The sequence below is a fragment of the Spinacia oleracea genome, chromosome 3 (assembly GCF_020520425.1).
Source record: "Spinacia oleracea cultivar Varoflay chromosome 3, BTI_SOV_V1, whole genome shotgun sequence".
Lineage (NCBI taxonomy): Eukaryota > Viridiplantae > Streptophyta > Magnoliopsida > Caryophyllales > Amaranthaceae > Spinacia > Spinacia oleracea.
This window is the reverse complement of record NC_079489.1, coordinates 13,705,266-13,848,419: the sequence shown is the minus strand read 5'-3', so window position 1 is coordinate 13,848,419 and position 143,154 is coordinate 13,705,266. Positions and strand designations below refer to the sequence as shown.

General features: G+C 36.6%; 12 protein-coding genes and 1 long non-coding RNA gene across 21 annotated transcripts in view; 4 read left to right on the top strand and 9 right to left on the bottom strand.

Moving 5' to 3' along the window:
• Positions 1–436: 436 nt before the first annotated feature.
• Positions 437–4,312, top strand: LOC110801480 (uncharacterized). Its single transcript, XM_022006848.2, has 2 exons — positions 437–546; positions 3,502–4,312. The coding sequence occupies exons 1-2, from the start codon at positions 437–439 to the stop codon at positions 4,310–4,312; spliced, it is 921 nt and encodes a 306-aa protein (XP_021862540.2).
• A 3,640-nt stretch (positions 4,313–7,952) lies between these two features.
• LOC110801471 (1-aminocyclopropane-1-carboxylate oxidase homolog 1) lies at positions 7,953–11,616 on the bottom strand. The gene is made up of 3 exons (XM_056838757.1): positions 10,589–11,616; positions 9,606–9,927; positions 7,953–8,718 (listed from the first exon to the last, which is right to left on the bottom strand). Exons 1-3 carry the CDS (start codon positions 11,113–11,115, stop codon positions 8,467–8,469), a joined length of 1,101 nt encoding a protein of 366 aa, XP_056694735.1. The 5' UTR covers positions 11,116–11,616; the 3' UTR covers positions 7,953–8,466.
• Positions 11,617–29,673: 18,057 nt separating this feature from the next.
• LOC110801462 (GDSL esterase/lipase At4g16230) lies at positions 29,674–36,975 on the bottom strand. Its single transcript, XM_022006827.2, has 5 exons — positions 36,460–36,975; positions 35,725–35,855; positions 34,597–34,842; positions 32,972–33,227; positions 29,674–30,204 (listed from the first exon to the last, which is right to left on the bottom strand). Exons 1-5 carry the CDS (start codon positions 36,902–36,904, stop codon positions 29,981–29,983), a joined length of 1,302 nt encoding a protein of 433 aa, XP_021862519.2. The 5' UTR covers positions 36,905–36,975; the 3' UTR covers positions 29,674–29,980.
• Positions 36,976–41,230: 4,255 nt separating this feature from the next.
• On the bottom strand, positions 41,231–49,404 carry LOC110801466 (pathogenesis-related homeodomain protein). 3 transcript variants are annotated; one of them, XM_022006832.2, is made up of 11 exons: positions 49,076–49,404; positions 47,926–48,474; positions 46,428–46,593; positions 45,949–46,072; positions 45,751–45,863; positions 45,300–45,659; positions 44,079–44,312; positions 43,818–43,907; positions 43,248–43,298; positions 42,453–42,662; positions 41,231–41,783 (listed from the first exon to the last, which is right to left on the bottom strand). In XM_022006832.2, exons 2-11 carry the CDS (start codon positions 48,450–48,452, stop codon positions 41,493–41,495), a joined length of 2,166 nt encoding a protein of 721 aa, XP_021862524.1. In that variant the 5' UTR covers positions 48,453–48,474; positions 49,076–49,404; the 3' UTR covers positions 41,231–41,492. The 3 variants fall into 3 exon arrangements, with proteins under 3 accessions (XP_021862524.1, XP_021862522.1, XP_021862523.1); XM_022006830.2 differs by having other exon boundaries at positions 49,081–49,404; XM_022006831.2 differs by having other exon boundaries at positions 49,045–49,403.
• Positions 49,405–50,265: 861 nt separating this feature from the next.
• LOC110801477 (protein ABA AND ROS SENSITIVE 1) lies at positions 50,266–58,694 on the bottom strand. Of its 2 annotated transcripts, none has more exons than XM_022006844.2 (9): positions 58,541–58,694; positions 58,182–58,396; positions 57,721–57,820; positions 54,744–54,960; positions 52,137–52,353; positions 51,319–51,394; positions 51,058–51,104; positions 50,729–50,961; positions 50,266–50,568 (listed from the first exon to the last, which is right to left on the bottom strand). In XM_022006844.2, exons 2-8 carry the CDS (start codon positions 58,268–58,270, stop codon positions 50,739–50,741), a joined length of 969 nt encoding a protein of 322 aa, XP_021862536.1. In that variant the 5' UTR covers positions 58,271–58,396; positions 58,541–58,694; the 3' UTR covers positions 50,266–50,568; positions 50,729–50,738. The 2 variants fall into 2 exon arrangements, with proteins under 2 accessions (XP_021862536.1, XP_021862537.1); XM_022006845.2 differs by having other exon boundaries at positions 58,182–58,277; positions 58,541–58,687.
• Positions 58,695–65,025: 6,331 nt separating this feature from the next.
• Positions 65,026–68,297, bottom strand: LOC110801490 (uncharacterized). Of its 3 annotated transcripts, none has more exons than XR_002536925.2 (4): positions 67,905–68,297; positions 66,710–66,915; positions 66,149–66,244; positions 65,026–65,577 (listed from the first exon to the last, which is right to left on the bottom strand). It is a non-coding gene; the product is annotated as an uncharacterized lncRNA (long non-coding RNA). The 3 variants fall into 3 exon arrangements; XR_002536924.2 differs by having other exon boundaries at positions 67,919–68,296; XR_002536926.2 differs by having other exon boundaries at positions 68,085–68,296.
• Positions 68,298–73,714: 5,417 nt separating this feature from the next.
• LOC110801469 (peroxidase 29) lies at positions 73,715–75,959 on the bottom strand. 2 transcript variants are annotated; one of them, XM_056838756.1, is made up of 3 exons: positions 75,069–75,959; positions 74,359–74,725; positions 73,715–74,276 (listed from the first exon to the last, which is right to left on the bottom strand). In XM_056838756.1, the coding sequence occupies exons 1-3, from the start codon at positions 75,282–75,284 to the stop codon at positions 73,855–73,857; spliced, it is 1,005 nt and encodes a 334-aa protein (XP_056694734.1). In that variant the 5' UTR covers positions 75,285–75,959; the 3' UTR covers positions 73,715–73,854. The 2 variants fall into 2 exon arrangements, with proteins under 2 accessions (XP_056694734.1, XP_021862527.1); XM_022006835.2 differs by having other exon boundaries at positions 73,717–74,264; positions 75,069–75,938.
• LOC110801491 (pentatricopeptide repeat-containing protein At2g37320) lies at positions 75,098–82,014 on the bottom strand. Of its 3 annotated transcripts, XM_056838755.1 has the most exons (5): positions 81,863–82,014; positions 79,194–80,940; positions 78,308–78,827; positions 76,010–76,078; positions 75,098–75,235 (listed from the first exon to the last, which is right to left on the bottom strand). In XM_056838755.1, the coding sequence occupies exon 2, from the start codon at positions 80,879–80,881 to the stop codon at positions 79,277–79,279; it is 1,605 nt and encodes a 534-aa protein (XP_056694733.1). In that variant the 5' UTR covers positions 80,882–80,940; positions 81,863–82,014; the 3' UTR covers positions 75,098–75,235; positions 76,010–76,078; positions 78,308–78,827; positions 79,194–79,276. The 3 variants fall into 3 exon arrangements, with proteins under 3 accessions (XP_056694733.1, XP_021862551.1, XP_021862552.1); XM_022006859.2 differs by lacking the exons at positions 75,098–75,235; positions 76,010–76,078 and having other exon boundaries at positions 78,007–78,827; XM_022006860.2 differs by lacking the exons at positions 75,098–75,235; positions 76,010–76,078 and having other exon boundaries at positions 78,007–78,827; positions 79,194–80,947; positions 81,863–82,004.
• A 1,490-nt stretch (positions 82,015–83,504) lies between these two features.
• Positions 83,505–87,314, top strand: LOC110801482 (probable pectinesterase 67). The gene is made up of 5 exons (XM_022006849.2): positions 83,505–83,849; positions 84,346–84,508; positions 84,948–85,154; positions 85,720–85,967; positions 86,961–87,314. The coding sequence occupies exons 1-5, from the start codon at positions 83,575–83,577 to the stop codon at positions 87,115–87,117; spliced, it is 1,050 nt and encodes a 349-aa protein (XP_021862541.1). The 5' UTR covers positions 83,505–83,574; the 3' UTR covers positions 87,118–87,314.
• A 2,626-nt stretch (positions 87,315–89,940) lies between these two features.
• LOC110801457 (uncharacterized) lies at positions 89,941–103,067 on the top strand. The gene is made up of 4 exons (XM_022006821.2): positions 89,941–90,140; positions 90,274–90,329; positions 102,581–102,647; positions 102,732–103,067. The coding sequence occupies exons 1-4, from the start codon at positions 90,012–90,014 to the stop codon at positions 102,819–102,821; spliced, it is 342 nt and encodes a 113-aa protein (XP_021862513.1). The 5' UTR covers positions 89,941–90,011; the 3' UTR covers positions 102,822–103,067.
• A 201-nt stretch (positions 103,068–103,268) lies between these two features.
• On the bottom strand, positions 103,269–112,984 carry LOC110801456 (uncharacterized). The gene is made up of 13 exons (XM_022006820.2): positions 112,094–112,984; positions 109,839–110,256; positions 109,112–109,733; positions 107,858–107,898; positions 107,299–107,367; positions 107,004–107,104; positions 106,428–106,506; positions 106,212–106,310; positions 106,064–106,132; positions 105,915–105,964; positions 105,538–105,619; positions 104,920–105,014; positions 103,269–103,878 (listed from the first exon to the last, which is right to left on the bottom strand). Exons 1-13 carry the CDS (start codon positions 112,561–112,563, stop codon positions 103,752–103,754), a joined length of 2,322 nt encoding a protein of 773 aa, XP_021862512.1. The 5' UTR covers positions 112,564–112,984; the 3' UTR covers positions 103,269–103,751.
• Positions 112,985–116,463: 3,479 nt separating this feature from the next.
• Positions 116,464–123,086, bottom strand: LOC110801487 (phytochrome B). The gene is made up of 4 exons (XM_022006854.2): positions 120,777–123,086; positions 118,847–119,654; positions 118,115–118,408; positions 116,464–117,065 (listed from the first exon to the last, which is right to left on the bottom strand). The coding sequence occupies exons 1-4, from the start codon at positions 122,821–122,823 to the stop codon at positions 116,852–116,854; spliced, it is 3,363 nt and encodes a 1,120-aa protein (XP_021862546.1). The 5' UTR covers positions 122,824–123,086; the 3' UTR covers positions 116,464–116,851.
• Positions 123,087–140,325: 17,239 nt separating this feature from the next.
• LOC130469489 (uncharacterized) overlaps positions 140,326–143,154 on the top strand; it is a 4,529-nt gene continuing 1,700 nt past the window's right edge. Inside the window, exons 1-2 of the mRNA XM_056838830.1 lie at positions 140,326–140,447; positions 140,993–143,154. The exon at positions 140,993–143,154 is cut by the window's right edge and continues 1,298 nt beyond it. Of these exons, the coding sequence (XP_056694808.1) occupies positions 140,326–140,447; positions 140,993–143,154 (2,284 nt within the window). The remainder of the gene's footprint in view (positions 140,448–140,992) is intronic.

Sequence of the window (143,154 nt, the reverse complement as noted above, 5' to 3'; positions counted from 1 at the left end):
TTATTTTCTCCACCGCTAGGTTTAGTAGACGCCAAGGGAAAGCCTTGGGTGATTTCATCAGTTAAAGACATATCAATTGAAATGGGCCTTCTAAAATATGAAGTTAATTACTTTTTATGTAGTGTGTTTCGTGCATAAGCTTTCTTAAATTCAAGAATAAAGAATAGTATCATGAACGTGTGTGTTGTGGTAGCAGTGATGATTTTTCGGATGCGGGTAATCATGCCATCACGACCCTTTCCCCCAAGCAAAGGGTAACCGAAACCGGATAAATATGAATTACTAAATTTCATATGATGAGTTGAGGTAAAAGGCTGGTATTGTTGAAAGTAAACTTAGCCTAGGTATCCAACCACTGATGAAGCTCATCAACCTAGTCTACGAAAAGGAACTTAATGTGAAGAATGAGGCTAAGCTAATGCTAATGGTTGTCTAAATGGTCTCGGAAGCAACACGCTTCAAATACATGGAGAACATGATCCTCACAAACTTTGACCAATTTTACAACCCTGATCCGAAGGCATTGAAATTGGTGGTCCTTGTGAGGTTTTGTCAGCTCATACGTTATAAAGGAAAGATTATTATATACTTCGTATAAGTCTTCGCTTGGCTTTTCCCTCGAAAAGAATAAGTAAAATTAATAAATAAAACTTATTCCGTATATTTTTAATATTTTATAAGTTTATGTAGTTAAAGATATTGTTTGTCAAATTTGTGAATTGGCAAGTGTGTCTAGCTCACACAACTCTTTTTCACCAAGCAAAGGAAACAAGAATTCCAGGAATGGAATCATTTCTCCACCACAAGCCTTTGATGATATCCTTTGTGAAAGACATATCAAATGAAACAAAAGGCCTTGTTCATCCGCTGTTTAATAACTTTATTGTATATCGGGGTAGTTTTTATTTAGCTTTTGATAACTTTTAACTTATTTTGATCAACTTTTTATAATATGAAATAAATAAATCACTAAAAACAAATAGCTTTTACATTATATCGGGGTAATTTTGAAGAATTTTTAGGTAACTTTACATTTTTCTAATGATCAAATGGATTCTGAATATCGAGAAAAGGTCCCACAATTAATTTCATGGTCTAAGATCCTTCTTATAAAGGAGAAAGTAAATATCTATCACTATTACAGACAAGCAAATATATCTTTAACACAAAAAATTTGTAAATACATTAAAATTTTATGCCATACTCTCATGGTTGTTAAACTCCCGATCCGGATCTTACTAACCAAAAACACTTCACCAGTCCGGATTTTAGGCAAGATCTTAATATGTATAGGATCGTATGATCCCACCTGAATAAATTTTTGGAGAGGTATGATCTTAATACGATCCTCGATCTGATCCAGCATACATTGATATTTCGAAATATTAAATTATTTTTACATTTATATTACTAAATAAATCATATTCACATGCCATTAAAAAGTACATGCTATATTACTGTACAAATAATAAAAAAAGTAAAATAAATTTGTATAATTTTTTAAGTTAAGGGGGTGTTTTGTTATGAGAGGTTTGAAGGAAAAAGATGTTTTTTAGGTGAATTAGAGGTTTGATCTTTTGAAAAAGTTAATTGGATTTGTTTGGTTATGAGAAGTTTGGAAGAGAGTTTGCAAAAAAAGGTTAATTCTCAAAAAGCTCAACATAAGAGCTTTTTGCAATTAGAGGTTTGAGAAAATGAATGTAAAATGACTACTTTGTCCTGATAATATTGCCTAAAATTACAAAACTTACCAATCGTAGCACCCTACATTATTTCCTTCAACCCATTTACTACTCCTTGTTGTAATAAACTTTATATTAGTACTTTGAAGCACTTAATTAAAATTATTTCAATCATGCTTGTAATATCATTACTAATATTTCTCTATTTGCATATAAATAATTTATGTATTTAAAATTTTAAATTAAAATATTTTTTAAAAAAAGATTTGTTTTTGTTTTTTGATTTTTTTAAGGGAAAATAAATTTATTTTATTTATTCTATGTTTGTTTAAAAAAATAAGAGGAGATAATTAACATAATACTCCCTCCGTCTCTTAATACTCGCACCGCTTTCCTTTTCGGACCGTCCCTTAATACTTGCACCGCTTCTATAAATGGATATTTATACCAATATTATATTATTTCTCACACTTACTTACTAACCCCACCTACACCCCTATTCCCTACAAAAACACCATTTAAAAATTCAAACACCACTCACCACTCCCCACCTCTTACACATTTCCCACTAATTATATTAAAAAAATATTCCATTATCAACTAACACCCATTAAGTTAAGTCAATTCAAATGTCTTAAACTCCGCACCGGTCAAACCGGTGCGAGTATTAAGGGACAGAGGGAGTAAACTATTTGTCTAATATTAAATAAGAAACAAAGTACTTTATATATGTATCAATATCCTTAATGATCATTTTACGTATTCAACAACTAACAACTAACAACTTAATTTACCAAACACTTTTACACAAGCAGTTAATTCAACCAGCTAGTCAAATCAACTAGTCCAAACAACTAACATCTAACAGCTAGTCAAACCAGCTAAAAACTCCTAACCAAAAAGGGCCTAGGATTTGAAATTGATCATAACTAAAATATTAGTTTCAATAACTTAGCTTGTATACTCTGTACATCTTATCATTTGCACTTGAAACTATATAAGTATCCAACTTAATGAGATAAAAATTGTATTAAAGTATTAAGAATATTTGCAATGCATGATTTTACATTGCATTAAAGCAATATAAATATTATTTCTAATGTTTAGTAGTATCTTATAACCCTACGATCCGATTTTACTCAACTCATCGATCCAGAGTTGGAGCCGATCCTAACAACCTAAGATACTCTTTTGTCCTACTCTTTTTAATTAATATTTGTATGATTATTTTTTACATTGTTTTATGGATAACGTTAAGTAATAAAACCATAACCATCGTAACAACAATTGTTAGTTAGATATGTACTTCGTATATAATAAAACCATACCTTTGTAACAACACTTGTTAATTGTTATATATATATATATATGCTCCATCTTACTTGGATATTGAAGACTGGTTGTTATATGGATGGAGAACATATTAATAGATTATGTAAATAATCTTAATTATGTATATTGTAATATTGTGCTAACTATATTTGTCAATCATTGATTTTGTAAGATACGCCGGTATACGGCCCTAGGGCTTTAGCCTCCTCTAGGGTTTAGTCTTGTATACTTGTATATATATTTGATACTCACGTAATAAAGAGATCAAGCAATTATCCCTACTTTCATGGTATCAGTTGCTTAGGTTAACCTAAATATCTCCCTCCTTTTCTTTGCCCTAGCCATTTCCTTCTCCTTCTCTTCTTTCTCCATGGCTGATCGCATCCATCCCTTTCTGTCAGTAACATTAAGACTTTCATCCCCGTCATCTTGGAAATGGAATCGTCCCAGTATGCGTCGTGGGCCGAATTGTTCAAAATCATGTTAGGGCCTTTTTTTCTCTCGACCATATCCTTCCATCCGACCCTGCTATTGCTGAGGGAGAGGCGTCGGTCACCGAAGATAAAGCTTTGTGGACAAGAATTGATGCCATTGTCCTGCAATGGATCTATGGGATGATCTCCAATGACCTTCTCCATACGATTATTGAACCTAACTCTACGACGCAACAAGCTTGGGAACGTTTGCGGGATATTTTTCAAGACAACAAGAACTCCCGGGCTGTCCATCTCGAGCACCAGTTCTCGAACCTTGCCATGGACGACTTCCCTAATGCTCGTGCTTACTGCCAGAAGCTCAAGATGATCGCTGATCAGTTGGCGAATGTGGGTGCTCCTGTATCGAATCATGGTCTTGTCCTTCGCCTTATTGCAGGCCTTCCAACCTTATACCGTAGCCTGGTCACGCAAATTCACAATAAGGATCCTTTTCCATTGTTCTCCACTGCGTGCTCCATGCTTAGGTTAGAGGATTCCACCCTATCGGACATCGCCGCCCTCGAGGCCCAGGCGGCTATGGTCGTGATTGATGAACCTGTAGGTGAGCCGAATCACAACCAACCGAATGGAAATGATGGGCGCAATAATCAAAACAACAATAGAGGACGACGTAGCGGTGGCCGTGGCCACGAGGGCACCGGAGGCCGAGGTAGGGGCGGCGGCGGTCGAGGCTCTGGCCAGAATCAACCTCACAATGCGGGTTGGTTTCCGGCCACCGCAACAACAGTGACAGCCCCATCACTCTTATGGTCCATGGATGTAGCCTTGGGCCACTCCCCCTTGCCCTTATCCATCTTCTAGTTGGGCTTGTCCACAAGGCCCATCTCATCAGCAACAAGGAGTGCTTGGGCCAAGACCTCAACAGGCCCACGTGGTTGGAAATGATGCACGCTCTTGCACTCAATCCTCCGGATGCAAATTGGTACATGGACACCGGTGCCACTTCCCATATGACTTCTAATCAAGGTACTCTCTCGTCTTATTTTAATTTGAGCAATAATCGTAATATAATTGTTGGTGATGGTCATTCAATTCCAATTCGTGGGTATGGTCATGCATCTCTTTCCTCTCCTAATCCACCCTTGTCTTTACAAAATGTCCTCCATGCACCTCACCTCATCAAAAACTTGGTTTCCGTTCGTAAGTTTACTAATGATAACTCAGTTTCTGTTGAATTTGATCCTTTTGGGTTTCTGTGAAGGATTATCAGACGGGGACGCATCTCATGAGATGTGATAGCACCGGCGACCTCTATCCCATCACCAACACCTTCACCAACCGCACCACCTCACCATCTACTTTTGCTGCTATCTCATCCACCTTGTGGCATGAACGCTTGGGACATCCCGGCGCTCTTATTTTAGACTCTCATAGAAATAATAATTACATTCAATGTAATAGACTTTTTCGTAATTCAGTTTGTCATTCTTGTGTGTTGGGAAAACATATTCGATTACCGTTTGATGCTTCCACCTCTTCTACTATTATGCCTTTTGACATTGTTCACAGAGATCTTTGGACATCCCCTATTTTGAGCTCTGTGAGCCATCGTTATTATATGCTCATTATTGATGATTATTCTAAGTTTATGTGGACTTTTCCTATTAGCAATAAATCTCAGGTGCATGCTATGTTTTTGTCTTTTCGAGCTTATATTCGTACTCAATTTGAACGTGACATTAAATGTTTTCAATGTGACAACGGGCGGGAATTTGACAATGGCTTATTTAGGAAATTTTGTGACATGAATGGTATGATTTTTTGGTTTTCATGTCCCCATACTTCTTCCCAAAATGGTAAAGCCAAACGAAAAATTTGTACTACCAATAACATTATACGAACTCTACTCATTCATGCCTCCCTACCCGCATCATTTTGGCACCATGCTCTTCAAATGGCTACGTACCTTCTAAACATTCTTCCATCTAAGCTCCTAGACTACCAATCTCCAGTCAAAATCCTATACCAAAAAGATCCGTCCTACTCTCGTCTTAAGGTTTTTGGGTGTTTATGCTATCCACTTTTTCCTTCTACCACCATTAATAAATTACAGGCTCGTTCCACCCCGTGTGTCTTTTTGGGCTATCCATCGAATCATAGGGGATATACGTGTTATGATATGTCCAATAATAAAATAATCATTAGCCGGCATGTAATCTTCGATGAAAATACTTTTCCGTTTGCAAAAATAAACACACCCATACCTCAATCATATGATTTCTTGCTAGACGGTTTACTTCCCAACTCCCCTCACTTGGAAGAGCAGCCCACGGCCCATTCCAAATCTCCCTCCGTTGACTCTGGGCAGAATAGGTTGTTGGTGGACCACGGGCCTGTTCAATCAGCCGCGGCCCAACAACAACCTACCCAGGCCAGCATGTCCCACTCGCCATCTGCAGCCCAATCCTCACCAACTTCCCCTCCTCTCTCACCTGGAACTCAGCATCTCCCTGGCCTAGTTTCTCAGGCCCAACTCCGCATCATGTCATCAGTTCTGGACCAGGCCCAATCGGTCCTACCTCCCACTTCAACACGCCAGACTCCCTCCCCTAATCTGGCCCAGTCAGCATCACCCCATTCCCCTTCACCTCAAATGACTACCCGGGCCCAACATGGGATTTTTAAGCCCAAAAGGCTCTTTAATCTTCATACTTCCGTCACGAGGTCTCCCTTACCCCGTAACCTGGTGAGTGCTTTGTGTGACCCGAATTGGAAAATGGCTATGCATGATGAATATGATGCTCTTATTAGAAATAAGACGTGGGAGTTAGTGACCCGTCTTATTGGTGATTTTGAGAGGCACAAAGCACGTCTTGTTGGTGATGGCAGGTCTCAACAGGTTGACATTAATTGTGGAGAAATTTTTAGCCCGGTGGTCAAACCGGCTACAATCCGCATAGTTTCGAGTATTTCTTTGTCTAGGCATTGGCGTATTCATTAGTTGGATGTAAAGAATGCTTTCTTACATGGTGAGCTAAAAGAGACGGTGTACATGCACCAACCATTGGGGTTTCGTGACTCCACCCATCCGGATTATGTATGTCTCTTGAAAAAGTCATTATATGGTCTTAAGCAGGCTCCTCGCGCGTGGTACAAAAGATTTGCTGATTTTGTAGCCACCATTGGCTTCACTCACAGTGTTTCAGATCATTCTTTATTTGTTTATCATCGTGGTTCGGATATGGCATATTTGTTGTTATATGTGGATGACATTATTTTGACAGCTTCTTCTGATTCTCTCAAGCAGTCTATCATGTCTCTCCTCAGTTCGGAGTTTGCTATGAAGGACTTGGGTCTCAGTTACTTCTTGGATATTGCTGTCACCAGGCACGATGGGGGCCTCTTCCTATCTCAACGGAAGTACGCAGAGGAGATCATTGAGCGTGCTAATATGTCCTCGTGTAGACCATCAGCGACCCCAATGGATACTAAGGCCAAATTGGCGGCTGATTCGGGTTCACCCATTTCTGATCCTTCCCATTTTCGTAGTCTTGCAGGTGCGCTGCAATATCTTACTTTTACCCGGTCTGACATTTCATATGCAGTTCAACAAATTTGTCTCCATATGCATGAGCCACGGGAGGATTACGTGAGTGCGCTAAAGTGCATTATTTGCTATATACAGGGCACAATCTCATTTGGCTTGCATCTATTCCCCTCCTCTGTAGCGAAACTTGTTTCATACACCGATGCAGACTGGGGCGGTTGCCCGGACACACGACGTTCAACGTCCGGTTATTGTGTTTTTCTTGGTGAAAACTTGATTTCGTGGTCCTCAAAACGCCAACCTACCCTTTTCCTGTCTAGTGCCGAAGCTGAGTATCGCGTTGTTGCGAATGTGGTTTCTGAGTCATGTTGGATTCACAACTTGCTTTTAGAGTTACATTGTCCGGTGTCTCGGGCTACATTGGTTCACTGTGATAATATTAGTGCGATTTATCTTCCGGGTAATCCGGTACAACATCAACGCACTAAACATATTGAAATGGACATTCATTTTGTATGTGAGAAGGTTGCACGCGGCCAGGTTCGTGTGTTACACGTCCCGTCCCGTTATCAGATTGCTGACATCTTCACTAAAGGGCTTCCGCGCGTTCTCTTTGATGATTTCCGGGACAGTCTCAGCGTACGCCAACCTCCCGCTACGACTGCGGGGGTGTAATATATTATGTATATTGTAATATTGTGCTAACTATATTTGTCAAGCATTGATTTTGTAAGATACGCTGGTATACGACGCTAGTATACGGCCCTAGGGCTTTAGCCTCCTCTAGGGTTTAGTCTTGTATACTTGTATATATATTTGATACTCACGTAATAAAGAGATCAAGCAATTATCCCTACTTTCACATATAAATACAATCGGTTGTATTTTATGGATGGTAGAACCGTAGAACCAATGTTATTTGTTTGCCTATATGCAATGGTTGTACAACAAAGATACTCTATGACGCATTATTAAAGAATAAATAAAGACTATACATTTCTTAAATTTCCGGTTCTAAAAGTTGCCCGGATAATAAAAATGCATAAATACACAATAATTCCTATAAACAAAGGCCATGAAAAGCCCAATAATTACTCCAAGACAAACATAAACAAGTTGGAAGCCTAATTAACTTGGCCCCAAATTCTGAAAAAAAATGATACTCTTTCCGTCCCTTTTTATTTTTTCACGGAAGAAACTTATTTAACTCAAAAGGACCCTTATTCACCAAAAATATTTGGACATTAATTATAAACCTACACTTATTTAAACCCATGCTTACGGTGAGCCATTGTAAAATCGTGTAATCCTACTGACACTGAGTATTCATTAAGATTAACCTCTTGAGTCTTGATTATGAGCTCAATAACACAATAGTAGGAGTACGTAGTACGTAGACACGTAATATTAGACATTGAGTTAAATACATTCGTCTTGTCCGATCCGAACCAATTGAGCTTAAATCGATTCAAATTTTGAAATGTGGGAGGACGGAGGTGCCATCAAGTCCTTTTCCTAAGAAGTATGCATAATATTCTTTCACTGTGATCTCACGGTATTTTTGAGGATTTTCATCTGTTACCAATTCTTCGATGGGCCTGAATCTTGTAGATGACTCTTGAAATAATGTGCTGAAAAAGGATGCCACTGATACTCTTGGTCCTTTATGATTAGCTAGTACTCTGTGTTCCACACTTTTAAATCTGTCATTTGTAACCAACTGAAAAAATAACGAGAATGTCAACATAAATATATATAAGGATTACCCTTTTACAATAAAAAGTAAAATTAAAGTCAGACTTTGATTGAATGTTGATTCTCCATCAAATTGACTCATTAAAGTTACGAAATGTCCGGGCTTTTAACCCAATCCAAGCTGAAGAAACTTATTCAATGGTCACAGCTAACCGCTTTTGGTCCCAAGGGAGAATTAATTAGGAATATTTTTGATAGGAGATCAGAGTATTTTTCCTTGGAGATGGAAAATTCGTCCCCCGGGTTTTATCAATTTGCATTTTATAACGTAACACTTTTTCCTTTAAACGAAACTTACGGCTGTGGATATCAAGTCAAGTATACGAACTCAGAATTATGGGTGTATTCAATACTCCCAAATGAAAAGGGAATTGATCCATGGTTGGTAATAATTTGTCCTCTAAAAAGGGAAATATTGAATGAATTGATCGCAGCCGGGCGAGGGGAAACTTTCACGTCCGGCTTTAAAGGGGGGAGATCCTATAGGATACCTAAGAAAACGAATTTGTCCATTTTTCGGTGATATTGTAATCATCGTTGATGAACAGGAAGAATATACGGTGGAATTTGTGCTTGTGGAAATTATCGAGTAATCGGAGATGCAAAAGAAGACCCAAAATTTTGTGAACAATGCGGAGTCGAATTTGTTGATTCTCGAGCAGTGGGAGGGGGACCAGACCCTGACCGCGTCCCCGAAAACGGCCTTCTTTTTTTCAACCTATTTTTAAACAACTCGACAAAAAAATTGAGTTTTTTTTATTTCAAACTCCTTTTTATACCTATATTTGTTTGGATTATTAAGGCTGTTAAATTAATTATCTTTTTATTTATTTGATTCAATCTAACATTTACCTGTAAATGGTCCCCTATATTAATCACTAAAGCTCCAGGAATAGGAGGAACATCAACCCAATGATTTTGATGAAGAACTTGGAGACCACCAATTTGGTCTTGCAACAAAATAGTTAAGAAATCAATATCGGCATGCTTTGAGGTACCCATTGTCAATTTGGGTTGTGGACAAGCTGGATAATAATGACCTGAAACGTTTAACCCTTGAGCACAACCAATGTCATATAAATGACTTTGTTTTAACCCAAGTGCCTCTGATAATAGCCCAAACAACATTATTCCAAGCTTCATCACTTGCCCTGAGTACTCCATTAGTATCTCCCTACATTTCCGTAATTAAAATTTATTTTCTCTGATAGGAATTAATAGTTAAAAAAGAATTATCATATTTTGTAAAATATAGTTACAAAATATGGTTTATACACTCGGGTGCACAATGCTCACTGTGCACCCTGTTTTACAAAGAACATATAGTTCAAATACAAAGAACATATTGTTCATACCCAAAGAACATATAGCCAATGAACATATAGTTCAAATCCATAGAACATATAGTTTAAATATTTCACTAGTACATGTACATTGAAATCGTTCTCAATGTTCATTAGATTTTCAATAAATATTCAACAGGGTGCACAATGAGCACTGTGCACCCGGGTGTATAATCCAAATTGCGATATAGTTATGCATGTATGGTTTATGAATTTAAATTTCTTATACTTCATCCGTTCATCTGTTCCACAAACACCGTAACATTTCTTATAGGCGTCACGTAGGTTATGCGTCATCATAATATTTTCACTATCAATGCAATATTTTTACTATAAAAATATATATATATAAGGTAATCGATATAAAAAATGAAACAAAATAGAATATTAAGATTTTTCTAACTTTTTTTTTTAACATTTATTATAGGAATGTCATGTTTTAAAAAAAAGTAGAAGATAAGGAGGGGATCAAATATGGGAAGAGCGACAAACCTGCAAGAGGGAGGTAATTCATCAAGACGCGGAGGATTAGGAGCCATCATACAACTAAAAGAGTCTCTCCAGTTAGCTGCAGGTCCAGTATAGAGATCAACATTGCTGTGATAAACGAACTTATCATTGACAAAGTCTCTTGTATAATAACATTTCTTCACCTCATTATCTAGCTCAAAAAACCCCCTTACCCCTTTTATCATATCTTCCAAAACCATATTCGGAATTCCATGGTTCGTTACTTGGAAAAAACCCCATTTCTCTGACGCCTCCCGAATCTCCTCAACAACCTTCTTCCTATGCTCTAAATCATTCTCGCTCTCGCGGAGATCAATAATCGGAAAAAGAAACCTATCATCATCATCATCAATGTCGGTTATTTTTGGAGGTAGATGTAGTTTAGAAATTGGGTGAATGAAGATAGAGGGAATTGTTGTGACACCAGCATCAACAATTCCCTTAACTCCTAATTTTGTTTCGTCAAATGCTCTTAATTCTGCCTCTCTATCACTCTTAGTGGACATCATTGATCTGTTTTTTTTCTTCTAAGATTGCTTATTAATAATTGAAGTAAAATGACACCTATATACTGTATACAAGAGGTAGGCAACGTTTTCATCCATCTCTTAAATTACGTAATTTTGCTTATTTTGCATTACAGGGTCATTGCTTCAATCACTTACTAAACCCTTTAGAGTTAAGAGGTCTATGTGTTCAGTTTGGACCACATGAATGTTAATGCTGTTTTGATCAAGAAATTAAAACAACCAGTTTGGTTTCCTAGCCGAAATAGGCAAACAACATAAACAAAACGCAACTTAATCTGACGTTCATTTCTTTCACTTATTTTTACTAATATTATTTGAAAATGTATCATATTGCCAAAATTAATTAACAGGTCACCAAGAAGCAAGAACACTTAAATTTCAGGATTAAAATATTAATACTAAAAATCAACATGGTCACTTAAAATCGAATTATTGGTGTCGACTGCGAATCTGCGATCGAATTATTAGATTTATTACTTTCAAATCTATCACCGGGAAAGAAGGGCCGCGGGGAAAATAACTGACATCTTTTAGGTCATTTATAATAAAAACTTTTATAAAAGACGGTCTTACAGGAAAGACCACCTTATTATTGAATTGGGTTTCAAATTTTCGCGGGTTAACACACGCGGGTACGGGTCATGGGTTTTAATTTTCGGATCTAATAAAGAAGCTGCTTTTCACCACATTTGAAAACCCATTCGTTTCTCTCTCTCCCCAACGAGTGTCTGCCTCCCCCTCTCTCTCTCCTAAACAACCTTCTTCTTTCTCTCTCCTCAAACCCTAATTTCCCGGCTGTGAGGCACAACCACGGATAGGTAGGTCACGATTTGCTACGCCGATCTCTTCCAAACCGCCGCCTCCTCTCTCCTCCGATGCCTGGTATGGCGGCGCTGAAGATTCGGCGATGGCTTAGTGGTGGCTTGTGGTGGCATGGTGGCATGTTATTCGTCGTTGTGGTGGATGCGGACGCGAAAAAGAGCTAGATCGGTGAATCGGCAAGGCAAGCGGCGTTGAGCAACGACAAGTTTTGGTGGTGCTCCTGCCGTAGGTGTTCGAAAGCGACGATGGCCGACGGGATGTGAAAGAAAGGACCAGAGGTCTGTTGTTCTCTCAAGGATTTTCTCTCTTCTCTTGATTTTCCTTGCTCAATTTATCCGATAAAATGTTAATTACTTAGAAATTGAATTTGATTGATGTAGCTGAAATTGGTTCGAACGACGACGATCAAGGCGGAGGAGATAGAAACAGATAGAAAGAGAAGCGCAATCATCATCGTCAATAGCAGCTCAAGAAATCTAAGAAAATGTCTACAAATCAGCAAGTTAAAGGCTTCCTGCATCCTAGAATCTGCAATGTGTTCGCGATGACATTCTCTCTGGCAACGCCAACTTCGAAAATGTCGCTCCTCGTATCTCCGATTGCAGCTCTGCTAAGTGAGGCAGCGATCTAGGTTTTAGTTTTGGTTGGTGGTGTTGTTAGATTTATTTTCGTTTTAGTCAAGAATTCTATTGTTTTAGTTATATTTTAGTTGTATTTAGTTAATAAATTAAATGGTTTAGTTACGGTTATCTCGGTTATTGTTTTAGGTATATTTTTTGTTGTATTTAGTTAAGAAATAAATCGTTTTAGTTATTTATTGTTTTAGATAACTATGTTTTAGTCATGCTGTATTTCCTTTTAGTTAAAGTTTAAAAAAAATTAGTTTAGAATAATTTTATTTTAGTTAATAAATATTTTGTTGGTTTTCTGAGTTTTAGTTAAGATTTTTGTACTTTTAGTTATGACTTTCTTGGTTTTAGTTATAACTTTTGAGTTTTATTTATGTATTTTTGAGGTTCAGACAATCAATTTCAGGGCTTTATTTAAGTTACAAAATGCAAAGAAATTAGTTAAATAATTGAATTAATTAATTACGCAATAGAACCAATTAGTTAACCAATAGAGAGCCTGAAATTGAATTAGTTAAACACTTGAAATAATTAGTTAAACAATAAAATTAATTAGTTAAACAATAAAATCAATTAGTTAAGCAATAAAACCAAGTAGTTAAGCAATGGCATTAATAAGTTAAGCAATATGATTATTTAGTTACGCAATGAAACCAATTAGTTAAGCACTGAAACCAATTAGTTAGGCAACGACACTCATAGTTAAGCAACGAAATCAATAAGTATATTTGTTAACTCTGGAATTTAATTAGTTAAGAAATAAAACCAATTAGTTAAGCAATGAAACCATTTAGTTAAGCAATGAAACCATTTAGTTGGGCTTGAAATTCAATTAGTTAAGCAACAGAACCACTTAGTTAAGCAATGGAACTAATTAGTGAAGCAATGAAACCAATTAGTTAAGCAATGTAACTAATTAGTGAACCTTGAAATTCAATAAGTCAAACAATGTAACCTATTAGTTAAGCAATGAAACCAATTAGTTAAGCAAGAAATTCAATTAGTTAACCAATTGGACCAATTAGTTAAGTTTGAAATTCAATTAATTAATCAATGAAACCATTAGTTACACAATTGAATCAATTAGTTATGCAATGAAACTAATTAGTGAAGCAATGAAATCAATCAGTTAAGCACGAAACTAATTAGTTAAACATGAAATTCAATTAGTCAAGTAATGTAACATATTAGTTAAGAAATGAAACCAATTGGTTAAGCAATGGAACGATTTAGTTAAAGCAAAGAAACCAAATAGTTAAGCCTGAAATTCAATTAGTTAAGCAATCGAACCAATTAGTTAAGTTTGAAATTCAATTAGTTAATTAAGCAATAAAACTAATTAGTTAAGCAACGAAACGATTTAGTTAAAGCAATGAAACCAATTAGTTAATCCTGAAATTCAATTAGTTAAGCAATTGAACCAATTAGTTAAGCAATAAAACCAATTAGTTAAGCAATAAAACCAATTAGTTAAGCAATGAAACGATTTAGTTAAAGCAATGAAACCAATTAGTTAATCCTGAAATTCAATTAGTTAAACAATTGAACCAATTAGTTAAGTTTGAAATTCAATTAGTTAAATAATGAAACGATTTAGTTAAAGCAATAGAACCAATTGATTAAGCAATGGAACGATTTAGTTAAAGCAATGAAACCAATTACGATTTTCTGAGTTTTTAGTTAGGATTTTTCAAGTTTTAGTTATGGTTTTTGACGTTTTAGTTAGGATTTCAAAAAAAAAAAAAAAAAAAAAGAGTTCTAGTTACATATTTTTAGTTTTTTTTTTAAAAAGTATTAGTTAAATTTTTTTGAGCTTTAGTCAAGGTTTCAGCGGTATTAGTTTCTTTGTTTTGCGTTTTAGTTAAATTGTTTTGAGTTTTAGTTAGTTAATATTTTCGAAGTTTTATTTAAGATTTTTTGAATATAAATGTATAACTTCATCTATTAAATCAAATCTCACATATTCAGAAATCTGACATCAAAAGACATTGATAATTTGTTGCTTATAACCAAAAATAAAATGCAAAAAGATAACTAAAGCACTTTAATTTCATAACTGAATATAAAAAATTTATAACTAAAACAAAAATTTATACAAAAAAACTACAAGAGTACTTCAAATTTCTAAACTACATCTACTAGAGGCTTGTGACTCCATTCCTCCCTCCGACTTCCTTGCCGCCGCCTAATTCACCATCAGCGAATCCACCGGTGATGGGTGGCGAGACTAAATTCAACTAAATTAAAAACCACAACCACCGCAACGAATCAGAGGGAAATAAAAAACCTAAATTCAGCACAATTGGTAGATCCAAGAACACGATCTATCCAAAATACAAATTATTAAAATAACCTAAATCAAAAACCTAAATTACAAAATCATAATCCAAATTAAAATACTTATTCAGATACTTGGACGATGGAGATCACCGGTGAGTTTGACTATTCGAAGAGGGAGAAAGGTAGGCGGCAACGACGAGTATGATGGTGGTGATGGTTGTCTTCTCCGTCGAGAAAGGAAGCTTAGAACACTGAGAAGAGAGGAGAGAGATCGACGGCGTTTCGGCTGCTCCAGTTGACGGCCATGGTGTAGGTGGTTTGGAGATTCGATCTTCTTGGTGGAGGAGATTTTGAGGAGAAGCCAGAGATTAGGGTTTCAGAGAGAAGGATGAGAGAAGCAAAGAATAAGTCCGTGTTTGCAGAAAATGAGAGGAGAGAGAAATATTTTCTTTTTATATAGCGCGTGAGTCCACGCGCGCATGGTTTGTTCACCCGGTCTTTCCTACACGCGCCGTAAGGCGGTCTTACCGAAAAGCTACTGCTAGTATTTTATGCACGCGATGCGTGTGTGAATTTTAGAGTGCATGTAAACCAACATTAATAAATCAATATTTATTATCGTAGAATAATGACTATATAAATATTTTTCTTCAGAAAATATTTTTATCCAATGGTTTAATACCTATTGGAAGATTCCATCATAAATTCATGGTTGAAAAGTTAAAGAAAAAAAACATATTATCACAATATAAAGAACATACGCAACATTATCACCTTCAGTCTTATATGCACGTGTTCGGGCCCCCCTGTGGGACCCACTTTCTACACAAATTACCAAGATACCCTTTCAGGGGAAATTACTGAAAATACCCTCAAACACAAACTTCTTGATGGGCTTAGACCAGAAGTTAGGGGCCCATATCTCAGCCCCCTACAGGCCCAAGATTCCATACCCCTACACTTGCCTATATTTACTAATAATGCCATCCTGCATTACTATAAATATGCTTCACCTAATCATTACTCAGGTATGCAATTATTCCCACACTCACTCTCTCACTACTTTCTCTCTCTACAAGAACTGACTTGAGCGTCGGAGAGGGTTTTCTCGGGAACCCCCCCCGAACCAGTTTACGTTTGCCGTTTTTGTAGGACAAACCACAACCGATTGGAGGAAAACGACAGCCTGGTTGAAGAGGCTTCCCCTATTTTCACACTTAGCATTTTCTTCGCAGAAACAGTTGGCGCCGTCTGTGGGGAAGTCAACTACAAGCCATGGTTAACACTCGACGAACCAGGCAACACTCCTCCTCTCATCGATCAGAGTCCCATCCCAATTACGTGTTGATGCCTACTCCGAGGAACGGAGATGATCACGATGGTGATCAGGACCATGAGAATCAACAGCCCCATGTCGAGGGTCACCCTGAGAACTTGGTCACCCGAAAGGATCTAGAGTATTTGGCTTCTCAAGTCAACGAGGCTATCCACAACCTCCAAGGAATGGGAGAAGGACCTTCAAGGAAACATCCAAACCACCCTACCAACTCAAAGGTGAGCACAACATCTCATACCATCCATAGGGCACAACCCCGAAGTGTGAAGGACAGGCTAGGTGACAGGGGTGGGGCACAGCCTCGCCCTCGCCAATCAAGGGCCAGCCAAGATGCACGCCGGGTAATTGAAGATCGACAACTGCACAGAGGAGACCTTGATGCTCGAGACCTCTTGCACAGAAGGCGCCTCGAACAAGCCAGAGAAGCCATCAGGAATGATAGGATCACCCGAGGTCTATCCCCCTCTAGTGCTAAGACTACGGCCTCCGCACGAGACCACCCCACTCCTTCAAGACAAGTCAGACCGATCGAGGTCAGCTCTCGAAGGACATCTCTCAGGAGGCACTCACCTTCTCTTATAAGGAGATGTCACTCACCCTCTAGCCGGGCTAGAGGCCGTTCCCCCAGGACAAGGGTTTCATCCCTCGATCAACAGCCAGAGGCTCATTCATCTTCTCATCGCCCAAGGCATCACTCACCCTCAAGAATAGGAAGGATCCCTCCACGCCGTGAGCGAACATACTCGCCTCTCCCAGAGAGTAGAGGTAGGCATACCTCCCCAAGAGGAAGATGGGACTCCCCTCCACCAAGAACTGATAGGCACAGACATACCTCGTCATTGCAAGAGGCTCTCACTCCCTTCTCCCAAGAAATAATGAACACCCCCCGCCGAGACAAAGTGAAGGTCCCTACCATCGAGCCTTTCGATGGAACTACGGATCCAGAAGAACACATGGCCGCCTATGCGGTGAAAATGAACGTTCAGACTGGATGCGGAGCTACTTGGTGCAGGTACTTTCCAACCACCTTGAAGGGTCTTGCCCTTATATGGTTCAACAAGCACGTACCAAAGGGAAGCATCAAAAGCTACAGTGAGCTTGAAAAGGTTTTCATCAGCCAATTCGCGGCGGGTCGGAGGCACCAAAGGACAAGTGTCAACTTAATGACAGTCAGACAGGGAGAGACGGAGACCCTTCGCAATTATATTAAGAGATTCAATGAAGAAGTCCTAAAGATACACAATCTCAAGGACGAAACCAAGTTCGCAGCCCTCTTGGCAGGTCTTCAGCCAGATGACTTCAAGTTTGAATTGGTCAAGTCCGGGGTGTCCAACCTCGAGGAAGCAATGGAGAAGGCCCAAATGCACATTCAAGCCACAGATATTTGTAAGATCAATTGGGGTGGTGAGAGTGGAACAAGGCAAAAACAAAAGCCAAGACCTAACGGCAGCCACGACCAAACTCAGCCCTCCCTCAAAATGTCGGTTATGGTTGATGACCATGGTGAGGATCCGAGGTACAACCGCAATAGGCGGGAGATTTACCTTGATCTCAAAGGAAAAGACATCCTCCCTAAGCCACCTGCAATCCGTACGCCCGAAGCAAAGCGAGACAAGTCACTTTGGTGTGAGTTTCACCACGAGTGCGGGCACACCACAAAGAACTGTAGGGAGCTGAAAAAGGCACTGGATCACTTGGCTGACAAGGGCAAGCTGAATAATTACTTAAGGAAGAATCCCCCAAAAGCAAAAGCCAAAGAAAAGGAGTCTCTTAGTGATGATACGGGAGACTACATTGGAGTGATAGCCGGAGGCTTGGCAACAGGCGGGTCTGTGAGCAAGGCGAAGGATAGCTTGTGGGCACTGGAACATCAAGTCCTAAAAGTGGCATCGGCTTCTCAAACAGCCCCGGTGATGACATTTGGTGGGAACACTAGTCATCCAATTCAAGAGTCCCATGACGATCCGCTGGTCATCGAGATGAAAGTCGCTAACTCAACGGTAGGGCGAGTGTTAGTGGATAGTGGATCATCCGCCGACATCATTACTCTAAAGTGTCTAGAAGGGCTCAAGTATTCCAAAGATGATCTGAAAACCATCTCCCAGTCACTCATTGGATTTGGAGGTCAAGGCGTCCATCCTCAAGGAACCATCAAGCTACCTGTCAGGTTGGGTCCTAAAAACAAGGGAAGACGGTTATTGGTAGACTTTCTTGTCGTGGACATCTCCCTGCCATACGACATCATCTTAGGCCGACCTCTACTAAGCAAAATAAAAGCCGCAATCTCGGTGTACCAACTTCTCGTGCAGTTTGAGTTGGAAGATGGCTCCATGGGAAAAATCTTTGGGGATCAACAAGTGGGCAGGCGATGCTATGTTAACAGCCTCAAGAGAGGGACAAGTACCCCCCAGCCACTGGCCAAGAAAGCCAAGCCAGAAGGGACTCAAAACTCCTGAAGGCAAGCCCCTCCCTCGCCCATGGAACACCGACAACCTTAGAAGGTTTTATGTTCAATCTCCTAAGAATTTCTCCCTTTCTCAAAAGTACTTAGCTTTATAGCTCACATCCATAGTTTTCAATGATGAAAGTGGGGGTAAGATACATGTAAGCCCGCCATAGGCTAAATAACATCTCATCATTGTAAACAAAGCTTTATATCTTCAAGGCAATAGTAAAGAGCTCGACCAGTAATATTACTTAGCAAATTTTGTTTCTAGAATGTTGTAAGTAGAAGCCAAACATTGGCCATGCAAGCGCAGCACACGTCAAAAGGAAAAGACAAGCCAAGTTCAAGCACATGAACTCATACTTAGTGAAATAATCTAAGTCATTTTTGGTGCTTCATCGTTCGCCCAATCATGGGGCTCATTAGTCCTTTTGGAGAACAACATCCCATTCCCATACTTAGCAAAATAATCTAAGTCATTTTCAAGAATGGCGCGTCATCGTTCGCCCAAGCATGGGGCTCATTAGCTCCTTTGGAGAACAACAACCCATTCCCATACTTAGCAAAATAATTTAAGTCATTTTCAAGAATGGCGCATCATCGTTCGCCCAAGCATGGGGCTCATTAGTCCCTTTGGAGAACAACAGCCCATTCCCATACTTAGCAAAATAATCTAAGTCATTTTCAAGAATGGTGCATCATCGTTCGCCCAAACATGGGGCTCATTAGCCCCTTTGGAGAACAGAAGCCAATTCCCATACTTAACAAAATAATCTAAGTCATTTTCAAGAATGGCGCATCATCGTTCGCCCAAGCATGGGGCTCATTAGCTCCTTTGGAGAACAACAACCCATTCCCATACTTAGCAAAATAATCTAAGTCATTTTCAAGAATGGCGCATAATCGTTCGCCCAAACATGGGGCTCATTAGCCCCTTTGGAGAAAAGAAGCCCATTCCCATACTTAGTAAAATAATCTAAGTCATTTTCAAGAATGGCGCATCATCGTTCGCCCAAGCATGGGGCTCATTAGTCCCTTTGGAGAACAAACAGCCCATTCCCATACTTAGCAAAATAATCTAAGTCATTTTCAAGAATGGCGCATCGTCGTTCGTCCAAGCATGGGGCTCATTAGCTCCTTTGGAGAACAACAACTCATTCCCATACTTATCAAAATTTATCTAAGTCATGTGCGGAAAGTAGAAGCCATGGCACCATAAGTTGAAGCCATGGCACCGTCATGTGTATAACAAGTAGAAGCAGAAGCCATGGCACAATCATGTGCGGCGAGTAAAAGCCACGACACCATCATGTGCGGCAAGGAGAAGCCATGGCACCATAAGTATAAGCCTTGGCACCATCATGTGCGGCAAATAGAAGCCATGGCACCATAAGTAGAAGTCATGGCACCATCATGTGCGGCGAGTAAAAGCCACGACACCATCATGTGCGGCAAGGAGAAGCCATGGCACCATAAGTAGAAGCCTTGGCACCATCATGTGCGGCAAGTAGAAGCCATGGCACCATAAGTAAAAGCCACGACACCATCATGTGCGGCAAAGAGAAGCAATGGCACCATAAGTAGAAGCCTTGACACCATCATGTGCGGAAAGTAGAAGCCATGGCACCATCATGTGCGACTCTCTCTCACGCACCACACCCGACACCGGGCGACAAAACAACAGCCACGCCAAGAGAAAGCATCAGCCATCATCCTACCCACGTACATACGGCGAAAAAAAAAAAAAAAAAAACAGGAGCAGCCACGCCGAGAAAGGAACAGCCACACCTGGCATGCCCTTCCTCCGCCAGCCTTCGCCAAAAAAAAAAAAAGGGAGCAGCCACGCCGAGAAAGGAACAGCCACGCCTAGCATGCCCTTCCTCCGCCAGCCTTCGCGAAAAAAAAAAAAAAAAAAAAAAAAAAAAAAAAAAAAGGAGCAGCCACGCCAATCGGCGCCTCTTGCCCGATTAACAAAGAGCAGCCACGCCGAGTCATAACAGCAGCCACACCGCTCAACCATGCCCGCGCCCTTGGGGCGGAAAACAAAAGCCAAGCCCAGCCTTGTGCCCGCGCCCTTGGGGTGGAAAACAAAAGCCAAGCCGAGCCTTGTGCCCGCGCCCTTGGGGCGGAAAACAATAGCCAAGTCGAGCCTTGTGCCCGCGCCCTTGGGTAGAAAACAAAAGCAAAGCTGAGCCTTGTGCCGGCGCCCTTGGGGCGGAAAACAAAAGCCAAGCCCAGCCTTGTGCCCGCGCCCTTGGGGCGGAAAACAAAAGCCAAGCCCAGCCTTGTGCCCGTGCCCTAGGGGCGGAAAACAAAAGCCAAGTCGAGCATTGTGCCCGCGCCCTTGGGTGGAAAACAAAAGCGAAGCCGAGCCTTGTGCCGGCTCCCTTGGGGCGGAAAACAAAAGCCAAGCCGAGCCTTGTGCCCGCGCCCTTGGTGCGGAAAACAAAAGCCAAGCCGAGCCTTGTGTCAGAGCCCTTGGGGCGGAAAACAAAAGCCAAGCTCAACCTTGTGCCCGTGCCCTAGGGGCGGAAAACAAAAGCCAAGCTCAGCCTTGTGCACACGCCCTTGGGGCGGAAAACAAAAGCCAAGCCCAGCCTTGTGCCCGCGCCCTTGGGGCGGAAAACAAAAGCCAAGCCTAGCCTTGTGCCCGGGCCCTTGTGGCGGAAAACAAAAGCAACAAAAGCCAAGCCGAGCCTTGTGCCCGCGCCCTTGGGGTGGAAAACAAAAGCCAAGCCGAGCCTTGTGCCGGCGCCCTTGGGGCGGAAAACAAAAGCCAAGCCCAGCCTTGTGCCCGCGCCCTTGGGGCGGAAAACAAAAGCCAAGCCCAGCCTTGTGCCCGTGCCCTAGGGGCGGAAAACAAAAGCCAAGCCGAGCCTTGTGCCCGCGCCCTTGGGGTGGAAAACAAAAGCCAAGCCGAGCCTTGTGCCGGCGCCCTTGGGACGGAAAACAAAAGCCAAGCCGAGCCTTGTGCCCGCGCCCTTGGTGCGGAAAACAAAAGCCAAGCCGAGCCTTGTGCCCGCGCCCTTGGGGCGGAAAACAAAAGCCAAGCCGATCCTTGTGCCGGCGCCCTTGGGGCGGAAAACAAAAGCCAAGCCCAGCCTTGTGCCCGCGCCCTTGGGGCGGAAAACAAAAGCCAAGCCCAGCCTTGTGCCCGTGCCCTAGGGGCGGAAAACAAAAGCCAAGCCGAGCCTTGTGCCCGCGCCCTTGGGGTGGAAAAAAAAAGCCAAGCCGAGCCTTGTGCCGGCGCCCTTGGGGCGGAAAACAAAAGCCAAGCCGAGCCTTGTGCCCGCGCCCTTGGTGCGGAAACCAAAAGCCAAGCCGAGCCTTGTGTCGGCGCCCTTGGGGCGGAAAACAAAAGCCAAGCTCAACCTTGTGCCCGTGCCCTAGGGGCGGAAAACAAAAGCCAAGCTCAGCCTTGTGCACACGCCCTTGGGGCGGAAAACAAAAGCCAAGCCGAGCCTTGTGCGCGCGCCCTTGGGGCGGAAAACAAAAGCCAAGCCGAGCCTTGTGCCCGCGCCCTTGTGGCGGAAAACAAAAGCCAAGCCGCGCGCGTCACTTCCATACCTCTCTCAGCACAAATTTGAAGCAACCGCCCAAGGTGGAATGTCTCAACTAGGCATGACCTTCGCCAAGCTCACAAACATTGCTAGCCAGCCGGGCAAGCAACCCATGTATACGTAACAAAAGCCGGAGGGCTGAGTTCATTCCGCCAAACTCCCGAGTCTTTGGCCAGAACTCGCAAATTTGGCGTGGGGCTAATGTTCGGGCCCTCCCCTGTGGGACCCACTTTCTATACAAATTACCAAGATACCCTTTCAGGGGAAATTACTGAAAATACCCTCAAACACAAAGCTCTTGATGGGATCAGACCAGAAGTTAGGGGCCCATATCGCAGCCCCCTACAGGCCCAAGATTCCATACCCCTACACTTGCCTACATTTACTAATAATGCCATCCTGCATTACTATAAATATGCTTCACCTAATCATTACTCAGGTATGCAATTATTCCCACACTCACTCTCTCACTACTTTCTCTCTCTACAAGAACTGACTTGAGCGTCGGAGAGGGTTTTCTCGGGAACCCCCCCGAACCAGTTTACGTTTGCCGTTTTTGTAGGACAAACCACAACCGATTGGAGGAAAACGACAGCCTGGTTGAAGAGGCTTCCCCTATTTTCACACTTAGCATTTTCTTCGCAGAAACAGCACGCGATGCGTGCGAAAGTATGAATTAAAGTTAATATTATTTTTGGTGCAACTAACATATCTCAATAAAAAATCAGAATCTCAGTTATGCTCTCCAACATTTAAAGAATCCTCTAAACCCTTATATAAATCAGCACGTATCTTATCTTGGTTGAGTGCAATCCACCTCAAATTATTGGCTTGCATTTTGACACGGTTATCGACAACAAATTGTTGGAGTAGACGACCGGCTCTCAAGGTTGGAGAATTAAGATTTTGTCGCGTCTATAACACAAAATACTTGTTTTGGTCAGAAAAATATAAATATAAGATTTTAAGAATAACACGCACAAAAAGTGTTATTAGAAATACGCACCTGAAACGTGTATGCATAGAATTCCCGGCATCCCAACTTATTACCAGTCGAACTTAGATTGTTGAAATCACAGTCGTAAGAATCATAAGGAAACAGTAGAGGACACTGCAGTGGGTCATAATAACCGACAATATCTTTGATATAACTCAATTACCCAGTTACTGACTCTATCATAATATCCCTACCAAAATCAGTAACACAGTCGTAAATAAAAAACCACAAATGTTGTACGAATTATATTGGAGAGTGGATAATGTAACTTGATCACTAATTATTTTTAAAATAAAATATTATATTTAGATTAAAATCGAGTTTTTCATTTCCACTAAACCAAAAGTTTTTATTTAAAATATAAAATCAAATAATTTTTTTATTTTGATGCCAATTTTTTTCTTTTCTGTTAAAACGAAAGTTTTAATTTAAAATAAATTAATATTTTATTTTGATGACCTTTTATTTTGTCTTTTATGCTAAAGCAAAATTTTTAATTTAAAATAAAGTAAATATTTTACTTTGATTCTTTTTGTTTGTCTTTTCTGCTAAAATTATAATTTAAAATAATGTAAATATTGATTTTGTATCCTTTTATTTTTCTTTTCTGCTGAACCAAAAATTTTAATTTAAAATAAAATAGTTTATTTTGATGTTTTTTGTTTTTCTTTTTCGCTAAAATAAAAGTTTTAATTTAATTAGATTAATATATTATATTTTAATGCTTTTTGTTTATATTTTCCTATAAGAAGAACGTTTTAATTTAAAATAGATTATAAATTTGCACTTTTAATATTTTTTATTCTTATTAGGTCATTAAAAATATACTCCCTCCGTTCCTAAATACGTGTCCACTTTGGACATGTACACGGTAATTAATAAAATTGAATGGTGTATAAGAGGTAATGATTGAGAATGTTTTTTTTTTTGGGAAAGGAAAAAGTAGATAATTGTTTATTAATAAAGTATAAATAAAAGTGGAGGTGGTGATTGAAAAGTGGGAAAAGTGTAGAATGTGTAAGAAAAAGTAATAATGATGTATAGAAAAGTGGAAAAAGTGTATGAAAAAGTGGGAAAAGTGTATAGAAAAGTGGGAAAGGTGTATGTCCAAAAACGGAAAGTGGACACATAAAAGGGAACGCCATAAATGGGAACTGGACACGTATTTAGGAACGGAGGGAGTATTACATTTAATTATTTAATGGAGAGTACTGTATTAAAGCGAATAAATGGGCCCATTTCCTTATCAAAGCCCAATCATGATCTGTAGTATGGTTAACCTATCTCTCCTTACTCTTTCCTCCTACCTCTCCTTTCTCTCTCCTCAAACCGTCGTCTCCTGTCTATTTCCTTTTGTTTCTCGTCTTATCTCTTCTTTCTCTCTCCTCAATTCGCTGCTCTCTTCCTTCCCCTAGCTCCTAAAAAATGGCGATGCGTCCCCTCCTTCTGCTATCTCATCGTTCTATTAATCTCTGGTTCACTCTCCTCCTCCTATTTCGTTTCGATCTCCTCCTCTATCCTCAAAAATGACGAAATTACTCACCTAAGTCTCTACCCCCTCGAGTTTTCGCTAGAGAATAAGCTATATCAAGACTCTCTCTCCTCCTGTAGTTCGTTTTATGGGGTTCGTTTGTTGGAGACTCAACTAAGTCATCGAAACGCCGTCGATTGGAATTGTCGACGATGCACATGTAATATTCCCTCATCTCTTCGTCAATTAAGCTGTCTATGTTGTTGGGGTTCGAGGGTATTTAAAATCGCCTGATCAGGAGTTATTTTAGCAAATATTTTGATATTTTGAATGTCGTTAATATCTATTATTTTCGATCAATTTCGTTAACTGTTTTGGGGAAATGTTTGGGGGTTTAAAGGGTTTGTTCAAATGATTTTTTTGGGGTTTTCATCATTCATTACTTATGCAAAATATTGATTTACGAAAATTGTTGGTAATTTAGGGTATAGTTTCAGGATTAATTGATATTTAGGGTTTAAATTCAGGATTAATTGTTGGTTCATTAATTAAAGCGTTTTTTAAGCAATTTGTGGAATAGATTAGTTTTTGCTTAAGTGATTAGTTTGAGGATATTGTTGCTTAAGGGTTTGAGGGTAATTAATTGATATTCATGGATTAATTTGAGGATTAATTGTTGCTTAAGTAATTGTAGTTGGAGTTCGTTTGCTAAATTGTTGCTTAACTAATTTTGATTGCACTTTGGTTGTATGTCGTGCCCTCTATGGCTCTATGGGTTGGAGAGAAAGGTGCAGATGCAGATGTGTTTTGGGAGGCGCTGTGGGAGGCGCTGGTATAGGCGCTGAATTTAACTACCTTTGTTTTAATTTGGTGAGATTTTTAACTATTTGTTAGTCAATTCTTTGCATGATTTTTGTAATTTGGTAGTGGTATGATTTATTGTTGAGAGTTAATAAGATTGGGATTGTGAGAATATGGTGTGGCTTCTTCTTTGTTATGGAGTTTGTATGTTTGTGAAAATTCGTGTTCATATAGTTCTATTTCCACACGCACATGTGCATCATAATAGTATTTGTTTATTTTTCACTTTGATTGCGGAGTATTTGTTAATTTCATTAAGGTTGTCCTATTTGAAGCCGTAATATTTGCAATAATACAATAATATGGCTTAATAATATTTTCTGTTGCATGTTAACGATCAGGATTGAATTGACTTATAGGTTATTTTAAGCCTATTAGTTTCTCTGTTTGAAACAGAAATCTTAGATTTTAGAATTCTTGCAGTAGTGTGTTTATGGTTCGTCAATTTTGGTGTTCTTGCAGTAGTGTGTTTTGAGAAATACTTTCTGAGAGTCTGATCACTTTATCTTGAAATACTTGCAGTAGTGTGTTTATGGGTTCCTCAAAAGGTTGAAATTTGACAATTTTGTACTTTTTTATGTTGAATATGTAATTGTTAGTCAATCTGATTTGTTGGGTTTGTTAATCTCACTTTGTTGACTGACTGACTGTTCATCTGTTCTTGAATTTTGATTTGGACCTGTAATTTTGGGTTTTTAGGAAATTGATATGCCCTATGGCCCTGACAATTAAACATTAATAATAACGATCGACGACAACCTTGTTTATCATGAATTCCTAAACTTACACGAAGTTTGTGATTGTAGGAATTATATTTATTGGATATAGACTTATAGCTAACCTGTGTGAATCAAAACTGTTAAAGTTCCGGTCTTCTAAAAGTTCCCTTCTTTTTGTTCTGGTTACTTTCATAGTTCCATAGAACTTTAATGATTTTTTTAATGTTTTATGTAAGTACATCAAAATGACACGATTCATCTTCCCTCTTCTCTATTAACTGCAAAAAGGGAAAGTATTTTGTGTGTCCTTTTCACTTGATTGTGTATTTATTTTAGTGTATTGCATTCCCAGAACCAATAAAATCTGAAAATAGAGATTTACTAATCATAACAGGCTTACTTAATTAAAAGCATGATGTAAAATCTTAAATAAATAGAAGCATACATATAACTATTTATTTTTTGTGTCAGAAATTGATAGGGCACATACTTATGTCCTTGGTTATTGTTAAAAGATGATAAACTTAAAAACTGAACGTTAAACTGAATGTAAAACCTGCAAAAACCATTTTTTATTTCAGATTTTCATGATTTTAATCAAAAATCTGTCAAATTAAACTAAGCACTCTGAAAATTGGTAAATTTGATTATAAACAATATCATAAATTTGACAAATGTGGACATTTAATTAAGATGTTTTATTATTTGACACCTGATATGGAGATGTGAACCCTACTTAAAAAAATTCTCGAACAATAGCTAACTATTATATTGAAGGTCTTTTAATAAGATGTTCTTAAGAAAAACTAAAAGCATGAGATAATTAATTAAAATCAATAGAAGCATGTGTTGCTATTTATTTTTTGGTGAAGAGACTGATGGGGCACATACCTTATGTCGTTGGTTATTGTATGCCGTGCTGAATTTAACACCCAACTTAAAATCGAACGTAGAACTGAAAGTAAATCCTACAAAACCATGATTTATTTCAAAATGTAATATGTCAAATTAAATAAAGCACTCTGAAAATTGGTAAATTGATTTTAAACAATATCATAATTTTGTCAAATATGGATATTTAATTAAATTTGACAAATTTCATCTGCAAAAAATAACGAATAATCAATTTGATTGCAATGACCCGTTTTCTTTATAAAATTACAAATTGTTTTCTTTATTCATTTCATTGCAATAACCAATTGCACATAGCTCCAGTTGAATATCTCAATTAACACAGAATTTGTTTATATTTTGTGCATTAATCGATGAGAAGAGTCTATTTACGTGTATTGGTGGTATTGGAGCTTTTTCACAACGAACCTTTGATGGAACTCTGGAACTCTTTACAGAGATTATTAGGTTTACATACTGTAATCAATCAATTTGTAGTTTTGGAAACAGTATCAAGTTGTAATTTTATTTGATTCCTTTTGCTTTACTGACGTGAGGGATGAGAGATTACAGGGAGAGATTACAGGGAAATTTAAATCCCTTTCCTGATTTGGTGAGAGATTACAGGCAGGGATTAAAAGGATTTTTTTCCATTTTTCTATAATCCTTGCCTGATTCCTGATTGACCTTTAAACATTTAATTAGGAAATATCACACAAAGTTAGATGTTTAAATTGACGTTTAAAAAATTATCCAAAAATAGATTCTGTTTTTAAATCAATAATTAATTCATTTTTTAAAATAGTTCATAATCAGAATTACTGTTATTGTGGTAATTGACATGCATAGAATGGGCCATTAATCACGTTTTGGGCGTTACAAACTGGAAGGGTCTGGCATATGCTGTTAAACAGTGATGGGTGTTATTGTAAACTTACTGGGGGACACGAAAAGTTAATTTACCAAAAAACCCTCAGGAGTTGGCTTATAGAATAGAGATAGAGATAAATAAAAGGTTTTCCGTTATTTTTGTTTAGAAAATATCTACTAAGTCAAAGTAACCTACAGCCATGATCAAATAGCAAAACATCTAGTGGTTAATATTCAAAGAACTACAATGGCTACAATTTTGGTGTAGTCATTGAAAAACCTTCCATTAATTACAATCAAACAAATAGTTCCACTTTATTATTTTTCCGTTAAAGAGAACCACAAAGGCAAGTCGACAAATGGTGTAGACGAGATTCGATCTCAGGGGTACCACCTCTCAACACTTTACCAACTAAGCTAGTTGACATCCACACACTTTATTATCGTATAATTGAATGATTATTGGTTTCATCAACGGCTTATGTATGAGGCGGTCTCATAGAAGACTATTAGAGGTTACTCTAGAAAAATCTAGATGTGTAATGAAAAATCAAGTATGATGTATCTAGAAATATCTTAGACATGTGATGTGGAAATATGTATTGACAAGTGTAGAGAAATATAGAAACTAGGATACAACAACTATAAATATGTTATATATATGTGCATAAATTGAGAGGTGAGCTAATCAAGAAAGCTCCCACAAAATATGAGGGGTAGAACCAAGGGTTCAACCAAAGAGATAAGTGAGAGATATGAATATATTTGTACAATTCTTATCAATGATAAAAATAAAATTTTGTTATATCATTCAGGTCCATTAAAACTTCCGCGTACGTTCTCAAATTTCTATCAAATCCAAAATCGCAAAACATAAAGATTTTTATAAAAAGGAGGTAATACTACGTACGCATTTCAGTAATTAATTCTAGTACCGCTTCCCTAACCTATCCACCATGTCTTTCATTTTCTCTGAACGGAGTTGATTTGCCATCCTTAATTAGCAATTACGAAGTCCACAATTAAGTAACACAAGGTGATAATATGATAATAGTCCCAAATATTGCTTACTAGAAAGAGATCATATATAGTCCCTAATATATCTCCCAGATCACTAGGCCATTAACGCGCCGAGATCAATAATTGGAAAAAGAAACCTATCATCATCATCAATGTTGGTTATTTTTGGAGGTAGAGGTCGTTTAGAGATTGGATTGATACGGATAAAAGGAATTGTTGTAATAAAGAGGTCTACATCTTCGGTCTAGACCACGTGAATCTTAATGCTTGTTTGGTCAAGAAATTAAAACAACCATCTTGGTTTCCTAGCCGAAATAGGCAAACAACATAGACAGACCACTTGAATGTTAATGCTTGTTTGGCCAAGAAATTAACACAAACATTTTAGCCGAAATAGGCAAACAACACAAACACAACGTAACTTAATCCTTCGTTCCTTTCTTTCACTTTTTTTTCCAATATTTTTTTTAACTTTATCGTATCACCAAAAATTAATTATCAGGCCACCAAGAAGCAAGAATACTTAAACTTCATTATTAAAATATTAAAATATTAATACTAAAAATCAACATGGTCACGCGAATTTCCCTATTTTTTTTCTCTTATACTGCCCATGTAAATCATTCACACACACAAAAAAAAAAACTTAATACTTCATAAATCATTAAGAAATTGACATTTGATTGGCCCTAAGCTAGCTAATTGACAAACTTGGCTCAGAAATTAGAACAAATTTCTTCACCAAGGACCCTAATACTATAGATTATATTTACTACACTATATAAGAGTGTATATAGAGATAAAAAAAAATGATTTTGACACACTAAAATAGCACGAAAATTACTCTACTTCCACTTCCGAGTGCCAAAATGAATACGTCAAAATCATTTTCCAAATAATGAGCCTATGATAATTAATTGTTTATCATGAATGAATGCAATTTCAAGACTTGAGTAGTTGGCGGATGTTGATAGGTGAAATATCATTAACATCCCCATCAATCAGACGTTTCGCAATTGCCACGTTAGCAGCATCGGACGGATGATATGGGTCCCAAAACACATACTTGGATCTATCATTGCACACCTTAGATGTCGGACCACAGGGGATTAAACCCCCAAAACGCCCACTCGCATAGCAACAAGCATAATTTGCGTTCTCAAAACCTGTCACATTCCATTATTCCGTATACCAAAAATTAGCAAACAACACAATCTTCACGTTTAATCTATCTATCTAGTATCTACTCCCTCCATTCCTTTTTGTTGTTCCCATTTCCTTTTTTGGCATTTCTTTTTGTTGTTCCCCTACTGAATCTTTACTATTTTTGGCCATAATTTTTTTACCAATTTACCCTAAGATTCCCCACTATTTACCAAAAAACCCTAAGATTCTACCCTTTTTCCACCCTCTTTTTCCCCACCACCCTTATTTAATTAATTTCCCATCCCCCATAACCCCACCCCACTACCGTCACTTTCACTCTCTCTCACCTCTCTGATTTCACTCTCTCTCACCTCACCTCTCTGATTTCACTCTCTCTCACCTCCGATTTCACTCTCTCTCACCTCACTGATTTCTCTCTCTCTCTTCAACCTCCTTTCATTTTTCTCTCTCTCCTCCTTCCTTCTCTGTTTCGATTGCTGATACCCTCAAGAACATCAAAGATGTTCTTCATTTTCATATTCCTCCTCTCACTTTTCTCTCTCTCCTCCTTCCTCTCTCACTTTTCTCTCTCCTCGTTCAATATCGCCGCCGCCACCACCACAACTCCGCCACCGCCACCACCACCCGAAAAAGCTGAGAATACGTATTATGGTTTTAGATGGTGAAATTCGACCACGAAAACCCTAGATCTAGAGTTTTCATGGTCGAATTTGACCTCTAAATCCTCAAAATCGTGAAATTGAGATCAATTGGGTATTTATTTATTTTTGTATTCACGTTTCAAATTTTTAGGGTTTTTTTTTTTGCGAACTTATGACGAATTTCTGGGTTGTTTTTTTGGTTGATTTTGGTCGAGTTTTTGGTTTAATTTTTGTCGAATTTTTGGTTGATTTTGGACGAACTTTTTGCCGAAATTTTTGTCGAATTTCGGGTTGAATGTTCTCGAATTTTGGTTTGATTTTGGTCGATTTTTTGGGGTTTATTTTGGTCTAAATTTGGGTTGAATTATCTCGATTTTCTTGTCTAATTTTTGGGTTGATTTTGGTTGAACTTTCTCGAATTTCTGGGTTTAATTTTGGTTGAATTTGTTCGATTTGGGTTTAAGATTTGGGTTTAATTTCTGGGTTTAATTTTCTGGGTTTAATTTTCTGGGTTGAATTTCTGGGTTTAATTTTCTGGGTTTAATTTGTTCGATTTGGGTTGAATTTTCCTGATTTTCTGGGTTGAATATGTTCGTATTTATGGGTTGAATTGTGCTCGAATTTGTTCACGAATTTGTGAGTTATTGAAGTCTAAATTTCTGGGTTTTTGTTGGATTTTCTTATTTTTTGGTTATATTTTAAATCGAATTTTCTGGTTCGATTTAGTGGTTCGATTTAGAGTTGTTCTAATTTTGTTCTTTTTCTGGTTCGATTTTAATCTGATTATTTTGTTAATGAAATATCTCTCATTTATCTTATTTATTTAATATTTTCTCTCTCCTTACTTTATTTTAAATATATAATCTCTTACACACAATCATTATTCTTACACCCAATCATTACTCTTATCCCAATACAAACAAAGATTCAGTTTTCTTAAAAACCCCCCAACATTCTTTATGGGAACAACATAAAGGAATGGAGGGAGTATTATTATTATTTTATTATATACTAAAAGAGACACTAGGAATGACACGTATCAATTCCTGGTGCGATTTTTTCCCGTCAAAAACACTTTCTCAAAAAAAAATATCTGTTTGATTTTATATTTATTTTCTACCTTTTTATAAAATATTTATGTATGGAAACAAATTTTAGTTTATAAATTATGGCAATAATAGATACGGCGTGATAATAATTATTCTAAATTGGTAATATTTTAGTCAAATGACTATATTAATATAATGGAAAATATATCACTCAATATTTTGGTCAAATTACCATATTAGCATTTTAAATATGCATATTAGATGAATAAATTTAAACGAGTGTGTTAAAAATGTTATAACTATGCAGTAGTTTGGGAGATATTCTGTTAAATATTTTGTGAAAAAATTTATCAAAATCCGTGCGTGCACGGGATCTAATCTAGTCTTGCTTAATATATCTGTCAATTTTAGCCAGTGTTTGTATCAGGGGCTGAGTAAAAAGTCAGGTATCCTAAATCGATATCGGAATTTGAGGTTTCGATTTCAGATTACAAAATTTAAATCAATTACAACAGGTTTTGGTTCTTAAATTAACAGGATATGTGTAGCCTTTGCGAATTAACAGGGTACCTGCTGTTTTCACCACTAGTTTGCATCACATATTCACATGTGCTTGACACGTCTTTAGTGGTACACTAGACTAATGATGTACTCCCTCCGTCTCTTTTTGTTTTTTACGTTTGGTGTTTTGCACGCGTTTTAACGACTAATTAATGTGCATTGAGATTTTTCTAAGTTTTTTATGTAAACGAGGAAAATTACGTTTATTTATAATGTTTTCACTCTTATCAAAATTCTGATATTGGGAAAGTGAGAAAAAGTTAATGTCCCTGTGGAAAAGTGTGAGGGATTAAATAACCCAATAGATTTAATTGGTTAATATAATAATTGGACACAAATTTTGATAGAATATTAAATCATTTATGTGATAATATAAAAGGAAATGTAAAGAACATTTTGGGACACCCAAAAAGAAAAACGTAAAGAACAAAAAGAGACGGAGGGAGTAACTATTTTACGAAATACTACGACACTACGTACTACGTAAGTGATAACTTAATAGGAAAAAAACGTACCATAAGATTGGTAATTGACGAGGATATCATTGACAATGTGATAAGCATCTCCATAAACGAACTTAGATCCCTCGAGGTTGTTGCTTAGTTCTGTAACTAGGCTCTTTAATTGGAGATTAAATAATTGAGCTAGTTGATTAGGGAATGCAACACAATCATTTCCTGCGGTTGGATTTAAGTCTCTCTCATAAGGTATGCAACCAATTGGTCCAACATTTACCACAACTATCCTCCTTGCACCCATGTTGTAAAGTCTCTGTTCAAAACCACATGAACCAACATCAGCTTAAATCCACAATATAATGTACATCTATAAATATATTAAAAGGCGTTTCTAAAGAAGTTTACATGACACGTGGCTCTCTGCATATTAGTCACTCACTCTATGCGATTTTCACATACATAAAAAAAATGTGAAATATTGTTTGCATAAGGTTTGAACCCCTAACCTTGTATTTAAACAATAGAACATTTACCACTACGACATGACATGTTTCATGTTATCATTGTGAAAAAAAAATAATTAAATGTAAATGTCATTAACGTAGTAACCCGGGGCATCGCCCGGGTCCAAAACTAGTTAATACATTAAAAAGCGTTGTCTTGACCGTATCCCAACCACATTCAAGTTTATATTTGGAAAAATTTGTGAGAATTAATAGACCTTTTATTTCATAGTTTTTGTGAAAAAACTTCTTTTAAAACTTTTTTAGTGAGAAAAACTTAATGTTCATAGTTTTTAATACCTTAAGGTAAGATTTCTGCCAAAAAAAATACTCTCAATTTTTTTCCTACAAATATATATGTGTATTATACTATTAACAATTATCATAGGAATCGGTCCACGTAGTTGGATGGGAAAAGTGGGAGTAAATGCCCGAAAATGTATTAAAAACTTAATGTGTATTTTTTTAAAAAAATGTATTTTCTCACAACACAATTTTTAAAAGGTGATTTTTCAAAAAAAAAAAAACTATGGCAAAATGTCTTTTTTCACAGATTGTTTGTGGCTGCCTTTTTGTCTCTTTTAAAGACAATAATAATTGAGTACTCCCTTTTTCCCTTAATACTCGACCTGTTTTGATCGGATACGCTTGCCAATGCACAACTTTGACCACCAATTTCTTTAACTACATATTATAAAAACATTAATATTTTGAAAATATAAATTAAGATGAAGTCAACGATATATTATATACTAACATTTGTTTTCATATACTAGAAATAAAATAGGGTCAAAGTAAATTATGTAAATAGTGCAAAAAGTCAAAACGGGTCGAGTATTAAGGGACGGAGGGAGTAATCAACAAGGGATTTACTCAGTAGACATTTACTGTTCTTAATACTCCGTATTACTTCACAATCTTGTAATGCGTATTTAGTACAAAGTACTAACATAAGTGAATGGTCAAATAGTCATGAAGTGATTAGTACAAGGAAAATGATACGTGCAATTCTAAACGCCGGTTAAGTGGCTAAGTAAAAGTAAAAAATAAACCCAATACTTATAGACTTATAGAGTTATAGAATTATAGTTAGCCTTTAAGGCGAGCACTGTATATATCAAAATTAACCGTTAAGGACGGATGTAAAAATTAAATAACCACGAGGTAATTATATCTTACCGTAAGCTGTAATCTGTATTTTGATATCATGGCATCGATAAAAGCTTGGGGAGACACCATCTGCTGCTCTAATTTAGAAAATAGTGGAGTTAAGTAATTATTAATGAAATCATTAGAGCCCATTGCTACTGAAAACAATGCGTTACTCAGAAGCTTCTGTGTTGCTGCTTCTCCTATACTGTAGATGATATCTTGCTTTGTGTTTGCGAAGTTGTCCAGTTGTGCGTCCAAATTTAACCTCCCAACCTAAACATGTCATGTCACATTGTATTAGTACGTGCCATTTTATTCGGAAATACTAGTCATATTCATTATTTAACGATGCAAGTTAAAAGTTATCATCAGTAACTCAGTAAGTACCTTTTTATCGGGAAATAATAGTCACATTCATTATTTAATGACTTATGGTGTAAAAGTTGTCCTGTTTTTCAGAGAGTTATTATATATATATTAAATTATGAGGCCGGGTTTACCGTTTAGAGTGAGGTGACAATATATATCTTTACTTAGTAAGTATTTTGTAGGGCAATTATATCTTTAGTTATGAAGGATTATTGGTTCAAAAGGTCTGTTTGCATGCACAAGGTGTACAATAAATTTATTGTACACCAACATAACCTTTATCCAGTTTTATCTAATTTTTACCAAATTTTCTCTAACTTTTATATTATTAAAAAAAATTGATAGATAAACATTTTAAAGGGCTAAATGATAAATTTTATGCATTATTAGTGATTTTGAAGAAATACTTTTTAATAAAATGACAAATTTTATCAGTAAAAGATAAATAACTTTTACATATATAAAAGTAAATTTTAAACATTTTGCGTTAAATTTAACTTCGGTATATAATATTTATCGTACACCCATGTAAATTAGAATTTGTGTTATTGGTTTAAAGCGACTTGACAATATATATCCGTACATAGAAAGTATTTTGTAGGGCAATTATATATTTAATTATGAGGGATTATTGGTTTAAAGCGACGTGACAATATATATCCAAACAGAGGAAATATTTTGTAGTATGATTTATAAATGTGAACATTATTTTCGTCTGACATTGTAATAAATTAAAGAAGGGTTAATAAAAGGGGGGGGGGGGGGGGGGGGGGGGGGGGGTCTTACAAAAAGGGAGCCAGTCTGGTTGAGAATGCCACCACCACCAGAAGCATAATTGACCCCTTGCAAAATCATACTCCCTCTTGTGCTTGGAGCCAAGTAAGGTGGACTATAATCTCCTAATCCAAGTTGCTGACCTATATCATAGCCATCATAAATAAATAATTACATAAATAAATAAATCACTACACACATAAACAAATGTTTACAATATATACATATACATATGTTTACTACGTACGTGTTATTCATAAATAAGTTTGATAATAAAACTAAGAATTTAATTTTAACACGGTGCGAGTGTTATTAAAAAAATGCAGTTTGAGGGTAATATTGAGATTACCAGAAGTCTAGAACTCTAGACATATACGTGAAAAAGATGATAATGTAGACGAGATTTTGACACTCTACAGCTAATTATACTTTTTAAAAAAAAAATACTTGATATATTTTACTATTATTTGTTTTGTTGGTAATGTTGCAAGTATGGGAGAAATGAAGTAAACATATGAAACACCAAATGTAGCATAAATTATGATTATGTTTTCAAGTCAATGATATGCTCCACATTTATTGTAGGATAGCCTTTAGTATATATCTGCTCATTCTTCCTAAAAGCTCGTGAAGATTAAAAGGCAAGTGGTTTTTCCCTTTACTTCTTTCGGAAATTATAAAGAAAAAAGGGAAAAAAAAAGCAGAGGAAATGTACTAGAATGGTACAAGAATGTAGAATGGACTTGCCTATAATGTCAACAATGGTACGTCCATTGGTGTATCTTCCTGTTGGCCGTCCGAAATCGATACCATTAGGCACGTAATTCGCCTTTGACAAAGACACAATGTAGTTGTTGTTTCCTACATCCACCAATGAATCTCCAAACACGAAATTTGCTATTGTTTGCTTTTCTGATCCATTACTTCTACTACAAACCATGCTTAAACTTAATGAAATTATCATGATTAAAATGGGTTTATTTTGTAGAATACTCATTTTGTAAATGTAAAAAATAATGTAGAAATAACTCGATTTTAATTGGAGGACAATATGTTTTGAGAAGACAATGAAGATAATAAAATGTTGGAAGACATTTATATAGAAGGGGAAATAAATTGATGATTCAAAAAATAAATAATAAAAGGCATTGAATGCTGTCTGTAAAATCAGGTTCCAACCCGTGAAAGTCATCCCAAGAAATGCAATTGGGCATTAACGAATGATTCAAGATGATGAAAATAAATAAAATATTACTGAGTACGTAGTAATAAATAAAAAGGTGTTACGAAACGTATGTATGAATTACAGTAGTAGAACACACTTGCAGTGAGGAAACCAACAGGAAATTGGATTTGGTGTAAATAATTTTACTTACGAGTAGCAAGTTTCGAACACCTACCTACCGTAGTTATTAATCCCCAACACCCCAACCTTGAAGCTCGATCTTGCGTAAGAAAGATCGAATAAGAGTAAGAGATAACGCAATATGCCAATATGTACGTCGTTTATGCATCAGGGTGCATATATAGTGTTCAATTTGCATCCTGTTTTTAAATGAAAGAATAATAGGACAATTACAAAGAACATAGATAATAGGAAGAACATAAAGGCAAAATACAAAGAACATTGATAAAATATAACAATTTATCCCATAAATTTAGCATATTTTTTGAAAAGAAATCATCAACAAATCTTCAAACTATGAATAAAAACAAAGAATTCGTAAACAAGTGGAAGAACATTCCAGACTAAAGTAGAAAGAACGTATAGTAAAAACTCATAGAACATATACACCCATAGAACATGTAGTTCAATCCCAATGAACTTATAACTCAAACTTAAAGAACACATACTATCAAAATTACCTACATTATAATCTAATCAACGTCATCTTCAAGCTCATACAAAACACAAAATTAGAAAAGTAAATACCAAAACGCATGAAAAAACTTAAGAAAAAGTAAATAACAAAACACATGAAAAATTAAGAGATACTCCGTACTCCGTACATTTTCTTTCAACAACATATATGGAATGATAAGACGTTCAAATATATATATATATAAAAAAATCATTTAGTTTAGGATAGATAATTTTATATATAACTTTATCTGCCTTTTGTTGTTTAACTTCCCAACTATAATATTTTAAAAAGATTCTATTCAACTTCTCTGCTAAAAATAAGGGATATTTAAAAATCTGTTTTTTTTTTTAATTACTTAAAATATAAATCATGCTTAAAACTACGTCGTTTTGCACGGTGTGCACAATGCTCACTGTGCACCCGGGTGTATAATCCAACTTGCGAGAGACCGCGTGTAATCCGATCTGATTATAACTCAATCGATCAGAAGAAAAAAAATAAGTTTAGGGTGCGATTTATTCACCTTATTTTTAATGAACTTTTCTTATTTGAACTTATATAAACGTAACTTATTATGCCTTATTTTAGCTATAAAATTAGAGTGGACAACTAAGGCCCTGTTTAGTTCACCTTATTTCTCTTGATTTGATCTGATCTGAACTGATCTGATCTGATCTGATCTGAACTTATTTTTTCTGATCTGATCTGGTCTGGTCTGGTCTGATCTGATCTGATTCTTCAGAATTAAGTTTAAACAAAAATCTACATTTATTAATATTAAACGACTTACGTGTAAAATAAATGTTACACAAATTTATAATATTGTTATTATTTACTTGACTTTGCTCATGATTTAAACTATTCCTTATATTAGATAGATCTACACATGATCTAGATAGATCGGTTATGATCTAGACATATAAGTTCTGATCTGGATATGATATGTACAGATCAATTCTAATCTAGACATGATTTGTACAGATCAATTATGATCGGGACATGATCGGTTCTAATCTGGACATGATCTGGACATGATCTGTACAGATCAGTTTTGATCTAGACATGATATGTACAGATCAGTTTTGATCTGGACATGATCTGTACAGATCAGTTTTGATCTAGACATGATATGTACAGATCAGTTTTGATCTGGACATGATATGTACATTTCAGTTCTGATCTAGACATGATCTGAACATGATATGTACAGATCAGTTCTGATCTGGACATGATATGTACAGTTCAGTTATGATCTGGACATGATCTGTACAGATCAGTTCTGATCTGGACATGATAAGTAAAGTTCAGTTCTGATCTAGACTTGATCTGGACATGATCTGTATAGATCAGTTCTGGTCTGGACATGATCTATACAGATCAGTTCTGATCAGGTCATGATCTGTACAGACCAGTTCTGATCTGGACATGATCTTTGCAGATCAATTCTGATCTGAACATAATCTGTACAGAGTCGATATATAGACCAGTTATAATTTGGACATAGCGATTCTGATCTGGACATGATCTATACAAATCGGTTTTGATCTGAACATATTGGTTATGTAAGGATCGGTTCTAATGTAGACAAGATATTTGCAGATTTGAACATGATCTGGACATGATCAGTTATTATCTGGATATTATCTGATACTATCAGTTCTAGTCTGGATATATAATGGTTCTGATCTATAAAAATCAGTTCTGATATGGACATGACATGATCATATCGTTTCTGATCTGGATTTAATGATTTTAATTTGGACATGATCAATTTGAATGTTTTGTTAATGTTTTTTTATGCCTTAAATAATAGATTTTAATTGCACCGACAACAAAATTATTTTTTATTAAAGCAATAATAGTAATAAAATATTAAATATAATAACAAGGATATAAACATATACCAATAATAATAATAATAATAATAATAATAATAATAATAATAATAATAATAATAATAATAATAATAATAATAATAAAAGTCTGATCTGATCTGATCTGAATTTATTTTTTCTGATCTGATCTGAACTTATTTTTTCTGATCTGATTTGATCTGATATGATCTGGTCTGATTAGATCTGAAATAAGTAATAAGGTCCTAAAATAAGGTGAACTAAACAGGGCTTAAGTTGTAGAATGTGCAACCAATACAAGCTGGTATTGTCGAGCCGAGAGAAATTCACCTTGTGATTTGGAGGTTACAAGGTCGAACGTAACCCCATCAACTGTGATATGTTTGGAGATTGTTCAAGCGAGATTGGCTTAGCTGAACTGCTAATTAATAACTTGAGATACATAGATATTTCTTCTTATCTACGGTATTAGTTTTTTTTTAAAAAAAGTTGTAGAGTGTACTCCTACACTAGACATACTACGAGGCCACACACCTTTATTATTGACAATAAATTTCTTAAATCTCAAATTCCAGTAATCTCAACCTCCTAGCTTGTCCTCGGTAACTTTAGTTACGTTCCTGCTCCAGCATATATATACAGTATGTAGTTGTAAATTAAATGTGATAAATTGAAATAGTTGGGGGTTGAGATTTGCAACAATTTCTCACTCCCATTAAAAACACACAAAATTTCACCATAGAGAAGCACATGTGATGCTACAACATTCAATGAATTTGTAAGAAAGAATTATTAAAGTTAATAGATTGGTCAATTTTTCACAGCTCAATCCACACACTGCAATATTCTTCATATCAACTCTATGGAAAACAAATACACATTTCCTGTCATCGCATTATACACTATTTATTACGCCCTAGACAACTTGTAATTCTCTTTGAGCTTTGCTTTGCGCTTTTTTTTTTAATAGTAATGCATGTCAAAATCACGTGTTGGTCTTTATAATTAATACCTTTTTCATATATACATGTAACATCTTATATGCGGCTCTCCGGTAGAAGTGTATACGAAGTACGAACTACGTATATAATTTCCTAAATTTGAATTAAAACAAGTGCACAAATTTTGATTTTTATTTTTGGAGATAAAATACAACTCAACAACCGCAAACTAGTTTGGTACAACCATTACGTTAGTAAAGTTAGTGACAGTAACTCAGTAAGGCCTATGGCCCTACTTAGTACTATAACATTAACTTCTTAATATGATTTTCTAATCTTGTAAATTTTATTTTAGAATTATTTGGATATTCTTTTTTCCTAGGTGAGAAGAAAATACCATATTAAACTATCACGTGTTACTGTGTTAGTCTGCTCAACTACGCAGGTCTTTTTTAGCTACTCTCAAGCATTTCACAGTTAATAGGGTTCGACCCTATGATTTCTAAGTCCCAACGTGAGTTTCCATCAGCTTATGTTGGTATAAAAAAAACTAATTAATAGTTATGGTGGCTTGCGTTAAAGGTGTTTAATATAATTGCATGTACTACGTGTATATCATTCGTGTTTAAGCACACTGCACGTAAAATTGAGGTTGTAAACTGAAATACTGCGGAGTATGTACTTTCATAATAGTTTATCATGAAAACCGAGCATTTTTTTCATAAGATTCGTAGTAACTTTAAGGACAAGGCGAGGAAATCTCACTCAAGAGTCAAGACATCCTTGTAAACTAGTCAAAGCATGATTGCCAAAGTTAAGCCAGCTAGATCCTTAAACAATCATTTTTGCCAAGAAATCATTAAAAAAAAAATTCCTGGCAATATTAATACTTATGGACTTGCAAAATTTCCAAAATATTTACAACAAACCCTTGAGACTAATTACAGAGCTTTATAAGCTCAATGAATGACATACACAAAGGAAATTACACATGTTCTGCAGCATGAATCGTTTCCTGCTTTTATGATCCTGTTAAGATGCCATGTCCTTTTACACAGTTGTGGCAGTATCAAGATCTGGGTTTCACTTTCACTTTCACTTTCACATAAGAGTGATAAAGATCAGCATAGAGTTTTCTCTTTGATCTCTGCAACAGGAACATAAACCACCTTTTGTTTATCCAAGCTAAGGTCGTCTGATTCATTGTTTATGACCTTCTCAACAGTCGATAAAACTTGCTTCAACTTCCAAAGCTTTGTTTCCAGACAAAATAGATGTTCCATTAACTTTTCCTCGCTTTGTCCTTCAAGTGATTCAGTGCTACGTTTAACTACTTTTTTCTGCCTGCTGTTAGCCTTCAAGTGTAAAAGGTGCTTCTTCAAGCTCATATCATCACTTAGCTCCCCATTAGTCTGGTGTATCATCAAAGGGGAAAAGGCATAACATCAAATGCTCAAGTTATGCAAGAGCAATCAAATTTAGGAAAATGCAGCAGTATTTTACATGTTAAGGAAATGTCAAAGCAGAAAGAAAAATGAAGGCACAAGGTCAAACCAGAATAATAACATACGATGTATAACTGCAAACATCAACTATCTTAGATTAGTCTTCCAACATCGGTAATCTAGAACTCGGATTAAGAATCAAACTATGACTGCATTGCTGCCCTTCATGTCAACCAATAAGGAAAACACCAAGAGCTATAATTTGAGCTTTATTTTTTGTGACTAATTCATATCTAATGACAGCTGCAATTTGGTATAAAACCGTGAGTATCTCATCTAGTACATAGTTTCAACATCTTTCTCAGCAAAGATGTAAAATGAATTAAGTGGTTAAGAAAATATACGGAATCAGCAATGCAAGTTTTCCAGGATTTCTCATATTCCCCACTCATCCCCAAATAATATCTTATCGGTCAACTCCACTCCACCCAGTATATTCCTGTAACTTTCAGGCAAGTGTTTCTTCCTTAAGTAATGAAGTCTAATTCTTCAAAATAATAGGAAAGTTGCGAACGCATATGTTCCCAATTCTAGCATGATACTGGTTAGCTGAAAAACAAAGAGAGAAAAAAATACCTTGGTATAACCAAGTGAAGTTTTCATCAACTTATGCTTCTTTGAAGGGCTGAGCAATGTCGTCAAATTAGCTTTCCAGCTGACTTTCTTCAATCGTTTCTTTTTATGGGTTAAAATGGGTGTGGAAGGACACTTGGAAACAATAACCTCAGTTGCTTTACCGATTGCTGAATCAGATTGCTTGGGAGAACAGTCCAAAGCTGCTTCTCTCTGCAAAAAAAAAAAACGAAATATGTTTGGTGAATTAGTATTGTGTGACGTAAATAAACCACAGTGAAGAGGGTAGAAGCTATTTCACCTAAACGAACAGTTTAATGGACAAATAAGAAACGAAGAGCAGAATATTATCTGAGAACATACAGAGTATGACATACTAAATAGTTAATATTCCCCAAAATCTAGGATTCAAATGCCACGATCCTTTGATCATGAACCCCTTCGCCCCCCCCCCCCCCCCCTCTCAAAAAATAAAAAAAAGGTAGCCTCCGTTTCTCTTTACTTAACACTTTGATTTTCACGTTTCCCAATGCATAATTAATATCTTTAATTATTAATAAAATAAAAATTATAAAAGTTGATATTCTGAAAATATACATTAAGACGAATGTAACAAAATCCTACATGACTTTGTTTTTCGTTAAGTATAAATCAACAAATAAAAACAAAGTAGAGTATGTGAATAGTGGAAAATTCAAAGTTGTACAAAAGGAAGTACAAGAAGTTCAGTTGAAGAGTAGAAACCTAAAAATGCCAAAATACCACAAAATCACAAATTGAAGTCAAAATATTTCTCACCTTCTTAGTCTTTAGAGCCATGTAGCGTGCATTTTTGAACCACTTATTGACCTGTCCATAACTCAGTTAGACCAGTCAATTGCAAAGTTGCCAGGAAATACCAATTGCTTCAATTAACAGAAAATTAAGGACCATAAACAACTGAGCCTAAATATATGTTAGCATGTTACTCCCTCACTTACCGACGAATAGGCCATATTTAACTTTGTTGCAAATAAGTCACCGAGTTCAAGCACGGAATGGACAAAAACATGTACCAAGTGATTATGTAAAAACAATATTTCTAGATTCAACAAGAAAGTATTATCATAATTCATAAGAGCAGTGCTCTACTGCTGAGCAATTTTCACTATAATACAGTAATATGTGTTTACTGTCAAAGTTGACAAGGCTTGACACCAAGAATGTGGCCTGTATTGGAGTGATAGTATCCTACATCTATATCTTTCAATTGGAAGGACGTATTCAAGGTAGATGGAGTATTGTTTCCTAACATCCCAAAATCACATAGAAACAACTTCAATTTGAGAATCAATTTTCTGAGGTTCCTCATCTGGTGTATATTTTTACCTTTGCGTACTCGATACCCACTAGCTCCGAGATTTTTTCCTTAACATCTCTGGATGGAAGTTCATTCTCCGAGAATGCCTGACGAAGTTTCTGACACACCAAACAACAAAATCAGCATACTGATGCAAATTAAGAACATCATATTTCCAACATATCTCTCCACGGTGTCTATAGTGTCTCAACTCCCAAGGGTCTTTTTTCTTTTTCTTCTTTTTTTTTGGGGGGGGGGGGGGGGGGGGGGGTGGTCAAAGAACCAAGTACCTGCACCGCGTCACTAGGAATCCTTGTGAGGGGCTTTCTAGCTTTCGCATATGGAAGATGATTGTTAGCCACTTTCAGTGTTTCCAGATCTGAATGTTTAGCTTCACTTTCACACAAAGTCATCAGGGTACTAGCAACATCGCTCTCCTTCTTCCTCCGTCTTTTCTTAGAAGGGTCCCAATCCTCATCTTCACTATATATATCACCTATATTGGTATCCTTTCCGAACATTTCCTGCAAACAGGAGAAAGATTATTGTCTTAATCACCATATTTGCACCATTTATTGCACCCTTGAACCGCATAAGGACCAGAAGAATAAAGGTAATGCACTCTTGCACATGTAACATTCTACAAACAGGAAAGAGAAACCTTGTTTCCATGTTCTTTTTACAATGACAATCCTATTCATGACGATGTCTGCATTCGACGCATTCATGCAATTATTTATAAGCTTGGTCCATCATGTAGCAATCTAAAAAATCAGCACAACCATTTTTTGTCTTCTAGATGGAGTACTGGCAAATTCAACTAAAAAGATGCAATGCTTTTCTCTTTTGAGATTGAATCTACAGCAGATATTTGAGCAAAATTGATGAATAAAGTTAATAATGAAGTAAATCGCTAAATTTTGTATCAAATTACCTTTTGGTGAAAGAAAGTACAACAATGTAAAATTTGGAATGAAAACGACTTGATCCTTTTAGCAGGGATACCACGTTGAACTGAAACCTTTCAACCCACAAAAGAGTGTGCTTTTCACAGCAATGTTAAAAGAGGGTGGGGGGGGGGGGGGGAGGAGAGAAATCAGAGAAAAAGATCCGTAAATGACACTATCCTTATTCTCTTACAACTGACTGACTCCCATAACCAGTTTGCATCCCCATGGCTTACTCATAACTATTGATACACATGACTTACTCATAAGTCATAACCATGGGATACTCCACTTATGGAAGTACCCCTTATATAATGAAGAATACAAAGAAAATGACTGAGGAAATTGGACAGAAGATGGAACCGTAAGGTCAACGAAAATATCACCCAAATTTATGAGTGTTTTTTACGAACTTTCACGAACTTTCTGAAAAGAATGAGACCTACAACTAATGATCACCTACACCATAGATAATTTACTTACAAACAGAACAAAAACACAAGTTAATTTCACAGAGAGCAAATGCTTTGAACAGTAAAAAAAATGGAAGTAAGAACTACTTACATCATAGAGCGTCCTATAATCCACAGCACCTCGCTTTCTGGGACCACTAGCAATTTCAGTATCATTGGAATCTGTAGCACAGTTTTGATGCAATGAAGCAATATTGATGGATATTCCATGTCTTCCGGCAGAGAATCCAGAATCTAAAAGGACTTCACTCTCTAATGAACAACATGAGCTACTAGTACTGGTATCCTCATGTGAATCACTGTCCTCCATGCCACACCTGTTACCTCTATCATTTTCATCCCTGTCAGGGTCATAATCATTATCATCGGACTCATCATCGGGCCACTCTTCTTCAGGATTTATATCTCCGGTTTCAACATTAGATAAAAGAGCTTCTTCTTTAAATATATCCTACATAAACCCCACTAGGCATTATATCTCACATTCATAAACATTAGCCAAAGACCAACATGAAAAAAGCCTCAGATCTGCAACTACCAACCTGCCAGGGGCTATCAGCAGTGAATTCTGTTCCAAGATGTGCATTGGTTGCTTCTAGAATTTCCATCTTGCAATCACAATATTTACATAACCAACCTTCATCCTCAGGAGGAACTTCAATATGCAGAAATAAAGATATTTCATGGCATAAGGTAACTACATAGGAAGTCAAAATTCAAGCAAAAGACAAAGAACTTACTATCTATTGTCGCCAATGGGGGATCAATACATTTTTGATGAAAAGCACAATTGCAGGTGCCATCACATAATATTATATCGTTATCCTCTGAAACTTCCTGAGATTTGCACTTTTTGCAGATAATCTACAAGCATTAAACAGACACCTTTCAATTTAAGCTTTTATCACAAGAGATATCCTCATAACCTGCTGCAGAGGAATATACTGGACCAATTATCACATTAATGATCGAGAATCATGCAGAGCTAATTTTGAAAAAAATATCCAAGAGAAGAAGTTGATTTTGAAAGACTACCAGTCTACCATCATAGAAAGCATTCTTAGGGTCAAATTTACTCAAGTAATTTCAAGAAAGAAATGTGTTGCAGAGATTCTTTGACAGTAGATAGCTTCTTGGTCATATGCTTAAAAAAAGATCTAATCATCTCAAAACATGCAAAAAAGAAAGTAAACAAAGGGAGATAGATATGCATACTTACATGTTCATGATGGACAGAGCCATCTGGAGAAATCAGGGAGTCATCAATCTGCCCAACAGAGCCAAGTAACTCTAATTGGTAAACTGTATCCCGAATTCCAAGCTTGCATTTTAATATCTGATTCTTGGCTCTCTGTAGCTCCTTTTCAGGCCTGATCTTTTCTCGACTGTTACACAATTGAAGTAACAAAGTCACCTATGAAATTTATTTAAAGTGACAAGGAGAAAATAAGAGTGGTAAAATGTTGTATTGACCCTTCAAGTTGAAGAGAGGGAAGATGGTGATCAGACTGATCACTCAAGATCTTTCCAAGGGAAATAGTTCCAAAAAAAGGATAATGCATAAAACTCCTCAGTGTTTAAAAAATCCATCCTCAAATTCATTTAAACATATCGTATTTGTCAAGAAGTGTGATAGTACAGTACAATGAACAACAGGTGGGCCATGAAGAAGAACTAATTGATTTTACCAAACTAATAACCATCTAGTTTTCAGACAAAACGGAGGATAATCTCCCATCCTGTGTAGTACAAGTAGCCAACAGACCTCTTTCATGTATGAACTCAATTATGTAGGAGGAATCTGAACCAACACTGCAATCAAACAAATGTAACAGAATCGGAATTTACGGTAGGATCAGAAATTCAGAACTCACTGAGCTGTAACGCATCAGCTCAAAGTAAAGGATAACATGATATATGTACGAAAGAAGCATAATACCACGTGATAGAACCTTTTAAAAGGTGAATTAATCGAAAGGCAAAATAACAGATGTCAAACACCCTTCAAAAAACCTAAAGCACTGAACCAATTTATTCTTATGCAAGATGAAGGCGAGCATAAATCAATGTTCATGGATTGAGAGATATATACACTGTTTCACTGGATAGGAAACATTTTTAGACGATATTATAGAAAGAAGTCCCGTGATTGAAGTATAGCATGACAGATGACTTGAAGAGTTGAAGAACCAGCTCAAAGTTAGCTTTTCTTGTTTGGCCTCCAATAGAAAAAGAAGCAATAAACATCGGATTACAGTGACGCTAAGACCAAATGTGTCAATCCTCTATTAGCATCCACAAAAATTTTATAACCGACAACACAGACACGCTTAGAAGTGAGCCAGTGACATCCATCTTGAGTGTTTACCAGAAGAGCAAGAAAGGATACCTAAAGATCCATATTGGTTTGGTTAAACTCAAATAAGCTATGTCATCTTAACTGACTGTCAATGGCATGCAACACAAAGCACAATACAAATTTACTACTGTACTACATACAAGAAATTGAGATAGCACCAGTGAGTGTTCAATTGTTCATCAAGCTCCAGACAGCACGATCAAGGGTGGTTATTCACAACGCTTTACACCTCAGCCAGAATCGACTTTAAAGAAAAATACATGCACAAGAATTAATGGACTCAGATCATATGCAATATAGTTTTTGTCCCTTTAATCAGAGTATTTTTCAGCAAAGAAATGAAAGATGCTTCAGGTACCTTTGACCTTTCCAACCTTCTCCTGAGTAAGCATCAATGAGGTTTTGTTCTAGCTTCATTTTAACCAAAAGGTATCTAACCCTTCTCTGCATTTGAGCAGCTTCATCTTTGACAACTTTATCTTTCTTTCTCTTCTGTTTTCTCATTCTCTTTAAACTTACAGTTTCAGAACCCCCACTGTCCTTTTTACCTTTGGAACTTGAGCATAAAGGTTTATCCCCTTGACACTCCTTGTGATCCCGCTTCTTAGAAAAATCGATTTGATGGCCTTCGGAATCATCTTTTTTATGGATCAATTCCTCTCCTGTGGTTTCAAGTTCAACCTTTCTTTTCTGATCTGTTTGCTTCAGCAGCCGAGTGCCAGAACTCATTACCAAAGAAGAGAATCCTAATTTTCTTTTTTTATTCAGCTTCTTTAGTACCCCATTTCGCATCTGTGCCAATGTTTTCATCTTCAGCTTAGTTTTAACAGATTTAGGGTACAGGTTGAACTCTAAAAGGCACAGTTTTTCTCCACCTCCATGCATAGCATTCCCAATAGCAAAGAAACTGCAAATGATACAATTCATCATCAACAATAAACAAACCAAATCAAATTAACTTCCCAAAGTAAATCAGTCATTAATTTGACCTCCATTAAATGCATCTTAATCAAAGTTATCAGAAATGCAAAATTTGTTTTGAGCAAGACAACTTTTAGTTGCCAATTCTTAGATTTACAAACTTCTATCAGATAACTTACTATAACTTAAAATCGCAAATTAGATCCTACAGGCGAGAGCATGATACGCATCCCATCTCCCTATTATCGAAAGAACATACAGTGTACAAAGAAAAGAACCCAATTCACACAATCAGACAATTACGAACTACATAATACCCATTTATTAATAACCCGAAAAGCTATTGTTTCATTAAAATCTGGCAAAATTACGAAATTACAACAACTGGGTTTTTCTTCAATTTCCCCAAAAAGAAAATCAGGAAATATGCAAAGCTACCCAGTTGAGCAGATAATAATCTCCATTTTGCAGTAGAAAGATCAGATACATAATTTTCCCACCAGGAACATATTATATTTATAATTATTGTTAAAGAATTCATAAGAAAATAGCAAACCTGAAATCATGAGTAGAAAGTTGGTTGGCACCTTACCAACTTTGAATTTGAATCCCTTCTGTTTGAAGCATGTATAATTCTGCAACACTGAAAATGAGCTATAAATTTTCAGAATTCAGAACCCTCGATTTTTAAAGAGAAGTTCATGAAACATAGTCTAATTAATTTTTACTATGAATCTTAATCTTGAAATGCACACTAATTAACTTGAAGTTTCACTCAAATTCTCAAAGCCGTTCTCTTTCCCCTTCGGCCTTCAGCCTTCCCCTCAACCGCAAGCATGAACATTTGACTTTGACGAATTTAAACATGGTGTGATTGGCCGTACTTGTTTTTATTTTTTGCTGTCAGTTGGAAAATTGAAACCAAACCCGAAACTCGAAAACAATTCGACTTAAATTTGGGTGGCGGAGCTAAAATTATCGGTAGGTACGTAGACAAAAAAAATTACTTCGCTTTTTATATTTTGATGGATTGCTATGTGAAAATTTCAAATAAATGAACCAAAAGTTTCCATTTTAGATTAGTACTTCGTATTCTATAAGAGTATTTTGGTTTCGATTTGTTGTTTCATGAATCTTTGGATCAACCGGATTATATTACTCTTTTACTTGTCCGTATGAATTAGGGATAATCAATTCTGCTCATTTTAAAATTTCAAATAATTAAAATTATACCTTTAGATACACCTAATTCTAGATACATCCGGGTGTATAATAAAATTCATGTCGTTCTTCCTAATTTAGAAATATAACAAGTAACATAAAACGGTTGAAAAATGCAGACCTATTGAGATTTTTGTAACTCCAAAAAAAGTTTTAAAAGAAGAAAATATAGCGACTAATATGGGACGGATGGAGTATTTATTTACTCCAAAAGATAGTGAATAAACTTCATATGTTGATGTCCTTTAATATTGACCTAATCAAACTAGTTTCAAATACGTAATAGTAACTAACCATGTTTTTTTTTTGTCTACACCTCTCTCAACACCATCATTAGTTCACTACCCATTTCACTCCCACTCATTTTTTCGGGTTTTCCGAGCATCTTAAACTATTGAGAACCTGCAACTACCTCTCTATAGGACTAAATCTAGTTTAGGATCTAGTTGTATGCAGCTATCCTTAACTTGGTTAACAAGTAAAATTTCTTCATTAGGGGGGAGATCATCCTTCTGTTCAGAAAAAGCTTTCATGAGAGAGCCTTGGCCCTTGGCAATGAAATCAAGAAGAAGAAGCAAAAGGATGCAATTACAGTCTTAAAGCGGCATGAAAACTGTATCAATGGAATATATATGCTCAACTCAATCCCTCAAAGAGGATAATATTGTCTGGTTTTCCTTGGTTAAAATACATGGGATTTGCTCTCATATATCAAAGAATGTACATGTTGGTGCAGTACACAAAATTGTTCGTGCCTCTCAGTTCCAGCATCATTGTCAGTGTAGATATCCACGGTAAATTGGCGTACTTCATCAAAGCTGGAAATGTGACTAACATCTGGTTTAGATAGCACTTCAACCTGCAAATGAAAGAGTGTAGAAAACGCCATAAAAAGCAAGTCATTAAATGTTGTAGCACTGACAAAAGTTTCTCAGTTATAGAAAATATGAACTATGAACACTGGTTGAAGTTAAAGCACAAACAAGACAGAGAGCCAGAGAGGGGAACTGCAGATTTACCTTCAGCTTTTCACAAATGCTGTGCTCTCCAATCAACTGCAAAGCTCTCATCATCTTCATCTTCGTCTTCATCTTCACTTGATGATCCGTCTTGCTCGGCCTTCGATCCAGGTGTTCCATCTTGCTTGGCTTTCGATCCAGGAACTTCAGACACTTTACCAGCTCCGGATGATCTAGCAGCTAGAAGTTCCATTTTCTTTCTTTTTAGCTCCTCCACTCTATTCCTGTAGGTCCTGAGAAGGTGGGAAAGAGGAGAAACATTATTATACGGAGTACATCACTTTGAAATCAGATATAAGTCATGTAAACGGTCCAGCACTCCAGCAAACCTTTGCTCTATGATTTCTTCCTCCTCTATCTGCTCAGCTGCATCAATCTGTAACAATGATACAACGCAACAGGTCATTAAGAGTGAAGCCAGATTTCATCAAATATCTTAAAAACATGTATTATCATTGATGTCTCACATATGAACCAAATCCAACCAACAGAGAAGAATGAAATCTCATTCTACTCCTGAAATTAGTAGGAACGTTGTGGAAAAAGATTAACTGATTTTTCTTGATCCAAGAGAACAGGCAAAATCTCACCTCTTCTTCTTCAAAGCGGTTGTCTACCTCTGCCAGGTCCTGTTGGATCAATTTTTCAAATTCTTTGTACTCGTCTCTGACAAAGATTAATGGATTACTCATCAGCATCACAACTAGTAAAAAAATGGTGACATTCTAATAACTGTAGTAAATTCAAGCTATTGAACCATAAAAAACATACTGAACATGGGAGGCTCCCAGAGTTCAACTATAACACATTGAGGCGCCGAGTAAATGCCTCTTGTGTCCAGTAACAGAATAGAAGCCAATAAGCCATAGTCCATAAATCCCCCAGTAATAGAAAGAGGAAATATATCATAATGAAAATGAACGAAATTTAGGAACGGAAGAGGAAAGGAAAACTTAATGTCTCCACAGCATATCTAGAGCTCTCCAGGGCATTAACATAATCCTGATATGGGCCAATCCATGATCTGTTTACTTTTTAAACTTGAATTTGGTTAGGTTATGTGCACCCCCTTCCCCCCTCCCCAAAGTTACAACCAAAAAGAGGGGGACTTCCTGCATCTTATATGTGTTTCCTCTACATTCACCTTTACCATGATTATGTTATTTCAAATACCAGCTAGTTTGTCTATAATTGAAACTCTACTTTAGAAGCATCGCTGGATTTTGACTATGAAAAAACAGAAAGGAATTAACTTGACCAGAATATGATTTTTTCAATGCTTAATCATCAGATTCTCCAGTTAGCATAATTAGAGATAATACTACAACCCATGGTATAAAATTAGGATTAAAATAGCAAAGAAATTCCGCAAACTAGAAGATGCAAGTTGAACAAATGTGAAACTCACTTGACATCTGGCTTGACAGGTTCGATACCACGTGCACGTAGATCAGCATCTTTGTTATCGAAGAAACCTTCAGGCAACTCTCCAATTTGCTTACTTTCAGAAGCAGCAACTACATCCTCTGCAATCCTTGCAGGCTGAACTTCATGTTTACTAGATTTTGCAGGCTTAGCTGGGACTGTACCCACACTGGTATCAACCTCCTGTACTCGAGCAGGCACTACAAAAACAAATTCAACTTCCTATAATCAATACTGTTTATCTTTCCAGATACGTGGGTCAAAGGGTAAATAGTATATACTACTCCATATTTTACAAAAGAAATGGAGGGTTTCTTAGAAGAAAGTATGATCCTTCACTAAAAAGGTCCAATGGGCATAGCACAGTTAAAGCAGAAACATATGGCAGGATGCCAAGATATATCGCAGTGAAATTGTCCAATGTGCAAAGCTATGAAATCTACATCACCACAAAATGCGGCAGATATATTATCACATATTCTGTTTTATTTCCGATCTTGTCTTTTTTTGGTTCTATTAAAATTTTCATAACCCCTTCTCTTTAAGAGGACTAGAAGTCTAGAACTCCAACTACAATTCTATCACCGATGCATCTCATTCAAATAGGACGCAGCAACATCCCTGTATATCAGATGATGACAACAGTAACCTAGTGTGAACCAAAATCGGCACTTGGGAGGTTTTAGGGATATCTAAAAAACACATGGTCTAACTCTAACCCCTAACTAGTTTAGACTAACGGATAGGGTATGTCATCCAAATATTGGGAATGCAGGATGAAAATTCCATATGATCTAACTTACCAGAAAAATATGGAAAAGAACTAGCCAAGGCATCTTGTAGAACCACAGAAACATTATTCCATCTCTAACAGAATCTTTTACTCAATAATGACTGGAATGCAATGTTCTTGTACAAGGAAAAAAAAAAGTTTAGGCTCTGACCATATCGATCACATATCCTTGTACTATGCGGAAGCTAGCCTGAAAAGACAAAACCCAACATTCTTTTATTCAACCCACCCAGAAAAGTAGTGTAAACAATGTTTTACGTAATTTTTGTGAACTAAAACAAAAATGAGTATTCCTTTTAGTCCCAATCGCTATCGGAAGCCAGTGATCAACAAATTGGATCATAGATCCTAAGGCATAATTATCTAGCTTATGAGCAAATATTGGCAAGAATAGCATGGCTGCATATCTTATCCATTGTGGGAACTGCACAAAGATCGATATTCTTCCACAAACACAAAATAACCAAATGGAACTTGTATCGCATCAGAAAAATTCACATGCAATGATACCAAACAACTAACAGAGAGATCGGCCCAATGTCAGCTCGCCCCTGGCCTAAAATAGCTTACATTCACCAAATACACACACCCCTAATAAAAATAGCCCAAAGATAAAAGTATATCCAATGAAGAGAAGCGGAGAAGGAAATTGATAGGTCATATTTCTCACATTCCAAATATAACATTCCAAACTTCACAATAGCCAGGCACTGAAATAGTCAACCTCTAGTTTATATTAACACATCTAGGTCAAGGACCTTCCTTCCAATCAACACAAATGTCAGTGCTGATCTCTAAGAAGTTACTCTTGCATAAACTAATTTATTTTAACCAAATTATATTCTTCCTCTCCACATTGATATAATATCCAAGACTTTCTTGCTCACTATGTATTGAGAGAACGAAATGTCAAATCAAAAAAAGAACATTTTCGGTGATCCTTGAATGTGTTTTAAGGAACCAACACCATGACTATGTATCTCACTATCTGCTATCACCATTCGTTTGTGAAGGGACTCTACTAATCTCCAATAAGTCTTGACCAGGATAAATTCTACATTTTACATGGTCCCAAATTTCTTCCATCAAACATCTATCTATTTTCAGGTTCGTTGGCTTTATAATTCTATAGACAAGCTCTTCCATTACAAAAAAATAATGTAGTTTCACTTTGGGGAAGAAAAAGAAAAGGAAATAACCGAAACACACTTTAATATTAAATATTAAAATGCATTGAAAAGTAAAAAAAATCTTATCTATTCTAATATTTCTAAAGGAAGCTTCCATATCATTTATCATAATACTCTTTAAGACATAACGGAGTGCTTCTATTCTACAGTCAAAACACAAATGAGCAATCAGAGAGAGAATTAGATTATGAAGTACAGGAGAAATCCAGGGTGTGAGGGAATTGTCCACCAACAGAAGTTTAAGACAGAATTAATAGGCAAGATGCATTTGATCATTTCTCTGCAAAATTGACCAGACTGTCAAAATTTTCAAGATCTTTGGGGAGGGGCTATTAAGTTTCCAAGGCTGAGATTGTGAGAAGACTGAGAGGTGCAACACTTTCATTAGTTTTACTCCAAATTGCAATGTACATAACTTTGGGGTTATTCTTAGATAGATTCTAACAATGCAAATGATTCTCCCTCTTTCCCACGAAGATTTTATTTCCTATTTAAGAGAGGTATATATAAAAACTAGGTAAATACTCCCTGAAGATGTAAAGTACGTGGAAGGAGAAATTGCAAGGTCAGGAGGGTGAGAATATATGCATAGAATACAGGCACTCACCAACTTTTTGTCTCTTGTTGTCTCCCTGGTCGAAGAAACCAGCAGGAAGCCCAGAGGATGGCCGGGACTTCTGTACATCAGAAGACAATCTTGGTTTATCATCCTTGACCTTTAGAGAATCGTCCCCTTGTTGTTTCGGAGACTCTTTAATGGTCTCAGATTTTGCATTGTTAACCGCATTTTTTCTTGAAGCACTTGCTTTAAGGTTGTTAATTGCCTGAAAAGTAACCAGTAATGTTATAAGTTGCTGACAAATGGAAAAAAAAATCAACTAAATGCACATATCTCCAAAATACACTTCATATCATCTGACACAACTAAAATTCACAAGCACAGGACTGAAGCAAACTTGAATCCGGAGTCCGGACACTAAAGTTATCCATACAATGAGGCTTTACCTATTGATCACACATATTTACCAAACTAAGATACCTCTTGTTGAGGAGACCAAGAATCTAAATGGAGTTAGAAATAACCAGATATTCAGATGACAGAACCCTGTGGCTAGTGACTACAAGAAAAAATGTTTAAAAGGCAGCCAATCAACGGATAGTGACTATATGTTTATATTCTATAGATTATATATATGAGGGGGGCGGATAAAAAAAAACAAGATGCTCTGTATATATGACAAAAGGGAAAAGTTGAAATCTCAATCCCAAGGAGGATAAACCTCTTTTCATTTAAGACCTGAAGGCCCTACAGTGCTCTATCCGTCTCATAAAATGAGGTATCCTCAATAGAGAATTTCCTAACAGCTGATCTTTTTAGCTAATAACAAGAAATCTTTTGAGTGCAAGATCTGGAGTTCTACATGCTACATTGCTACATGCTGATGAGCAATATTCCTCTAAATCATGTATAGACCACAATCCAACTGTGGCCTTCCCCATACAACTGGCAGTTGAACTTTCAAAATTTGACATCATACACTAAAGCGTGCTACTCTATTCAACTCTTTCCATCACACCAACAAGTCTTACAGTTCTGCATCGAAGGAAGTCCAACACACAAGTGGCAAGACTCACATACAGTAAACCAGCCTTATCACATAGCCCCCAGTTAAGAAAGGGTTTACATCTCACAATGAAGTGTATGAAGGAAGCAACAGCCAAGTTTAGATCTTCCATTAGAAAAACAGCTCTTTGACATTTCCAATGAAGATTTTTTATTTTCTTGATTATCAGGGTTGTGTAAATTTCGCTCTTTGCCTCATAACAGCTGACAATAAGACAATACTGGTGAGGGTAGAATAGTGGTCTGCAGGAAAGTAAATACGTAGTTGATGTTGCATCTTACCAATATTCTAGAATCACTGAAAATTAGATGTGTGATAAGAAAAAATAAGATAAGGTACCTAGTAAGTCTGCCATGCGGCTGAGAAGCTACAAGATGTCAAGACTCAAGATCACAATCTAAGATTGTAAATTGAATTAGCTAAATATCTCTAAAAGATTTGGCACATAAAGGAGTTTTTTATGCTCAAGAATTTTAGGTATTTCTCACAAGTCACTCTAATAAGAGGGTCTCATTTCCTAGTTTCTCATGTTTTTTTAGTTACTTCTGGCCCTTTGCACATTCCTTGTTGCTGAGCTTCTTTACCCATTGTCTGTCATGCCTTTCCATATATTGCTTCTAACAATTTAGGTACGTGCTTTGACTTAGTGTATGGTGGGCAGCATTCAACAACTATCACTGTGAGTAAGGTCACTCACGTCTTGCCTTGTCCAAGTCCCCCCCCCCCCCGGAAAGTAGGTGTCTGCTGCCTGTTCTTCTCAGCTTTGTGAAACCTCGCTCAGACCTTGTGACCAATAAGTCAATCACTAAGACTAGGACTAGAAATAGACCCTGCATTATTTGCTTATATAATCAATTCCTTTTCATAGAACTGCACTCTTCAGCAACGTCAAGAAGGTTGACCCTACAGAAAGCAGAATGCCAGTAAGCAATTGCTACGCAATAGATTATTCAAATCCCAACAATAACTTGTCATGATGGAAACGGTCGATATATGATCTAATAACTCTTTAACTGTCCTAAGCCTGTAAGTGAATCATAGAAAGGGGTAATGGCTTGTGGAAACCCTGGTGTTGGAAGTTGGAACCCCAGGGAATCGCTTGCTAAGTCCAACTAGTTCAGTTATGCAAGTCTGGGCTGGCAGGTTAGAGTTTCAGCGAAGCGAAAGGAAGTTACTTTACCAAGTCAATTCAATCAAGATTTCCTCATCTTTGCAGGTATATGGGGAACCTGCCTTACATAGAGATTTAATCCTCAACTACGGACATTTTCTGGGAGTGGCCTCCTTCTTACTTGACTAACAATTCAACTCCTTGACAATGATTAACTTTCTCAACAAGCTTCCATTTTTCTCCATAAGTCTGAGTAACCCAAAAAGTTTTAGGTATTCGAACAACTTTAGCCGAATCAGAAGAATAAAAAACACAGAACGACTTCACCTATCTTGGAAAATATTCAACGTTGAACTGCCAATGTCAAATCCAACTTTTTAATCTTTTTCCATAGCAGAAGTATTTCATAGAACTCTAGCCTAAACTCCTAAAGGCAACAACCAATCTCAAAGTTATCTCATTAAAGCATGGGCCATTGAGATACCCATAAGTTACACCGGCGAAGCAGCAAAGAGACTGTGTCCTCACATAAATCAACAAAAGGAATGATTTAAGTAGGAATCGAACTCTTTACAAGCAACAGTGTACATGGTCTTCCTAGGAGAATGGCATATTTTAACACGGATAGAACACACTTTAACCTTCCACATGGGAATATTGCCCCCTATCCACCAACTTCCAACAGACTCAAATAGGGAAGGGGGAGAAGAAAATAGAGTGTTAGCCTTCAACGATAACAAAAATCAACACCCAAGACAAATCTCCATTAACCAGACCAAGAAGCAATGTGCCAAAGTAAACACAGAGGAAACTAAAAATCTCCTGGTAATCAGTAGCAGAACAGTTACCTCATGATGCTTCCGAGAGGCTTGGTGTGTTATCCAATCAGAATCAGATTTTAAGACAGCATCACAAACTCGACAAACAGGCTTACCAACTTCATTATACCTGCGTTTGAGAAGGTAAACAGACAAATTAACATCGATAGTCGCTACAAGCATCGCCATTAAACCCGAGAACAAGTTCATAAAAGAACATTAAATACACACTATCAATCAGTTACTGCACCGAACACTTTCCCTTCCTTTACTATTGTTGTACCAAACAAAGCCTAAAAATAAATCTAAGTAGCAGTTGCATTAAAAGGGCATCGAAAAAACCAATCTTTCTGATGAACCAAAAAACCAATCCAAATAACAGACCAGCAAAACAAGATATTCCCGTCTTATCATATTGTTCAATGTTTCTAAATTAGGGTTTGTTCGAACCAAAAATTAAAATAAAATTGAATGAAAACAAAAAAGTATACCTCACAAGGGGCGAATCAATGCGGTTTTTCTGTTGTTTTTCGTTCAATTTAGCACGAAATAAAGCCTTCTTCTTATCTCGATCAGCCATTCTTAAGCTTCAATGAATTACCATAAATTAGTTGATAATGTGCACAGAAACCCTAGAATTTGAGAAATTGCAATATTTGCTTCCTCTTTCACCGCATAATATTAGAAAAGCATTACACTTTCAACTCTGCAAAATTGCAAATTTACTTGGATAAGAATTAAGGGTGCTGGAAATTTTCGAAATTTTGCAGGAGAAATTGCAAATTTGCAATTGTTTTTCCAAGACTTGAAGAGTTTGCGTAAAATCAGAAGACTGTGATTAAGTACGTACCGCGAGCTGGTAGGATTCCGGTGTGTTAGAACAGGAGTCGAGCGGGAAGTAACGAAGTATGCGCAGCCTTGCTGACTGCTGAGTTATATGGACCCGGCGAGTTCTGTACTTCAATTTGGAAATTAGACAAAAGTGCACAAATGTTTAAAAAATTTTTTTTTTACAAGTGCTAACTAAACAGAATTACTGGAAATGAGAAAAAAAAAATTAGATCTCGTGAAGCTCCAGTTGCGAGGTCATGAGCTAGATTCACACGCTCCCGCTCCACCTTAAGAACGATGCACCAAGATGAAACCTTACCTAGGGTCCTGATTTCTTCTAAGGTCCAACGAATCTGCATGTCCTGATAATCTTTTTCCACAAGCATTTGCACCAACTGCTGGGAGTCAGTTATAACTGTAATATTTTTCATATTAGCCTGTCGAGCCCATTTCATACCATTGAGGCAGGCCAAAGCTTTAGCTTGTAAAGGAGTTTCCATAGTTTCTGAGGAAGCCCCACCCATTACCAAATCACCAGTCCTTAGGCTATTCTCCCAAAACCAGCTCATATATACCTGCATTTTGATTGTTCTTATGCCAAGAGTGAAGGAAATAATGCCCTTGATCCAAGTATGCATTCAATGCTAAGTCTAATAAATGCGGTTCAGTATTAATTAATTATACAGGTTAATAATTCAGTGAGATCAAGTGAGTTGTATGCCTAGCTAGAGGCCGCTTCAGTTCAAGTGGAATTAATAATATTAATCCACAGCTTACTCTTGACTGAACCCGTAGGGTCACACAAATAGTACGTGAACGGATCAAGTATTTAAGTGAATTAAATACTCCATTTATGGATATTCGGAATCGGCGGATCTCGGTTCCAGTGGGAGCTGAAATCGTCAGAAGGCAAATTATGAATACTCCGGAAACGATGATATTGCCGAAAACGGAAATATGGATCGTAACGGAAATATAAATATAGATGTTGCCGGAAACGGAAACATGGTACGTATCGGAAAATATTATTGGAAATGGAAATATTGCCGGAATCGAAAATATTGCCGGAAACGAAAATATTACCGGAATCGGAAATATTAAATATTTGTTCGAAACGGAAATTAATTCCGGAATCGGAAATATTAAATATTATTTGAATCGGAAATGAATTCCGGAATCGGAAAACGAATCGGAAGCGCAACGTACGAAATAAACATCGGACGAGCTTGCTAGACGCAAGGCCCAACACGAAGCTAGGCCCGCGCCTAGAGAATCCTGCGCAAGCGTAGCAAGCGAGCAGCAGCAGCCCGCCAAGCAAGGCATGCCCAGCCAAGCACGGAGCAAGGCCAGGCACAGCCGAACAAGGCAAGGCCAGCAGCAGCAGCGCCCTTGCAATGGGCCGCGTGACTGCCTGTTGGGCCGAGCCGCGCGCACAGCACACCCCTTCGTGGGCTGTGCGTGTGTGTGTGTGTTTTCGGGCAACGCTACGAATCCTTAAACACTTAGGATTGTCCGATTAACTGTTTTCCTAAATCCACGAGAGTTAGTTGTTTGATTAAACACTTAATTCAAAGGATTAATTTTAATAGAATTCTAAACGAATTAGTAAATTGAATCCTAGGGGAAATTTAAGTCCGATATTTCCTCCCTATAAATAGGTGATACATAATCAGAATTTATAATACATCAATCACAAGTATTCATATAGTTTAAGATTAAACTAACTTAATAATTTGCCAATATAATTAAGTTTCGAATAACATAAAATCTTAGACTATATTCTAGTTAATTGAATCTAAGGCGGATCCGAACGTGTTGTGGACTATCTACGGAGGGACGACACTTGGAGTCCTAAACTTGTTTTTGTTCGGTTCGGGAGCAGCTAGGGAAGGCACGCGTCACATGTATGTATCCTAGATTATGCTAATTGACTATGTGGCAATTAATTTGGATTCATGGCTTTATGGTTTTTCCGCATGAAATATATGTTTTATATTTGTCATAACCTAACAAAGAGTCATCCACCCGAATCTTCGTTGTTGGACCCTCGATGCCACTGAGGGTAAAAATAGCTCTGAAAAAACCTGGTGGAATATGTGGCTCATCTTCTGGTGGATGAAGAAACTGCAGTGAAGTACCAATGTTGCTAACAAAACCTTGTGGTTATCCACACCTTCCTTGATCAAAGCAATCACAGAAGATGATGTTGTTAACTCGTTATGAAAACGCGATTGTTTCTGGACAACCAAAGTGCCCATAAAGTAATAAAATAGATAATCATGGCGTTGTTTTCCATCCTGCCGTTGAAATAGGAAGATATAGAACATAAACCTATCCACGAAGAAAATAGTTTCATTGAATTCTGAATGGATTACAAGTAATACATCCCTCCAAACTATGTTTTTTGGGTTATGAAAGAAAGAAAAAACAAAGCGGACAAGGTACAACGGTCAATTTTTAGTTTTGGTTTTGTGAAATTCTTTAGAGCGATTTCCGGCAATATTGTAAAAAAATGTCAAAATTCTCAAAATAAGCCTCATTTTTTAAGAATTCTCAATCTATCGTCCACTTCATCAACAAAACCGATCTAAATTTTGTTTTGCGAGTGAGTGTTATATCGTCAACTAAATTAGCGGTGTAGACCCAGTAAATTTATGAGATATAAATCGCCAATTCAAGTGACGATGTATCACTTTTTATTGGTTTTAGTTACTCTTTCTCATTCTCCCGTTTGCATAATCGTGAAACATAATTTCAAAAAGAAAAGGCAAACTCACCCATTGAGATGGAGATGTTTCCTGGCAAAATCGCCAATTCAAATGGAGATGATGTCTAGCAACATCGCCAATTCAATTGGCGACTTTGCCTTATAACGTCGCCAATTCAATAGGTGATTTATCTCTTAACCAGAAAATATATATATATATTCTTTTTTACGTCAATGTTGACGTGGACGGTAAATTGGGAATTAATCGAAAATGTGGCATATTTTGAAAATTTCGACATCCTTAAGCATTATTGCCGAAAATCGCTCACTTATTTATTACTCCGCATAATAGGAAAACTTGACTAAGATAATCCCAACTTTTTGAAAGTTTGTTTTTATTCATCCCAACTATGATTTTTTTTTTTTTAATAATTCCAACTCTCGAACTCATCCGCTTTTAACAAGCACACGTGACCGATAACCGGATGAAATTGTCAATATTTCCAGTCATTGAGTTGGGAAAGTTAGTTACCTTCTTAAAATTTGTCAACGTAAATCAATACTTAGTATTTAAAAAGATAACCATCTCTATTTTAAAGACACGTAAGCAACACCGTTATGAAGACATGTGGCGGACACATTAGCATCACCATCTCCCCTGTTACCTTCTCGTGAGCATTCAATCGTTCCTCTCTAATTAAACCTTCAGTTAAAACTTCATTCAAACTCGATTCAATTAAACCTTTAACTCAATCCTTTAATCTACTCTCATTAACTCTACCGTTATAATTTAATTCCCAATTTCCGGTAGAACTTCAACCAATCCCGCCATCTTCTCTCTTCCCCCAATATTATTCAATATAATTAATTCAATCCCTTAACTTTCTCCTCCGCAATTAGCAACTCAGTAGTTTCAATTTATACTATCATTCACTAACTATTTATAGTTGAGACAATTTAGTTGTGAAATTCATATCCCCAAGTATCCAACCTTTCCAAATACCACTTATGAAGGCTTAACACCATCGCTGTTAGAATCAAAAGAAAGCAATAAGCATTATTGCACGTGCAAATTAACTATCAATCCACGATTTCGATCAAATCCAATATATTTACATACAACACAAACTACCAAAATATCTTGCACAGCCATATCAAATTGTAATAGAATGTGTGACACTGTGGGTTAGGCGGTAGAAAATCAGGAGATGAATAATAATTATCAGATGATTTTACAGATAGTTTGTTGTAGAATGTGAGAGTTCAGGCAGTAGAATGTGAGAAATGAAAATTAATTTGTGGTTTACAGTGGAGAGGAAGAACAATGAACAGAGAGTGATCGGATAGAGCATGAAAGTGAGTGGAGGGAGTATTCTAATTTTTTAGAGTTTTTTTTTTTTTTTTTTTCACTTTTTTGTAACTAGTACCCGGGCCGCGAGCTACTGCGCGCAGATGCCCGCCAAAATAAGCGATGGTTTTTGATTTGCAAAATCAAACACACTAGAAACAAAAAAAAAAATCAAGAAAAGTATACAAGGATTGGTATCTAAACTTTTCGTAAAATGGTTTTAATTTCTACATTATCATTGCTCTTGGTCTTGTTCTTGTTTTGAAAGAATATGATGTTTAAGCATACAACCAGTATAACAAGCTATGACTCCAGAATCAAACTCATCATACAACTCTTTAGTCATAATTGTATAGTCATAGAAGAACGTATGCAGGGTTGCATAAGCATCTAATTAAACAGAAGTTATAATTAACTGGAATATTATAATTGTGTACAATCATATTCTTATGACTTTGTCTTTCACTTGCTACGATCGAGCTTCATGAACCGAAAACTTACAGAAGTATAATAATAAAAGAAGTAAAGATCAAACGATGGCATTGGATTTATACCGTGCAACAAAATTATCCTCCCTTGGTGCCTTGGTGGTGAAACTGGCGACATATCTCCCTTTAACATAAGAACATCATCAGCAGGAATATCTACAACTTCCGTGCCATCCACTTCACTTCCTAGTTGACCTTGTATGGTTAAAAATCTTTCAGCACCTCATTCATTGGCGACCTCATTTCTTTTGTACTCTGCAAGCACTGAATGGTGTAGACACCTACTTTTGTCCCCATTTCCGCAAGGGAAAGGTTCGATGATGAAAGCATAAAAACTCCACTTGACAACGCATCTCCTATAAAATAAACGAATCTCGATTCCCCATTTCATTTCACCCGAAACCTTCTATTTATGGAAACCTGCTAAAAATAGTAACTGCCGTAAAAGGTAGCGTCTAAAAGTGGCAAATCATAAAAGATAGAAACCTGTCAGAATTAGGCATTGCACTCCAACATAAATCCTAAATGAGATAGAAAACCGCGAGAATCCTATTCCTAATAGGATTCGGAAATAAGAGTTACGTATTAATTAAAATCCTAACGAACCTAGAGTTCGTAACGGGCCCAGACGCATTCCGTCATAAAATTGATACGCGCTAAAAGACTCGAATTAATCTCAAACTCTACGGATTTTAGGAATCCGAATCTGACTAAACAAAACTACCCAGACCCTATTTTCAACGCCTGGCTCTGGGCGCCGAAATCTTCGGCGCCCAGGCCTGGGCGCTGAAAATACCTGGGTACGTCTCTTTTCCTAATTCTTTGTGGATTAGAACTCTGCAATTCTATTTTTCCACGAACTCTTCCCTATAAATAGGCCCCTAATTTCGACGTGAAAGGACACACAACAACACATAATTATATTCTGAGTATTGACTCCAACCCTTAGCCTAAGCCTCTCGCTGCGAAATTGTTCACGCGTTCTGTCGCAATCGATCCATAAATCGAACAGAACGTATCCTGTCCCATAATTGAGATTCGTTAAATAAAAAGGAGAAACAGCAAAGTCAAAGTGGTTAGTTTTCTGAGAACCGTGACGCACCTCTCAAAGGTGCGTCGTAATGTGTCCCTTTTCGATGATTTAACTGTTTTCCTCGCCCTTTTTATGAACTGTTAAACTAACCTAATTTGATTGTTCTATCACGCCTAACAAATATAATATTTTTGGGAAATCGGATTATCATGCTAGGTCCCTTAATGCTAGTTAAATCAGATAATCACGATCGAATTAGTATTATATGTTGCATATTGCTAAAATCAACTCAGATTAGTTGAATAGTTAACGCATGTCCCTTCAATTATTTATGCTGAGCTAGTAAGGATATCCTGCCTCTGGAGTTATCGACGAGCGAATTACTCCTCTCGGTAGTTACAGTCCTCCGAACCCTCAATCTCTACCTTGCGGGTGTATATTGAGAGATCCCTACACCAGGGATCACAAGGGAACCTACGGCCGTCGTGGTCAAACATAATTGCACTCCCTTTATGTCACGATAACCGGGTTTTGTCAGTTTTTCTCATTGTCGTTAAAAATTGAATGGCGACTCCTATATTACTAGTCAATTGGGTGTATACTCACAGGAAATCCAATTACACTTGATTGAATAAAAAGAATCGTCACACCCACGAGGGACAAGGTCACACATTAGCCTCGCGCTTTTTCGACCCCCTCACAAATGGCCACTGCTACGACGGTTATTTCAATATTTGCTTCACAATTAGACTGGAACCAAAGAGAAGGATCAACAAAATTCCTGCAAGAAATTTTGGATTGTACTAATTGCCATAGTAGCCAGGTTAATCTCAAATGAGTTGTCTGCACCCAAACACTACGAGGTATCAAACCACACACACAACGATATAGCACCCAAACACTCCTACGATGTACTAAGCACCCAATCTAAATACACATCTAATTAACATATACAGTTATGAAAATAAATAATCCATTACAATCTTTAGTGAAGACTATTGTTTACCGCTAGTCCATATTTCCACTACGTTGAAAATGATAAGAATGGGCAAATGTCACAAAAGATACTCAAGATCATAGTAAAAATCATAATTACAAAACCAAACACCGTCATTACACATGGAGCTATTATAGCTAACAAGGAGGCAGTACATTATGTTAGGCCACATATGACCTTTAAGCAGCAATTTGTCGCCACGAAGCATGTAAACTTTCATGATCTCCAAGCCATCTGGCCATGCGGGGCACACAAATCCTCATCCATCAGGTCCTCTCCCTTATATATGTCAACCAGTAAGCTTAAGTAAAGACGAATATCTTCGCCATCAGCATCGTCCCCGGGTTTTGGGTCGGATACACAACCATCAAACACAATAGCCTCAATTTTGATATCTTCTTTTTCATGAAACTTGCATCGGAGCCTTACAAATTGCTCACATGGGCAGTTTTCAACAGAAAATATATTGGAACTTGCGGGAGGCTGCATATTCGGATAAAAAAAGGTTACATAAGATTAAAAAGCTAAATACCAGCCAACTACTTTCAACAACTGTGATAATGGAAAGAGGGTGAGTGTACAGTTGGATATGTAAGGAAAAGGTAAAGGCTTTAAGGACTAATGTTCCCCAGGATTTCCAACTTATGGGTGAAATGCTATTTCATAAACTGGTTCATGATTTATTTTTTAGTTTAAACTTTCAACCCAAATTATATGTGAAAGTTATTCCGATAAAAATCCGTCAACATTCAACATTAATCTCCATTTTTTTTGAAGCCACATTATTCTCCTAAGTCCTAATACATCATTTGTCAAATTTGCTATCATCAGTCGTCATTTGTCAACCCCAATCACAGTTATGCAGTGCGACAACATTGCCATATTGATAACATAGCAACTATACTTCTAAATGTCGACTCTGCAAGACAAAAAAAATAGCTTCTCAAAACAAGAAACTTTATAAATAATACCAGGATGCAAAACAACAACATATCTAAGTCATTGTAATACAAGTCTACTTTACTATCACATCTTTGTTGTAGGAGAGTCTAACCTGTGAAGCCACCTTCATTATGAATATGGGTGATCTAGGAACTTCACCCTGGACTGCTTGAACATCCCCCTTAATTACTTCGTCGTCGTTATGAACCTAAAAAGGAAAAAGCCCATGTGTCTGCATTAAATTCCGTGGGAAGGGCAGTAGTTGAAAATGTATCAGGGGACTTTAAGTCTTTAACTATTACTATTTCTAGTCATTTTCTCATAATTAAGTCTACATATACATCCATTTTAAAAGACTTGAAAAACCGAGAAGTTGCTACTTGTCTCTCTATTGTACATCATCACCAAGAGCGAACACACCTTTCTTATTCCTTTCCCTCCACCACCCCAAGAAGCCTTAATCATAGCAGGATATAACCAACAATTTGGTAGCTAGAAATTTCTTCCTATGTGGTAAAAAGATAGGCTGTATTATATATGTCATAAGAAATTGTATCTAGGCAACTCTCTGCAGGAAGTCTTACGGTCTTACCTAAAAGATAGAGATTCATGTGATGACCAAACTCCCAACAATTAGAAAATTTGTGAAGACTGTAAGAAACATGATACATACATGAGAATCACTCGATGGAAGAGTCAGATATCTGCAGCTTGAGCAATCTAGTATGAACCAATTTTATCTCCAAGAGCGGTCATAGATACAGCATGGGGTCCTAGAAATACAATCCTCTTCGCAGTAAGTGCATTTTGCAGCTCAGGTATCTCGAACGTGTGACCCCAACCAGGCCAAACAACGTCAACATGTGTGACTTCTGCCATCTGAGAGAATACAGAAAAGATAAAAGTTCTACTCACAAACTTTGACCATCGTTTCCTAAATTCCATGTTTTTAAAGTAAGTTTTTCACTTGACAAACAAACATTTATCATATTAAAGTGAACCAAACATAATAATCAGTGGTCAAGAATTTTCATTTTTCTTAAAACTTGACTAATGTCTATTTTCATAATACATAATTTATTAGAAATTATTATGAGAAACTCCACATAGAATATGGACTTTCTAGAAAAAAGAAAGAAAGAAGAGATATACAATCTAAATTGTCAAATATCACACAAAGCATAATCTTTCTCATGGATGAACAACAGTTTAAATAGTACACAATAATCTATTAACTCAACTCTAATAACGTAACCTAACTCTACACATATTAGGATAATAATGTTAGTAGTATAATGTAACTCTAACTCTATCTCAACATAACCCAGTAACCCAGAAATCATTAAAATTGAAGGTATTGACATACCGGATTTCAATAACCACATACCACATACCACATACCACATACTAAAGCATGAGCAAAACTAAGTTGAAATTCGATGAAAAAAGAACAACCCAAATCTAACCCCTAAACCCAGAAATCATTGATATTGAAGGTGCAACTACAATTGACATACCATATTTAAATCACCCTAAACCCTAACTCTACACATATAAGGATAATTAATCATGTTAGTAGTATAATGTAACTCTAACTCTATCTCAACATAACCCCTAAACCCATCAATCATTAAAATCGAAGGTATTGACATACAAAATTTCAATCACCAAATACCACATATGAGTGAAATTAAGTTGAAATTCAATTCAATAACACAAGAACAACCCTAATCTAACCCTTAAACCCATAAATCATTAATATCGGAGGTGCAACTACAATTGACATACCAGATTTCAATCATCACATACTACATACTAAATCATGAGCAAAATTAACTTGAAATTCGATCACAATATGTAATTCGCACCTAGATTCGCTTACCTAAATGGAAGATTTGTCTCCTTCCACACGTCTGACGGCTCTCCTTCGACTGGCTGTCAGAAATATGGAAGGAGACAAATCTTCCAATGTGTCCTTCAAGTAGTAAAAACGCCATTAAATAGAAAGAAGAAAGATCATAGATGATAGATGGTGAATAAGAACAAACCCTTGCAGAAACCGAATGAATGGATTCAGAGGGGAGAGAAAGACGTATCACGGTGAGGGAGAAATAAAGGTGCAGAAAGGTGGAGGAAAAATCCACCGTGAAGAAAAAGTGGAGGAAGAAGCCACAGTTAAGAAAGGAAGGTAGTCATAACTGAATGTTGTAGAAAGGAAATGCTAGCTGGAACCATGGGAGCAATTGAGTCAGCAATAAATAAGGGCATTTTTGCCTTCACACTATTCTTAAGAGAAATGTTATTTTTTTGTGCAGGTTTTTAAGGGTGTTATGGGTATTAATGAAAAAATTATTTGCCATCTTTTGGATTTTTAAAGGGTAGAGATTTGTTTTTATAATAATGGATCTCCTTTTCTTTTTCTTAATAGCAACGTTTGATGTTTCACACTTCACAGTAATGTATAGATTTAACCAATAATATCTTGAGTTGGAGGTACAATACAAATTAGCTATTAGTATGCATTAATTCAAATGAGATACCGGTCTAATGGTAAAGACGGAGGGAATGTGCACGATAATCTCAGGTTTATTTCTCCTCCTCCAATTGTAATTTGTATTGTTTTTGTGCTCATCACACACTCTAAAGAAAATTATTAATCCGTTGCTCGATCATTTTATTTACTGTTTTAAATATTACTACCTATTAATTTAATGTAACGTTTACCAGTTATTGAAGGAAATAATGCCCTTGGTCCAAGTATGCATTCAATGTTAAGTCTAATAAATGCGGTTCAGTATTAATTAATTATACAAGTTGATAATTCAGTGAGATCAAGTGAACTGTATGCCTAGCTAGAGGCCGCTTCAGTTCAAGTGGAATTAATAATATTAATCCACAGCTTACTCTTGACTGAACCCATAGGGTCACACAAATAGTACGTGAACGGGTCAAGTATTTAAGTGAATTAAATACTCCATTTATGGATATTCGGAATAGACGGATCTCGGTTCCAGTGGGAGCTGAAATATATCGTCAAAAGGCAAATTATGAATACTCCGGAAACGATGATATTGCCGAAAACGGAAATATGGATCGTATCGGAAATATAAATATTATCCAAGTCGTAGATGTTGCCGGAAACGGAAACATGGTACGTATCGGAAAATATTATTGGAAATGGAAATATTTCCGGAATCGGAAAAATTGTCGGAAACATAAATGTTGTCGGAATCGGAAATATTATCGGAATCAGAAATAAATTCCGGAATCGGAAATATTAAATATTTGTTCGAAACGGAAATTATTTCCGGAATCGGAAATATTTAATATTGTTCGAATCGGAAATGAATTCCGGAATCGGAAAATTAATCGAAAGCGCGTCGTACGAAATAAACATCGGACGAGCTTGCTAGACGCAAGGCCCAACACAAAGCTAGGCCCGCGCCTAGCGAAGCCCGCTCAAGCGCAGTAGGCGAGCAAGCAGCCCGCCAAGCATGCAAGGCCCAGCCAAGCAACGAAGCAAGGTCAGGCCCAGCAAGCGGCAAGGCCAGCAGGCTGGCGCGCCCTTCGTGGGCCGCGTACCAGCTGCTGGGCCGAGCTAACCTACCGCGCGCGCGAGCAGGCCCCTTGCGGGCTGTTCGTGTGTGTCGTTGTGTTCGTGCGTGTTTCGAATCCTTAAGTGTTTAGGATTTATCCGATTAGAATATTTTTCTGAAACTACTAGAATTAGTTGTTATGCAAAACACTAAAACTAATAGATTTAATTTGAATCTAATTCTAATAGAATTAGATAAGTTGAATCCTAGTAGGTTTCTAGTTCCGATAATCCTACCCTATAAATAGGTGATGGCAATCACAAATTATAATACATCAATTCAAGTATTCATATAGTTTTAAGTTAAAAACTAAAGTTAATAATTTGCCACACAATTATAAACGAATAACATAATACCTTAGGCTAAATTCTAGTTAATTGAATCTAAGGCGGATCCGAACGTGTTGTGGACTATCTACAGAGGGACTACACTTGGAGTCCTAAACTTGTTCTTGTTCGGTTTGGGAGCAGCTAGGGAAGGCAAGCTTCGAATGTATGCATCCTAAATTATGCTAATTGTTATGTGGCAATTAATTTGGATTCCTGGCTTTATGGCTTTTCCGCATGAAATATATGTTTTATATTTGTCATAACCTAACAGTTATGCACAAGACGTCTCCAATATTGTAAGTTTGTAACTTTTCCACACCCCCTATAACAATGCTTGGTATAACTTTACTTTCTTACAAGAATTCACATTTTCCTTATTACTAGCCCGTTTGTTGAACGGGCCATAAAACTAGTTTTCCTTAAAAACAATAAAAAAATCACGTCATGAACCATCAACATACCCATCCCAAATTAAATTATGCACCTGACATGTGTCACTCCCCCTCTCGCACCTTCTATCTCCTTGTTGTTACACCACATCAAACTTTCACCCAAAATCAGTTGTATTCCATTCGTTACGAGCTGACGGCATACTTAATTCATCAATTACCACAAATTAACCTACATTATTGTTAATTGCAACTAAGATTAGTAAAAAAAAATTAAACTTTTAACGATACCAATTGAAATAAGTAATCGGTTTTTTTTTATTATATTTGTAAATTAAAATAAGTAGCAACCTATCACATAGGATATATAATGGGTTGTTTACCTGCTGGACCTATTAAAAGCAAATGGATTTTTTTTTCCGACATGTCAAACTTCAATTCATAAACGAAAGAAAAAAAATAGTTCACACATTAATTAAGAAGAAAAGAACACCTAAATTTATCATGTGAAAAGTATATGCTACCTCTGTTTTTTATTGGTTTAAGAAATCGCATTTCTATTGCAAGTATATGCTATCCATCAGAGTAGGAAGCCAAAGAATCGCAAGAAACTAAGAAAATGATTGAGATTCTCAACTTGTGTCTCATTAGTTTAATTAATTTGTTTTATATTATTAGAACATATGGTATTTACGATGGTTTTTAATATTGGTTTAAGAGGTAAACATAATTGGCGAAAATTAACGGGTGAAATATCTTTGAGATACCCATCAACGAAACATTTGGCAGTGTAACAAAAAAATTTAATTGCTTTAGTTCCGTTATTTAAGAGGTGTTGCTACTCATCCATGAACCCATAACCTCTCATATGTTAATGCTAAGTTTTATCCATTACTCCAACGATACAATTTGTGTCTCTGAAACAATTAAAAATGAGAAAAAAAAAATCTTTTGAATATATAAAAATTTAATGCCTCAAATTTATGTACTACGTATTTGTGTAACAATTTATGATAACAATTTGTTTCTTAATTTTTATTCTTTTACTAATCAAATTATATCTTTTCTAGAAATTTATTTATTAAACCAAAAAACATTAAATTAACAGAGAAATAAATAGAAAAGAAAAATAATGTTGCACTTTCTTTTAGCTAATTATCAAATGTGTTTTTTTTCCTCTAAAATGTATTTCGACTTTGTAACTTATTATACAATTGCAACCTAAAAGTTTTTATAAGTAAAGTAGTACCAAAAAAAAAATATAGTTTACACAAATAAAGAAAATTTCTCAAAAACTTAGATCACCGATTGTTGGCTAACCAACTTAATCCTAAAACTGCATATATAATGAAATTCATATTATTCTCAAACTGCATATATATAAAGAAATTTATAAGTAAATTTGAAATGAATAAAAAAAATCAAACCATATGCAACACTCCGTGGCATCACCTGAGCCACTAACTAGTTGAATTCTATTTTCTAATGGCTTTCTTTAATACACAAACATCAAAACATAAATAATAATATATTAACTAATTATTTATAATTTAATGATTATTTTATAAATATATAGTCCAATTAATTGCCGAATTTCAATTGGATGATGAGGATTTAAGGACAAAATCTCATCTTTTGGTCAAAAACAAACTAAATTCATATGGTCAAACGACATGTTGGTGAGTTCCGGCTACGTTTATTGCAACAATGACGAAATTAGTTAGGGAAAAAAAAATTAGTTACCAAATGGTGGTTGAATTCAGTCATATAACCATCCGTGTACGGGATCAAAGCATAAGTGGACATGCCCTATGAACCGAATAAGTCTTTTCACTCTTTTTTAATTATCATTGTTCCGTCATGTTCCCTTAACTACTTCATGGGTATATTGAACCTAAGAATATTAGAACCCCGTAAACAAGGTAAAGATATATTTTTAAAAAAAATATATGTTAACATTTCTTTTCCAATAAAAAACAATGATATAAAAAATTTATATCAGTATAATATTCAAATCTGAAAAATTGAAAATTATCTAATAAAGTCTTGAGATTTTTGATAAATCGAGCAATTTATTTTCAGTTAAGGAGTTTTTTTTTTTTTTTTTGCTACAAAATATACATTTTTCAATATTAGTGTAACATTTGTATTTCATATAATGTTTTTATTACTAATAAATCAAATTACTCTAAGATTTAGTTTTAAATTGGCTTACTTGAGGTCTTCAATTACATGAAACCATTTACGAAGTTACATAAAATCATTTACGAAATACATACAAAAAAAAAAAATCAACTATAAATGCAAGTATAAAAATTTTAAAATAATATTTTAGTTAAAAATATTTATCTTAAACAAATTGTCACTAATGAAATCTTAATATAATTTTTTTTATTGTTTTGCTTCATACTAGTATTAAGTAAGATTAAATATCTAATTAAATAAAAAAATCAACATCGACCCTAGCCAATAACAAGTCATTTAATTATAAATTTAGTTCATTTCACTTCATATTTTTAATTGTTATTGGGTTACTGAGAGAAACTTGGGTGCTTTTGCGCAAAAACTTTGGTATTCCTCAGAGAGTACGATAACATGTCGATTAAAATCAAGTAAAATCCAATTTAAGAATAAAATGTAATTATTTATGTATCGTAGTATTGATAATAATTAATAATGTATCTTAATTGCAGATAGGATTTGTTAAAACGTCAAGCCCCAAATTTACCAAAAAAATCAAGTCAAGAATTGAAACTACCTCAGAAAGGAAAAAAGCCAAGAAACTACCTCAGAGTAGGAATGAAGCCAAAAAACTACTTCGGCATGTCAAGGTTCAATTCGTAAACGAAAAGAAAAAAAATAGTTCGCACATTAATTAAGAAAAAAAGAATACATAAATTTATCATATGAAAAGTATATGCCACCTCCATTTTTTTTATTGGTTACACTTTAATTTTTGTTGTTAAAAATCGTAAATTCTCGTTATTACAAATATCAAATAATACTCTTGACATGTTGTCGATTCCTATCAATATGCGTTTTCAAAATATCAAAAAATAAAATTCATATGTAATTTGATATATTAACGGTCAAACGTGTACATTGGAGACCATTAAACAAAGTATAACCATATAAAAACGGAGGGAATAGTTAGGTTCACAATATATACGCAGTACTTCGTATATAAAAAAAATCTCCACGCTTTCGTAATTTTATGATGCCTACAAATATGCTTTAGAAAAATTTGTTTTGCACATAATGTTTCATACGAAGTACTACATTTTAAGCAAACAACTACCTTAAAATGAGTTTTAGTATGGAAAAAAAAAACAATGTACTGTTGTTATTTGCCAAAAAAAAAAAAAAAAAACAATGTACTTTTGTTTATGAATATTTCCATTCTCTTAAAATCAGTACACATCACAAAACATTACTTTTGACATGGCATAATTATCAGAAATTAACAACAGAAACTTCCCTATTGATGATTACACAATATAGTCCTCAATTGTCTACAAAGTTACACATACTCCTAATTACACCATGATTACCAGTTAAAACTCCTGCATATGACAACTTTAAAAAAGCGGAAGTAAATTCTTGAAAGAAATCGTCGTCATTAGCAGCAAAATGCTCCACAATTCCTGCAGTTTTAATGTTTAGGGGTAACTCTGCATCAATCCTTAGCACACCTCGGCGCTGCAAGGAGTTCTGGTAATACAAATTGTCAAATATAAATGTTGAAGGATCATTAAACACAAAACTTGTATTCTGAGATAAGGGTGTAAACTCAGGACAACTGAATTTCAGGAGTGCTTCAAATCTGGGATCCATGCTGCTTGCTTTGGCGTTAGATGGCATGTACAATCGGTCCATGATGTTTAAGCAATGTGTGATTCCTAAAGTATGTGACCCTGCAATCATAACTTTGTAGTTATATTATATGTTGAACAATTGATAAAACTTTTACTTATTTTGTTGAAGCAAACCAGGCCAGAAAATGTATACCCATAATAGCAACTGTTTCCTGGGTAGTCATCCCAAGCTTGGCAAAAAGGCTAAGGGTATCATCAACTCCAATATCAGATGAAGGGAGGGAAGCATCAGCAACTTCAGAGCTTGAAGCAGAGAGTGAATCTCTCCTACCTAAAGGAACTTTGATCCTTGGACCCCCGGAAATAGCCACTGATTCTCTTGCAGCCAACACTATAATGTCAGCACAAGAGACTTGTCCAGGACATTCTATTTCAAGCCTTGATTTTATTTGATTAATCAATTCCCTCTTTCGAATACCAAAGTTCTTTTTTGCTCCCAACTCTGATGGCTTTGAGGGGGCCGAGTCTGAAACATCGATCAGAATCGATGCATCACAACCCTGCACAAAAGAAATATAAACATTTGTGTTAGATAACCTCATGCATGCCAAGCTGTATAGTGCATGCAAACTTGAAAAAGTATACCTTGGACATAAATGTATTCATAATAAACCTCTATAAGTGAAGCTTAAGGAGGAATAATATACATGTAAGAACCTATGAAGCAATAACCTTGACAAACAGAAAGAGTGTTAAAGTATCCTTAAAAGTAGAACAAAGATAGATAGTAGAATCAGGTTTAGTAATGTATCGAACAAAACTGTTGAAAAGTAACACAGTTACAAGTATGGCCTTGTTACTGAATTCGAGGGAAGGAAGACAGAAGACAGAGAGAAAGAGTACCTGAACTTGGCAGTCATGGAACATGAGCCTAAGCAGAGCAGGTGCAGTAGTGGGATCAGTAATAAAGACAGGATTAAGGGCAGCTCTTACAGTATCTTCGAGTTGAGGGCAAGTTTTGTCATAAAAGTTATAAGAAAGACCTTTAGGAACAGGATTGGTAGCACTAGCTGCATAAACAAGAATGATTAGAATAAATGGTAGGATAACTTCACCCATATTATTCCTAGGTTTGCACTAACTTAGTCCAAATTTCAGGAGTGGACTGTTAGGTTGGGATTAGATATGGGGTTTGGGGGTGTATTTATAACCCCAGAAGATGCAAAAAGTAAAGGGATTGACTTTCAGAAAAAAATGGAATGACATTATTTTACGGTTAGTTGTTCTAGGTTAAAACCATAGTTTAGTTATCTTCCTTAATCTTGTCCTAGGTTCAATACAGTAGAAAATCCTATTTCTTGTATTCAGTTAGGACAATATTTATTCAAACAAACTTGTCAATTGTTCTAACCAATTTGATGTGCACGTTTCAATACAATATATAGGCTACAGGTTATGCACGGACCATTTGCATTAAGTAATATTAGTCCTATATGTACGCGGTTAAATCAATTCCATATCATTCATACAACTTTGAAATAAGTTCTAATAACATGTACGGAGTATTAGCTAGCATAAACTACATGCATGTCTAGTACGAAGTACTTGTAATGTAACAACAAAAAGTAATAAAATTTATTCTAGTTACACAGCTGTTGATTATACTATTTATTCATGAGACAGGGCGGTTTGAGAATAATTATTTAAATGCAAAATTCTTAAAACACCCGAGAAATGTTAACCCCATATTTGAATTTGTCTTAAACACCACCACACATATTATACATCCGAGTGTATCTAGCATGGCTGTCATTTCATATTGCTCAAATAAAGGGATGAAGTACCTTTCCCCTTCTGGAGATAAATGCTGTAAATTTCCTTTGATTACATGTACATGCAGTACATTTGTAAACCTGCCACATGATCTGAAGAAATCTGATATACATTTCTTACCAAAATTACATCACAATAATATAATGTTAGACAATTGAAAGCAGAAATAACAGTAGGTAATGCATACTATCTTAAGAAAAGCTGACATTTCTAATGGAACCACATCCTTTCTCTTTTACCAAGTATTTTACTCCATCCGTCCCAATTTAATCGCCGCACCAAGAGAGAGTAATAAAATATTAGTGGGTCTATACCAAAAAAGGGAGTGTGACAATTAAGTTGGGACGGACATAAAAGAAAAGTGTGACGATTAAATTTGGAAGGAGGCCGGGAGTATAATGCAAGAAATGTTTTTATGGTAAATATTACTAATAACATCTGTAACATTAATATTAGTTGCAGACATCAGAGACTCAACAATATATTAATCTAGCATTACCCAAATAAGCTATTTCTAACTATCTGCCTTCTGTTTTTTCCTTGTTTCTTTGTGGTTTAATTTAATTTTTAGTCTTCCTTACGACATTATTCTTAAGGACATTCTGTAGTATTGAAAATCCGAATCTGTAACGAAATTATGCTACTTTAAACATACGATGGGCAAAACTTATATGAGACAATCTCAAGATAATTAATTTGAGATCAAGATGACTTTCTTTTAGTTATTCTAAAGGGGGAGATGTCCGGAGTATTACTTTACGACATCTCACTAGTCACAAGTTCACCACACATTATTATGAAGCGGTCTCTCACCAGAGACTTGATCAAAATGATAAAACATCATGCTTAATAATCAGCTCACTATTTTCAGGAAAAATCAAAATAGCAAATCATTCAGTTCTTTTCACCTCACTAGTTTAAACTATGTGTCAATAAAATTATCTTACATAATACTTTACGTTGTATTCAGCCTTAACCAAACAAGCTCTTTGCGGTAAGAAGATCAGAAAAAATAATATTATTACACAACGGAAGCATGTAAGAGCAGTCAGTATACAGTAAATATTGTTTTTCAACACATTGAACAAAGCAACCAGTCAATGACATAGTTTAAATTTTCTCCCACGAATCATGTTACTAATGCCAGTGCAAACATTCCGAAATCTGAGCAAATAAATCATAAAAGAAATCCAGAATGGCTAAAATTCATTTATCACAAACCACAGCTAAGAATCAATCACCTCTTTCTGGTAACAAACAGTATGACTATAAAAGGGTTGGTATGTCTGTCAAATACTACTTTATGTGGTATACTGCTCCTTCATTTTTTTTCATTTCAACCATGCAATTTATTAACTGACCATTTCCCTAAATGTAAGACATAAATATGGATCTATGACTGTTAGTACTACAACTAAGCAGAAGGGAACTACACAATTCTCTCTTAGTGGTCCTCAAAAGTTCTTCCCTCTATCACTATTCCCATGTTTTCAAGAGGTTTCCTTAGATGGTAAAAACATGACCCACAGTAGCCTTTCAGCAGAAAAAAAAATGTAAACTCTGTTCTCTTCAAATTACCATAATACCATTAATAGCTGAATGGAGTGATAACTGAAAAGGACTTCTAACAACTAAATTACAATTTTGGATCAGTAATTACAACATTCTGTATTCTTACTTCCTAAAATAGGGCACAGAGATTTTCCTAAGGAACGAGAATCTGTAATCAGCCAAATACTACAAAGCGAATATGTGTGCAACTGTTTTCTTCAGACTTTGTAAATGTGAGGTGAAAAACAAGATGAAGCATCATAGAAAGTCTAATATTCTACGGAAGATCAGAGCTCCTTTTTTTATGAAACTCGGGAAAAAATGTCTGCATCTGATTATGTTAAGTTCATCCAATAACAAAAATATATACGACCAAAACATATATATATATATATATATATATATATATATATATATATATATATATAGCAAAATATAAGGTTAGCATGTTAACCATATGCATATTAATGTCTGGTCACGAGTAATCAAAAAGATTATGCCACATGAGAGTACGCAGGATACAAAGTCGTTCAGCAAGTATATTGTACAAGGAAAGGAGCCGGTTTCATTCTATTTAGAAGATGAATAGTAAATAACTAAATAAGTAATAACACAAAAAAGTCCACAGATGTCCAAAAGGCCAAAACTACAACTCTTATATCTATAATATTACACCCAAAATCTGGATAAGGGAGGATAACCCATTTTGTAAAATGTCTGTAAGCAGAAGTTTCTAGGTAAATGACTAAATTGCGCACCTGGATTAGATGATATCACTATGTGAAACATCCTCAGGACAAATGAATTAACACAAGGAACAAAACACGCCCAGGATCGCCTTATCAAACATGCTCAACGATAGTGAATATCAATGCTGACTTGCTAACTCCTTTCAAGAAACTTAAGTTAGACATGCAGCTGATTAAACCGTGTCACTGTAGGGTTATATGCTGATGTAGGACTGTAGAGAAGTCGAAAGCAGAGACAACCCAGCATATCCCGTAGTAGCTGACATACCCAATATGTCTTGGCAGGTACATGAGAAACTTTTACTTCATCAGATTCAATAGTAGATATGGACACATAACGTCACTTTCGCCAATCAGGAAACCTTGGTCAAAGAAAGCACATGGACAATTGATTTCCCAAAATCCCAACAAAGCCACTTGACACCAAGGACAGCTATGGAGAAGCCAATTGAGAAACAGGCGCAGATCATGATCAACACAGTGGAGATTTTATAAGACTGAATGTGTATGGACATGTATAGGTCCCGACCTGACATCATGAACAGCATAAAAGGTTAACAAAGATTTACAATGGAAAGGTATTGTATTTTACTTATTACATGCTACTATTAGGTTGGAACCCTTATTTATATTAATGATTATATCCAGTCATTTTAAGGTCCGGCTTATCCAGAATATAAAATTCAAGATAATTACATAGCATTTCATGCACAAGGCCATAACGGTAGACCTAGATGAGATGTAGAATGTAGGGAGGTTAAGCAAAAGAATTAGAAACGAAGGTAGTAAAATGATGGTCAGAACTTGGTTCATTTTCATGAAAAAAAAGGCACGATACATGGATATAGATCACGTTCATTAGGAAACTGATACTCCAACAGAAGGATGCATGTACCTCAAAATCAATCAGTAGCTGTGGATGCCTGCACACAAACATAGCAGCTGGACTTTGTGTATTAGCATTATTCTCCCCATTTATCAAGAAAAACTTGTGCAAGAATAACCATCAAACTCTTCCTGAGATTCAGGCACATGATCTGATTTGAGCTGACACTTCAAACCCTCCAACATGCAGAAAACCTCATTCATTCTGGAGTTGGCAGTGTCATCTGCTTTAAAGCTGATGACTTCATTCCCTATCTCAATCCAGCTGTATCCAGGATTTGTTTGGAGCTCTGTGTCCTTCATCATTTTCCACACTTTGGCAACCTGGTCCCACATCCCTACTCTTGCATACAACTTTGCAAGCTGCATATGGGTGGCTGCACATGAAGGCTCTAGTTCAAGCCTGTTCTCAGCAGCCTCTATTCCAATCCAAACATTATCGTGAAGCCTACAAGAAGAAAGAAGTGAGCCCCATATGACAGCATTGGGTTTTATTGGCATGTCCAAAATAAAATTCCGGCCCTCATCAACTAGGCCAGCTCGACCAAGAAGATCAACAATGCATGAGTAATGACCCAAATCAGGCTCCACACAATACTCTATCATTGAATTAAAATACATATGCCCTTGTTTAACAAGACCAGCATGACGACATGATGAGAGAACACCTAGGAATGTAATACAATCAGGCTTCATTTTCTGCCTTTTCATCTCCTCAAAGAGATCAATAGCTTTCCATGCTAGTCCATGCAACGCATAGCCCGAAATCATGGAATTCCATGAAACAATATCTTTATCATGCATTGATTCAAATACACAAAAAGCATCTTCGATATTACCACACTTGCAATACATTGAGACAAGAGCGTTGGCAACATGTAAATATGAATAAAACCCCGATAGAAATGCCAGACAATGAGCACTTTTTCCTTGTCTAAGAGAGCCATTACCTACACACGCACTCAAGAGACTTGTTAATGTATAATCATTAGGTTTAAGAGATGAATGTCTCATTTGGCTATAAAGCTCCAAACAGGCGTCTACTTGGTATTTCTGCGCAAATCCAGAAATAAAAGCAGTCCATGATACAACATTTCTCAAAGGCATCTCCTCAAACACCATAGAAGCAGAGCGTAATTCCCCGCACTTTGAGTACATGCTAATTAAAGAACTTGCAACATAAACGTTCATAGACAACCCATCTCTGATAGCTAAGCACTGGAGCTGAGTCCCACAATGAAGATTTCCTGTATACCCACAAACACTTAGCGCATGTGGAAGCACTGCAACATCAATTCTCAACCCTTCCCTGTGTAATTCAAAAACTTCTGATACTACATCATCCTTGAAAGAGAAAGAAGGAAGCACTTGATCAGATGGAATTTGGTGTCTGGAACATGGAATTCCAAAGTCATTGGGTGATTTTACTTCACTAATACGCTTTGAATGAGTTTGTATTAAGTCCTGAATAAGTTGAAGATGGCCATGTTGATTGTTAACATGAGTGGATTTTGGAGAGACAAGATTCACAATTCTCAGTGCCTTATTTAGACTTTTGATATCACTATCTTGTTTCAGTCTATGAGTAGTGTAGCTTCTGGATAGAAAAAGTGTCTGCAAAATGGTTAAATACGTTGTGGATTTGAAGAACTTCCTTTTACACTTCCAATAGCACCCGAAAAGATTCCTGATGTTCATCCTAAGCAAAAATAACCAGTCCCATATTTTGCTCCCTCACCAGCAGAGAGCTAAAATCACTGAAATCTTGCACCAAGAAATAAAGCTTGACTTTGTTAGCTCACTAAGTGTGCATTATCAGGTACAGGAACAAATATTAAAAAATCTAACAAGTAGGCAAGTAACGATAAAATGTGACATTGGTTAAGACTTAAGACAAACACATATGTTTTATCAAAAAAATGCACATATAATTAGCAACAGAAAAGGATGCAGATGAATCTGATAATATTAGCTGAGTAAGTTCTTTTCCGTCAGCGCTTTCTTTAGACATCTCTATGTTTGAAACTAGGGATGAAAGTTTTCATGAGCAAACTCGAATTGTTTATTTCTACTTTATTAAACATTTGGAAAGATTGACATAAATAGACTTAACTATGGACCATTGTACTAAAATAAACTGAAGAATGAACACAAAACAAACCAATACAATTGTTGTTAACAAAAATGGGATTAATAAATCCAACTTGTGTTCGGATGACAATTTCATAAAGTAGTAATCTTTGTGGGATGTTTTGACTAGTGCTTTTTCTTCCCTCAAATTATACTGGGGACATCATTTAACCCATACACATTACCAAAAAAGAAAGCGATTACAGCAAAATTTCATAACCATCTAAGCAAAATACAAGTATAAAGGATCATCGTATCTGCATTGTTTCATACTTTCATACGGGCATTTTAACAAACAGTTAGCGTGCAGTGCACTACCGTAATTCATACAAGCGATACACAGTAAACGGGATCATCGTGTTTCCATTGTTATACTTCATTGATGCATTTCAACAAACATGTAGCGTGCATGACGCGAATCCGTAGCATTACAGTAGTACAAGAACATAAAATTTAAAAATCGATCGGCAAATTTTGCCGCAAATCAACTGAATTTGTAAAGATTTGAAATATAATAGGATTATACAAAGTGTATAAGAGTAAAGTTACCAATAGATATGATGGTTGATATACTCTAATAGACAAAGCAGCAGTGGCACTGTGGCAAACTGGCAGCGCGAGCGATCGTTCTAGTACTGCTATTGCAATGCTTGAGGTCGAGGCAAAGGAACCCTATTACGTTAGTACTTTTTTTGGCAAGTTAAAGCCTTAAAGGGCATAAGTAGAGCTGTCAAAACGGTTATTCGAGTCGGATCCGGGTCTGGTCATCTCGGATCTCGAGTCATTAACTTATCGGGTTGTGTCGGGTCATTTTATCACCGGGTACAGGTCGGGTTCAGGTCGGGTTCAGGTCGGGTTTGGTCAGGTTGAAAATTTGTCGGGTCATATCGGGTTATTTTTTCATTTCGGTTTAGGTCGGGTTCAGGTCGGGTCTTTTTTTAGCCGGGTACAATTATGGGTTCGGGTCTTAAGGAGTCGGGTCAATTTCAGATCGAATAATTACCGGGTCGGTTAAAATTCAGGTCGGTTTCACTATTGGACACGGGTTAAGACCGGGTACGATAGCTATCAGGATTAGTCAAGTTTTAACCTTATAAGTTAACTTTTATAAATTTGGTTAAATTTGGTTTAACGCTTTTCACTTGTTCTAGATTAGGTAATTATAAAAAAATATATTAACTTGATTTAAGTTATTATTTAGTTAGGTCAATGACAAATCGGGTTATCAACAGGTCGCGTAGATTCAGGTAATGGGTTGTCACGAATTGAGTCAATAACAAGTTTCATCGGGTTAAAATCGGTTTCGGGTTGACATCGGGTCGGGTGTTGAATCGGGTTCGGGTCATTTTTCGGTCGAGTAAGCTGACTCAGCTTTGTTATCGGTTATATTTCGCTCGTGTATCAGGTTCGGGTCCGGGTCATGCATTAACGGGTCGAAATCGGTCGTCGGTTTTAACGGGTTGGCTACGGTCGGGTTACGAGTTTCCTATTTTAACAAAATTTCGGGTCTCGGGTCGGTTCCTGCTAATATAGTACTATGTGGGTTAATGATTGAGTAGTTAGGAATACATATACTTCGTATTCGTTCTCGTTAAACAAAACATATATTTTTTCTCGTACAAAAAAGGAACATACGTTTGTTTAATTAAATAGATTAGGCGCGTTGCTCGTATTTAGGCTTACGTACGAAAATTCGGTACAACACGACAAAACAGGTTAACTTGAGTGAAATTAGGCTCAGATACGAAGTCCCGACACAACCCAACACTAGAGATTGGACTGTGTCTGGGTTGTCTTTCAATATTTTTTTGGCACGACACGACCCTATACAAAATAGTAAGCTTGGCGTGGGAGGATTCCATTCAAACCCAAAACACGCAGGCTCGACATAAAACACGGCTCGACACAACCCACAACCATCTTTACGTGTAGCTGTATAGAGCAAAGGTAAGGACTACAGGGGTACTCATTCTTCGTATCACAAAGTGAATGTACCACCTTTAGCCTCAAATTAATAAAAACTTCACAATAACCATTGAAATTCCAAAGCAAAAATATAGAGCCAACAGATAATAAATATAACCCCCCACTAAAAAATCTCTGGTAACATTCCAATATAGAAAATCCTCTTTCCTTTTATTACGGGCTACCAAATCTAAACACAAAAATTCTCTTAATAACAATTTACTACACAATTCCCTTTGATTTGTCCCCTTTCCTACATCCCCTCCCCCCAAAAGAACTTCTCATTAGAAATAACAATGTATTTACAAGCTACCAACATTTTGAATGCATTGGCAATCATCTGCGTATTTCTTGTTTCTAATGTCAACTTTGGTGAAGGATCACATGCACATACCATTCATAAGAACGTCATTGATGGTCCTATCTTAGCTCAAAAAATCGGCGGGAATCGCACCATTGTAGTCGATATCAATGGCAATGGAGACTTTAAAACCGTCCAAGCTGCAATCGATTCTGTTCCCGAAGGGAATTCAAATTGGATAAATATCGAACTTTCAAAAGGAATTTTCAGGTCTCTTGTCATACATGTTCTTAGCGTACATTATGCATAAATCGTTGTAATTAACCCGTACCAAAAAAAAATATGCTTCAAATAACATACATCGTATGGTTCACCCTTAAGGCTAATCCGAATTCGGGGCAAGTTTTGGGTGATTAGGTTCCAGTCCCCTCCTAATTGTTGTTGCGGGGGATCGACACACGTTGTCCCTACCCAGTTCAGTCTCAATCACCACTGAACCAACAAGCAATTGGTTTAAATTCAAAATTTATAATCATGCATCTCTTCTTTATTCTATAAGGAAACTATTGAGGATATGGTGTCCCCTCTATGAAATTTCTATTATACTTTTATAATATTTATATAAAATATCACGCATGCATCACGTGTATAAATACATGTTATAGGAATCAACACAAGTAATATGAAATATAATTTATTTATTTTAGTTTATTCTCAATAATTACATTGTATGCTTAACAAGAATGTGTTTTTTTTTAATTAACAGGGAGAAAGTGCACATACCTCATACAAAACCTAAGATATTCTTGAGAGGAAATGGAAAAGGTAGGACCTACATTGTTTGGTCTCATAGTTCTGTCAACAACATTGAGTCTGCAACTTTCAAGGTTGAAGCTCCAAATTTTGTTGCATTTGGAATAAGTTTCAAGGTAATGCCACTTTTTAACTTTTTGTTGCGCCTGAACAAAAAATCCTGAATATAGTCGCAGAAGGCAATGCTCATGTATTTTAAATGGATGTGGGTAGGGACATGCCGCGCTGGTTGAGCCCATGGGCCTTAGTCTGAATGGGCTTAGTCCACACCAAGCCCATTTAAGGGGTTGGACTGGGCCACAAAATTTTAAAATGCAGTCCGGGCACGGCCCAAATCCACTGTCTATCGGGGCAAGTCGAGTCATCGTGCTTAAGCCAAATTTTACTCAATTTATCGTAAATGTGCCCAGACCGTTGGCCTATGGCCCACGACTTTGTGCTGGTTTCTAACCATGCTTTTTTCATGTTGGGTCGTGCCTCAGACCCGCCCGACTAAGTACCATCTTTAACGATTTTATAATTACTAGTTCTAACACAATCTTGTTGTATACATAGAATGATGCTCCAACTGGGGAAGCATACACGTCACAAAATCAATCAGTTGCAGCATACGTAGCATCAGACACGGCTGCATTCTATCACTGTGGATTTTTCAGCACTCACAACACTCTCTATGATTCAAAGGGTAGTCATTACTATCAAGGATGTTACATTCAAGGTTCCATCGACTTTATCTTTGGTCGTGCTAGATCCATTTTTCATGTACGTATTATCTCATATTATTCTCTATTTTGATATTCATTTGTCCGTCCACACGAGAATAACACCTAATTATAAGAAATGACCACAATCAGTGATTGTTTGAATTATTAGGCATGACGTACGTTACAGATTTCACCTAGACGTACATTATTAGGCATGACCTTTAGCTATAATACACATCACACGTAATAATTATATCACTTAATTGTTCCTCCGATCCACACGACGAGAACACCTTAACGCAAGAAATGACCAAAATTAGCGATTGTTTGAATTATTAGGCACATGGAGTACGAAGAAATATTTTCGGATATCAGATATGTGCTTGCAAATACATATCATAACAAAAGACAAAATAGAAAAAATGACAAAAAATAAATTAAATGGTACTTTTTTAAACAAAAATTGTACTTTTTTTTAACAAAATGGGACTTTTTTCTACAGAATGGTACTTCCTATTTTGTCTTTTAGCTGATATGTGTGTTGCCATACATATCTGATATGCGAAAAAACAACCTTCATAACGTACATTGTCTTACTTTGTTTCTCTATATATATTTTGTAGGAGTGTGAGATCTTTGTGTTGGTCGACCGGAGGATAAAGATCCATGGGTCAATCACAGCACAAAACAGGGAAAGTGAAAATGAAAAAAGTGGTTATGTATTCAACAAATCAAAGATTTACGGCACAGATCAAGTTTATCTGGGTAGAGCTAAAGGTGCTTATTCAAGGGTGCTCTTTGCAAATTCTTACTTGTCTGGAACTGTTACTTCTGAAGGATGGACTAATTGGAGTTATGATGGCTCCACTGAGTAAGTGTCATTCTTCTTATTTCAAACATGTATTTATTTTATTTGCTTATCAATTGTTTTGTACAAGGACCATATTTGGCAAAAGTAGGGAGCATGTTTGGCAAAAGTAGTTGTTATATTAGCAATCAGTTGTTGTAATAGTTGTCGGATGACGTTGAATGTATATATTTAGGGATATAGGGGGTGTTTGATTACGAGAGGTTTGGAGAAAAATGAGATTTTGAGGTGCATTAGAGGTTTGAGTGTTTGACTATTATTTCTAAAATTCGTTAGTGTTTGGTTATACGGTAGGAGGTTTGGAAGAGAGTTTTGGGATGAGAAATATAATTTTGAAAAATATTAATATAGGAGTTTTTTCAACTAAAGGTTTAAAGAAGGTGTAAAATGACAAATTTGTCCCATTATTGGATAAAGTAACAACTCTTACCTACCTACTTCATTTTACTTCAATGTCCTTAATGATCATTCACACATTAAACCGCTAATAACTAACAGCTAATTTACCAAACACTTTATACGTACAATCAAATGAAAAGCAAGTATCATGGCGAGGAAGTAAAAACCCCGGTCTGTTATGTTTTTGTAAAAACATAACAGCAAAAACAATTCAATGAAATGGTACATGCATGTTTTAATCGAAATGTTACATGTTTTAATCGAAATGGTACATGTTTTAATCGAAATGGCACTTTATTTTTAATGAAATTGTACTCTTTTTAACGAAATGGTACATGTTTTCATCGAAATGGTACTCTTTTTTAATGAATGTTACTTTTTTCAAAAGAAATGGTGCATGTTTGGCGCTGTGATGTGTTTGCTCATACATCACAGCATGCCGCCTCTCCACCCTCGTATCATGGCCTCATTAAATTCGCTAATTCAACAAGCTAATCAAACCAACCTACTCATCGGCGTTGAATAATATTTTTGTGTACGAACTTACTCGTGTTATATGATTTGATAAAAATGGAATTTTTTGTTTGAATGTAACAGCAACATATTTTTTGCGGAGTATGCATGTCATGGACCTGGATCAACCACAGGTGACCGAGTTTCATGGAGTCGTCGTCTGAGCGACGAAGAAGCGGCTCCTTTTCTCACCATAGACTTCATTGATGGCAAGCAATGGGTACCAGCATGGTTGGATTGATCAAGTTTTTTCATTCATTAGTAGATCGAGCTTGAAATGAGAGGATTCCATGCTTAAAAATATATGTATATGTAATGTAATACACGTACTAATATACTAAACGATGAGGGTCTTCTAGTACTTTTTCTTTTCTTCTTGCCATTGCAAAAAAAACAAAATTAAAAATTTGGTTCAATGTCATTCGAGCTTCATGCTTACTCTACGTTCTTTTATTTGTTTTATTGGAAAGTTAGAATTTTGGTTGTTTACTTATCTTGTTTTAAGCTTAAATTTCCAGCTACTCCGTATATAAGATCATTCCTATGTTATATTGTCATGATATACTACATATGTCAATTTTTATAAACCCTTCACGGTTAACAATAATTAAAACTAGTGTGTAGTTCAGATGATGTCTTGAGTTTCTACATTGAATAATATATTTTGATTTGGCTTGAATAATTTTCTCTCCTTAATAGTAGTTCATAATAAACATTCATTATTCCAAATTATATACTTCGTACTTATGTGGAATAAATATCCTGATAATACTTCTACCTTACATCTTGTTGGTCTCTTATTCTCAAGCGTTAATATGCGAAATTTTTGTACGCATATTTCTTAATAAGATCACATGTCGTGTTTCTGGTGAGAGGAGATTACACACGACACATATATTTTGTTAGAAATGCATTCTAATATATTAGTATAGATTACAAGTTCATTTGGATGCTAATAGGATAGATGTTGCATCAAAAACTACTTACTACTCCGTAGCTAGTAAATTTGAAGTTAGAACATAGAACATTCTTTTAACCGGACACAAAATGAGTATTTTGCCGAAATGATCATTTTATAGGTTATTTTCCTTCTTAAATTCCACCCATTCTGATTTCCCAAAATGACGAGGACTTATTTTATTTTATTTACACATCCTATTAAAAAAATTGTTACTCTTTGAAAAGAGGATATTTTTTCTCTTACAATTTTTAATTAGGTTAAGTTTTATTCACATGATCTATTTTCACTTATATTTTCTTATTTTAATTTATAAAAACATAAAAAATGATTTGAGTTGTAAATTGTATTTGGTAATTTTTTTTTAAGGTAAAGTTAGTTCATAAATAAAATAGTTATACGACATTTATAATGGAAATAAAAACTAATAAATACAAAACAATGTGGTTCAAACGAAATTCTAATCCGGAAAAACCACGATCATCGTGGATGAGATCTGTCAATGATGAATACCGTCTTTTACATCGCTGTTTGATGCAGCCTTCAACAAGGGGGTCTTTCGATCTGTTGTAGTTTTGAGATTGATTAAACTCGATTCAATTGATTGTAAACGTAGGTCTGACATCTGTTGCAAGTTGTAACACCGTACCAATCTTCATCAATAAATCAATTTTTCCTACTAAATTAAAAGATAGCCCAAACTCGATAAAATCCAATAAATGGGTAAAGAAATTCTCCAATAGAGAGATAATGAAGTTTTTATTCGGAACATGAATGGGGTGTTTGGTAAATGGCTTTTAGCTAGGTTTTTCAATGGTTTTTGGTTTTTGGCTTTTTAATCTAGTCAAACTGCCAGAAAATGTGTTTGGTAATTGGTTCAGCGTTTCCGCCATAAATGAAAAGCTAGTGTTACTAGATTTTTGGGGTTGGCTTTTGGCTTGTCGTTGTCTAAATTACTTTTTTATCCTTGTTTTTCAATAATTAATAATTAATAATTAATCACCAATAATCAATAAATTAACAACACTTAATATTGTACGAATTACTCCACTTAATAATTTATGTTTTTTAATTAGTATAAATAATCTAATTAATACTACTCCATACAATAATTTATTTATTAGTTATTGCGATTTATTAAAAAATGAATAAAAGCCATAAAATGTCCTGAAATGTCAATTTACATAGCTACATTCAACAACCAACAGCCAACAACTGATTTTACCAAACATATTTTTGAAAACAATCAATAGTCAAACAACCAACAAAAGGAGCCAAGTTAAACAGCCAGTCAAACCAGCCAAGTAAAACAGTCGATAACCAACCGCCCACAGCTAATTGCCAAACAGGGCCGAAATCAAAAGGCAGAAAAACAAATAAAGGGCGGCTTACAATTACCATCAACCTAATGGTTGGCGATAGCCCCTAAAAAATTAGTATATTTGATTAATCCTTATCAACCTTAATATGTACCTGTTTATTCACGTCGAATTTATTAGTTACGAAATTATAAAGTAATCCATACTACCTCCGTTCCACAATACATGTCAACATTTCTTTTTATACATATTTCAACACGCTTTTTAGGATTTTAATATGTCTAAATGCGTATAAGTAAAAATTTTAAAAATTTGATATTTGATTTTTTCGTATTGATACGAATTTAACAAGATCTCATTTGACTATATTTTTCTTACATAATGACAAAAGAAAATTGTAAAAATTAATTGATAAATAGTGCTAAAATAAAAAATGATTTATATATTGCGAAATAGAGGTAGTACTCCCTATTAAGGCCATGTTCTGTTCACCTTATTTTCACTTATTTCAGGAAAAATAAGTCCAGATAAGTTCAGTTAAGTTCAGATAAGTTCAGATAAGATAAGTTCAGTAAAAATAAGAGTTGACCAAGTACAATTTATAACTAAAATAAGTTCTAATAAGTTCAGATAAGTTCAGATAAATTCAGTTAAGTTCAGTTAAGTTCAGATAAGTTCAGAAAAAATAAGTGAAAATCAGGTGAATAAAACGCAGTAGTGAAAATAATTAGAAAAATGAACACCGAAAATTTAAAAGCCTAACCCTAAAAATAGATAAAAACCTCCATCAGAGCAGTTCATTCAGTATTACGGGTACTTCAAAAAACGAAGTTTACAGAGAAAGAGCAGAGAGAAAAAATGGAGGGAGGAGACGAAGGAGTGGAGAGAATGGTGGACTCAAAAGATATGCAGCAGCAAAGCAAAGCTTTCGACAAGCTCACTGACCGTGTCGAAGATCGTCAGCTTGATTCTTCCCGTGTTCAAACGGTCTTTTTCTATCTCCTCCGATTTCCCTCCTCCTATTTTTATTGTGCTTTAGGTTGAACTTTGATGATTATTAATTTGCTTAATTTCGTAAGTTTTTGACAACTCTTTTTTGGTTGATTATGTTAATTTGTAGGCCATGGCGTCAATTTATGCTAGTGCTGAAGCTGATGCCAATGCTATGAGACTGAGGTTTGTTTTCCAATTGTTTTTATATGTTGTGATTCTAGTTTTGGAGTTTATGGCATGATTACATGATAACGTTGATTCTAATTGCGTAAGCGAAAACAGTAGGGTTTTATTTGGACATGTTTGATTAGGGACAAGTGAGGAGGAACTGAAAACATTTTGAAGTTGGGAGATGTGGGAGTGAAGATTTTTTGCTGGGGGTTAGTCTGTGGCAGTTTAATAAGGTGATGGTAGTAATAAACATTTAAATATGAAGGTGAAAACTCGACGAGCTTTTGAGAAGTTAAGGATTTTGAAAAGTCAAGAGCCTTGGATCACTGGGATTTTATACAATATCCTCCAAATGCTCAGAAATGATGTTTGAGGATGGAAGTGAGTTTGTGTTTTTGCAAGATTGTATCCTTCGTCGCTTGTTCTTGTTACTGATGATGGATACAACTATATAATCTCTATACTGTCAAAAATGATTAGTAAGTTCACTGGTAGGGAGGTGACCACAACAATGCCAAAAAAAAAAAACAAATCGATTGGAGAACTTTTGAAAGCGATTTGCTCCGATGTTGACTTTTGTGTCTAAGAAGTTAGGTCCTTTGATGGTATTCACTTTAGGCAATAGTATGTTGTGGTGTCCTTAATTTGTATAGTGTGCCTAATCACCCTAATGACTTATATAGAGGTATAACCTCTCCGCTTCGTGGGTTGAGATGTGTACCTTCGAACACCAAAACAATCTATATGACCAAAATATGTCCCTTTTGTTATTTATCCTGTTTGGTTTTAGAAAAGATTAACTCTATTGTTGAACTTGGAGAAGCCCTAACTTTTCTTCGTAATAGAAATTATCTGTCGATTGACTCGATTTATGATGCAAACACCTCCACTCACGTGTTGTATGTAAGGACCCGGTGTTCGATGGTTCGGTTTTCATGAAAACTAAGGTAGTTGCCTTAGTTCATCACTAAGGTGCTAGTTTCAAGAATTGATAATTTTCTTTTTGAAATGATCGGGGATTTTTCACTTAAAGGGTAGGCCAGTACAAGTGAATGTAGTTGTGGATGATAAGACATGTCTATCTTAGAGGAAGTGTGTTTCTTCAAGACCATGAGAAAGATTTATACTCCATTCTCTTTTCGCCAAACTCCGGTTTAAAGAAAGATTTAATTTTTATCCAATATAATTGTCCTCTATATCTTGCAAATGCTTATTTTTCCAACCATCATTCTCAATATAATACTCACTCCATCAGTTTTATTACCCTCTTTATCAAATATTCTTAATCTATGCGCCAACCCAAAGTGTGAAATTCATTTTGGGAAAGGAATATTTGTTATATCCAACTCCTTAATTACAATGATTGTGAAAGTTCCATTCTGACAATTTTTGTGGGTAGAAGAAATAAAATAGCATTTGTGGAACATATTCTCAAGGGTTTAGCATCCCAAGGTGCATTATCACTCTTATAATGAAATGTGTGTTGATTTTGAGGCCATGAGCTATTCTATCAATGTTAATGGCTCTCCTGAGGTCCTCTTTTCAAGGACTTTCTCATCCTTTAATATTTTTATGTCACTTATCTGTATGGAAGTGCTCAGCCAAATAGGCAAACTTGTTCTCTCATAGCTGTGTGCCTGTGTTACTTTAGCCAATAAGTGTAGGGCTCCTAAGCTTATCCACCTCACATCCTGACATACGCTGATGATTACCGCTTATTTGTGAAAGACTGAAAGGAGGTTTGATCTCTGTTCAGGAGTTTTCCACTTGTGTAGGACGTCTGAATGTACTTCAGAGGCTTTGCATCCTGATGTAAAGCACACTTTTCTTCATAGCATGGATGAAGTCAATGATACCTTCCATTTAAAGCACCAAGGCCACTTATCTAGTACACGTAGAATGTCATGTATGATGTAATAGGCTGTGGGCTTCTGAATCAGAGTATTACTATAGGGTCACCGGGTTGCTCTCCTCTATTGGTTGTAGGCACTTTTTAGTCACTTACATAAAGAAAAGCTAACAACTCTTTGGTCCTGTTATCTTAGGCATACACGTATAATGGAGTTCTGTTTCTGGTTTCCACAGTGGTGGAGGTAAGTATCTTTGCAGGAGCTTTTTGCGGACTGACCTCTCTTTAGGAAAATAATTCACCAAGAGTTAGTGTGCAGACTGCAGATTTGTTAAAGAGGGATGCTTAGATATAAAAGACGTCTTTCGTCCTAACTAAGCGGCTATCTTAAAGCTCATATGGTAAATTGACTCGAATAGGTTTCAGTTTGGGTCAGATTGGATAATGCAGATTATCAACAATTGTAGATGGTTTGTAAGAGACTAAGAGTACTACAAACTTCATATTTTGAAAAGATTTTCTGGCTAAGGATGAGTCTTTGTCAGTCAAACACTGAGTTTTCAATTTCTCTTGGGGCTGGGTTAGAACTTAGAAGTACAGATTTGTTATAGACTCAGAGACGTTCCGGAACGTCTCTGGCTTGCTGCTTGGTTTTGACGCAGTAGAAGAGATTTGTTGCAGAAGTGAGTTATTTTATCACATTGTGGTTTTTTCTTTTGTGGTGTTACACATGAAATTACAACTCATCTTTCCTCTCGATCCCCATTTGAGCATGAACTCATGAAGTATAGGGGACATAAGCATTTCAAACTTCCAGGTGAAACATGCTACATGCTAGGGTAAGCCTTTTAAACTAAGTGCAGCATTGGAAAGCCATTGTATCTCGGATTAAGCATCTAATTGAACATAAAATTCTAGTATTTAGTGCCTAAGCTTGCATACTTTAACCCTCCGGATATGTCCTGGACGGGAGCTATCTTAAAGAGAAAGGTTGTAGTGATGCAGCAGGATCGATACATACTTTCTCCCTGAAATTGCAACACTTTGGGTGTTACATGTTTTTAATACAAGTGGAGAGAAAGAAAGTTGATAGTTAACCCATGTGATTACATTAAAAGAAAGCACATTACTTTATTCATTCACCCACATGCCCCTACTTGCACTCAGATGTACATACTAGTGATCTCAGTTTATGAAGTGTGGAGAGAGAAATAATACAAATTTTGCCAATGCTTAAGACATTGACATTGTTGTCTAGATGATAGGATACTATGATACAATTTTGCTAGCTTAACATTTCCGACATAATGATGAAATATGACTGATAAAGTTTGTGTGTCTCAACCGGCACTTATCCTACTTTAGTTAGGGATATTTTTTTGGTTCAAAATTTAATGTTAACATTTGATTTGGGTTGACTTACTGCCGTCCATTGAAATAAGAATAACGTTCCCCCCGTAAATAATAAAAACATAATGTGCCACTAGTTCGAGGAATCTTACTACCATCTGAAATGCACGAAAAAACTGATGCTAGAGGGAAGGGTGACCTGCAGTAACTTTATGAAATTGTAGTGCTATTTTCATCTGTTGTAAGAACTCTTCTTCTTGCTAATAGGTATATAAGGTCTGGTCTTGTGGGATCTGTGGGGAAGATATCCAACACCTAGTTTTGTGACAAGTCTTTGAGATGTTTAAGTACATTTCAGCATTTTGTTGTGCTGGTTTTAGCAGTCCACTTCTTTCTATGTTGGGTTTCCCCCTTTATGAAGAATATGTAGTTTAGCACAGTTTCACTTGTAAGATTCTATTGCTCTCTCTTTTGGCGATATTATCAACTCTATGTTTGTTAATATATCTATGGCCATGAGGCTGAATGATGGACATCAATTTCTAGCTATCATTTGAGTTGTCATGATAGATCTTGTTTCTGTGGGAATAAACATGTTAATGGGCAGTTAGGTTTATTCACCAACCTTCTGGTTGAACCCGGTGTTTAAGAGCTTTGTTACTTTCACTTGAGGATGTTGATCATGTGAAGCCTGTGGGTCATTTCCAGGGAATTCCTTTTTTGGTTAATGCTGAAGTCACAATGGTTTAGAGAAAAGGGAAGGTTTGGGGTCTAATATGTCAGTGAAATGGAATCTGGGTAGTTCTTTAAGGTGTAAGGTTAAAATTTGTATCAGTGTCTGAAATAATTGATACGGTTATGGATGAAAGTGATAGTCTTATGCTAGCAATTGGAACCAAAACTGATTTGGGTTCAATGGCTCATTTTGTGTGCATGGTGACTTGGATTGAGTGAGCTCGTTATATGGTCCTTATTATCAAGGTGGTACGTTAATCAAACTGGTCCGTTTAATCACATTGGTCCGCTTGTTTAAACAGATTGTACGCACTTATTATTTTTAATTGCTTTGGTTAAAGTCGGTTTAATAAAGGGATATTTGTTTAAACCCCCAATTTAAATTCAGTCATTACTTAGCTTTGATTATTGCTGTTTGTAAGGAGAGTTTTAAGCCTTTGTAACCTCCAATTTAGTGACTGAATTAGGAGGCTTTAGAGCTTGTAACTGTCAGTTTTAAAGGCTCTTAAATGGCTCTTAATTAGCCGTTTAAAGCTCTTGTAGCTGTTGGTTTTTGGCTATTTATAGTCAGCTTCTTGATTGGAATAAAGAACCAACTGAATGATTAAAACACTTGTTTGTTACATTTCGAATTATAGTTTATAATTCAGCCTTTTTCTTTGTTTTGGACGCGTTTCCTATTCAAAGAACTGATTGTGAGTCAATAGGTCTTGTCTTGCATTCACGATCAACGAGTTAAAGGTCTAGCTTGTTAATCAACTATCCTTGTTTATACAACGAGTTTTTAAACTCGTATCATTAGTGGTATCAGAGCTGCTGTTCGTGTGATCCGCCCAAAAAAAAAAAAAAAAAAAAAGAAAAAAAAAAAAAAAAAAAAAAAAGAGCTGCTGTTCGTAATTCTTACAAACTGAAATATGAATTTTGATGATCCTGACTTTCTACAACATCTCCAAGAAGCCTTGAAGAACGTTAGTGATGGGGGGTATCGTAGGCCTCCTAGGCGTGATCTACGGGCTATGGATGAATTCAAAGTCACCGAACTTCCTGAATTTGTTGGTGGAACAGATCCGGAAGCCTATTTGGAGTGGGAGCGCAAAATAGAGAGAATGTTCGATTTCAAGGACATTGATGATGAGAAGCGTTGCAAATATGGCATATTGAAGCTAGTACGAGGGGCTTCATTGTGGTTCGAGGGACTGAAATCCAAGAGAATACGTGAAGGGAAGGAGAAAATTACCTCTTGGGAGTCTTTGAAACGTAAGCTACGTAAAAGGTATGTGCCAACAACTCATAGAATAACAACTTATCGTAAAATTGCCGAGTTGAGGCAAGGAAAAATGAGTGTGGCTGAATATATTGATGAGTTTGAAAAGTTGTCCTTAATGGGAGAAATTGAGGAAATTGAGGAACAAAAATTGTCCAGATTTTTAAGGGGTCTAAATTATAATATTGCCAATACCGTAGACCTTTATCCATATTCTGATTTTGACACTCTTTGTGGACTTTGTTTAAAATTGGAAAATCAAGGGAAGGCAAAATATGGGGGAGGGTCTAGTATGGATGGTAAAGCCAAGTCTTGGGCTAAATCCGAACCTAGCTTGAAACCAAACACATCACCTAGTACCGTAGGTTCAAGTAATTCTACGGCTGCCCCTAAACTATCTAACCCAACCAAAGAAACAAGTCTGTCCAAGGTGCGTTGTTTTAAGTGTCAAGGGTTTGGGCATTATCAAAATGCGTGTCCATATAAACGAGTAGTGACCTTGAGAGAAGCTGTTGAATGTCGTGAGGAGTTGTTTGAAGAGGAAAAGAGGTTGGGGGACGTATTTGTGTTTGATGAGAATGGTGATGAGGAGGAAGAGGAAGGGTATGAGGCTCCAATTTATGACACAAATCTGGTTCTTAGAGCGCTACAAACTCAAATTTCACCTACTGATCTAGACCAACGAGATCAGTTGTTTCATACTAAATGTCTAGTGAAAGATAAGTGGTGTAGTGTAATTGTTGATGGGGGGAATTGTACCAATGCTGCTTCTAGTGAAATGGTGTCAAAATTAGGCTTAATCACTACTGTCCATCCTAGGCCATACGCACTCCGTTGGCTTGATGATGGTAATAGTATAAAAGTGTCGAAGCAAGTAAGGGTTGGTTTGACTATGGGTTCGTATGTGGATGAAGTTCTTTGTGATGTTATTCCTATGGATGCTTGTCATATTTTGTTGGGTCGTCCTTGGCAGTTTGATAGGGACGTGATTCATAAAGGGAGAAGCAATGAGTATGAATTGAGAGACAAAGGCAAGAAAATTGTGCTAAAGCCTATGTCATCTCAAGCGGTTCGATCCATGAGTGTGAAACAAAAGAAAAGGCCGAATCTCACCATGTTGGCTAGTGAACGAGAAATTGAGCAAGCTCTTGATCATGGAGAGTTGGTTTATTTGCTCGTGGCTAAGGAGAGTCCAATTGAAGGCCAAAATTGGAAAGAAGGCAGTCCCATTGCCGAATTGCTGTTTGAGTTCAAGGATGTATTTCCGGATGAATTACCACCAGGTTTGCCCCCTATTCGTGGTATTGAACATCAAATTGATCTTATTCCAGGAACTTCTTTGCCTAATAAGGCTGCCTATCGTTGCAATCCGGAGGAAACAAAGGAATTACAAAAGCAAATTGATGAACTTGTGAATCGAGGCTATGTTAGAGAAAGCTTGAGTCCATGTGCTGTTCCGGTGTTGCTTGTGCCTAAGAAAGATGGAACATGGCGAATGTGTGTTGATAGTAGGGCTGTGAATAACATTACCATCAAGTATCGTTTTCTAATTCCGAGACTTGATGATATGTTAGATGAGCTCCATGGTTCGAAGTTGTTCTCAAAAATTGATTTGCGAAGTGGTTATCATCAGATTCGGATGCGTGAAGGAGATGAGTGGAAAACGGCTTTCAAGACAAAACATGGTTTGTATGAGTGGACCGTCATGCCATTTGGTCTCACTAATGCTCCTAGTACGTTTATGAGGCTAATGAACGAAGTGCTTAAATCATTTTTGGGCAGATTCGTTGTGGTATATCTTGATGACATCTTGGTGTATAGTAGGAACGAAGAGGAGCATCTGATTCATTTGAGGGATGTTTTTGAAACACTTAGAGCTCAAAGACTCTATGGGAAGCTAGAGAAGTGTTCATTCCTTGTTGACAATGTTGTATTCTTGGGCTATGTGGTTTCGAAAGATGGAGTGTCCGTGGATCAGTCCAAGATCGAGGCTATCAAATCGTGGCCTAATCCTAAAACTATAAGTGAGGTGCGTTCATTTCATGGTCTTGCTTCATTTTATAGACGTTTCATTCGTGATTTCAGTACTATTACTAGTCCTATCACTAGTTGCTTGAAGAAAGGTGCTTTTGTATGGGGAGAGGACGCTCAAAAGGCGTTTGATGTGATTAAAGAGCGTTTGTGTGCTGCTCCTATTTTGGCGCAGCCAGATTTCTCTCAACCTTTTGAGGTCGAGTGTGATGCTAGTGGAGTGGGGATTGTGCTGTTTTGATCCAAGGTAAGCGTCCCATAGCTTATTTTTCGGAAAAGTTAGGGGGTGCTCGTTTGAATTATTGCACTTATGATAAAGAGTTCTATGCCATTGTTAGAGCTTTGGATCATTGGAGTCATTATTTGCGTTCTAGCCACTTTGTTTTGCATTCTGATCATGAATCTTTGAAGTATATTAATGGGCAACAAAAATTGAGCCCAAGGCATGCGAAATGGGTTGAGTTCTTGCAATCCTTTCATTTTTCTTCGAAATACAAAGATGGTAAAAGCAATGTGGTGGCTGATGCATTATCACGAAGGTACACTTTGCTTGCTACACTTGATGTTCGTTTGTTGGGGTTTGAAACCTTAAAAGATTATTATCATGATGATGGTGATTTTGGAGTTGCATTCGAGAAATGTGCAGTTGGTGCTTATGGGGAGTACATGTTGCAAGATGGGTTTCTTTTCAAAGGTAATCGCCTTTGTATTCCTAAGCATTCAATTCGTGAGTTACTAGTGCGTGAGGCTCATGGTGGAGGATTGGCTGGTCACTTTGGCATAGCCAAGACCTTGGAAATCTTGAGAGAACATTTCTTTTGGCCTAAAATGTTAGGTGATGTAACGAACATTGTGAATAAATGTGTGACTTGTAATATGGCCAAGAGTTCTTTCAAACCCGGTTTATACTCACCTTTGCCGGTTCCAGTTCGCCCTTGGGAAGATGTATCCATGGATTTTATAGTGGCTTTGCCTCGTACTCAAAGAGGTAAGGATGCTATTATGGTCGTGGTGGATAGATTTTCAAAAATGGCTCACTTCGTTGCTTGTCACAAAACGGATGATGCTTGTAATGTGGCTGATTTGTATTATAAGGAGATTGTTCGTTTGCATGGAATTCCAAAGACTATTGTTTCTGATCGAGATTCCAAGTTCTTGAGTTACTTTTGGAATACATTGTGGAGAAAGGTGGGAACCAAGTTGTTGTTTAGCACTTCACATCACCCTCAAACTGATGGGCAAACAGAGGTGACAAATCGAACCTTGGGAACGCTATTGAGAGGGTTGGTAAGTAAAACGCAAAAGGATTGGGATGTCAAGCTTGCTCACGCTGAATTTGCTTATAATCGGTCTCCTACTTATGCTACTGGTCATTCTCCATTTGAGGTAGTATATGGGATTAATCCATACTTGCCCTTGGATTTAATTCCATTACCAAAAGATGAGTTGGTTCACAAGGATGCCGATGCTAAGTTAAAGTCTATGATGAAACTGCACCAACAAGTTCGTGAGCGAATTGAAGCTATTAATGCCTCTTATAAACAGAAATCAAATAAGAATCGCAAACCGAGGTTGTTTGAAGAAGGTGATTTGGTTTGGGTTCATTTAAGGAAAGAGCGTTTTCCAAGCAAACGCAAGAACAAGCTTATGCCTAGGGCCGAAGGTCCTTACAAGGTGGTTACACGTGTGAATGATAATGCTTACAAGATTGAGCTTCCGGGAGACTATGGTGTCCATGCTACTTTCAATGTAGGTGATCTTTCACCTTATCTTGATGATGATGGCCTTGCTGAATTGAGGTCAATTCCTTTTAAAGGGGGAGGGGATGATACGGTTATGGATGAAAGTGATAGTCTTATGCTAGCAATTGGAACCAAAACTGATTTGGGTTCAATGGCTCATTTTGTGTGCATGGTGACTTGGATTGAGTGAGCTCGTTATATGGTCCTTATTATCAAGGTGGTACGTTAATCAAACTGGTCCGTTTAATCACATTGGTCCGCTTGTTTAAACAGATTGTACGCACTTATTATTTTTAATTGCTTTGGTTAAAGTCGGTTTAATAAAGGGATATTTTTTTAAATCCCCAATTTAAATTCAGTCATTACTTAGCTTTGATTATTGCTGTTTGTAAGGAGAGTTTTAAGCCTTTGTAACCTCCAATTTAGTGACTGAATTAGGAGGCTTTAGAGCTTGTAACTGCCAGTTTTAAAGGCTCTTAAATGGCTCTTAATTAGCCGTTTAAAGCTCTTGTAGCTGTTGGTTTTTGGCTATTTATAGTCAGCTTCTTGATTGGAATAAAGAACCAACTGAATGATTAAAACACTTGTTTGTTACATTTCGAATTATAGTTTATAATTCAGCCTTTTTCTTTGTTTTGGACGCGTTTCCTATTCAAAGAACTGATTGTGAGTCAATAGGTCTTGTCTTGCATTCACGATCAACGAGTTAAAGGTCTAGCTTGTTAATCAACTATCCTTGTTTATACAACGAGTTTTTAAACTCGTATCAATAATCCGTATAAAACTGCGTGAAATGCATCTAGAATGAGTAAAGGACGTCCTTGTCAGCTGAATAGCAAGGGTGGGGTGAATGTAAGCTCATCCCCCTATAATATTCTTATCATTTATATATATGCTGAAGAGCCATGCGAAATCTCCTCAGAATTTTTCTTACTTGATATTGTGCAAATCTTACCACTTGTCTGTGGCATCTCTATAGTTAATTCCTCCTTTTCCTGCAAAGATAATGCTTGTTAGACTGTTAGACTGATTATCTAATACACTTACCTACTTAGGCGTTGGACATATGGTAATAATCGAGTCAGACCCGTCACCGATTATATATGAGGCGAGTCCCACCTGGGCTGTCCCTTAATGCAATTTTAATGGGTCTTGGTGGGCCTTTAAGGGGTGACCCTATATATGCTAATAATGGGGCATCCAGTTATTGTCTGTGATCATGCCAGCATCTTCTCCAGTGATGCTGAAATTTGTTCATGGTGCTGCCCTTGTCAAGATTCTGACCGCATTCCTTTTTTATGGGCGTCCAACAGAATTACTTCGTCTAATCCTCTGTTTTGCTCTCCTGTTCTAAATAAGTTGACCAATCTAGGCTGCATATGTCCTTTATAGTATATTGTGGTGCTAGCTATTGCAGATGATATTTTGTTGGCTGATGAGATTAGAGCTGGAGTTATGCTAAGTTACGTGATGGAGAAAAAGTTAAAAGAACAAGGGTTTATGCTAAGTCGGATCAAAACCAAGTACATGGAGTCCATTTTAGTATTAGGAGGGGGCAAAACGAGGACGTTTTGACTTTATATGGTAAAGATTTTCTGATACTGAATGTTTTAAGTATTTAGGATCAATTTTACAAAAGGAATGAAAATATGTATAAGGATGTAACTCAAAGTTAAGTCTACCTGGCTCAATTGGAGAATCACTTGATAATTATTTGATTTTGCCTTTATGATTGAAAAGAATATTCTACATGATGGCAATCAGACCTACATTACTCTGTGGGTCCGAATGTTGGGCACGTAGGAAATAGCATGTTAAGAAGATGAGTGTAGCAGACATGCGTACGTTGAAATGGATTTGTGGGAAGACTGAGAACACATTGAGGATAAATTAGGGAAGTAGATATTTAAAAATTGGAGTTGCTAATATTGAGGTCAAGATAAGGGAGAACATTGACCAAAGGATGCACCAGTAAGGAAGGTGGAGAATTGGGACAATGGAGATTTCAAAAGGAGTCGAGGGTGGCCAAAGATTGCTTGGGTAGAGGGAATTAAGAATGATATGAAGAAAGTGGGGTTTGCAGGAGCATGCAACACTAGATAGAAGCAAATGGACAAAGAGGATCTTTGTGGTTGACCATTCGAAATAAATTCTTGATTCATGCAGCTGACACATCCTTTGGAATAAGACTATGGTTTTGTTGTTATTTTTCTCTCGTGTTGACTGTTATGTTGGGAGGAAAAATTGGACCATCGAACTGTGATGGAATCAGAGCAGAAGATGTAAAATATCAGGGAGCAGGTGATAAATTATTGATTCATGCAGCTGACCTATCCTTTTGGGAATAAGGCTATGGTTTTGTAGTTGTTTTTCTCTCCTGATGGCTGTATGTTGGGGAGGAAAAGTCGGACCATCGAACTGGGGTGGGATCAGAGCAGATGATGTAAAATATCAGGGAGCAGGTGTGCCATGCTGGGTTAGGTGACCCAAGACTTGACCTTTTATTCATCAAGTCAACCCTCGTGTGAGGTTTAAACTGAATGGAAATATTGATGAGTTTGAATACTAAAAGATAGTTATGGTAACAACCAGAGCATATTACTCACTCCACCAAAGAAAGTTCCATAATCCATTATCTCTCCAAAATTGGAGAGATTTGGAGGAAAGATGGAGCTCCACCTTCCCCTCTCTTCCTCCTTTTTCCCTCTCCTTTCTTTCCCTTATATTTTGTTATCCAAACAAAGCATAATGGTTGTGTTTGAATCCTAAAATCTAGATATAAGACTGTAATCGTTACCTTTTTTTCTTCATGTCAGACAGCTATTGTTGCTTTCTCCTCTGACTTCCATGTAGAATGTGATGAATCATTGCTGTATTGGACTTGTTTTGAGTAAGGTCAGGGACAGTTTATATAATCTATATTATCCATAGACTGATTTGTGAGACTTGTCAAAATTCTTTATTCTTCCTTATGACAGGTAATCCTTTCTGCCTACCCGGTGGCTTTCAATATCAATCTGTAATGCTAACAGATTCAAGAATCTTCCCTTTACGACAATTTAGCCTACAATTTCTATTCAATACTGAAAAGTTGGCCCCAAGTTCTCATATTGGTTTAATTAACTTATGATCACCCCATTCATTTTTGTTATTAACTTTCTTCATATCAGTCCTTAATTTAGCATTTACTTCCGTTCTTTTTGTGATTGTTCTAGCTGCAGGCCTACTTTGCCCCCTCCCCTTCCCCTTTTAATAATCATTTTAACACTCTTCTCATTTCACCGGCTAACAGGGAAAAAGAATTGGCTGCTGTAAAGATCAATGCGGAAGATATCGATACAATTGCAAATGAACTTGAGGTTAATTTCATACTCTATTTACACTGGTTCTGTTTTCTAATTCTCCTGCCTCATTTGTAACACTCTAAATCTTCCTCCTAACAGTTGGACAGGAAGGTTGCTGAGAGAACCTTGCGAGAGCACAAGGGTGATGCTGTTGCAGCCGTACGATCCCTGCTTGGCCTGCTTCACTAGAAGTTTCCCTGCTTGGCCTGCTTCATAGATTCAATCTGTTAATCTAGTTTTTCGGAATTTTCATGAATATTTTGTTTCTTGTAACTTGATCATGTGTGAAAGTTGGTAGTTGTTTCCATACTTTGCTTTACTACACAGTAAACTGGCATAACAAACCCAAAACCAGTATAATGTACGGAGTATGAAGAACTTCCAGATAATTTTTTCTGCTAATTGAGACAGATTAACATGAATATTTGCTTATTGTATTGCGTGTTCATGAACATTGTATTGCGTGTACCTGCATAGTTCATGGCATATTATTTGCTTATTTACAGGCAGAAAGGTCAATACCGGCCTGTTTGCTACACGGTGTATTCTCAACATCTACTTCGCGCAATCGGGTACCTTGCTTGCATATTGGCAGTTGAATTTGGTAATTTGATTGCTGTGGAGTAGACAAAAGTATGGCAAACCCAAAACAAGTATGATGTACTTTGCAAAAAGAATTCCTAGAGTAAAGAATTATATAATCTACACCAATGGGAACTACTTGTGTGGTACATATATTTACAATACAATGGAAACGTTTTGCACAGTTCCATCAATCCAAGAGCATGCACATGATGGCAAATGTAGAAGTACCACATCCTTTTTCTACTCGTTCACTTACAAAACTTCAATAGTAACAATCACCGCGATAGAAGGCAATGCTTGCAATTCAATTAGAACGAACCCCATCCTGCAGCCATTTCAATCAAGGTCTCTTTTTTTGGTTTTCCATACAGGCCATGATCATTTGGGATACAACTTCATCAAGTAATTTTGGGTGCAGTAAAGTGACTACTACTAAATCTTCATGATGGGGCACCGGCAAATCATCAAAATTTACCAAAAGCTGTACCAGTTGAAATTTTCAACATATAACAAAAGGTAAGCAAGATTTGGGACTCATAATTCTTTCAAGTTAACATCTGCAGAACCAGCTTTGGCAGCCTGGAACTCGAGAGTATACTGTCTCTGCAAATCCTTCAACTTCTCCAGCAGTTCCTGGAATGATGGTCGGCTTTGAGGATCACTGCATATTATGCAATAGCAGCTTAAGTTAGTTCAATAATACATACGCCCTAAATAATATCCTAATTAGGAGGATATAGAGTACATCATCCCTGCCTAAATAGACAAAAACCAAACATGGCAATCTATGACAACGGAACTTGCATTTTGTTCAAGTTGAAGTTTTTTAAGGGACACAAGGAATCTAAGTAAGAAGTAGAAAGAAATATTTCAAGCATCCATAGGTAACAAAATATTGATTGATGCAACAGTAAATTCTTCAAAAAATTATAAACAGTGCAGGCAATAACGAATTAGTCAAGTTTAGTCAAGGCTAATTTGGAGAGCAATAAGGTAGTTCTAAGTCTGATGGATGACCTTATCAAGTAAATAAGCAACTTGCTTGACAACCCAAGCCTATCACTGATTGCTTCACTACGTAGCGGTTTTACCAGCAATTATTATCACATTCAGGAAATAATCTGATTAACTAGGTTAACGAGAAAGTTCTGTTTTTGTCCTTGGACAGAAGGCACCAAATTAAGGGGTAGAAGGAGACTCGGTAAAAAAAAAAAAAAAGGAAGATGGTTGAGGGAGGAGGAAGGGGTGGGGGAATTGCGACCCTTCAAACGAGGGAATAATTTCCCATCACCCCTTAGGTCGATACATCAATCCCCAAATTAGGGTAATAATTCCGCACCCCTCCAACCACCATCCCATCCAATACTCCTTATTTTAGACTCCACTACGCATCAATGGAGGATAGGACTGTCATGGAGACTCGGTAAAACCAAGAGGGAGGTGGGTCTAGCAGAACTCTGTCCAAGTAAAAGCCAAAGCCTATGAATAGTTAAGATTTTCCTACCAGGGAGGTGGGTCTAGCTGAAGCCTACCAAGAACAAAACCAGTTGAAATATTTTTTATAAGAGAGAACCAAGGCATCTAGGACTCAAACCAAAACTTCCACATCAGGACTGGCTCATGCCACAGATATCTGTTATGCTAGGGCCAGGCTACACAACAAGGAGGAGAAATATAATAAAGCATTGAGACGAGGAACAACCTGTGCCAGCAGCTTTCAATTATCGAAGCCCACCTCGAATCTACATCCTCAGGTATATCTAACCTTTGATTCATGAACCCAACTGCGCCGATCACCTGTTTACACCAGTTATTGCTCAATGATTGAAAAGAAAAACAACAAATTCCCGTTCACATCTTCAGATCATGTATGCAATGCATGACACCATGCACTGATGCATGGAAACTCCAAATTTCTAGCAGGTGAGACTGTCAGGATAAATAAACTCCTATTTTACCCTCTAGTTATATAAAAAAATCCCGACAGGTGAAAGCAACTTATCTATTGCACAACAGGCAAGAAAGCAACAGTGATTGAGATGTATGTCATCAGTGCAAATCGAAGAAAGAGAGAGATATTATCTTCTGATTTAGGACTTTTTATAACAATTTATCACACTTTTCAGCAGAACACACTGTTTTTTCTTTGCAGGCAATTAAGTATTATAGCGAAAAGAGAAAACTCATGCAGAAAAAAAGACACAACATTAATAAGTCATAACAGGACCAACAACCAAAACAAAGACATATATTCATATGCAAAATTCTTCACATGGTTTTCCTTTCTAGTATACGCCACAAGAGGAAGACCGACAGCTACCTGCATTGCATTGAGATGTTCCCAAGGAATCTTGTGAGTAGCAAGCTCCCACAGTATGATCCCAAAGCTATATATATCAGACCTAAATATATCAAAATCAATTGGTCAGAAGAAATCTTATAAGAAAAAAAGCAAAAGCTTGTATACAATAGGTATATTGTATACAAGAAAGCTCAATCATCCCAAATCCTAAAAGCTAATTTTGTAAGAGGTGACCTTTTGTGATTTTACTAAGTCGGTTGAATACAACACACCCGTTGTATACAAGACTTACTATAAGGAGAATATGATATCGTGGAGAACCTGCAATGCCAAACATTTCTAAAGAGGAAACAAAATTATGAACTGAGCATTACAGCTATTAACAATTTACATACTTTTCATCTGATTGCTCATTGCGAAGGACCTCTGGTGCCATCCATTGAGGCTACATAAACAAAAAAAATAAAAATGGCAGCATTTTAATAAACAGGTCAAAAGCAGGTCAACAGCAATGCATAAACAACACAACAGGAATATAACATACTGTTCCTTTCCCAGTCTTTGTAGTAAGGTAAGTTTCATGTTTCACACGTGAAAGGCCAAAATCAGCAACCTGCTCAAAAAAGAAAAAAATAGTAGTTGGAGAGATTGATATATCAACAATGGCAAAAGACTATTGAACAAAGGCACACCTTCACCATCCAGTTCTTATCAACCAGAAGATTGGAAGTCTTTAAATCCCGATGAATAATAGGTGGACTGCAATTATGAAGATAGTTCATTCCTCGTACCTGCATACCATCGCAAATGATTATCCAGTGTGAGCAGTAGTCAACCAAAAACTTAGAGCTATAACTAAATCTCAGACATCAATCCTGTTAGGAGTTCAGGGCACCATAATACTCAACTATGTCTATAGCCATATGAAGCCGTCGCCTCCAATCTAGTTTGGCTGTACTCCTTTGAAGTAGACGGAATAAGCTCCCTCTGTAATTATATTGTAAAGGTATAAAAAGTTAATAACCCTATTGATTAGACAAAACCAGCCTAGACAAGAGCAACCTCCAAAGAAACCAAATTCATTAAAATCTGGACAAGATACTGTAATGCATCAAGTACATGGGAAGGGTACTTCCGGTAATACAAATAAGTCAGTTATTCTTAGCTTAAGGAGGAAGGCAAGTAGAAGTTATATATACAGGAAGTCAATGATAGGGAAAGTCAAGACGAATTTTGATAAGAGTTTTATTTTGTTAGCTTTGTTAGGAAGCGCCCAGCCACTTTAAAGCTGGGATTGCGTGCTGGTAGACTATTGTTCTTCCTATATTTTTCTTCTTGATCTTATTTTCCTTAGTTTCTGATTTCTATTCTATTACAGAAACTTCAACAAATCAACAAGCATAACAAGATAAGGCCCAAAGTTCAAAAGAATATCCTATTCAGAGAATCAGAGGTAAGATTTGAATGGAAAGTTAAGAATGAACCGTGGAAGAAACTCTGTAACAATGCAGAGACGCTGAGGTGACGTTACTGCACCCATAAACAGCAGAATGTTAGGGTGCCGAAGTCGCTTCATGAGAGATACCTGAATAATAAATAAAGAGAAAAGTTGTAAATGTACGGAATAAGGACATCATAATATTTAATGTCAATAGTTCCAGAATGAATTTCATCACACTGTACCTTGTCTGAGAAATAGTGGTTAAAAAATGAAATTTACAAAAATTGCAATAGCAGAATTTGTCAAGGGTGAAATTCAACTTCTAAGACATGAACTACCTCTTGTCTGAATGAATATATGACATCTTCGGAATATTCTTGCTTGGAGAAAACTTTAATAGCAACATCCTGCAGTAACAAACATATGATCATGCATGAAACATATGTAATCAGACATCGATTTCTTTGGCGATATAGCAATAAACAGGTTCATAGATTGATATCTGTAGATCTTAAGATCTACCTCTCATGTCAGAACAAGTCTACAGTGATATAAATGAGAGACATGAAGGGACCCATGTTAAATTTTTATTTTTTTTTAAAATCAAACCTATCCTTGTCAACTCTAAGACTAGGTTAGTTAAGTAGCAAGCCAACCCTACTCCTCAAGACAAGCTTTTATATGGTGGTCGCTTAATATAGGATCAACGTGAAATTGATCATATGTGTTACAAAGGCCATAATTTCAACACAATACTCAAATTACATTGTCATTCTTTTATATAATATTGTTCAAATCCTTTATCAGACAGGTTAACCTCTTTGTAATAAACTTCTCACAGAGAAAAAAAAAGACAAGGCAATAAAATAATCAAGTGAAGAGCCAATAGGAACATACCGATCCATACCACAGACCGTGATACACAGTTCCACAGGAACCTGCATACAATTTACGGAAGAAAAAAAAAAGGTGTAAACAGGTCGAAAAACATGTCAAGTAACATTTCAAGGGTCTTTTCTTTTTGCTTCTGTGAAAGGAAGTACATTACCAAGACTACAGACAACTCAAATGACAACACAATTCTTTAATGGATCTCGACCTTATCCTAGAGGCTAAAAGATACCCAAGATAGAATTGTAAATAACAATCACAACACAAGGTCCTCTAGATCATAGGAGTCTCTGATAAAGTCTTAAATATGGAAAAGGGAAAGGATGGGAGAATATCAGACAAAAAATACAACTACGTTTGGAATGGTAGAAAAACTAATGTGCCTCAACTATTATCGATTTAAACAATATAACCTTCCACCCTATAGTCTCGATGCCACTCTATGCAATTGAACTTGGTAGATTAAGGCAAAGAAAATTTACAGCTTTGACAACCTAGTATCCTGTTTAAAAGTAATTGCTTTTATGCATGTCATTGTGGTCTAAAATCAAACAAGAGGTAATTTTGTCATTTCAGATAAAATAAAACAAAGTGAACATAAGATGATCGTCATTCAGATAAAATCAAACAAATTTTGTCATTTCAGTCCTTCAACTCTTTTCTTTAATGGCATATAACACATCAAAAATGGCATTTAAATTTGCAAATTGGGTTCTTATGATCCTCTTCTGTTGTGAAAAACCTAGAGCACTTTGTGAAGAAAACATATTTAAATAATGTAACATAAAAGCAAAGAGATGCCAAAAATCAAACCGATCACTTTGTCATAAGACAACACAAAACTCCTATAACTCGTCCAGATCACAAAAGCCCTCCCTAGGGGTAGTTACCAAATACCCAACTGCAGAACAAGGGGTCATTAAAAGCTAAGTCAAGATCTCTCTTGCAAGGGAAAATGTTGGAAGTCAAGCAGATGTTAACTCCTACATTGGATTCAAACAGAACGATCTCAGCAAACTGAGGAACAAGCAGGGACTAGTTTGACTTCACCGATCAAGTATGCAGAACTTTGTCAGTGTGGTAGAGCTATATGGTATGTATTGAGGTGTCCAAGTTACCAATAAATGGATCACTACGAGGCACACAGTTTAGGTTCAAGAAACCAAATCAGTGAAGCTAGGAACAATAGTGAAATATGGTGCACAAAGTCCCCATAAGAGCAGAAATAAAAGATTTTATGGAAGTCACGGTTGTCCATACCTTGCCCTATTTGCTCTCCAATTGTCAAGTCCTCCCACAAGATTTCATAGTCTAAGCTATCAGTATCAACATCCAATTTATTTACAATACTACTACTTCCACTTCCACAGCTACTTGCACTGCTTGTGCTGTTAACATTAAACGATGACCAGGACCCAGTGGCTTCATTAACACCAGGGCGACCATAGTCACCACTATGGATTTCTGGTTTTACAGAAGAATGTAGACGATCGGAATCCAGTTCACCTTGAACCCATGGCCAACCGAATTGCCCACTCTTGACATCTGATGTTTCCCTCTCATTTCCTTTCCATGGCCATTGCATTGCTTTCTTACCGATCCAAGCCTCGGCTTTGGAAGTCATTTTGTGAATAGCAGTTTCGTCAGTTTTGACAGGGGATTTTGCACCTGCAAACTGAGAAAATACACCAATAACAGAACCTACGGGATCTCCTCTGGGAGTACTAGCTCCACTTGAGTTCCCGTCCTCCTTATGATCTGAGAATGTAGCATCAGAAAAGCCATGATCAGAGTGACGACTATCTCCACTCCCACCTTCTCGGAGTACAGTATTCTCTCCGGTCTTCATTTTAGATCGAACCTTGTCACTAACCTTGGTAGCCTATAATTTCAAATCAGAAACAACAATGAGTTCACATTGTAATCAAAAAATTTATTCATCAAGAGGCTTTGTTACTTGTCCAGAATATGACATCAAGAAACTAACCAAAGTTGATAACTTTGAAGCAATTGCTGTTTGCAAAGGTTGCTCAGTATCGAGGCCAAGCCTGTTCGCAACACTATTTCTGTTCTTGCTAGCACTTTGACTACCCTCCTGTTGCTCGTTTGCTTCTGAAATCGAGACTTTCATTTCCAGAAACGGTTTTGAGTCGCTTGATACACAAATGACCCCAATGAGAGTACCATCATCATCATAAAACGGAGTGTTGGTTGCAACGACTAGAAACTTGTGTCCCTTCTTATCTGTAACAGGGAACTGCCCTGTCCAACTCTCTCCCAATTTCACACGACTTATAATATTACTAGCAACAGCTGTATCCTGAGCAGAAACCAGTAGATCACAGAGATCCTTACCAAGAGCCTCTGCTGCAGAATAGCCATAAAGTTCTTCAGCAGAACGATTCCTGCATTATTAATTTAGCAATTGGTATTCAAAAGGAACTTGGAGAAGTTATTGATTGATAAGGAAAAAAAGAGCTTAACCAGCAACAACAAAGATACTCCTCCAGTTTTATCAAATCATAGACTAAGCTACTACCAACCCATAAAGACATCATGCGAAGAGCTTGAATATCCCACTCTCAGCTACTCTCTAACTGGATCCTAAGCTTCAACTTTCAAAGCTTCGAGACTATATTAATGCTTGAACTGCTTTTTTAAATAGGAAGTTAAGCGGGATGAGTCGAGGCAACTTCAATCCAGGGCACATTAACAGAGCCACCAACACAATTCTACATGGCATTACGCATAGAACTATGGAGAAATGTTTATTTGATCAGGATAGGAAACTATTATAACCTGAAACTAGTTCTAATTCCCCAACTACCCCATTTGCAAATTCCCGTGAATTTCTATTTCCCCAACGACTGAAGGTCAACCAGATGAGCACTCACTCAATATTACAAAATCCTAAATCCCATAGAAACAGAAGAAATAGTCCGGTCTGAAAAAACTTGACCCTACGTCAACTAACAAACTTCACTGTAACCCTATTACCAACTCCAATTTGACACAAAAGAAACTACAAAAACATGTAATCCCAGCTGAAAGCAACAAATTCCCCCGCATTCATTTAAGAATAGAGGCAAACATGGATAAACCGCATAACTAAATCTGAAACTAATCAAATGTCTTAAAATGGGAATACAATTTCATTAGCAAATGCTACATGGAATTTTGCAAAGAACTGCGGAGAAATGTTTATTTGATCAGGATAGGAAGCTATTATAACCTGAAACTGGTTCAACACAGAGCATGACCTTTGTCAGAACAAGTGCAATTTTGGTCGGGAACTCTTCTCAAAACAAAACCATGTCCTTAGTTGCTTACTTGCTTGCATATATTCAGTGCTTAATTGGTTGACATGGGAATAAATTTCTATGGGAAGTTGAATTTCATGAGAAGCTTTTTCCCTCTATTCCTAGGAAATGTGCATAACTTGTTTGGTTGACACTAAGGAAGTTCCAAATTTCCAATCCGGTGTGACATCAAGGAAATTGTATTCCCATGTTTTGTGGGAAATTCTAATTCCCCAACTAACCCATTTGCAAATTCCCATGAATTTCTATTTCCCCCATTATGAAGGTCAAGCTCTCACTCAATATGATAAAATTCTACAAATCTCATAGAAGAATAAATAGTCCAGTCCTAGAGAACTTGACCCCACATCTACTAAAAAATTTCATTTTATCCCTATTAGGCTATTTACCAACTCCAATTCGACACAAGAGCAACTACAAATATTTGTAGCTCAACTGAAAGCAACAAATCACGTTCATTTAAGAATTGAGGTAATCATGGATAAACCGCATAACTAATTTGACACTAATCCAATGACTTAAAATGAGCAATACAATTTCATGAGAAACAAAATTCAACAAAAGAAAAGTTAAGACGAGCCAAGGTCATCTCAACAACCTCTCGTAAGGCTTTTTGAAAGAACAATACAATTTCGACAACAGAAAACTGAACATGAGCCAATCATCTAGACAACATTTCATAGAGCCATTACTGAAGGTACCTGAACAATATAATTCTGAGAATAGAACACTCATGGCATAATTAACTAAACTTTTCTGTTGCTTCGAGTAATGACACAAAGAATGGTAATTAACATAGCAACCTATGAGCTCACAGCTACTGCAAATAATCACTGCCTTAAACATAACCAAATTCAAACACCCTTATATACATAAATTTAGTAATTTACTCCAATTAATGAAAGAAAAAGCACAAAATTACCAATAAATGACGCGAGTATTAAGGTCGAAAATATGAACCGCCTGTCCCATAGATTGCAATATATTCAGACACTGCTTATCAGTCAATTTCCTTAGCTCCGTCGAACTACCACTGCTCCCACCAACACTGCCACTAGCACTACCACTACCATCACCACCACGTCCCACAGGCGGCGGCAATTCATCGGGGCACTTGCTTTCCCTCTGCAACGGCGACGACGACGACCCCATTGACACCGAAGTTGACGAATGCCCGAACGATATCGACCCTTTCTTCCACTCACTCTCTCTCCTCCGGTGAGGCGGTACCGGTGCCGGCAACCTCGACCGTTGTGGAGACACTGAGTGAGCCCTTCTTTGCCGAACCCCATCCGCTAGTATCAGCTTCGACATCTCTTCTCGCAGGTGCGCATGTCCAGCCTCCAAGTCTTGGATCTTCCTCAGAAGCTCCTCCGCCGGTGGAGTTGTCATGGCCGCCAAAAATTGAGCAAATTTTCACTTTAATTTTTGTGGGGATTTCGTAGATTTGATTATGAGAGTGAGAGATTCATGGGTTTATGGATCTCCCCCTCTCCTTCAAATTTCTGGGTTTTTGTAACAGTCAATTGGGTTTACTGAAAAGAAGGGAGGAGAGAGAAAAATGAAGGTCAAAGTTCAGACAAAAATGGAGGAGAGAGAAAATGGGTAGCTCTTCTTCTCCCCTTCACCGGTTCACCCTTCGTGCAAGTTTTGCTAATTAATTTTTCTTTTTGGATATTTTGGGATTAAATTTTATAAAAAACTGATACATTTTGTTGCTTTTTTGGGTATAATAGTCGCAATCAAGCTAAATGTCAAATTGCTTTCTTACTACTCCTAAAAATCGATTGCCATAGGTCAATCAAAAATGGGAAATTTAAGAACACTGAATTTTATTACTGTAGATATCAAAGCTATTTGTGTAAGGTGGGGACAGAAGATGACAGTCAATTAACAACCACTTTTTATTTTTAATAACTACTGGAAACTGCAAAAGGGAATGAAGGTGGTGAGGATGGTGGATGACAGTGGTGGATGACAGGGGAATGGCAGTATTACTGCGATAGTGGTGGCTGACTGGTGAGAGATTGAGATGGGGCCGCCACCGCTGGAGGTGGGGAGGGAAATTGGGCGAAGTGAGCAGTGGCGAAGTCAGGATTCAATACCCGACATAGTACTCTGTATCAAACAATGAATCATGCGGTGTACATAGTAGTTATGGTTTTTTACTTTTTTCATTTCCACATCAGAGGTCTATTTATCTTTTTGCGCAAGTAGTAAGGGTATTTTCGTCTTTTGTGCAAAAGTGCATGAACACGTTACTTTAAACCAATACCATTAAGTAGTATTAATGATACATTAAGTAATGTAATGGGGAAAAAAAGAAAGTTTTGGTTTCAATAGAAACAATAAATTTCAAGTTTAAGACATATCAATATATCATCACTATTCTAAGAACAAGTTGGAGAAGGGTAGCCACTTTTAGAAGGGCTTTTAGATTTAGAAGTCTTTTGAATAATAATGAATGACTAACATTTCATTAGATGCAAAGAAAGTACAAACTTGGAACAATCAATAAAAATCAATCTAACATATTTGTGGTTAGGCTAAACTATCATTACATAACGTGTTTAATTGATTGCAGAATCTATCTTGTTCCCGGATATATCTAGAGTTAGGTGTACCTAACCATGTATTTTTGTTTTTGTTTTTATTGCTTTAAAGAGTGCAAAAATACGCATAAGTTACTTAACTTTAAATATATACTGGAATAAGATGGAGGTTTTCTAACCATTAAGAAATGGTGAAAGCATAATAGTTAAACATAGAGTATCATGAAACTAATTGACTCCCCTTAGTTAGCAATTGAGCATAAAACTCAAACTAGTCATGTGATAATACATAAGCAAAGGAAAGAAAAGGAATACTCTGTAAAGAATAACATCATGTGATCAAATTGCAATTTTGGTATTCCTTGTAGTTGTGCCTCCAAGTCCTCCTCACTCTTCCCACCAAATCCTTACACGTTGAGAACAATTCCTTCACACATATTCCGTATTCGTTAGCAAGTTGCAACTATGAGGAAGTAAAAATCTCGGTCTGTTATGCTTTTGTAAAAATATAACAGTAAAAAAATCAATGAAATGGTACATGTTTTAATCGAAATGGTACTTTTTTTTTAATGAAATAGTACTATTTTTGACGAAATGGTACATGTTTTTATCAAAATGGTACTCTGTTTAACGAAATGGTACTCTTTTTTTAATGAATGCATGGTACTTTTTTAAAAAGAAATGGTGCATGTTTGGCGCTGTGATATGTTGCTCACACATCACAGCATGCCGCCTCTCCGCCCTCTTGCAACTATTGAGCATTTCAATTTTCAACACATTTCGACAGTTCGAGGACATGTTTTTATAAGAGCACCTGCGACCTTGACTCATTATAAGGGCCAAGTTGGTGTTCACATGTAAGAAGGTACACAATGTTTACATTGTTGTTGTTGATATGGTCAGGTGTGTGACCCTTAACTATTAATAAGGTCTTGGTCTACTGGTTAAGATTAATGCTTATATACGATATGTTTCAGGTTCGAATCCCCCAACTTCTATTTGTAATTTATATTGTCTATGAAGTATTTAAGAGAGATGGTGTTATTTCCCAACAATGTGAATTGAACACTTTGCAATTCTAAAATAAAACTTTGTAATCTTACAAGGAAATTGTATTAGGGGTTGGATTTGGTAGTTGTTTGATGTTAGAGATGGCAAATTGATGCCCTAATGGTGGTGTTAGAGCGGGAAGACGACAAAATTTACAATGGTTTATATCATCATCAATTATAAGTTATTACAACTTGGAAAAAGAGCAAGTTTTTTATGAAACTGTCTCACACTAATTTATTTATTTATTTTGACATTCCGAACAAACAATAATTTGCCTTTAAAAAATAAAGTCGCTCTAATTTTAATATTTCACAATAAGTTACGATGAGACTGTCTCAACTTTATTTTTTTTTAAATGAGGAAGAGAACATACTTTGTAAGTAGACAAGCAAACAAATATTCCAAGTCAACTTGAATATCAACAAAAAAAAAGAGAGATAAGAGGGACAGCCCCAAAACATGAGCTATAGAATCACCATTATCTGGATGTTTGCCTACTCCCAATATAATAATACTCACCAAATAATAATAATTGAGCTCAAACTCAATTAGGTCACATACCCTACTTCATAAGCAATCATATACTAATCAAGTTCTTATATAGATTCAACAAGAGAGGTATGTCAAAACAGCAACACAACTATAAAAGGAACAACATTGCAGTTACATGTTTTTGCTGTTTTCAAATTGCTGCCTTAGTAGTTAGTACGGCATACGTGTTCTATAACAACTATTCCGTAGTTCTCCCTCCGTCTCTTTTTGTTTTTTACGTTTTTTCTTTTTGAGTATTTCAAAATGTTCTTTACATTTCTTTTTATATTATCACATAAATAACTTATATTCTATCAAAATTTGTGTCTAATTATTATTTAAACCAATAAAATTCATTGGGTCATTTAATCTCTCACACTTTTTCATTGGGACATTAAAATTTTCTCATTTCCCAATATTAGAATTTTGATAAAAGTGAAAACATTATAAATAAACGTAATTTATCTTGTTTAAATAAAACAATTGAGGAATCTCGATGTAAATTAATTATTCGTTAAAACGCGTGAAAAATACAAAACGTAAAAAACAAAAAAAGACGGAGGGAGTAGCTATTATAATGTATTATACTCCGTATTTGGTTGATCTTCTACGGAGTACGTAGTATTTTTATCAACCAAACAACATCGGAGTTTTCACTTCAGAGAACTCAATTTCGTAAGTAAAGATTTGTTTAATAAATAGTCATACAAGTTGAAATTGCACATCAGATATGCAAAAAGGCAATTCTGAACAACTTGCCAATACAATTAAGAGCCTTCACTGCACAATACAGATAACATCCCACTACTTGTTAGGGATATGATATGATATGCTGTCAGTCTGTCACACAAATTATTGTTATCATGATAGCTTCATTAATATCTCAAAGATATTCAACAAAATGATAAGAAATTACATTTAGTTTTTTTTTTGTTTTTTTTACCATTTTGTGCAACCAGCAAATCATACTTCAGTGAAATAAATTATCAGCAAAATGAACCAGATTACAGTAGAACACTATGATTTGTTACATAAAATGCAGCAAGTGTAGTAATTAGATAAATATACACTTGTCTTTTCGAATTCTCTCGAAAAAGATTATTAGCATCTGGAGGGAAGTGATTAAGCCACTTTCGATTAATTGATACAACAATCCTCCAAATAAATAAATACCCTAAACTCAGATGCATACATCAATCCGTACGATAATTTTATTTATACAATGCTTACAGGACCTGGAGAGGAACTTCTAATCACTCAATCTAAGATTTAACTACAGCAAAATACAGCTTTTCTACCACCACAAGAATCTGGGGTAGAAATCTTGGGATACCAAAGCTAATGCCGGTTAGGTTAATACTCGCAGTTAATAACAACGTACTTAATTAATACTACAGCCTCGATCATAAGTAAGGAGTAATTTTCATTACTTCCTGCCAGGTCAGATGAAGCTCGATCTACCCACTGGCAAGTATGGTTTACAGAGATACACGTACGTGTGAGAATATCCAACAACGGGATAATAACTTAATACTAGAGCCAGACTAGTCGACACCCTTTAGGCCCCTACAAGGAAATTCAAGGATGATGAGGAAGTAACTTCTTTCAGACTCCCTGATGTACTGAACTTCACCATTCATTATCTTTAGGATCTTTCTGCACATGCTCAGCCCAATTCCTTCCTTTGTTGACCAATTACTGTTGCGGAACATGTCCTGAACCAGTTCTGGAGGAAGCCCTTCTCCGGGGCTCACCAACCTTTTCAATGGACAGAAACAAAATCAGTTGAAATAGATGGAGAAGTTCATAGGCTCCTGGCAATTTTTACTAATAAGAAGAAATGAAAATTATGTTCATAAAAAGAAATGTTTGTTTGTAAAGATGAATGGTATTATGATATTAAGCATCCAGAAAAACAGGAAAGGGCGACATGAAAAGAGAAGGTAGAAGAAGAAACAATATGGTTTTCTCAGAGTCGCATCATAATAAGAATCTCTTATAACCATCAACTTCCCATGGAGGTGTCATCATTTTACTAACCTGCATTTAGAGAATTTCCACCGCCATTTGACACTTATGTTTCCAAAAACTACTCAGTAGAATGTTAAAAGCGTATGGAAAATATGGTTCAACATTTTATGTTCTAAACCAATCAACGAGAAATGACGGATCAAAATCATGTTCATCCTAAAAAACCTGTATGGCTTTGGGTTGCAGTGAACTGCATTTTATAGTGAAACGATGTTTATATACATGTCAAAACAAAATACCGCTTATGAGCCACAGGGTCCACAAGCAATATGCTTTTGAACAGTATGATAGGAATGACCAGCATAAAAGTGAACCACAAAAGGGTAGCATGAAACTCAAAAGACTAAACTATGGTAAAACTGAGAGTTCTCATATTTATATATTTGCACCTAACCTATGAAGATATTATTTTGTAGCATTGCCTACATCAGGAGAAATCTAAGTTTGAAAAAATTATGACTTAAATTTTCAACCAAGTCATTAGACAAAACTACTTACAGCAAATTACAATTTTCATAAACGATAAAATTTCAGGGAATAGATATGCAAACGAAAGCAAAGTATTTCAGTTAAACATCAATCCCAACCCTTCCAACATACTCAATCATAGTGCATAATGACTAAAACATCGTTGTACGAATTGAAACAAGAAGAACGAAAATGAAAAAGAAAAGTACGGAGTATCAACTTTAGAAATTACGTATTTATCCTAGTCTTATCAGGGAAAAATATTGATGAGCCAGTATAATGAAAGCAGTCATAAAGGCGTAATATACCTGAACTCAATGTAAACAACATTTTGCCCATCAGATATGTGCTTCAGTCTTGGTTGAACATGAATCTCCACCCAGCCATCAGGAGAAGGTGCATAACGAACCATATTTACCAAAAATTCTGCCAAAACTTGCTGAATTCTAACTTGATCCCCGCAGATAGCCAGAGTTTTGATTTCTTCTGGAATATCCCTGATCAACTGTAAGCCTCTTTCTCGTAGTAACATCATAACTTGGCTGACAACCGCATTTATGACATTTCCCAACATAAACTCGGCCTTCTCAAGCTCTAAAGTGCTATGCAAAATAAAGATCTAGATATCAGTCAACAATCCCTATCAGAAGTAAAATATGTAGGAGTACAGGAATCTAGATGGAAGTTTAATGAGAGGTAAAATCAAGAAAGTTGCTTGGGTTATAAGGGTGAATCAAGTATCAGTCCCTACTCTACTCATGCAAGTATAATATTGTATAGGGTTGATAGAACATAAAACAAATGTTATTTTCAACTCTGTGGCTGAGAAGCACAATCTAACATACATATAACCATGATAATGACAATGTCTTTAAAATAGCAGGATACAAGCAAATCAAAAGGCCACAAGTATCACATATAAGTGAGATTAAAGTCCAGTGTTTTGCATGAATTGCAGTAAGTATTCAGAAAAGAGTTTAAGACATAACGTTTTTGAACATAGATATTAGTTGCAGAACCACAAACAATAGAAAACTTACTTATCGTCGAAGATTTCCAGATTGATATCTTCTACAATCTTCTGAATTTGTTTTTCACAGGAACTGCTTGTCTCTATAAATTGCTTCAGATCTTCACTCAAATCCGTAGATTCCAAAAGTGAATTAGCGAAACGTATTCCATTTAGGGGATTCTTTATTTCTTGAGATAGGTAAGCCAATTCTTTCATCCTTTCAAAGCATAATTTTTCCTGTTGTCTCTGAATTTTTATCATTTGTTGCAATTCAGGACTTGCTATTTGCAAAAAGCAAAAGGCTCCAACAATATCACCATTCATGTTGACTCTCTTATTTGCAGTCAAGAGAGCTTGCACAAATTTTCCATTACGATCGTAGAAAGAAAATGGAAATTTGTCAGCATCCTGTCCTGCAATGGCACTATGCAAAACGATCATGAATTTGGTCAAAGCATCTTGACCCTTAAGCCGGCAACAAGCACCAAAAATATCCCCAACCAACATCTTTCCCATGACCTCTCCTCTGCTCCATCCAGTGAGGTTCTCTAAGGCTGTATTCCACTCAGTGCAATAAGCATTCTCATCTGAAGCGAAAATAGGGGGAATCAAAGGATTTGGGCTATGAATAATCGACTTATAATCCCGCTGTATATTGATGAATTTATCCATAACAACTTTCTGACCAGTAACGTCTTGGCCGACAAAGCATACTCCAACTATATTGTTTGTATAGTCTTTGCTAGAGCAAGCATTGACAACCACATAAACAGCTTTATTATGCAGCTCTGTGCCAAAGGTTTTCAGCTTTATCTCTATGTTCTTATCTTCTTCACCTGCAACATTCAATTTAGCAAGTAAATATTGTTAAACACTCGTTAAGTTAACATTAATGAAGAACTCCAAAGAAACTCTAGAATGGTCATCCTATACGATAACAAATTCACCACAAAAATTCAAACATTGTCATTTAGGTATTTGGAAAATCATTTTTTCCTGAAATACAAAATATTTAGTTCCATGAGGAACTGTGGTATCTGGTATGGGTGAAATTTCCCTTTGGTAGTAGATACAAAATTATTTTAGTAATCTGTAATAACACCCTTAGAAGTCTCATTTAAAGAGAGATACCTCCTCAATAGAAACCAAATCTTGCACATGACACAACCGACCACCAAGCATATCAAACATACCACCACAACAATGAATTATAATAACATAGTTATTCGAAGCATCATTATAGCAAAAATATACCATTACCACCATCATCTTACCGGCACCACCACACCTATCAAAAGTACCACCAACCTCTTAGGAGCTACCACTTCTATACCTCTTTTTTCGAAGCAACATCTATAAGAATACAAGAGGTATCTTGCTAGCATGTCATCCTTTTAATGGATCCACTTTTAAACAGAAGTTACATTTCATACAGGAGAATTACCAATTTATTTTGGTGGAGTGTCCTACGGTCTGTCATATAGTTGTTGTTTACAATCACCTCCTTCTTGTCACAATCCAAATCATGTAGTCTATTTATGGTGGAGTCACTAACTCACAATGCATGGTTTGTTCAGAAATTCGCAATAGGTTTATTCCATTAACACACTGTACCTACAATCTACTGTATGCTTTTTTGAAAGATATTAGTTTGCTTACTAGGATATAGACTATTGTTTACATGCAGCATTGCAGCTCCTCGGTTTCTTGATTTATTCAATCCAAGACCTTGGTTGCTTGGAATCAATATTTTACGGCCAAATTGTATCATCAGCTATCGCAGTGGAAATACCCAAATACAACAGTTTAGCCGGAAAAACATAGAAGCTAAAACTTACCTTTCAGTGACCATATAAAGGGAATGGTAATCCTAAACCATGTTCCAAAAGCATAACAAAAATTTAGGGGCTGAACTTTTATATAACCATTGAAAGTAGAATTTTGTATAAACAAGTTACCTCTTAAAGCATGATGAAGAAGCTCCTGAACAACTTCTTCAGATTCTTTAAACACGAGGTCATGAACTAAAGATTTTCCCATGGCTTCCTCCACAGAGAGGCCAGTCAACTCAGCAATCTTCGCATTCCACCCATTAATGCGGCCATTCGCATCAACAGCAAATATTGGTGCTGTAGCAGTTTCAATCAACCTAACCATTTCTCTGGCAACTGAACTAAGCTCATCCATCCCTTGCATCTCTATATCCCCACCATCAGTATACACAACCGCCTTGGAATTGACATCTGCATCCTTGAACGTGTCTCGCAAAATAAGTTGCAATGAATGAATTGCATCCATCTCTGCATTCTCCCATGGCATACTCCGACTTTTGACAACTTCCAGAAACGCTTTAAATGAAGAGCGTGGATGCATCCTTTGTACATCATCTTTGTCTTTCGGATGATGCTTTGCACCACCCCACTTGATTTCTTTAGCAGTGTGTGACCTAAACCAGAAAAGGAAATCCTTTTGAGTTATATAAGCAACAGCCATACCACAAACTGCATCAGCAAGTGCTGCTGCGCCAGGGTAACCTGCATCAGCCAAACTGTCTGTGCTCAGACCAGTAGAGTCCCCATGGTAAGTCAATAACCACTGCACAATATCCTTTATTTGGGCCTCAGTTGGGGTTACACCTAACGGGTAGTAACTACCCCGGTACAAGAGTGCAGACCCATCACACTTCACCAGATCCATGATGCTCGGGCTTTGAGTAACAATTCCAGTGGGAGAATCTCGAAGAAGCATATCACATAACAGAGTTTGAGTCCTTAAAACACGCTTTTCCAACATCTGTGTTGCTAACTGTAACTCCATATTCAATTGTAGGCCAAAAGCCTGCATTAAGAACTCACAAGCATATCTCAACGGGAAAGGAATGGACCGCGGAGATGTATGATGGCATACAACCAAACCCCACAATCTCATTGCATTCCTACCACCAGGTGCAGCTTCATCATCACTTCCATTGATTATCACTGCCATAACTAAAGAAGCAATGGACCCCATATTAGCCATATACTGAGAATGGCAACCATGAGGAGCTCTAAGTGTGGAACCAACTAAGCAAAGAGGCTGCTGTAGACGTTCATCCTGAATCACGGACACAGGATTAACATGGCAATCCACTATCATCCTAACCCGATTTTGCTTAAACAAAAACCTAGACGCCTGAGGTATATCTGTAGCAGGATAATGCAACCCGAGATACGGCTCTAAATCAGGTTGCTTACTCTCAGAAACAACCTCCCCATGTTCATCCTCATGAAACTTATACACCATAACCCTATCATAACCAGTAAGCTGCCTCACACTCTCAACAACAGTATCACACAAAATCTTAATATCCCCACCAGGCAAAGACTGCAAATGTGAAATTGCTCTCACAGCAAGCTTCTGAGACTGAACAGCCCCAGCAATTGACAAGGCTGGGTCCTCAGTTCTAGCAGGTTCAAGATCAATAACAATCCCCACATCAATCCTATGCAAAATTGCATAAAAGGGCTTCCCAGATACCTTGGAATGAATCCAAACAGGGTTCAAAAGTGTAATTTCCCTAGCCCCAAAAGCCTTCTCTAACAACAACACACTATTTGACATGAAAAGGGTTCTTACATCAATTCCAATCATCAAAAGTTCAGGCCTATCAACCTCCATAGAAGGTACAGTATGTGGGTTTAACCCCAACATTTCTCTAGCATTTTCACTGAATGCAATTACCCTATAACTCGATTCATCAATGGCAATCATACACCCAAAAGGCTGAATTTGGCCACCCCTTTGAATTCTAGACAAATATGCAGTAATTTGTTTTTCAGGAACAGATAGAATTGTGGGTGGTCTGACTGATTGAGAGTAATCAAATGACTTACCAGACTCCCCAGATTGCTCAAAAGCAGCATGTAAACGAGCATCAACAGTGTATTGCGCAATTGCTTTGCTCATTGAATCAGATGGATTGTGAGCTTGGTTATTGGATTGTGACCCTCTACTTGTTGAACCCATATTGTTGGTGTTTTTGTTTGAGAAAAACAACTTTCAGAGAATTGAAAGTGATGTTTTTGTTGTGTATTACACCATTATTGATGATTTGTATAGCTCTGTTTTGTGGCAGAAATGGTTGTCAAGGACAGTAACTGAGTCTTAGTGAGTAGGAAACTGGAAAGACTAGAATGTGTGTGTGTGAGAATTTGGATTTGTGGTTTTGGTTGTCGTGGCTGTTTGTAGCCTACACTCATTCTCATCTCCGCATTTTTCCCTTTCCCGAGAATTCGCTATAAATACTGCTTCCGTTTTTTTAATACTCCGTCCGTCCCTTTGACCTTTACCGTTTTAAAGGGGTCTAAAAACGATCTTTTCAAAAAAAAATTTGGTTCTACTACGAGGAGTTCCCACCGCCTTAGGCGAGTGGACTAATCTCCCGCGGGAGTTTGCATGGGTATCTCGATGGGTAGCATCCCTTCCAGTTGAGATTTTTTCCATTCCCAAGGCTCGAACCCGAGACCTTGGTTAAGGAGCAAGAGGCCCTTAACCACTCATGCCAACCTCAATTGGTATCTTTTCATTTCTTTGCTTTCATGTTTAACCTTTTCTCGGTAACTAGTTATTGGACCGTGCGCTAGCGCGAACGATCCCCCAAAGTATAAAAAAATTGTTTCGTAAAAGGACATTTACAAATTTATGGCGAACTCTAGGAAAATAAAGGTAAAGCTCGATTCGCTCGTAATTGATAATATGTGATTATAAATATGTTTACAAGAGGTTTTATTGATATTTTAACAATCCATATGCAACATTAAACTCTCCGAAATTGTTATTGTAGTATTCCACATGGAACATTAGCAACATGCTTAGGTTGAAATGGAAGATGGAGCATCTCATAGAAAAGCAAAGACAAAAAAAAGGGTCAAAATAGACATTGCACTATTGATAAGAATAAGACAAAAGAAAAACAAAGAAGGAAATTAGGGATATGTAGGTAATTGCACTATTGGGTGAATAGTAATAGAAGTTCAAGGCTTTATAAGTGTTAGGATTAACCTTGTAAAGTTGTGATTATATAGATTAATCAATAATAAAAAGACCTTATACACTTTATTCCTTAAATTCTATTGGCTCACAACCCTTACAAGTTTACTCTTCTTGTATAATATGAATAAAATATGTAACGATTCCCCATAAAAGTACATCAATAATTGTTAATCTTATAATGTTCATTTCTCCTTAATACTCCCTCCGTTTCTTTTTGTTTGTTACGTATTCCTTTTAGGGTGTTTCATAATGTTTGTTACGTTGGAGAATATTTCCTTTTATAAACTTATTATATTGTCATTTTTTGTGCCAACTTTTTATTGTAATTGGTCCAATTTTTTCAACTCATTAAATGTCTTTACAATTTCCCAAGTATATTAAGTTAGCAATCTGTGTACTTTTTCATTATTGGTTCATTTTGATAAATGAAACAATCTTATTGGTTGTTGTAATTATTAGTGGATTGATGTTTTAGTTGGGTTTATATTTTTAATAAAAAAGAAAAAAAAAATTATTATACGTTAATAAACGTGCAAAAGTCAAACGTAACAAACAAAAAGGAACGGAGGAAGCAATTGCGTAAAACAGCAAACGGAAAAAATATTTAGAGATAGGAGAAGAATACTCCGTAGTCACAGTTGTTTAACTTTCGTACTATTCGTATATAATATTCCTTCATCTCTGAATACTTGTAACAGTTTGACTTTTACACTATTTATACATTAACTTTGACCGAATGTTTTTACTAATATATAAAAATAAAATGTTATTGTGTAATATATTTTTGGATTATTCTTAATGTATATTTTTCAAATATCAATATTTTTAAGTTTTTACTAATATGCGATTGCATATAATTACGGTTAAACTAGTGCCTTGAAAAATATATAAGTCAAACTATTGCAAAAACTTATTCAAGAACAAAGGAAGTATTAACTTTAACTAATTCTTCTGTTATTTTCAATTCACACATTTTGACTTACGAAACTATTCACATACTCCCCTTCAACTATCAATTGTTTTTATACAATCCTGTTAGAAAAAGAACAGTGAAATTATTCTCTCTACTAATAAATTATTATAATTTATTGAAGTGGTGATCAATAATCGAGCTTTTACCTTCTAGTAGCGTCTAAGGCCTTGTTATGCGTTGGTAATTGGTATCCGAGCTACGAAGAAAAATGAGGATTGGGATGACTATATCAATCAGATTGATTAAATAGGAGAATACTATTCATAATTATCACCAAGCTAAACATATCCAATCTCTAATTTGGTGAATATATCCAATACTACAAATTGTATCTTGTACGTACCCCGCCGATACCTAGAGAAATGTTCGCATCGTTTTGACTGAACGCGTTTGTCAATGTACAACTTTAACTATCAATATCTTTAAATACATCTGTACAAACTTGTAAAATATTGATATTTTAAAAATATATGTTAAGATGAATTTTAACCAACTTTCACCTAAATAATATACTACCTCCGTTCCTAAATGATCTTTACGGTTACTATTTGCACGGTAATTAAGGAATTTTGGTGAACATGTGATGGTGGGGTAACAAATGGAAAATGAGTGGCTATAAATTGTCCAACAATGTGAGTGGGTGGAAACTAATATTAAAGTATTGTGAGTGGGTAAGTTATGGTGGGCCAAATAAGAGTAAAAATGGAATAAAGTAGGAGTGTAAAGAACTTTCAGGAACGGACTAAAACGGAAAGCGTAAAGAACTTTTAGGAACGGAGGTAGTATATATATATATATATATATATATATATATATATATATATATATATATATATATATATATATATATATATATATATATATATATATATATATATAGGTAAATCGGGCTGGTTATTTTTTGGGTGAAATATTAAGGTGTTCACTGCTGATAGCAGTGACTAGTCTCTCGCCTTATGTGCTCGAATTAAGGGTAAATCGTTGACTAAGAGCCTTTTTTCATTTCAGAGGTTGAGAATTTTCAACCACTTAACAAATTAGTTAAGAGACAAAGTGACCAATCACAATGTTAAAACTAACTTGGTTGATCGAGCTGTTTATGAAAAGCCCATCCTTTGTTCCTTATGAATGAAGAAAATTAAGTTTATGCAGTTGCTGAAATGTGACAAAGACGAAAATGTCAAAATTTAATTACGTATATATTTGTGTAGAATCTAGCTAGCTAATCAATTCAATGTCTCATATTCCATGAAATCAGGTCCATTCATATCATAAGACATAAACCAATTGAGGTTGGCATGAGTGGTTAAGGGTCTCTTGCTCCTTAACCAAGGTCTCGGGTTCGAGCCTTGAGAATGGAAAAAATCTCAACTGGGAGGGATGCTGCCCATCGAGGTACCCATGCAAACTCCCGTGGGAGATTAGTCCACTCGCCTAAGGCGGTGGGAACTCCTCGTAGTAGAACCAAAAAAAAATATCATAAGACATAAGCCTTCGTACAACTTTAACAAGTTCGTATATTACAGAAATCAAAGTGTTCACCATACATGGAGAATTAATACCAACTAATTAAGTAGTACTTGGTGTATCTAATACAGGGGCGGAACCAGAAATTATATATAGGGGGGCAAAACTTAACTTATAATTTTTATAACTATGAAAAAAAAAAAAAACAAGTTTATAAAGTGTACATATTGAACCTCGATTTGAACCTTGAACAACAAGTTTAAAGTTTAAAAACAAGGTTCAAGATTTGAACCTTGAACCTCCAAAACCTCTATTTATAAGGTAAAATAACCACTTGAGCTATAAGAAACATATACTATTATTGTACATATTTAATATTTAAACATATCATGGGGGGCCATGACCCCCGCTAGCCCCCTGATTCCGCCACTGATTTAATACGGACATATTTCACCTTATGACTTTGAGGTCATGATTTGATCACTTGTATAGTAGCGGTGAGATTTCCCTTATCCTTCCCCGATCTGCCAACAACCTGACCATGCAGCTAGCTAGCTTAGGTTGATTGGTTTTGTTGCGGTCAAATCTTTTCTTCGAAAATGATAAAGGTCACAATCTGCGCCTTTTAAGCCGTGTCACAATGATGACATGTCAGACTTATGTATCATGAACGTAATTGAAAACTAAAATATTTAACTTATATAACCTATTATACATGCATGTTACTAAAAAATGTAGGAAAATCTTAATATTCCAATTTATTGTAAATATAATAAATATTTGTTTCCTTCTTTGTATCGACTATCTTATTTACATATGTTCATAGTAAAAACATTGCATTGATAGTAAAAATATTTTGATGACGCATGACCTACGTGACACCTATATGTACCATTTAGAATTCGACACGTAGGATTGCATTTTACCATTTTTTGTAAAATATTTGAATAACAAAAGAATTGTTAAAAAATAAAGTAGTACGAAGTACAAATGTTCTTGCAGATTTTCAAAGATTGATAAAGTTGTGATATATTTTATGATTATTTTTGAGAAATTACAGTTGAAAACTCATATTAAAGATCAAATAAATAGGGAAAATTCAAATTTTAGTTAAAATAAAGAATCTTTTCAATAAAATATTGAAGATCAATTAAATAGGAAAAGATAAAATTTTAGTCAAAATACTGAATTTTTTCTATAAAAGTTAGTAATTGAGATATATATAAATAAAGAAAAAAAAGTTATAACGGGATAAATTTTCACCAGTGAGTGACACGTGTCATTCCTGATATTTATATAATTATTGGACAATAAAAAGAAGGCTAATTAGTGCCCTAAGATGGTAAGATGTCATGTCATTGAAAGAGATAAACATCAAAACTATTGATTTTAAAACGTACTTCATATTATTAATTCTACGACAAAATGAAAGCAATTGATCAATATTGGTTTCCATTAATTGTTTGATTTTGAAATTTCAAAGAGAGCCATGAAATACGATGATTTAGGTAGGTCATCAAATACTTCGTATCAACCTATGTCTTGAACACGTAACAAAAGGCCAAATTAAATTAATAAAACCGGTAACCCTTGTATAGAAATAAAATTAAAAGGGTTATAACATAAGTAAAATATGTTTTATGATAAGTGAGATATGGACATAAAATAGTCACGAGACAAATTAAATACTCACTAATTAGATTTGGACATTTGGTTGAAGATGAGTAAGTACGTAAATTGTGAAATGTCGCATGTTGAGTTATAAACTATGATCTTCCTCACTTCTAAATTGTAACAAGATCTAGCTCCATCTTCAACCCCTTTATTCCTTTTCTCTTTAGGCTTTTCCAATTATTAAGTACATAACTTTATTCATGAAATATTTCTGCACAAAACTTTATGTGTCTATCATGAAAAAAAAAAAAAAACTTTAATTTTCTTTCTTAGTTACGTTGGCTTTTCATTCTCTCTCGTAGTCTCTTTTCTCACGTTGTCCCTTTCGACAACGATAAGAAATGGAGTTATTGAAGACTTATACTCCAGTTTAGATTCTAGAGGTTTAGGGTTCGACTCCCACAAAGTAAGGGTGTCAGGGTTTAAGTTTTCATTATCTTCACTTACTCTTAAGTATTTGACTCGCAAATACTAGAACAAGAACTGCGAGGGTTGAGGTTTTCTTAGGATTCTTCTCCTTACTTTTAATCTTAAGTATTTAACTCGTAAATATTAGACCAAAAAATCGTGAGGTTGATAATTTCTTAGGGTTCTTCTCCTTACTTTAACTAGTAAAAAAAAAAAGTAGTTATCAAAGCATCATCACTATCACTACTACTATGCATAATAGTATAACACGTTTTGGAAGTATTTGCGCTACGTATAATCGTATATGCTCTGAGAGTTAGAGGCTCATAGGCAATTGTTTTACATGGGAATTGGGGCCCATGCATGGTCTTGTAAATATCTCACCAAATTACACAATATAATACGGACGTCTGAGACTTCATATATACGGAGTATATTCATGTATAATTATGTGTATAATCTCAATTTATCCATCACATATTGTACAATATATTTAGAGGGTGTTTATTTTGTGAGAAGATAGAAAATAAAATTCCCATGTTTGTTTTGAGGGATGAGAAATGAGGTGGAATTGGGAAGGGAAATGAAAGGCTCTATTCCTTTGTTTCAGGTTACAGAATTTTATTCATCACAAACTTATGGTCTTCTACAAAATTTATTCTTCGAATTAGGCTGTACGTAATAAATTAAGTAACGGGCCAATTTAATAACAACATCAACTTACACAAAAAAAATTCTCCAAAAAAAGTAATATAGAAAGCTCAATATTTTTTATTTGAATCATATTATACTCACTGTGACATATGTAGTACAATCTATACTCCGTAGTTTAGAAAAGTGCTTCTAACAATTTATATGGAAGTTCATTTGCTAATGTGTCCTAAACCCTTCTAAAAGAAAGAAGTTTCTGATCATTGTAATAACGAATTGACAATTCTTCTTTGAAAAAATAAAAATTCTCTTAAGAATATTGTGTTTCTCTTAAGAATAGTGTATTATTGTATTTGCCCTTACACACTTCAATTACAATTTAGCTATTTGTTACACCTCCCTTCCCACTAGGGATGGCAACGAGTCAAACCTAACAAGATCAGTATCTGATCCGATTAATAAACGATCCCAAATTAGATTCTGACTCCGACTTGCTAGCCTCCGATTCTGGATCCACCGGACATTTGAACCTTTGAACTAGAGAACCTACGAAACTACCCACCTATTGAAATAATAATAATTTATACATTTCAACAAAAAAAATTATTGCCTTGAAAAATCGCGCATGTAGCGTGCGGTCAAGAAACATTAGTGAAACCAAAAGGAAACAATGTTGTGAAGGGTATATTAGTGATTTTTATCTTGATTATCATCCCTAACAAACAAACAAAATTTAATATTTTCTTGAATTCTCAATCCATATCCTACCTTTTATTTGCAAAAAATTTATTCCCACATACCAAATACCACGTTAAGGTAAACTTGAGTGCACATAGCTTTAAATTAGTTGCACCTCTTCAAATTCGCCCCTCACACGTGCAAAACATACAAAAGGAAATTATGAAATTAGGAGCCACTGATACCTGTTGGGTATAAAATATCCTCTGATGCACCTAATTTTAGATACACCCCGATACACCTAAGAATATGTACGATATGTTATGCTCCATGCTCTACTGGCCACTTTAGATATAATTTGTCATGTTTCGGGAAAAATAAAAGTTTGCAACTTCCAACCAAATCTAGGAAATGATATGATGATATTATACGCTTTAAAGTTATCCATCAGTAAGAAAGAAAGAAAGAAAGAAATGCATGTACTCACTTTTATCATGTAAAAAAACGATTCTACCATCATAATCTGTGTATATTTGTGATGGAATATAATCATGAAAATTTTCAAATATATAAAATTTGGTGATTTTGACGAGCTATATGGAGTACAAATCAAATCAGATAGATGGAATTGTGAATCATATTCATTTGGTATTTCTTTTATCGGGTTTGTGTACATGTGTGAGTAAAGACATGCTATGACATTTAGATAGATAAAAAGTATGCATGTAGGTCAGTGGCGGTACTTCCTTTGGACAAATTAGGTAGGGGTCGAGATTGGCTCTCTATTCCCAATTTTGTATACTCATTTGGAGTAGTAAAAAGAAATTGGCATATATGATGGTAAAACTAATTAAGTGTACGTATCCCTCCAAAAAAAAATAAAAAATTAAGTGTACGTATTGTAATCAAGAGGTCGATAAATGGATCCCAACAATTAACTTTGTAATTAATTCTTAGAGGGGGTTGTGTGAGTGAAGACAAGTTATGACATTTAAATAGATTACGGCACCTGTGTTAACGGCGGAATTTCCTTCGAACATATAACGTAGGGTTGGGAGTGAATCTCTAATTAATCCCATTTTTGTATTAGTTATTGGAGTAGTAAAAAGAAATTGGCATAATGGATGGGAAAACTAATTAAGCATATTGTAATTAAGAGGTCGATCGAGGAATCAAGCAATTAATTTCGTAATTTTTTAGTCAGGATTGTGTGAGTGGAGATATGCTATGAAATGTGGATCAACGCCAGAAAGTTGATATTCTAAAAATAAACATCGAGAGATGTAATAAGAGCTCACATAACTCTATGTATTTTAACATCAACTTAATTTGCATAAAAGAGAACGAGGTTAGCATGAAATTACAACAAATATTAACTAAACCTAATCAAGCCATCAATAGGGTCATCGACTCTTACATAACGTATCTTACAAACACACTTAAATATATTTTGTCTTATAGGTTAGTAAAATTTCATTATCAAAATTTTTAAAGTTTCACCCAAAAGAATGTAACGGGATAATACAAACTATGAGGGATGAGGAGTTGCATCATCTTATAGTGTTATAACGGATGTAAAGAAAGATTAAATAACGTAAATAAAGGACGCAAAGATTTAATGTGGTTCATTAACAATGTGTTAGCTACGTCCATAGGCAAAGGGGAGGAAAGTTTTATTGATCTTGAGGAGTACAGATTACAGAATACAACTAGTTAATGACCTAGGGAGTTTATATGGCATGCACTCTTTAGACAGATGCGGAAAAGCCCAGAAAAATAGGCCCAAAACAGATAACCCTAATCCGGAATAACAAATACCGTAAAGTGTTGGGGCGTTGCAGTAAGGAGCTTGACCCATTCAAAACATATTCTACATATAGTATGGACTTGTTTAGAAAACTAGCGAAAGCAGGTGTCCTTTAGTTGTTGAGTAGTAAGTAATTGTCAGAGTAGCATAAAACAAGTAACTAGTAGCGGGTAACAATTAGCTGACAAAGTAGCGGGAAAGCATTACCTGTAAAAATAGCGGATAAAGATTAGTTGTCAAAGTAGCGGGTAACTAGTACGATTGTTTGGTCAAAGTAGCAATTGAGATTGAAAAAACGATAAACCTATTTATCTTTTAAAAAATTTATTAAACTTTTATCAAACATTACCCGACACGGAGTACCTTTAAAAGCTAATATATTTTACGTTTGAGAAAAGTTATTTAACCGCTACTTAAACTGTTACCTTATTATCAAGCACATGTAAATTTTACAAATAATGTTTTTTTCGTCATAACACTACGCACTACCTTAAACGATATCGCCAAACACGCACCCTGTAATTACAGAGTACGGAGTAGCTATTAATTTTCGTATAACACTACACACTACCTTAAACGATGTCGCCGAACACGCACCCTGTAATTACAGAGTACGGAGTAGCTATTAATTTTCGTCTTTCATCCGTGAAAGAATCAACTGTCCATTTATGAGTATTAATGAAACACATTCCCACTTGTTCTAGGTTTCCCGTCACCATTAACAATTATCACCTTTTTACTTTAATTTGTCCATTTAATTATCTCACACTAAGGTCATGATCACTTCCCTTGACGAACTTGAATTATTTTATTGAATTTAGTTCATTTTAATTATTTGACTGGATTTTCTTATTAAAATTAATAATGAACAAATAAAAACTTAATTTTTATTGATTTTGTTGGTTATACTACCACACCTGCTGACACTATACCAGCAAAGCAAGCACACCACTGCAGAGCTACACTCAGCCACACTGGATCATACCCCATGTAACAGAATACAGTTATGTTATCAGCTAGTTTGTTAGCTAGTGCCAGCTAGGATGTTTATGATTGGTTGATAGTTTTTATACTGCATGCTGATTGGTTGTGCCAGCATTACAGCAGAGTAGTATATATTGTTGCTCTTCCCTTATTGCTTAGTTTAAGAGAGGATATTCCCTAAGCTGTATCAGCATTCTTCTCTCTCTAAATAAAAGCTTCTCAGCAGTTCCTTTAATGGCTGCTTGAGCACCAAGTAAACTGTGTTCATATTGTTAGAAGTTGGCTTATTTTCAACATGGTATCAGAGCAGTGATTATGATCCACAATCAACAGTTTTAGCTGAATCCGGAAGTTTGTGTGCTTCTTCAAAATCTGATCTAATTTCTTTCTTGAGGTTTGTTAATCCTCTTACTGCTTAATTCTTTGTTTTCTGATAATCTGCTGGTGATTAGCTGTTTGTTGATAGCAATCTGATCCTGTGATTGATAGATTTGCTAAATTTTCTTTTCATCTGAAATTCTGCTGTGTTTTTGGATAAATTTTGCTGTGATTTCAACCACATTCTCAAAAAAATTTCGATTATCAACCTTTGTTTGATTCTTCTTTAATCAAAAATGGCACAAACACCACTACCACCAAACCAGGATCCATCTAGCCCTTTCTACTTACATCCTACAGACAACACTGCAAATCAATTGGTTTCAGTAAAGTTTAAGGGTGAAGGAGAAGCATATGGAGACTGGAGAAGAAGCATGATGATTTCCATGTCTTCTAAGAATAAACTAGGGTTTGTGAATGGAACGATTTCCAAACCTGATACTGATGATGCTACATACTTAGCCTGGATGAGATGCAATGACATGATGATATCCTGGTTGCTTTTTAATCTAGACTCAACCATAGCTAAGAGTGTGATGTATTTCAATACAGCTAGAGAGATTTGGTTGGATCTAGAAGACAGATTTGGTTTTGTTAATGGACCACAATTGTTTGCTTTAGAACAACAGGCTTCTGATATTACTCAAGGAACACAAAGTATTTCAGAATTTTTCACTGAGATTAAGTCACTTTGGGACAAACTGAGTGCAGCAAACCCCTTGCCAGTTTGTACTTGTAATCTGTGCACCTGCAATTTGACACAGAAGATCTTTAAGATGCAGCAAGATCATAGACTTATGCAATTTCTCATGAAATTGAGTGAACATCTGGCCACAGCAAGGGGAAATTTACTTATGATGCAGCCTCTTCCAACCATCTCTCATGCATATAGAATGCTAGCTCAAGAGGAAAGGCAAAGAGAACTCAGTATACCTACACTCCAACATCATGAGAGCCATGCTTTTGCAGCAGATAGGAGGAGGTATAATGATTATCAGAATAGAGGAAACTACAGAGGACAACAGTCATATGGTAGATCTGGATATCAGTATAACAATTCTGCAGGAACAGGAGGAAACAAGACTACATACAAGAGACCTAACTATTATTGTGATCACTGTAAAGTGAATGGTCACAGTATAGAGAGGTGTTTTAAACTACATGGCTTCCCACCAGGATTTTCAGGATTTAAAAATGATAAAAGAGTGGCAGCAGCTGCATATTCTGAAGAAGGATACACAGATGACATGTTTTCAGAATATCAACACCAGCAGAATGATAGAGAGCAATCACAACAACCAACAGGTTTTCTTACTCCTGAACAGTGCACACAACTGTTGAGCCTCCTAAACAAACAACAGATTGAAAAGCCAACAAATGCAGATGTTCATTTGGAAGAAGCAGATACTTCAGGGCATGCATTTATGGCAGGTACAACTTATTGTTTTCTTACTTGTTCACATTCTAGCTGGTTGTTAGACAGTGGTGCCTCAGATCATATGTGTGCAAGCTTGAGCATGTTTGAAACTTATGAGCCAGTAAGTACTGATGAGTTCATTACCATACCTAATGGAAAAAAGGTGGCAGTGCATCATAAAGGGACAGTGACATTAAATGAACATATACAGTTAAAAGGTGTTCTACATGTACCAGATTTCCAGTACAATTTGCTATCTGTAAACAAGTTGTGTTCAGATCATCAATGCACTGTGTCATTTACTGCTGACAAATGTTATATTCAGGGCCATTTAATGAGAAAGCCACAGGTTCTTGGTAGTGTGAGATCAGGTCTATACAGTGTTGATGCAGAACAGGATGCAAGCATCAAAGTTTCAACCACTACATGTCTAACAGCTACAACTTCAAGTCAATCAGAAGCATAATTGTGGCATTTGAGGCTAGGACATATGCCTTTCTTGAAAATGAGGCATGTTATTGATAGTTTGTCTTCTTTTACCAATAATGTAAGCATCTGTCAGATTTGTCCAGCAGCAAAACAAGCTAGAAGTTCCTTTCCTGTAAGTTGTATCAAGACCACCAAGATGTTTGAAATGATTCATCTAGACACTTGGGGTCCTTACAAACACAAGACACATAATGGTTGTACAATGTTTCTCACCATAGTGGATGATTTTACTAGAACAACATGGACACACCTTCTGAAATCTAAAACTGATGCTGTGCCTGTGATTGATTCTTTTCTCAAAATGGTTGAAACACAATTTTCTTGTAAAGTTCTCTGTATAAGGTCTGATAATGCCTTGGAATTGTGTGAGGGTGATATGAAGAGAATAATGCTCAGTAAGGGTATTTTACATCAGACAAGTTGCAGTGGTACTCCACAGCAGAATGGAGTTGTAGAAAGAAAACATAGACACTTGCTTGAAACTGCTAGAGCTCTACATTTTCAATCAAAGCTTCCCATCAGATATTGGGGTGAGTGTATACTCTGTGCCACTTACTTGATAAACAGAATGCCACTTAAGAGTATAGGAAACTTGACTCCATATGAAAAACTTCATGGCCACAAACCCTTGTTTGATCATCTCAAAGCTTTTGGCTGTCTTTGTTATGTTTCTACTTCCAAAGTAGACAGAACAAAGTTTGATATGAGGGCTAAATCATGTGTATTTGTTGGATATTCACCTTCACAGAAGGGATACAAAGTTCTAAACCCTACTACAAACAAAATCATTGTTTCTAGGGATGTCACTTTTCATGAAACACACTTCCCTTTTCACCATACACCATCTTCTTCCACCTTTGATGATACAGCCTTCCCACATTCCATCTTTCTTCCTAAACACACTCCTCTCTTACCTGATCCTAATCTTATTCTTCCTTTCCCATCTGTGTCTACACCACTAGAACCTATATTCTCTTCTACTGACACAGAATCTACACACAGTGATCCACCATCTTCTCCTTTCTCATCTCTAAACACCACTCCTCTCTCTTCACCACATTCTTCTACTCCTTCTTCTTCTCCTTCTCTCATTAATCCTGATTTAACACAAGATCTTACTGACAATCCTCTCAGAAAGTCAACCAGAATTCCCAAACCACCTTCTTATCTTGAAGATTACCATTGTCATCAAGCTAGTCATTGGTGTAACTTGGTTTCTTATACTAGTCTGCCAGCAACCTATCATGCTCTTGTGTCATACATTGACAGTCTGGTTGAACCAAAAACTTATAAAGAAGCAGTTCTTAGCCCAGAATGGATTCAGGCTATGGAAAAAGAAATTGAGGCTTTAGTCAACAATCAGACATGGGAAATGGTTGATCTACCACCAGGAAAGAGACCAATTGGTTGTAAGTGGGTGTTTAAAGTTAAACTCAAAGCAGATGGCACCCTTGAGAGATGTAAAGCTAGGTTGGTTGCACAAGGGTATACACAGAAGTTTGGTATTGACTTTGAAGAGACATTTTCTCCTGTGGTCAAAATGGCAACAGTCAGATGCATCATTGCATTGGCAGCTAGCAGAAAATGGGTTATTTTTCAACTGGATGTCAATAATGCCTTCCTTCATGGAGATTTACATGAAGAAGTTTATATGAAAGTACCAGAAGGCATTTCCAACCCTGAGAACAAAGTCTGTAAACTCAGAAAATCCCTCTATGGTTTGAAGCAGGCCTCTAGACAATGGTTTGCAAAGCTTCACACTGAGTTGCTGAAACAAGGTTTTGCTCAATCTAAAAATGACTACTCTTTGTTCATCAAGAAAACTGAGCATCACATTACCTTGGCTGCTGTTTATGTGGATGATATTCTCTTAACAGGGAATCATTTACCTACCATTGATGCATTGAAAGCTCATCTTCATGCTGTTTTTAGCATCAAGGACCTTGGTGTCATGAACTATTTTTTAGGCATTGAAGTTGGTTATTTATCTGATGGTGTTGTTCTAACTCAGAAGAAATTCACAAAATCTCTCCTAGTTGACAGTGGTTTTGATCTTCATAAGTTTGCTGCAGCCCCTCTACCTATCAACACTAAGCTTCTTTCAGATGATGGAGATCTTTATGCCAACCCTGAATTATACAGATGTCTTGTTGGTAAACTGAATTTTTTGACACACACCAGGCCTGACTTGTGTTTTGCTGTCCAACTGTTGAGTCAGTTTATGCATTCACCTAGAGTATCTCATGTTCATGCTCTCCATCATGTGCTCAGATATGTAGCTGGTTCAGAAGGTCAAGGCATCATCTTAAAAGCTACAGATTCTTTGACCCTACAGGCCTTCTCTGACAGTGATTGGGCTTCCTGTCCTAACACTAGAAGGTCCATTACAGGATATATCTTACTTTTGGGCAACTCTCCTGTATCTTGGAAATCCAAGAAGCAAGGTACTGTTTCCAAGAGCTCTTCAGAGGCTGAATACAGGGCAATGGCTGCAGCTGCATCTGAAGTCACTTGGCTGGTTAGGTTGTTGGAAGAAATTGGTGTCAACTCCCTCAAACCAGTCACATTGCATTGTGACAATCAATCTGCTATTTATATTGCCAAAAATCCGGTTTTTCATGAAAGAACCAAACATATTGAGATTGATTGCCACTTCACAAGGGACAAAGTTTTGGAGGGTCTCATTCAGCTGACTTACTTGCCTACTCAGTCTCAACTGGCTGATATCTTCACTAAAGCTTTGCCATCACCCCAGTTTTATCAATTGCTTTCCAAGCTAGGTGTCTCTTCTGCACCTCCTAGCTTGAGGGGGGGTGTTGGTTATACTACCACACCTGCTGACACTATACCAGCAAAGCAAGCACACCACTGCAGAGCTACACTCAGCCACACTGGATCATACCCCATGTAACAGAATACAGTTATGTTATCAGCTAGTTTGTTAGCTAGTGCCAGCTAGGATGTTTATGATTGGTTGATAGTTTTTATACTGCATGCTGATTGGTTGTGCCAGCATTACAGCAGAGTAGTATATATTGTTGCTCTTCCCTTATTGCTTAGTTTAAGAGAGGATATTCCCTAAGCTGTATCAGCATTCTTCTCTCTCTAAATAAAAGCTTCTCAGCAGTTCCTTTAATGGCTGCTTGAGCACCAAGTAAACTGTGTTCATATTGTTAGAAGTTGGCTTATTTTCAGCAGATTTCTTTTGTTATTTGCTTACATGTTACTGGTTTTTGTGAAATTAAATTGATTTTTATTGACATTAAATTATTTTTCTATGTTGAAGGGAATATAATCTAATTGCTTCTAAAATATAGTGTTTTTTTTCAAAAAAATCCGTTTAATTTATTAATATTTTTATCAAACAATTAATACTACTCCTTTCGCCCCGTAATAATACTTGTTATAATTTTTAAATCTTTTCCATAATACTTGTTATGCTTTGATATTAGAAATAACTCCACCAATATTTTCATATCGTTCTTTTTCCACTAATAAAAAGTCTGTATTCATTTAATCCAGAAATATTTTCAACCAACTTTAATCAAAAAATTTCCAATAAAATAACAATTGATAACCAAATAACCATTTTATTACCTAAAATTGTACGGGTAGCCCTACCGGCATACCGGTAGGACAACCCATAACAGCTGTATCATAGACATATCTTCACAAGAAACACCAAAGGTGCAGTCGGCATCCAGGGTTTACAATCCCAGTCCGCATTGCTCTGACATCATCCACCTATCAGAGCCGAAAGGGAGGATCCGGAACCAACGGGTAATAACTCGGGTCCTCCGTACAAATAACCCGTCTATATATACGGACCCCCATCAATGCCAAAGGTACGCAATTCCAGCCCAATCATTCTTATAAGCATTTATTACAGAGCTATCAGCATAATCTGACTTAAGCATCGGAGGGGTAATTCTCGGATCACCCCCGAGGCTAGTTAACGGGTTCACTGTGCAGGACCCAGTCAGCAATCTCAGTCGGAAGTCAGTCATCCCTTTCCTGTTCCAAGTCCGCTACCGGAACAATTGGCGCTAGAAGGAGGGCACCCCCACTTGTAAGCAGAACCTACAGCCAGGCACACAAAAAAAAAAAAAAAAAAAAAAACCCCCGGATCATCAAAAATCACCCTTGAAAATGGAGAGTACGCAGTCGGATTCGTACAAGAGAAGCAAAAAGCAGGCCTCGAAAGCAACCCCACAGAGTACACAGACGACAAAAACAACAACCCCATTGAAACCCACGCTGTTCTCGGCAGAGCCAATAATAACACCCGTCAATGACCAACCCACCCCCCAGCTAGGGAGCCAGTCGGTAGTCAGCAAAACTACGACTGCAGCAACACCCTTACATGTCCTGGGATACTCAGTCGAGGACGACGACTCAGACGGAGAGCCCGAAAGCCCAGCCCAGGATGATACACAAATGTCGTCTGAACTCGCCAGTCAGTTCTCGGAGGAACAGTTGGCTACGGCAAGAGCGGTGATGGCCGCGTTGTCGGCCCTGAAGCCAGCGAGAAAAGCAAACACATAACCCGCACCCAGGAAAATCATACACCAGACTACGGAAACACCAGTCGGCGAAAAACGGAAGAGACTGCCGATAAGAAACCTATTCGGAGAGCAGATCCTAGTGCAACAAGAACAACACCCCAATATAAACCAGGCAATTGCTCTGCGCAGTCGGCCAGAACCCATGGTCATCGAAGAGACAAGAGAAGCACCCCAGAGGTACGCGCCGCGCCGTTACACCATCCAACCTGCAAACTCCCCCCTGTGCGCGGACATTCTGGAGGAACCAATGGAGAAATTGAAGTTCCCACTCTGCAAGTATGACGGATCCACAGATTCGGAGGTCCATTGCAACACATTTGAGCAACATATGATGCTGTATACAGATTCCGACGCCATGTGGTGCAAGGTATTTCCCTCAACGCTGCTGGGAGTGGCATCCGGCTGGTATAAGGGACTACCGAAGGGGTCGATATATAATTATCGACAGTTAGAAGCAGAGTTCATGCTACGGTTCATCAGTCGGCAGCAGAGAAAGAAAACGTCGGGAGAACTGATGGCAGTCACCCAAAGAAGCGGAGAGTCCTTAAGAGATTACCTCACCAGATTTAACAACGAGTCCACCAGCATACCAAACTTGCAACAAGAGATAGCTGTGGTGGCCCTGATGAGAGGAATGAACCACTGCGAGTTCAAAAAATACTTGGGAAGGAAATCCTTCACCGATCTGGGAAGCGCACCGATGAAGGCCCACGAATACATCAAAAGCGACGAGCTGATGACAATCTCAAATCACTATCAGTCGGCACAGACTAGAAATGCCGCACCAAGGCCGGTTCAGCCGGCGTAGCAAAGTCAGAACAGGGGGTTCAGAAAGGATGAACAGAGGAAGGACCCAAGAGGGAGAGATTACCAGAAACAGTCAACCAGCATATACCCCACATTCCATGAATACACCCCATTGAACGCCCCAAGAGCCGCAATTTACAATGTCAACAAGAACGAAAACTAGAAGAGGCCCCCACCAATGAGCGACAAACCCCGACCACAGTCGAAGTACTGTGCATTCCATGATGACTGTGGACACTATACGGAAGACTGCAGAGACTTGAAGGATAACATCGAGGATATGATCAGGAGAGGCTACCTGTAGAGCTGTCAAAAATCGACCCGACCCGAAAACCGACCCGAACCCGACCCGAAAATACTGGGTCCTGAACAAGATATTGTGACCCGTAACCCGATTTTATCCGAACCCGAGCAACCCGAAAAGGAATTGGTCAAAACCCGACCGAACCCGTTTTGGACCCGACCGTTTGAAAATCATTGTATTTATAGTAATAAATGAGATTATGAGAAAATTTAAGCATAAAAAACACGCTATTTTTACTATTGTTCTGTGTAATATGATTTTAATTTGAATTATACGCCATTTTAATGGTTGAATTTGACAAAATATAAACTTTCGTAGGAAAATTTGTTAATTTGTGCCAATATTTTGTATATTTTTCACCTAAATTAATGAAAATATAATGCGCGTTTTAAAATCTCTTAACCCGTTGGGTCAACCCGAACCCGAAAGTTCTGGGTCTTGAACAAGCATTTGTAAACCCGAACCCGAAAGTGACCGACCCGATTCAACCCGAACCCGAAAGTAATTTTTCACAACCCGACCCGACCGACCCGTTTGACAGGTCTAGCTACCTGACACAATATAAAGCCCGACAGAACAACAACAACCAACAGAATAACAGTCGGCAAAGCAATAGCACAAACAATAGATTACCATCCACCCAAACACCACTCCGAATAGAGCAGAAGGCACCAGAAACCAGTCGGAGTGGGGAGGCTAGAAACAATGGCCAGAAGGGGCCGACAGTATGGGTCATATCCGGAGGATCGTGCCATGGAGGAACAATCAGTGGAGCCGGCAGAAGTCTGGGCGAACACCGCCACCTGATAAACTACCATAGCACCAGAAAATGGCCGGCACCCCAAGTCATGCCAAATATCTCATTCACCCTAGCCGACTGTCGCGGAATTATATACCCTCACGACGACCCACTGGTTTTGGGCCTCGAAATAGCAAACTTCCCAGTGAAACGAATACTGGTGGATGGAGGGAGTTCAGCGAACATTATCTTTTGGGAAGCCTTCGTTCAGCTGAAAATAGACGAGAAAGAGCTCACACGAGTCAACTATCCTGTGATAGGATTCTCCGGAGCCACGGTCTTCCCGGAAGGTAGCATCAGGCTACCAGTGCAGATTGGAGAGGGAAGGACCGCAAGGGACCTAATGGTAGACTTCTTAGTAATCAAAGTGCCGGCTGCGTACAACGTCATAGTGGGACGGCCATTCATCCACGATGCACAGGCAGTGGTATCAACATACCATCTAACCATGATATACATGTCTAACTTTGAGAAGGCTGAGAGAATCCGAGGCAGTCAAGAGTCAGCAAGATCATGCTACTTGACGACATTAAAAACACCAGGCCGACTGACCCCATCCAGGAATATAACGAGAGAGGCAGCAATGAAAAGACCGGCAAAAGGCCAAACCCCAAGACCGGAGGGCGAGCAATCTCTTTTGCCCAAGAAGGAGAAAAGGCAGAAAATGGAGTCACCCACAATCGAAAGCATCGAAAAGGGGACTACTCTACCTAGGGTAGAGGCCGGAGGAGAGTCGGAAGAAGTCGAGCTGGTAGAAGGAGAAATTGGCAGAACAGTGAAGATAGGAACCGACATTGACCCCCAGTTGCGGGTAAACATGATCGGTCTGTTGAGAGAACACGCGGATGTGTTCGCATTTTCCGCAGACGAAATGCCAGGTATAAGCCCAGAGGTAATCGAGCACCGACTGAATGTCGACAGAGCAGTCAGGCCGGTAAAACAAAAGAAAAGAAACTTCTCAACAGAAAAAAATCAAGCAATACAGGAAGAGGTAGAAAAGTTGCTGGCAGCGGGATTTATTGAACCATGCGACTACCCAGAGTGGTTGGCCAACGTCGTAATGGTTAAGAAGTCAAACGGCTCGTGGAGAATGTGCGTAGATTTCACAAACCTTAATAGAGCATGCCCGAAGGACTGCTACCCACTGCCAAGAATCGACAGGCTAGTCGACTCTACATCTGGCCATGCGCTGCTCAGTTTCCTTGACGCATTCTCCGGGTACCACCAAGTCAGCCTTGCAAAGGCCGACAGGAAAAAAGCAGCATTCATCACTGAGGGGGGAGTATTCTGTTACAAGGCTATGCCGTTTGGGTTAAAGAACGCTTGGGCAACGTACCAAAAACAGGTCGACAGAGTGTTCGCAAACCAAAAAGGCCGCAACATTGAAGTATACGTCGACGACTCCATAGTGAAAAGCAAATTGGAGACCGACCATTTAGACGACCTCAGAGAAACGTTTGAAACTCTGCGCCGTTACCAAATGAAGCTGAACCCCAAGAAATGTGTGTTCGGAGTGAAATCGGGGAAATTCTTGGGTTTCCTTGTCAGCGAGAGAGGCATAGACGCAAACCCAGATAAGGTAGAAGCAATACTCAGTCTGCCCCAACCAAAAAGCATCAAAGATGTACAAAGGCTGACAGGAAGAATGGCAGCTCTGACAAGATTTGTTAGCAAATCAGCCGACAGGTCGATCCCATTTTTTAACACTCTTAAGCAGAACGGAAAATTCCGGTGGGGAGAAACCGAGGAAAGGGCCTTTGAGAAGGTAAAAGACCATCTTCGTGCTTTACCGACGATAGCCAGGCCGGAAGAGGGCGACAAGCTACAGTTGTATGTGTCTGCTTCAGCCCAAACCGTTGCTGTCGTACTAATCAGTGAAAAAGACAAAGTCCAGCAGCCGATAT

Bases quoted from the DNA above. Each gene is read 5' to 3' on its own strand.
- LOC110801480 (XM_022006848.2), top strand. From the start codon at position 437: ATGGTCTCGGAAGCAACACGCTTCAAATACATGGAGAACATGATCCTC. The intron at 547-3,501 runs GTTTTGTCAGCT...AAATCATGTTAG, and splicing joins AAATTGGTGGTCCTTGTGAG to GGCCTTTTTTTCTCTCGACC.
- LOC110801471 (XM_056838757.1), bottom strand. From the start codon at position 11,115: ATGATGTCCACTAAGAGTGATAGAGAGGCAGAATTAAGAGCATTTGAC. The intron at 9,928-10,588 runs GTTTGTCGCTCT...ACGGAAATGTAG, and splicing joins GAATTACCTCCCTCTTGCAG to GGAGATACTAATGGAGTACT. The intron at 8,719-9,605 runs GTAAATGTTAGA...TTATTTTTTCAG, and splicing joins ATATAGGGGACCATTTACAG to TTGGTTACAAATGACAGATT.
- LOC110801462 (XM_022006827.2), bottom strand. From the start codon at position 36,904: ATGACTTTCACGGGTTGGAACCTGATTTTACAGACAGCATTCAATGCC. The intron at 33,228-34,596 runs GTAAGATATAAT...GGTTTTGAACAG, and splicing joins AATACAGATTACAGCTTACG to AGACTTTACAACATGGGTGC. The intron at 30,205-32,971 runs GTACGTTTTTTT...GGAATGTGACAG, and splicing joins CGTCAATTACCAATCTTATG to GTTTTGAGAACGCAAATTAT.
- LOC110801466 (XM_022006830.2), bottom strand. From the start codon at position 49,115: ATGCTTCAAACAGAAGGGATTCAAATTCAAAGTTG. The intron at 43,908-44,078 runs GTACTTGGTTCT...TTGGTGTGTCAG, and splicing joins TTCCTAGTGACGCGGTGCAG to AAACTTCGTCAGGCATTCTC. The intron at 43,299-43,817 runs GTAAAAATATAC...AGTTATGGACAG, and splicing joins TGGGTATCGAGTACGCAAAG to GTCAATAAGTGGTTCAAAAA.
- LOC110801477 (XM_022006844.2), bottom strand. From the start codon at position 58,270: ATGGCTGATCGAGATAAGAAGAAGGCTTTATTTCGTGCTAAATTGAAC. The intron at 57,821-58,181 runs GTATACTTTTTT...TCTCAAACGCAG, and splicing joins ATTGATTCGCCCCTTGTGAG to GTATAATGAAGTTGGTAAGC. The intron at 54,961-57,720 runs GTAACTGTTCTG...GTTACTTTTCAG, and splicing joins CCTCTCGGAAGCATCATGAG to GCAATTAACAACCTTAAAGC.
- LOC110801469 (XM_056838756.1), bottom strand. From the start codon at position 75,284: ATGGGTGAAGTTATCCTACCATTTATTCTAATCATTCTTGTTTATGCA. The intron at 74,726-75,068 runs GTACTCTTTCTC...TCTTTTGTGCAG, and splicing joins TCCATGACTGCCAAGTTCAG to GGTTGTGATGCATCGATTCT. The intron at 74,277-74,358 runs GTATACATTTTC...ATAACTACAAAG, and splicing joins GGAAACAGTTGCTATTATGG to TTATGATTGCAGGGTCACAT.
- LOC110801491 (XM_056838755.1), bottom strand. From the start codon at position 80,881: ATGAACATCAGGAATCTTTTCGGGTGCTATTGGAAGTGTAAAAGGAAG.
- LOC110801482 (XM_022006849.2), top strand. From the start codon at position 83,575: ATGTATTTACAAGCTACCAACATTTTGAATGCATTGGCAATCATCTGC. The intron at 84,509-84,947 runs GTAATGCCACTT...TTGTATACATAG, and splicing joins CATTTGGAATAAGTTTCAAG to AATGATGCTCCAACTGGGGA. The intron at 85,155-85,719 runs GTACGTATTATC...TATATTTTGTAG, and splicing joins GTGCTAGATCCATTTTTCAT to GAGTGTGAGATCTTTGTGTT.
- LOC110801457 (XM_022006821.2), top strand. From the start codon at position 90,012: ATGGAGGGAGGAGACGAAGGAGTGGAGAGAATGGTGGACTCAAAAGAT. The intron at 90,141-90,273 runs GTCTTTTTCTAT...GTTAATTTGTAG, and splicing joins ATTCTTCCCGTGTTCAAACG to GCCATGGCGTCAATTTATGC. The intron at 90,330-102,580 runs GTTTGTTTTCCA...ACCGGCTAACAG, and splicing joins GCCAATGCTATGAGACTGAG to GGAAAAAGAATTGGCTGCTG.
- LOC110801456 (XM_022006820.2), bottom strand. From the start codon at position 112,563: ATGACAACTCCACCGGCGGAGGAGCTTCTGAGGAAGATCCAAGACTTG. The intron at 109,734-109,838 runs GTTAGTTTCTTG...TTGAAATTATAG, and splicing joins CTTCAAAGTTATCAACTTTG to GCTACCAAGGTTAGTGACAA. The intron at 106,311-106,427 runs GTTGAGTATTAT...GATGGTATGCAG, and splicing joins TTCATATGGCTATAGACATA to GTACGAGGAATGAACTATCT.
- LOC110801487 (XM_022006854.2), bottom strand. From the start codon at position 122,823: ATGGGTTCAACAAGTAGAGGGTCACAATCCAATAACCAAGCTCACAAT. The intron at 119,655-120,776 runs GTAACTTGTTTA...TGAATGTTGCAG, and splicing joins TCTTCATCATGCTTTAAGAG to GTGAAGAAGATAAGAACATA. The intron at 118,409-118,846 runs GTAAGTTTTCTA...TATTTTGCATAG, and splicing joins CTGGAAATCTTCGACGATAA to CACTTTAGAGCTTGAGAAGG.